The sequence below is a fragment of the Conger conger genome, chromosome 14 (genome assembly GCF_963514075.1).
Source record: "Conger conger chromosome 14, fConCon1.1, whole genome shotgun sequence".
In the NCBI taxonomy this organism is placed as follows: Eukaryota; Metazoa; Chordata; class Actinopteri; order Anguilliformes; family Congridae; genus Conger; species Conger conger.
In genome coordinates, this window is record NC_083773.1 from 42898531 (window position 1) to 43029273 (window position 130743).

The 130743-nt window shown below is 46.3% G+C and overlaps 5 protein-coding genes and 1 long non-coding RNA gene across 10 annotated transcripts in view; all 6 read right to left on the bottom strand.

Moving 5' to 3' along the window:
* Window positions 1-1613: 1613 nt before the first annotated feature.
* Window positions 1614-21963, bottom strand: LOC133110009 (cyclic AMP-dependent transcription factor ATF-7-like). Of its 2 annotated transcripts, none has more exons than XM_061219820.1 (12): window positions 21886-21963; window positions 17826-17897; window positions 16912-17008; window positions 16200-16339; window positions 15691-15804; window positions 15160-15305; window positions 14723-14819; window positions 13543-13662; window positions 13198-13341; window positions 11946-12134; window positions 7866-7971; window positions 1614-6682 (listed from the first exon to the last, which is right to left on the bottom strand). In XM_061219820.1, the coding sequence occupies exons 2-12, from the start codon at window positions 17871-17873 to the stop codon at window positions 6444-6446; spliced, it is 1440 nt and encodes a 479-aa protein (XP_061075804.1). In that variant the 5' UTR covers window positions 17874-17897; window positions 21886-21963; the 3' UTR covers window positions 1614-6443. The 2 variants fall into 2 exon arrangements, with proteins under 2 accessions (XP_061075804.1, XP_061075803.1); XM_061219819.1 differs by having other exon boundaries at window positions 15160-15317.
* A 4551-nt stretch (window positions 21964-26514) lies between these two features.
* Window positions 26515-30394, bottom strand: LOC133110196 (uncharacterized). Of its 4 annotated transcripts, none has more exons than XR_009704822.1 (6): window positions 30319-30394; window positions 29425-29557; window positions 29032-29118; window positions 28026-28071; window positions 27549-27606; window positions 26515-27437 (listed from the first exon to the last, which is right to left on the bottom strand). It is a non-coding gene; the product is annotated as an uncharacterized LOC133110196 (long non-coding RNA). The 4 variants fall into 4 exon arrangements; XR_009704821.1 differs by having other exon boundaries at window positions 30103-30379; XR_009704820.1 differs by having other exon boundaries at window positions 30198-30378.
* An 866-nt stretch (window positions 30395-31260) lies between these two features.
* pfdn5 (prefoldin 5) lies at window positions 31261-35566 on the bottom strand. Its single transcript, XM_061219963.1, has 6 exons — window positions 35422-35566; window positions 34661-34763; window positions 34237-34268; window positions 33203-33277; window positions 32544-32649; window positions 31261-32116 (listed from the first exon to the last, which is right to left on the bottom strand). The coding sequence occupies exons 1-6, from the start codon at window positions 35485-35487 to the stop codon at window positions 32037-32039; spliced, it is 462 nt and encodes a 153-aa protein (XP_061075947.1). The 5' UTR covers window positions 35488-35566; the 3' UTR covers window positions 31261-32036.
* A 16897-nt stretch (window positions 35567-52463) lies between these two features.
* espl1 (extra spindle pole bodies like 1, separase) lies at window positions 52464-83842 on the bottom strand. The gene is made up of 32 exons (XM_061218814.1): window positions 83700-83842; window positions 83092-83203; window positions 82594-82896; window positions 78035-78742; window positions 77570-77674; window positions 76647-76758; window positions 76036-76163; window positions 75081-75274; window positions 74241-74483; window positions 72121-72265; window positions 71639-71795; window positions 70731-70870; window positions 68276-68410; window positions 65995-66108; window positions 65377-65548; window positions 64631-64759; window positions 63872-64028; window positions 63169-63278; window positions 61599-62791; window positions 60387-60759; window positions 59623-59772; window positions 59110-59323; window positions 58592-58791; window positions 58085-58212; window positions 57563-57685; window positions 56716-56865; window positions 56004-56171; window positions 55672-55776; window positions 54838-54953; window positions 54241-54324; window positions 53936-54100; window positions 52464-53214 (listed from the first exon to the last, which is right to left on the bottom strand). The coding sequence occupies exons 2-32, from the start codon at window positions 83170-83172 to the stop codon at window positions 53013-53015; spliced, it is 6504 nt and encodes a 2167-aa protein (XP_061074798.1). The 5' UTR covers window positions 83173-83203; window positions 83700-83842; the 3' UTR covers window positions 52464-53012.
* Window positions 83843-85521: 1679 nt separating this feature from the next.
* itgb7 (integrin, beta 7) lies at window positions 85522-120290 on the bottom strand. Its single transcript, XM_061220968.1, has 16 exons — window positions 120205-120290; window positions 108248-108317; window positions 106804-106883; window positions 105823-106018; window positions 102640-102810; window positions 101726-101967; window positions 100384-100542; window positions 99684-99779; window positions 98378-98467; window positions 96757-96897; window positions 95721-95911; window positions 94514-94743; window positions 93130-93340; window positions 91567-91757; window positions 89049-89209; window positions 85522-86279 (listed from the first exon to the last, which is right to left on the bottom strand). The coding sequence occupies exons 2-16, from the start codon at window positions 108309-108311 to the stop codon at window positions 86196-86198; spliced, it is 2307 nt and encodes a 768-aa protein (XP_061076952.1). The 5' UTR covers window positions 108312-108317; window positions 120205-120290; the 3' UTR covers window positions 85522-86195.
* A 7525-nt stretch (window positions 120291-127815) lies between these two features.
* The window catches only part of pfkmb (phosphofructokinase, muscle b), a 32433-nt gene continuing 29505 nt past the window's right edge, over window positions 127816-130743 (bottom strand). The window contains exons 19-22 of the mRNA XM_061218640.1: window positions 130574-130685; window positions 130331-130430; window positions 128692-128797; window positions 127816-128182 (exon numbers count right to left, since the gene is read on the bottom strand). Coding sequence (XP_061074624.1) covers window positions 128047-128182; window positions 128692-128797; window positions 130331-130430; window positions 130574-130685 — 454 coding nt within the window. The 3' untranslated portion in view covers window positions 127816-128046. The remainder of the gene's footprint in view (window positions 128183-128691; window positions 128798-130330; window positions 130431-130573; window positions 130686-130743) is intronic.

Below are 130743 nucleotides of genomic sequence, written 5' to 3' on the forward strand. Positions count from 1 at the left end.
TGGGGTAGCAGGCTCTGGTGCAGTCTCTGGACAGGGCAGTGGGGTAGCAGGCTCTGGTGCAGTCTCTGGACAGGGCAGTGGGGTAGCAGGCTCTGCTGCAGTCTCTGGACAGGGCAGTGGGGTAGCAGGCTCCAGTGCAGCCTCTGGACCAGGCATCCCTGGACCCCGAGTCTTTGGCAGGCTGGTGGCAGCTGGCATGAAAGGCTTCTCTGGAGGGCCAGATGGAGCTGGCAGTGAGGACTCCTCTTCCAGAGGGCTCACAGGGCCCTTTGGGACAGGACAGGGCGGGACCCTCACCTGGAGGGCCCACTGAGAGAGGCTGCGGGGGACACTCGTCTGGAGGGACTATGGGCCCAAACTAGGCATTGCCTATTTTAGTGGACTGTTTCTGTGGAATAAGACAAAGTTTCTGAACACTCCGTGATATTGTTCCTTTTTGCCAAAACCAACAAATAAGGCGCTGGCAGAGTTCTGTGGAAGGCTACATGACTTGTGCATATTGATCCCGTAGAGGCATCTATCCTGCCTACAGTACCGCCCATAAAACGGACAGCTTGGGGGTATGCCCCGTTGCCAGAATCGATGTGAACGCCCCTCACAACAGCTAACGTTCATTTATTGAGCTAGGATTAGTATTAACACCTAAAATGCTGTGCCAAATATTTGCAAAATATAGTGAAAATCCCTGAAACGTATAGAGGTGGTGGCGATCTCAGTTGTACTCCACCATTACGTTTGAAAGTTTATATTTTACTTCATTGCTTGTATTAGTACACAATGTACTCCTGAATGCATGAACACTCCAGCCAACTGTCTATATCTACTGGCATTTATAGGACACAGTAATTAGCGATAGCTACATTTATATAAATAACAGTTGACGAGATAAGAAGAAAGAGAGCACTGGTGGATGTTTGGGATCATTGCCCTTCTGTGGCATGAACTTCCAATGAGTTTGAAGTCATTTGATTTAACTTGAGCACATCATATCCTTTGGTACACTTCAGAATTAATTCTGCTGCTGCTGTCAGCGGTTACATTATCAGTGAAGGTAAGTGAACCAATATCTGGGGCAGCTATACTTGCCCCACATTTTGGCACTCTTTGGCATTATCGATCATACAAAGGACAAACTGATTGTACAATTAGGATAACTATCTCACTATCTGGCAATGCTGCAAAGTAAAAATTTTCCTCTCCGTACAAAGTAGCATTCAGGTGCGTTCAGTCACTGCCTCTCATGCACCGATAAGAGAGGGTGTTTAGCCATGGTGGCACTGTGCTTCAACCCCACTGTGCTCTGACTCCTTATTCAATCCCTCACTGTCCAGATGGGGCCTAATGGACAAGATATGGGAACACCCTTATGTTTATTAAGCAAACGTAATTATCTGTGCCGTTTTATCATACATTATTTTCGAATATAATTGGGTCTTTTGGCTGGTGTGTGAAACCTGTGGATTGTGGGGGAAGTTTAAGCTAGTCCTCACAATCTCAATAGGTGGCATACACCAGCCAATAGGAAAATAAAAATAACAGAGATTCTCAGTATGTACATGCATTTGAGAAACTATTTTATTTAGAATAAAACTAAAACCATTAGATTTCGGGTATTTGAGATAAATCCTGAACATTTTTTATTTTGCAAATATGACACTTTGAGACATGGACACTCAGACATGAAGTACTGTATGGTGACTCGACTGCCAGTACAGCGAGAGCCATACCAGACATAAAACCTTACGGAATGATCAGACCCTTTTGTTCAGTCACATTTTAATATATTAGGAAACTAGAACAATCTTAAGGAAGAAAGTGGATGCCCTCCCGAAATGGAAAAGAAAAAAACAAAACAAAAAAAAAGTAATTACAAGTGAAGCATTAATAAATCATGGTATTTCAATTGTCTAACAGTAGCTATTCAAGAACAAAAATAAAAAATGTCACTGACTATTACAGAGTTGAAAAGCTGAATAAGGACTATTCAAATGCATTTACCTGGCTTATCTGCGGGACTGCAATCATCAAGGTACAGGCACGAGGCAGCTACCACAGGGGGTTCCACTGGGGGTCAGAACTGCTTATACACCCACGCTGTGAACTTCCCAAAAACAAAGTCCTGGACAAAACCAACCAAGTCAAGACATGCTGTTGCATTCCAGACTATTTCTGGTGCCGTCTACAGATTGGGCATGATCTGCTGCACACAAGACATTATGGAAAGAGGCCAGTAATGGCTGGAGAACTGAAAGAAGACCATGTTATAATTGTAAGCAGTACAGATATGGGGGGGCCTGTATCAGGAGGCCTGTCCATAGGAGGCGCTACAGTCCTGTGGGCCTTCCTCATCCTCCTCAGTCCAGGTCAGTACAGCTGTGTCCATCACAGGCTAGGTAAGCTGGCAGTCAAACCAAGGAAGTATTAAAAGTTCCCAGTGGATTCATGAAGGTTAATCACAATCAAATGAGAACGTAGGTTTCCCCATCACTTTGAGGCCTATACAAAAGTAATATTCTCTTTTTTTTTTTTTTTTTTTTTGCACTTCCTCATGATGGTTCTGTGTACATGTACCAACAAATTTAAAGGATTAACATGGTGGTTGAATGTGACACTTGCCACTCGTCTTTAGGCAACAAAACAAACTTTTTATTTTATTTTTATTCAGTCGTTCAGCCAGCTAAATAAATATAACCAGGAATAGTCTAACAGTCCTTAAAATGCACTCTAATGCAAGTTAACCTAACGTTAGTCAAATATTTGCATTGCCTTGCCTGGAGGCCAGCGGCGCAAACTGTGGGTAAAGGGAGTGGTTATCCTTGTGTGACGTACTCTGAGGAGAACACTCAACTGGTTGAAAATAGGACCCTAAATTTAAAATGCCTACTTCTACAAAATTGAAGAATGGACAGATTTAATACTTGTTGCGTTTCTTCAATGCCCCCCTGTGCAAATTGCAAATAGAAGCATAGAAAGTGCGACCAACCACCATGTTACCCCTTGAAGAAAAACAAACCCTTTGCTCCTAAAAAAAAAAACAAAAAAACAGAAATAACCTTGGGAGTCCTGAGGCACTGCAAAAGGTAATTTCTTAGGCAGATTAAACTTCTTTCATACTTACACAGGATATGTGTGTGTGAGTGTGTGTCAGAAATAGTGTTACAAAGTTAACATCAAGCAGATCAGTGCTAATGAAGAAACAGATTAGAATGAAACCAGCACAGTAACGACTCCACACAGATGCTCGTTACTGACAGTACCCTGGGTACATTAGCACATACACAGGTCACACCTGAAAGGCGTGCGCACGCACGCACGCACGCACGCGCGCACGCGCACACACACACACACAGCTGAGCAAACCCATCTAGCTTTACTGTACCTGGCCTACTGGCCACCCATAGCCAGATTGTGCCTCCATTTCTGGGAATTCATTCTCACAATGTTAAGATGTACACCCACCCTTTTAATAGATTTACGTCACATACATGAACCACACAAACATGCACAATGAGCGTGATGCATTTGATCCCTAACATTTGTTAAGCGCCGATTTGCCTCTGTCTAACATTTGCCTTTCAAAGTCTAATCTGCCTTACCGAAATTCATCCTGCAATCCAGGGAGGCAGCCATGATAAACGGTTAAAATCTATTTAATTAGATACGCATTAGTTTGTATTAAACATATGCAAGAGGACCTTTCACAGCACTTACTGTATTTAATTTGTACTCTAAATCTAAACGGTTTTTAGTTGGCTATACTTGACAAGCCTGCACAACAACAAGCATCATTACAGTAGATAGCTAGCAAGAAAGCTATTTTAAAACCTAACCTAACTGGGCCATGTAGACTAGCACAGCATTCACCTTGATTAAATTGGCCAAATAGTCAAGGCAAGACATTGCCGTAATTCTCTTTAGTCATAGTTGAGAATCACACATTCATTTAAAGTAAAAAATATATATATCAATTCCCCAATTTCTTGAAAATCTAAATTGAATTGGTATAGAATGAATGAGTGGAGAAAGTGAACAGAAACATAATGACTAATGTGGCCATCATACAGGATGTGTATATTACACACGTCTTGCTCATTCTCTGGCCTGTGTGGAGTTAGCACGTTAGCTTGATTGCTAGCCTGCTCATAAACAACTCGCCCAAACAGTCATGTATTCACACTGGATCCCCTGGAGTATTGAGTACAGAATTTCAGATAATAAAACCACCCCGCTAAAAAGACTGACCGCTCCCACTATGAGGACAAACAGTCTTCTGTAGCTAGCTTCCTAGCTAACGGATTAAAAAAACCAAATAAACCTTTTGAATTTGCTAGCAAGCTCAAACTGCAATGTTCGCAAGCGAGCTAGTCGCGCAGATTTCATGACTTGCAAGATAAAATGGTATGAGCTAATAAGTAAGGCAATAGCCTGCATATACAGTACCAAACTTTTGTTTTCTAACCTTTATGTAGTAATTATGTTTACAGATCAGCTGGTATTTATATATAATTTTGACATTGTGGTATTCCAAACACTTCATTTTTACAGGGTAGGTTGACTGAGCATGCATGCTCTGACAGCAACGCCCTGTTGACACCCCAGGAGTTACCCCAAACTGCACCGCATCTTTGGATTGTGGGAGGAAGAGGAACCACAGGAACGGGAGAACATGCGAACTCCACACAGAAAGGCTCGGCCAGGATTCGAACCCCCCACCTTCCTTGCTGCAGCTGTTACCCACTGCACAACTATGACTCCAAAGTTTGCTTCACTAGGTGAGAAAAGACCGACTTTCCAACAATGTGAACAACAAGTTGAATAGGTTTTTAAAAATATTTTGAGTAAAAAATATTAAATGTAAGAAGGTAAACTGTCACAATGCAATCTCCGCTATCGTGTACAAAATGAAATGTCTGCTAAGATTTAAAACGTTGGTATTTGGTATAATTGGCATTTTTTTGACAATGAAATTTAACAAAACATTAATGTTTCATAAAACTAACACACAGGTGTTTACAATCAAACACTAACCAGATATGCTATGGTAGCCAGTAGGTGCACAGTAATGCAGCTAGCAGCTAATGAGTCGGCATATTATATGTAAAATGAAGCGCAGTGGCACAAATGATCATTTGCAAGTGGAAGCGATTACCTGGGAGCAAAAACAGGTGTGAGCCTGGCCCCCTTGGCTCAGTGAGTCAAAAGATATCTAGAGTGAGCCAACGATATCTAGAGTGAGCCAACGATATCTAGAGTGAGCCAACGATATCTACAGTGAGCCAATGATTTCAGAGCCAACGATATCTAGAGTGAGCCACTGAAACAAGGCCAACCCCCCCAGTTACAGTCACTCAGACCAATAAATAATACAGAAGATACCACAGGAGATGGGCTGACAACAGGAAGTGACATCACAAACCTTCCCCTGATCTCAAAACTTGAAAAAAATTTCAAAATTAAAACCCGAAAATGGTGGGGAGATTTGTAAATCTGCTTTATACTATTAACAGCAGTAGCCAGAAGTGTACACAGGAGGTTTAAGCGGCTGAGAAGAGGCCAAAGCTGGACACACAGGGCCCTGGATCCGCGCCCCTGGATCGCTGCAGGGTCTGCTGGCATCCATCTTGAATTCTGGCCCAAGAAACAAGGTGAGGCGAGTGAAATGTCTAAAAACCTTCTGCAGATGATCAATGAACAGCCAACAGAGTATCAACAGAAACAAGCAAACTCTGCGGACTCTCTAGGACTAAAGTTGGGTCACTTGCCCGAATGCAAAAGCATGAATGTTACAGGGCCAAAAAAAACACCCTTCTTCCTCAGCTGCGTGTTGAAATAAGACTAGGATCAGAGCAGCAGCACAGAAACTAGAGGGGACTGCTTGGTTTTTGTCCTGCCCATGACATCTGATTGACAGCCCTCATCGAGAGCCCAGAGAGCTTCATGGCCGCACCAACCGGAGACAGAAGGAACTGGATTCTACAAGATCCCAACCCTTCCCAGCCTTCAACCTACCGACACGGGGAGCAGTGGCCACCAAGCAGACATTTTACATTCGGCCCGAGAGGAAACGGAGGCTTCTGCCATGCAATTTTAGGCAATTAAAACCCGAAAAGGGAACTGCATCACTTTAACAGTCGGTTGTTGTGAGGGTGGGTATTGGGGTCGTAGTGGGGTCAGGAAGATGGTTTAGAGGGGGGGGGGGAGAGGGGGAGCAGTATAGCCCACGTAGTCTATTATGGCAAGGTGAAAAGGAATTTATCCATTCCCAGTTCATTCCGACACTCCCACAGATCCGGAAGCCGAAGGGGGCTGGGAGTGTGGGAACGGCGAGACCAGGAGTGTGGGAACCCGACTCCGTTCTCACAGCCCCTGTCCCCCCGCCCCCCCGCCCCCTCAGCTGTGTCAGTTTTTAAAGGAGTTCCAGAGGGGCGTCGCCGTCCTGCTCATCATCTGCCGGAGGGGTGGGACTGTGGTGCCACGATGACCTGGGAGGCCCCGTGGGAGGCCCCGGGGGGCCGCTGGCTGCCCATCCCCGCCAGCACGGACATGGCCACCACCTCCGCCGGGGCCCGCTGGCTCAGGCCGTTGGCCCGTCCTCCCGGGCTGGGTGCCAGGGAGCCGTGCTGGATCACCTGGGCCGGGGAGCCCTTGGGTTCCACGGGGTCTTTCGGGCTCTCCTCTCCGACTGAGGGGCAGACAAAACAACGTCAGGCAGGCGGTCTTATATGACTGTAGATGACACTCTCCACCAAGGCTATTCAACTCCAGTCCTCAGGACCCACTTGCCAGAAGACTTTTTTTGTAACCAGGAACCAACACCTCTGATTTAATGATTGAACCAATAAAACCACGACAATGCCGTTGATTCGTTAAATGAGGCGTGAGAGTTCCTGTTGACAACAAAAACATTCTGGCAAGAATGGGGCGACATGGCTCAGGCAGTAAGAGCAGTCGTCTGGCAGTCGGAGGGTTGCCGGTTCGATCCCCCGCCCGGGCTGTGTCGAAGTGTCCCTGAGCAAGACACCTAACCCCTAAATGCTCCTGATGAGCGGGTCGGTGCCTTGCATGGCAGCCAATCGCCGTCGGTGTGTGAGTGTGTGTATGAATGGGTGAATGAGAAGCATCAATTGTACAGCGCTTTGGATAAAGGCGCTATATAAATGCCAAATTTACCAATTTACCAAGTGGGTTCCAGGGACTGGAGTTGAGAAACGCGGCTCTAGACCGGGGCATTCAACACCCGGAGGCCGAGAGGCCACGACGTCTGCAGGTATTTGCTCCAAAAATGCACTCCACCACCTGATTTCACCGACTATTTTACCTGCTTGGCTCATTTGTCATTTGTGAAATCAGGTGGAGTAACACATGGTTGAAGCAAATGCTTGCAGACACTGAGGACCCCGGGACCTGGAGTTGAGTAGCCTGGCTCAAGATAACAGGAAGAAACAAGCCTAGAAGCATAATGCACAGACTTGCAAGCGTGTCAAAGATACTGTGGAAAACGACTGGCCTGCTTGAGCTCCTCTACAGCACCTTGGGGTAATTATACATTCAGATTTCTCTTTTCAAGTCCGCACTAGAAAACATTTCGGTTTCATTACGCAATGTATTTGGTTCAATCTTAGTCGATAAATCCACTAGAGTCTCTCGTCAATACAAAAATGGAAAGAACGAGAAACATGATGGTGTCTGGTACAGTCGTGTCATAATTATCGTTTTTATCCGCCAAGAGGTAAATAACGGGGACGTAGTCCGTGTACGACTACTGGGTTATGGCATATCGGCCTGCCTGTGTGGGAGGGAGGGCTATCGCAGGTTGACAGTAAAAGCCCTGAAACGCCCCGGGGGGTTTGACCGAGCGCTCTCACCCAGGTAAGCGGCCTTCTTCTGGAGAGCGGTCACGGGGCAGTCCTTATGGGCCAGGAGCAGCTGCTTCAGATGGGTCACCTCGTTCCGCAGCACGGTCACCTCGTTCTGACGGGCAAGACGGCACGGGACAGGTTTACACAGAGCCATGAGAGGGAGTGTCGTCCGTCCATTTAACAACAGCTCGCCTGGCAGTCGGGAGGTAGCCGGTTGGATCTCCTCCCCCCTCGGGTGTGTCAAAGTATCCCTTAGCAAGACACCTTAACTCCCAATTGCTCCCAACAAGCTGGTACCTGTTCACCATTGGTGTGTGAGTGTGTGAATGAGAGGCATCAACTGTAAAGTGCTTTGGTTAAAAGGGCTACAGTCCCTGCCAAGAGTATTTAAACAGCAAGGCCAATTCCTTTGTTTTTGCAATACACCAAATCTATTTTTCGTTTGAGATAAAAAGATGAACACGATACAAGAGTTCAGTATTTCAGCTTTTATTTTCTGGTATTTACACATAGATGTGTTAAACTACTTAGAACATAGCACCCATGGTATCAGACCAACCAATTTTTTGGTGAGCAGAAGTATTGGAACAGAGATTACTTAAGTAAATGAAAGTAAATAACACTTAATATTTGGTAGCATTTCCCTTCCTTGCAATAACTGCATTACGGCTGTGACCCACTGACACCACCAAACTGTTGCATTCTTCTTTTGTGAAGCTTTTTTTACTGCAGCCTCTTTCAGTTGTTGTTTTCATGGGGTTTTCCCCTTTAATCTCCTCTTCAGGAGGTGAAATGCATGCTCAAATGGGTTATGGTCTGGTGATTGACTTGACCACTTTTTCCTCCCTAATGAAGTCCATTGTTGTGTTGGCAGTGTGTAATTGAGTAATTTTTGAGTAATTGTCTTGCTGCACGATGAAGTTCCACCCAATTAGTTTGGACTTCACAGATGAGCCTGTACTGAATGTTTTGAATCATGAGCAGATCCCTTCTTTCTCCACACTTTGGCCTTTCCATCATTCGGTAGAGGTTAATCTTGGTCTCATCAGTCCAACCTTGTTCCAGAACTTTTGTGGCTCATCTCTGTACGTCTTGTAATCTCAATGTAATTGTAATCCTGCCTTACTACTGATGAGTGGTTTGCTTCTTGTGGTATAGCCTCTACAGCGGGTAAAATAAGTATTGAACACGTCACCATTTTTCTCAGTAAATATATTTCTAAAGGTGCTACTGACATGGAATTTTCACCAGATGTCGGTAACAACCCATGCAACCCACACATGCAAAGAAATCAAACCTTAGATGTCCATAAATTAAGTTATGTGTAATAAAATGGAATGACACAGGGAAAAAGTATTAACAGTGAGCACTGTTGGGGCCATAATCCGGAAGTGGAAACAACATCATTTCACCATAAACGGGCTACGACCAGGTGCTCCTCGTAAGATTTCTGACAGAGGAGTCAAAAGAATTATCAGAAGAGTTGTCAAGAGCCAAGGACCACTTGTGGAGAGCTTCAGAAAGACCTGGACTTAGCAGGTACAATTGTTTCAAAGAAAACAATAAGCCATGGCCTGTATGCATGCTCACCACGCAAGACTCCATTGCTGAAGAAAAAATGTTGAAGCTTGTTTAAAGTTTGCTGCACAACATTTAGACAACCCTGTGAAATACTGGGAGAATATAGTCTGGTCAGATGAGACCAAAATTGAACTCTTTGGATGCCATAATACACACCATGCTTGGAGGTCAAATGGCACAGCACATTACACAGTGTGACCACACCCGCTGTATATTTCTGGTCTCCAAGTATTCATCGAACATTTGATTGAGATACCTTCTCTTGTGATGTCACTGACTGACATTTTGGGGGTTTCTTTCCACAGCATTCTGTCATCAACTGCTATTGTTTTCCTTGGTCAACCTGTTCAATGTCTGTTACCCAGTACAGCAGTGGATTATTTCTTTTTCAGGACATTCCAAGTTGTTGTGCAATGGCTCTGATATTTTCTAAGCTTCAAAATGGCTTGCTTTTTTTTCTCTCCCAAAGACAGTTCTCTGGTCTTCATGTTGGTTTATCTTTTCTAACAAAAATGAAGTCTTCACAGGCAAAATCCAAGGCTAAAACCAAGAGTAGACATTCAGAACTATTTATTGTTTAACCAATCCATAAATCTAACAGGACACATCTGGGCAACAAGAAACACCACTCAGTTCCAATACCTTTGCTAAAAATTAGGTGGTCTGATACAAACGGTGCTACGTTCTAAGTTGTTTACCAAATCTAGATAAAAATACCAGGAAATAAAAGCTGAAATTTGGATCGATCATCTCATGTAATTACATCTTTTGATATCAAACTCAATTGTCTTCGGTGTATAGCAAAAACAAAGGAATTGGCCTTGCTGTTACAATACTTTTGGAGGGGACTGTACATAAATGCAGTCATTTACCCATCCACGCATTTTCGATTTGACGGATCTAGATATCTGCTGCGGCTCACCCTGATACAACAGACCTCACAGGACAAAGTTTTCGTAGCAGTCATGTTTACATTCGAAAAATTCAACAACAGCGACTCTTTCCAAATATATTCACAGGGTTACTCACGAACATCAAAAACAAGGTCAAAAACTAGTACGCAAACAGTGCGTGACCGTGCACAATCTCACCCAAAGACCAAAGCACTCTGGGGTGCAGTGACAACATTGTATTATAAATGTCACTAACTTCATCCAAGCAGGTAGTAGTGTGTGCCTGGGGGTGTAGGAGGGGTTGGGAGGTGGTGTGAGTGGGAGAGATAGAAGCATAAAACCAAAAGCCGTTGTTAGTTGCCTTTAACAGTCCACACACAACAAAACGGGTTGTGTGTGTCACTTAACATGATATTTTAGTTCAACAACATGTGAGGAACACATGAATGCTGTTTGGCCCTAAAGAGACAGTACACCATGACCATTGTCACATAACAAATGGAGAAATGCACTTAATGTACAGACTCCGTGAGCACAGTCAGGTCACAGAAACTGGCTGTCACAGGCAGACCTGGCTGCCCAGAGACAACAGGCTGTGCTCCTACTGTGATCAAAGCAGCACTCCCTTCCGGAATGCACCAACAGCCAGGACGTACAAAAATGCATTTTGTAAAACAGAGAGAGAGAGAGACATGGAGAGAGAGAAAGAGTGACCACACACTTGCAATTAAAAAGGGCAGACACCACAAATACATGGTTGGCAAAATAAAAATGTGTATGTAGTCACTGCAAGACAAGAGAGGTGGAAACAGATGCACTTTATCCTACATTGTAAAAAATATTTAGAGACTCGGACGCATTGTTTTTAAAATGTATCTGTAATTATAAAAGATTTCCTTTCCCAAAGCAATCAGAAAAAGGTACAAAACCTGCTAGGGCCAACAGCTCCAATAGCTGCAAAGTACATCATTGCTTGCCATAACCTGGGACACTGGTTGACCACCAAGAATCTATTTATTTTGTTCATAATTAGTTTATATTTCTTCTTTCCCTAATTTTCCTTTTTCCTGTATTATTATTATTATTATATAGGCACTCAATGTTGACATTACCACAGGCTAAATTGTTGTAAACACAACATTGTTTGTATTTAATGAGGTTTGTATTCAGATTCAGATTCCTTTCTGTATGTAAGCATTGGCTAAATATACAAATGTATTTCATCCCAAAAAACATTTTGAATTTGAATTTGAAAGAAAGAGAAAGAGAGAGAGAGAGAGAGAGAGAGAGGGAGGGAGGTAGAGAGAGGGAGAGAGAGGAAGGGAGGGAGAGAGAGAGAGAGAGAGGGAGAGAGAGAGAGAGGGAGGGAGGGAGAGAGAGGGAGGGAGAGAGAGAGAGGAGAGACAGAGAGAGCAACAGAGAGAGAGAGAGAGAGAGAGAGAGAGAGGAGAGACAGACAAAGACAGAGGGAGGGAGGGAGGGAGGGGGGGGAGAGAGAGAGAGAGAGAGAGAGAGAGGGAGAGGGAGGGAGGGAGGGAGGGAGGGAGAGAGAGGGAGGGAGGGAGGGAGGGAGAGAGAGGGAGGGAGAGAGAGAGAGACACACGGGACTCACGGACAGATTGACGTTCATGGAGGTGAGTTCCTCGGCCTTCTTCTCCAGAGCCCCGACCCACACTTTGCGCTTCTGCCGGCAGCGGGAGGCGGCGGCCCGGTTCCTCTCCAGGAAGCGCTGCCTGCGCTCGTCCGGGTCGTCATCGCCCGCCCTCCGCCGCCGGCCCCCGGTGGGCTGGGCTGGGGACACCTGGGGGGGACAGGGGGAGGGGGAGGGGGAGGCCCAGTCAATGACGGGGCACTCAATCTGGTTCAGATAGAGCAGTGGTCCTCACTCCTGGTCCAGGGGAGCTGCAGGGTGTGGCTGGTTTTCGTTTTTCGCCTTAATATCAGCAACCATTTCAGCACCCAAGAATCCAGACGAGGTGAGTTAACTGTGTAACCGACTGCTTTAATTGATCAAAAGCCAGCGGCTCTCCAAGACCAGGACCACTGGGCTGGAGCATCTGTGCTTATGTTCAGAGTCCTGGGAACGCATAAACACTTCATCAGTTCCGCACCGTACGGGCCCTGTGCATCCTACATGAGCCAGCTCTTCTGAGGGCTCCAGCGAGTGGCCCTGCTCACGGAGCAGAACAGCACACAGTCATACGGACACATTTACTCAAACTCGGCTCCAGCCACAGACACCCGGCTCCCAGACCAGTCTCAGGCCAGCTTTCTTGGCATCAGAGGAGGGTGGCGACACTCAGACACGACTGGTTCCTACTCCGCTACATACACCAACAACAACAAATATCCTCCAGCAAAATCCCAGGAATCTGTCTTGTTTTCTTTTCCCCACTAAAGTTTTAACTGGCAGTTTTATACATCAAGCTAAAGATATACTCTGGGAGATTCCGTTTCATTCAGTACCTGAGGCTGTATGAGGGTTGGGGTGGGGCAGTACCTGAGGCTGTGTGAGGGTGGGGGTGTTGGGGTGGGGCAGTACCTGAGGCTGTGTTGGGGTGGGGCAGTACCTGAGGCTGTGTGAGGGTGGGGGTGTTGGGGTGGGGCAGTACCTGAGGCTGTGTTGGGGTGGGGCAGTACCTGAGGCTGTGTGAGGGTGGGGCAGTACCTGAGGCTGTGTTGGGGTGGGGCAGTACCTGAGGCTGTGTGAGGGTGGGGCAGTACCTGAGGCTGTGTGAGGGTGGGGCAGTACCTGAGGCTGTGTTGGGGTGGGGCAGTACCTGAGGCTGTGTTGGGGTGGGGCAGTACCTGAGGCTGTGTGAGGGTGGGGCAGTACCTGAGGCTGTGTGAGGGTGGGGCAGTACCTGAGGCTGTGCGGGGCTGGGGGTGTCGGGGTGCTGGGACAGGATCTGGCCCTGCTCCTGTCTCTGGGGCACCATGGGGCTGGAGCCCACAGCCACGCCGCCGCCACCGCCATTCTGCTGGGACACCAGCGCTGCTTTCAACCTCTGAGGGAGAAACAGCAGTCAGCACTCCCACACTTACACACTGAGCATGGGGACAGAACACTAGCTAAAAAAGAAAGGGTAACGTTTTATTTTACACCCGTTACTTTCCTGGTGCCAGTTCATGAGGCAAATATTTTCATTTCAGAGGTGAGCGCTATACAGCGGGCGCTACCAGAGACGGATGGAGGAGGCGTGTCTCACCATCTTGGCGTCGGAGTGAGCGCTGTATCCGGAGGGCGAGGAGGACCCACTGCTAGCTCCGCCCAGCGGGGGACCCGGAATACCGGGAATGTTCGGCACCATGCAGAGCGGCCGGGCCAGCTGAGCAACACGGGCGTAAACACAGAGTCAGCCGCACGGATACAGGAAGGGGCGTAAACACAGAGTCAGCCGCGCGGATACAGGAAGGGGCGTAAACACAGAGTCAGCCGCACGGATACAGGAAGGGGCGTAAACACGGAGTCAGCCGCACGGATACAGGAAGGGGCGTAAACACAGAGTCAGCCGCACGGATACAGGAAGGGGCGTAAACACGGAGTCAGCCGCACGGATACAGGAAGGGGCGTAAACACGGAGTCAGCCGCGCGGATACAGGAAGGGGCGTAAACACGGAGTTAGCCGCACGGATACAGGAAGGGGCGTAAACACAGAGTCAGCCGCACGGATACAGGAAGGGGCGTAAACACAGAGTCAGCCGCGCGGATACAGGAAGGGGCGTAAACACAGAGTCAGCCGCACGGATACAGGAAGGGGCGTAAACACAGAGTCAGCCGCACGGATACAGGAAGGGGCGTAAACACGGAGTCAGCCGCGCGGATACAGGAAGGGGCGTAAACACGGAGTCAGCCGCGCGGATACAGGAAGGGGCGTAAACACGGAGTTAGCCGCACGGATACAGGAAGGGGCGTAAACAGAGAGTCAGCCGCACAGATACAGGAAGGGGCGTAAACACAGAGTCAGCCGCACGGATACAGGAAGGGGCGTAAACACGGAGTCAGCCGCACGGATACAGGAAGGGGGGGGGTTTAACAATCACTGATATTAAACACATTTTCTCTGTCCTTATCACTGATGCAAAAAAAAAAAATCTTCTCCCTGTTAGATGAGATGAAAACCAGTCTAATACCACCTCTGATAGACCAACCCAGTTTTCCGTGCAATATAACAATATTTTGTGATGAACTGGGTCAAACAGCGATATGACCCAAGAAGACTAGGGCAGATAAATTGAGCACACTGATATGACTGTGTTATTGTAGGGACATGGAGACAGTGTGGCACTCACTGATATGACTGTGTTATTGTAGAGACATGGAGACAGTGTGGTACTCACTGATATGACTGTGTTATTGTCGGGACATGGAGACGGTGTGGTACTCACTGATATGACTGAAGCCATCTGGCCGGGGCTGGGGAGCAGGGGCACTGCCTGCCCGTTGGGGAGGTGCATCATCATGGAGTACGGTCCTGTTGGGGATCTGGAGAAAGAGGAGGAGAGCCTAGAGCCGGAGGTACAACTACTGATACTGAAGCGCCACCATAGCCCAAATTACCCCATGGGGGGGGGGGGGGGGGGTATTTGATTGTATAAGCTGAACTAAACAAATGACTTACTTCAGCTTATTATTGCATAGGGGGTTCAACAAGCTACGGAACCATGGGGCTTCACTCTTAGTCAGGGTTTGGTGAGGACTACATGAGGGTTGGTTTTGTTACTTTGTAAAACAGGCAGAGGGTGTGTACTCTTGTTCACGTCACTCTTCAGTAACCAGGCGCGTGACATCACCAGCGAGGGCGTGGCCGGCCTGCGGTACTCACCCCAGCTGACGGTTGGAGGGCGGGGCCTGTGTGATGACAGACGTGGGGGAGGGCAGGGTGGGGTGCAGGGGGTCATAGCCCAGGTGGAGGGGCAGTGAGCCAGGCCGCACAATGGCTGGGGTGGGAGCAGAGCTGACCGTGGGAGTCTGTGGAATGGGCTACCGACACAGCACAGTCAGTACCCCAGCCAGTGTCCCCAGTCTGTACCCCCAGCAGTCAGTACCCCCAGTAGTCGGTACCCCCAGCAGTCAGTACCCCCAGTCTGTACTCCCAGCAGTCAGTACCCCCCGTCAGAACCCCCAGCAGTCAGTATCCCCCAGACAGTCAGTACCCTCAGTCAGAACCCCCGGTCAGAACCCCCAGTAGTCAATATCCCCCAGACAGTAACCCAGTCAGTAACCCAGTCAGCACCCCAGTCAGCACCCCAGTCAGCACCCCAGTCAGCACCCCAGTCAGCACCCCAGTAAGGGTGCTAATTAACATGCTTCTATGAAAGTGTGCGTGGACATTGGCGGAGTGGACAGGGGTTACCGTGGGCTCACTGGACTCTGTGTCGGACATGCTGGAGACGGAGTTGGGGCTGTTGGGAGGGGAGGAGTCCAGCTCCACCGAATTCTCCTGCTTCACCTTCACTTCAGAGGGAGTCTGCAGGGACCACAGACACAGACACTCATTACCCAAACACATTATTATTATTAATTATGTTACTGTTTCACTTCTTGGCAGCCAACTGTTTGTTTGAGAGAAAGTGTGAGAGCAAGCAAGAACATCTCAACTCAGTTAAACTGAATTAGATTGGCATCGTCACGGGCGAGAAACTAAAGCAGCTTTCCAGAGATCCAGATCTGACCCCCCCGCCCCCCCCCCCCCCCCCCACTCAGACCACACTTCAGCAGGCCTGAATCCCAGGACACCACAATGAGAACTACCTCAATTCTGCTTCCCCCATTCATTAGAAGTTCAAAAAGTAATCTGAATTTCTCGCCCCCAAACCAGCTGAAACAAAGCCTTCGCAGCACCGACGAGACCGCGGGGCTCACCGGGTGTTTGGCCGTCTTGTTGTTGTTGTCGTCGTCCTCCTGGGCCTTGCGGAACTCCTGCTCGAAGGAGCTGGCCAGCTCGCTGAAGAGCCCCACCTCCTCGCAGTTCTTCAGGAACCGCGTGGGCGTGGGCGTCTGGTCTGGGGCGGAGGAGAGAACAGTCACTCTCCACGATCTGCTCGACCGTCAGCATGGCGCTGCCAGACCCACTCAAACGCCCGAGCGCAAACTAAGCAGCCACTGCGGTTAGTTAGCCCTATTTATGGAATTTCATGCATTTTTCTGTTACTGGATAATTTCGGGTAGGCTTGTCAATACGGTGAGAGACACGAGCGAGACATGAGTAAGCCCCGTGGACTCGGATCGAATTCGACCCGTGCCAGTGCGGACTGTGGCAGCCTAATTTGCTTGATGTGGCTCAGGCGTATGGGAGGAACACAGTCTGTGGGGATATAGCACTATCGCGTGAGCGACTCCGGCTTTTGTCATTTAGTTATGCTTGTTTTGCAACAACAATATTCTATTTTTAAAAAATGGTTTAATCTAATATTCCGAAGCTGCATTGCTTTATTCCCTATTATTAGCCATCTACTCCTGTTGTTGTCTGTTGTTATAATTATTCATATTCATTATTATAGTTGACTACTGAAGAACTATAATGCTTTAATATCAACAGCCAAATAATACATACATTTTATAGACCCACACTCACCTGCAATTATGACCGAGTCGGTCCTGGCAGGTCCGAATTTGAGGGTCATCTCATGCTTGTGTTTGTGGACGGCAAGGTGGTCTTCATTTGTGAACCTCTGAGAACAAAGAACAAAATTCATTATGTCAGTGGGAGAGAGAAAGAACCAGAGAACATGAATAAAACAGAATTTAGCCTATATGGTTATGGCTTTTAAGACTGGATACTTGGGGTTTCAAGGTGACCATTTTCTGACCAGATAAAAATAGGATTTTATTCAAAGAAGAAAACAAGACCTTGTTGATCCAGGCTACTGGTTTGCTCAGTAAACATACTTCCTATTGATTGTACCACAGCCACATAATAATATTTAAAATCCAGTAAATCAAGAAGTAATGGTTATTTCCATATGCCGTCATATACCACTTTTTCCATGTTTCCTCATAGTTCCACCAAATCATGGAAATATGGACAAACAAATGCATGGTCTGCTGAACAGGTCATGATAATCTAATAATGTTTATTACAATTGAATGGCTATAATTGGGCTTACAACAAGAAATACAAAGACAACCAACTGTAACTTCTGGGTAATATAACCTCAATTTGAACCCAGTCTCCCAGACATTTACATTCCAAGTGTTCTGCAGAGGAAGGTGGCAGCCACAGGTGAACAGCTGCACAGACAGGTGAACAGCTGCACAGACAGGGGAACAGCTGCACAGACAGGGGAACAGCTGCACAGACAGGGGAACAGCTGCACGGACAGGTGAGCAGCTGCACAGACAGGTGAACAGCTGCACGGACAGGTGAGCAGCTGCACAGACAGGTGAACAGCTGCACAAACAGGTGAACAGCTGCACAGACAGGTGAGCAGCTGCACAGACAGGTGAGCAGCTGCACAGACAGGTGAGCAGGTGAAAGCAGGTACTTACCTGTCCACAGCCAGGGGCAGTGCAGACGAACGGCCGGTCGTCCCCCATGTTTTTGACGTACCTGCAGCGTTACTGATGGAAAGAAGATGAAGAAAGATTTTTTTCTTTTGTCCAATTTTTTCTTCTGTTTATCCACTACAAATCTCAGTACGCCCAGTCGGTACTCCCAGTCGCTATCAAACAAACTAAATAAATATATTTGTGTTCCATTTTATTGAAAAAAATAAATAAAGGGCCGACACCTATTCAGGATTTCCACAGCACTGGTTCTTAAACTTTTGGGATATATTGGGAGTTTGGGACACAACTTACAAATTTAGCACCCTTCAAGGACCCGTCAAACACATACTAGCATATTAATTTATGCTATTTTGGACCTGAGCTGTGCAGAACAGAAGATCTTTTTCATTCCTATTCATCCCCTCCCTTTAGGTGCCCAGTGTGCATGTTGTGGTGCCAAAAACCCCCACAGTCAAACATGGCTGCCTCCGTGAACAGGCTTCTCATACCACTGAGCAGCCTCCATAAGAATCCACAGAACCAGTAAGTGGAAACTGCCTCCAGTTCTTATACATCTCTATATCTCTATGCATAAGCCCCATGCCATGCAGCTGTATCAACTTGCATGACGCTTGAGTCTATACCAAGGGTGTTTAAAAAAAAAAAAAAAAAATTTAAAAAAAAAGGAACAGCCGTTACATATTGTACTCAATCATCTGGAATCACTCCAATGTTGCAGTCAAAAATATGACACAGCATTCTATGCAAGATCTATTCGAGATCACATTCAACTAAAATCCTGACAGTGAATGAAAGTTAACCCCTTAAGTCTCAGCAGGGTTGAGTTTTTTTTGCATTCATTAATTTGTTTTTTTAAGGGTGCAATTTTCAATCACTATGGTAACAGGATATACTGTTTGAATCATTAAAACTCACAGTTCTTAAGAAACCTATTTTAAGATGCCACTGCTTTAGCGACAACAGTTCCTTATTTTGTAACATATGGGTGGTAAAGCAAGTGTGAGAGGACCTTGCATTCTCTGCATTTTGGAAATGCACATACTACGAGAACTAAGCTAATGTCAGTGCCCTTTTCATGACAGGTGTCCAGCCGGCCAATAGCATAATGGCTTCTCGCTCTAAAAATGTGCTAAAACGAGAAACGTTGATAGAAATTCTAAGTAAGCAATGGACATTCCGTGGAACAATGATCATTGTTGTCCGTTTCACCATTGTATACTCCTACTCCTACAAAAGAAATGTGATTATCCACATTTATTATAGGCTCTCTCAAACATGATGAGATCAGTATTTCTAACGTAGTTGCAGAGAAAATGTGTTACCCCCATCCGTGGGCAATAAAATTCAGTATAACTTCAGCTCATCAAAGAACCGAACACGAGAACATTATGGAAGTGATGACTAAAAAGCCATTTAGCTAATGACATTACGTTTCCAACGATCTATCATTTGTTAGGCTTGCATAAAATAACACACCATTTTTCCCCTGCATAAAGAAACTGTAGCATTTTCAATACGCACATGATGTCTGTTGTACATCTGGAAAAACAGTTCTTGAGATTTTATGCCAAAAAAGGTTTACGTTTTACAACAATGTATTTTGCAATGCCTATGTCGAAATACAAGACTTCCTTTCCTCTTATCCGAGTAAATATTTCTTAGGAAGAGAGTGGAAACACCGTTGACAACACAATAGAGGGCATTTTCAGTGATGTGACCCCATTTTATATCGGTGAGCATCTAAATACATTCACAAAATATTTTATTATTATTCAATATGCTTACAAATAAGGAGGAAAACTGCCTAGGCATTGATTTGATGATATTTTCTGGTGATATTGTCCTCAAATTTAAAAGGAGATTTGTCAAGTGTTGTGACTTGTCTCCATTGTGTTCTAAGTGCACCAGCCACAGCTACAATAATCTGTATCTAGTCAAAAACAGGCTTACACTTCCACACTTCACTGTGTTTGGGCCTCTGTAATTTTGTTTTAGTAATATTTGGAGTAATTCTGACTCTGGGAAAACAAACCCCAAAGGGTTACCTTTCAGAGGAGACCAGAATTATGTCTTTTCTCAAAAGAGCTCAAGAATAATAACCATTTTATTTTGGTAAATTAGGATTAACATATCAAGGAAAATATTTCTACAACAAATAAATTAATTTATTTCCAACTTCAAATAGCAAAAAGGTTTAATCAACAAGTTTCAAACATATATTCTCGAGGCTATCACTCCCTCATATAATAAACATAATGGTAGGCATCACATTAAGGCTACAGATTGCTTTACTAACTTAATTCTGGAAATAATGTCTTCACCCGTTTTCAACCACATTCATGTCGATGTAACCAACAAACAGATAATTACCTCAAAAAAATGCATTTCGGATTGATGGCTTGGGTTGAGATGCAAGACTCAAGCACTCAAGAGACTACTCATTCCACACGTACTGTATATCAAAGCACATCGCCATCTTTATGCTTGGAGATTTGTTGTAAAAAAAAATTTTATGCATTAGAACTTATTTAACTGTCAACCATTTTTTTCTTTCAGATGTTTCCTGTCTTCTGACCTTATCATAAGTTTGAAGTCCCTTTCGCCACAAACTGGGCCTGCATATTTCATGAAATACTCAAATGAATAGAATTCTTATTACACCAAATACGAAATATTTCATGGTTCATGTTATAGAGTATATACATTAACAAATATACATTTCCCCTATGTTCCCGATGCAAACTAGGTCTCCCGGGAATGAGCACGGTGCGTGGGGCTTTGTGTGCATTGACCACAGTTTCCCCGTGGACCTTCTCATACCGCTATGCGAGGAATGGGTTGTTGCGTGAAGATTTGTTTATGTGTGCATCTTCGTCTACTGGGTTTTAATAAAGTCAGAAGAAAATAATAAAACATCTGAAGGAAAAAAATGGGTTGAGAATTAAATTATTATCATTTTAATGTGTACAGTATTGCGGTGACAGGGACCCCAAACAGTGAGAATCTAAATCAACAAAACTGTGAGCGAGCCTGTGTGGATACGGGCGTTTGTTTGTCTAATTAATAGCATTCAACTGATAGCGAGGAAATCGCACCCTGTGCCTAGCAAGACTGGTGATTAATGGTATAGTGGTCCAATTTAACATGAGCAAAGTTGGGAGACATTTGCCGCTGGGGAAAATAGAAAGACCACACTCACGCTAGTAACACAAACAATTGCAGCTTCGACGTTAATGTAAGTTAAACTGTGGATTGTGGTGAACAATTATCATCGGGTAACTTGTCTTGGTTTACTTTCCAGTTTAAGTGTCATTGCGAAATTAATTTTAAAAAATGTATTCTACGCCAGTTAGCTAGCTTACTGGCAGACAACCTAAATAACAAATTAACCAGGTAGCTAGCTTGTTTTTAACAGCTACCTGGTAGCTAACTAGCAACCAGCTAGAATTCGTCAAGACCATCATGATTTGACCCTGCCCTAATCCACTAAACATCCGCCTATTTTTTCTCTCCGATTGGTCTTATTACAGAGGAACAGTAAAAGCCCACCTGCTCATTGGGCGGGTACCTGTCAATAGTGACTCATAGTTGAATATAATTGGGTTCTCAGAGTGCCTATCAATGGTTGGAATTTCCCCCTCCACCAAGTGTCTCAACCTAGCAGGCCCCGTGCAATGGCAAATGTGCCACAACAAACCCCACAGCCAGTCACCATGCTTGAAGAGCCACTGTCCTAACGGCAAACACAAAACACACACACAACTGTCTCGCAAGTCACATTACAAAACATGTCACGGTGTGAAAAAGCGAAATGGAGATGACGGCAGAAATCGATAGAGCGGAGTTAAAAACATAACAAGCTAGCTAGCTAGCAAACGTTAGCTTGTCACTTAGCTTGTGACCGCGACTGAGAAACATCATGAGGCTGTCATTGTCCCGCTAATATCTCGCCGATACTTGCGGAGCCTCTCTGCACGGATTCTGGATGATTTACAACCGAATGTTTTGTCACTAGTCCATAAAGTATTTACAGACTCACCCAAGAGCCCCTCTCTCACCCTCTTCCCTCTATCCACTGGAATCCGACACTCTCCTCTTCGTGAAATCTCGCGAGATTCAAAGTTAATGAGGGAGGGGCCAGGCCATTGAACTGTAATATTCAATGGGGCAGACAGTGAAGCGCCTAAGACCAACACATACTGTGCTTGATGTCAGAAAGTTCTCTCAAATCACGGGCCTTCCCACAGGATAATGACCCAAAACACACAGCTAAAAGCACCCAAGAATGGATAAGAAGACATTGGACTATTCTGAAGTAGCCTTCTATGAGTCCTGATCTGAATCATATCGAACATCTATGGAAAGAGCTGAAACCTGCAGTCTGGAGAAGGCACCCATCAAACCTGAAACTGCTCCAGCAGTCTGCTCAGGAAGAGCGGGCCAAAATACCTGCTAACAGGTGCAGAAGTCTCACTGAGAGTTACAGAAAGCTTTTGATTGCAGTGATTGCCTCTAAAGGTTGTGCAACCAAAGAAAACCTCATCGGTCAATGTTTCAGCATACATTTCACTATGTGTAGTAGTGAAGAAGAAGAACATTTTTGTATTTTTTTATCGTAACCACAGCAAAGCAGTCCATGATTGCGAGGGAGGGGGAAAGGGGGAGACTCCATCAAGGATACGGACGACAGAATTTGTGCTGGGGATGTTATGAAAATGAAGAAGAGCGCTCCTGGATCTGCTAGAGGTGTCACCAGCCAGGGAGCAAACGCACAACCTCAATCACTGAGAGGAAAGTGTGAATTTCAGTTCACAACAATATTTTTGCATGGTGACAATTAATAGTTGACAAGTCACTTACCAATAAGCCACCGATCTCCATGAGCAACTTGAGCAATTATTTTGTCCCAAAACAATATTATAAATAATGTTATAATAATAATCTTATTGTAGGATTATACGATAGCCTCAATCAGCAATTTAGCTTAACATCATTGTACTGTATTGATAAATTGACAATTATATAATAATTTGAATACAGGATAACCGCGGGCTAACTTCAATATGGTCATACATTATGGAGGTTATTTTTAAAGATAATTTATATACACTCACCGAACACATTATTAGGAACATTTTTACTTAATTGCATGAATAAGTAGGTGTAATAATCTAATCAGCCAATTGTATGGCAGCAGTGCAATGCATACAATCATGTAGATCCGGGTCCGGAGCTTCAGATAATGTTCACATCGACCATCAGAATGAGGAAAAAATATGATCTAAGTGACTTTGACCATGGAATGATTGTTGGTGGCAGACAGGGTGTGGTTTGAGTATCTCAGAAACTGCTGATCTCTATAGTCTCGATAGTATGCAAAGAATGGTGCGCAAAAAAAAAATCCAGTGAGCAGCAGTTCTGCAAACAGAAATGCCTTGTTAATGAGAGACGTCTGAGGAGAATGGCCAGATTGGTCAAAGCTGACAGGAAGGTGACAGTAATGCAAATAACCACACATTACAACAGTGGTATGCAGAAGAGCATCTCTGAACACACAACGCATCATAACTCTCAGTGGATAGACTACAGCAGTAGAAGTCTAAAAAATAAGTCTAATAAATACATAAGAAAGTGCTCACTGAGTGTATATAGCCTATATGTATCTGTGAGTATTCAAACTGAGAAATTGTCATGACATATACCATCCATTGATCAAAAACTGCAGGTTAAGTGTACATGATTTGTACGAGAGGTTGAGTCCACATGTAAATTTTGGTCGTACCAAAGAAAGAATTCCAAATACAAGCAAATTGGTGAAAATGGCAATTTCCCTTAAATCACCCGTACAAGCGATTTAATAACAAATATTTGTTCGAGTGGTTCTTGCATGAGACCTATCGATTGCATTCTATAGTAAACCGACATTCAATACCTTGTCATGCAAAGTCACAATTTAACATCCCCAAACCAACCTGCATTACTTTCCACAAGGAATCAACTACATGTAAGAAACGGTGAATTCATCATTACATTACATTACATTACATTACATTAATGGCATTTGGCAGACGCTCTTATCCAGAGTGAAGTACAACAAAGTGCATACCCATAACCAGGGATAAGTGCGCTGAAAGCCCTTGAGGGAAGTACAATTTCAACTGCTACCTGTACAACAACGATAAGGACCAGGGCCTATTTGATTTTATTTATTTTATTTTTTAAACAAACAAATAAACAAACAACAAAGCAAAAGTGACCAAACTTAACTAGCCAAACACTGCTTACCTAGCCAAACTAAAAATACCGATACACAAACAAGTAAATCACAGAAAGACAACAATTAAGGTTCACAGGGAGGTAGGGAGGGACGGGGAGACGGGGTGCTGCTTGAAGAGGTGTGTCTTCAGCTTGCGCTTGAAGGTGGGAATAGATTCTACAGTTCTGACCTCAACGGGGAGTTCATTCCACCACCAGCGAGCCAGAACAGACAGTAGTCGTGAGCGTGAGGTGGAAGTTAGGAGAGGGGGAGGTGCCAAGCAGCCTGTGGGGGCTGAACAAAGAGGTCTGGCAGGGGTGTAAGGTCTGATGATCTTTTGTAGGGAAGCTGGGGAAGACCCCTTAACTGCTTGGAAGGCTAGCACCAATGTTTTGAATTTGATGCGAGCCATGACAGGCAGCCAGTGGAGGGAAGTAAGCAGGGGGGTGACGTGAGTATTTTGGAAGGTTGAAGACCAGACGAGCTGCTGCTGGATAAGTTGGAGGGGTCTGATGGCGAACGCTGGGAGGCCAGCCAAGAGGGAATTGCAGTAGTCCAGGCGGGACAGAACCATCACTTGGACCAGGAGATGGGTCAAGTAGGGGGTGAGAAAGGGGCGGATTCTCCGTATGTTGTATAGGAATAACATGCATGACCGGGTCACCGCCGCAATGTTCTCGGAGAGGGACAGTCTGCTGTCCATCACCACGCTGAGGTTCCTTGCACAGGGTGATGGCGTGAGTGTGGTATCCCCGAGGGAAATGGAGAGATCCAGATAGGGAGAGGTATTAGCAGGGATGAATATCATTTCAGTCTTACCTGGGTTGAGCTTTAGATGGTGGTTGTCCATCCAGCTCTGGATGTCATTCAGGCAAGCAGAGAGACGGGCTGAAACCTGTGTATCAGATGGTTAAATACTTTTTTACAAAAGTATTTAATTTCCACCGATCAAATGGAATTTCCTAATGAGAAAAATGGAATTAGCAACAGAAGCAGTTGTATTATTGTACTATTCCTAGAGCAACAGAAGCAGTTGTATTATTGTACTATTCCTAGAGCAACAGAAGCAGTTGTATTATTGTACTATTCCTAGAGCTCTTCTCCTGATGACAATGCAACAGCCTTAAGCAGCCAAAGCACCTTGTGCATTTACAACATATATGTAAAGTTATATAGCTATAATTACATCTACCTGGTTAGCTAGCAATACAATCTGAAACCAAAGCCTATAGAGAAAGCCGTGCCACTGCAATGAAAGGAAAGCGTGCAGTGCTGTACTTTGACCATTAGGGGGTGACATTGCTGCTGAACAGAGCAGAATGCATGGCAGTCAATATTTTCAAGTAACTGAATTATTGTCATTGATACACAGTGTAAGGGAACTAATTTCTAATTCACCATTGGGCCAGAGGGAACTTAAAAAGACCAGGCCTGGTCTAGAGATAAGAAACGGAGAGACAGAACTGGGGGATCAGCCGTGTGTGTGTGTGTGTGTGTGTGTGTGTGTGTGTGTGTGTGTGTGTGTGTGTGTGTGTGTGTGTGTGTGTGTGTGTGTGTGTGTGTGTGTGTGTGTGTGTGTGTGTGCGTGTGTGCCTCTCAATAGGGGTGGCCTGACAGACCTCATGCTGGGATCCTGCTTTAAGACCCCAAGCTTTTTTGCTTTTTTGGTAGAATTGGAAGTTAACATTTGTACATTTGGATAAGGGTTGATCCAACAGGTTGCCAGGGCCATAATGGTGGACATAATTGACCGTGGCAAAGGTAAGACCTACTGCCCTCCATTGCAGTCATTACCTATTGCAGTAGACATTTAGCAGATGCCCTTATCCAGAGCGACGTATAACGAAGTCCAGATTGAACACAGGAACAAGTGTGACGTAGACCCTAGAAAACAGTACGGTTCCGAGTCCTAGCGTGACCGTATAGATACAATTGGAACCCTTGAAGAATACATCAACTTACCAACCCGCATACCGTGGTTGGCAGCTAGAATGCTCCGAGCACAACAATAACTATATATAAGTGCTATTATGATCTAAATCATAGATGCTTGCGAGTGCCTGTGGAACGCATGATCCGGAGCGTTAAGCAAAACAAACCATTGGACACGTTCATTCCACTTTCCACTGGGGGACATATTAATCCATTCAATCAGGGAAAGCTACGGGCCAAATGGGAATGCGCAACAGAAAATAAAGAAATGGCCTCAATCAACAATGAGCAAGAGAGGCCTTTACCCAACAGATGCGCCATTCATTACCAAATAAATGTAGTTTACTGTTCATTGAAATGTGAATTGTAGTTGTGTTGGAAAAGGTTCTTAAATTGTTCCACAGCATTTTCTTTAACGTGCAGTGCCAAAGGACCATGACGAACACTGGTTTCATATCAAAAGCAATTTCATAGAAAGAGTTTTTCTTTTGAAAAAGCTATTTTCTGAAATGTTTTATTCTTAACAGATTTTGGCTTGACCCAATAACCACATGGAACTGTACATTTGAGAAAATAAATGTATTTCTAAATTACGCAATGCATATAATTCAAGGCTTCAAACACTTCTACATGGAAAATAAAAGGTCTGCTCACTAACTGCTGTGACCTCGGAGTCTAGATAAATGAGCTGTACTAGCAGATCTTCCTGGGCAAAGTCACACCACTAGGCCAGTGCCGAGCATTTGTCCTGGTCAGTAGTACCTATGTGTCTTTTGGCCAAAGCCATGTTGTGTTTTGAGGTTTATACAGCCAAATAATTTTTTACATAGGGAAACACCAATCCAAAAGGACTGGATGCTCCAAGGGAGGAAAAACTAACGCTTTGGGGTGAGGCACAAAGCCAAAAGACATCAGGGTGGAGCACAAGACCTCATGGTGAATAATTAACAGCACAAAAGAGTCTCTGAACCTTCTTGTCATTTCTGCTTTTGCGGAGTGGCCTATTTTTCCAGCAATCAGCTCCACAGATGCCTGCCTTTGGAAGTGCCACACTTCCCAAAATCAGGAAGACCTGACCCTGGGTTTTGGGGGTTGATGCCATTCCTGGACAGAGCACTGCTCCCTTGCCGCCATGTTAATGGTTACATGTAAACTTTTTTCAAATGGAAGTGCTCCTATTCAGTGCAAAAAACATTAATAAAAATTCTGTTGGGGCAACCCTGTAATCTTGGTAGAGTGGTGGAGAAGCAGTCTTGGTGGATTTTAATGTCCTATCTGATAGGACACCACACTTCCGTTTCACACCATTCCAGATCTGGACTCAAGGTCTTTGTAGGCGTCTTGTCACCTTCAGCAAGGAGATGTCCAGCAACTCTCCAACCATTCCCTTGTAGAGAACTTGTCTGTAATGTTTTTACAAAACAAAAATTACTGAATTCATACTGCACAGCCCTGTGGTTCGTAGACCATAAAATGTCTAAGTAACAGTATAATACATAAATTCGGCAACTTACCGGACTCCAGTCATGGGACTTGGTTCTGACCATCTTGTTGATAGGCCCAGGTCTCACACTGTTATAAAAATTTAAAAAATTCATTAAATAAAAAATAAAAAAACTGTCCAAAGGTGGTGAAAAAACTGGAGAAGGAAGACCATCAGCACTTAAGACCTTCAGCCATCTATAAATACCACACTGCCAACCAAGCTGAAACAGCCCAATCAAACACCCAAATGCAAGCCTTTCCTCTCCCAGACATTCACACTACTTGTTATACCCTGGAATACAGCCAGTGTACATCTATACAGCAGGCTGTACATAGGGCCTGTGTATGAAAGGTATTTACTGAAGTCCTAAATAAAGGTCTGCAATAAACGTGTGTAAACAGTATATCAGTGTGCAGGCATCCTGCTTTTTTTCATTTATGTGCGTTTCAACCCAGCACCTTACTATACTGGCTGTGCGTATGCTGCCTTTAAACTTTAAACTTACCAAAGTCCTCTCATCTTCTCCTCATCAAGCGTCTTCTGCACCTCTCCTGTGGAAGAAACGGCAGCCCGCGTTAGTGAAATTGCGTGCGTCCGCTCAGGATTTGCAACTTGGTCCAAACTCCCCCGCAGAGGGGACAGTGTGCATCACACACCAAGGTGCACTTCAGGGAGAGACGGCAGAAAGCTTTCCGTACAGGACAACGTCCTACAGAGGACATTCCCAACTCACTCACTCACTCACTTAAGGAAGGACCTGTATTTGGGGGATGAACTGTGCTCCGTGTGGAGTGTGCATGCTTCCCCTCAGATCTAAATCATGGTCATTAGGGCAGGACCACTGCACTCATGGAGGGGAAAAAGAGAAGGGAGAACAGAAGAGGGAGAGAAGAAAGCAGAGGGAGAGAGGGAAGAGGTGAGCAGGTGTAAGATGAAGGACAGAAAGAGGATGAGGGTAGAGAACAGCCTCCACGGCAGCAGTGACCTGTATCCTTCCAAGCGCGATACTGATCATCACAGGGGGTTCCCCAAGGCAGGGTACAATACCAACATTCTGAATGCTACCAAACACAGTACCAACATCTGAACATTCCTAACATTACCAACTACACAAGTAACATCCCTCACATTACTAACATTCTAGACATTAGCAGTTCCTGGGATTAATGGACCAGCAGGGATAAGGCGGTACACAAAAATATTGGTGTGGTAGGCCTATGTACCTCCATTTTGACTTCAGTTCAGCCCATTTTTGGTAGGCCTAAAAAGCAAAACAGGAAACTACTTTCCGGCGATCAGGAAAATAGAAGCAGCATTTCACTGGCCATATTTTCTTGCAGAACAAAATTTGGCTCATTAACACAAAGTCATCAGGCTGAACATGGTTAAAAAAGGGTTTCAAAAAGTTCTGCAGTGAAGTAAAAGTGGGTAGAGCGGCAACAACATAGAGGTAAACACAGGCTACCATTTCCATGACAAAGCGGTGCAATTGAGGGAGCAGAGACACATACCTGTTGGGCACCAACATCCGACTAGAATGCAATATAGCAATTGCTGTCGTGTGCAAATTCCAGGCTTGGTACCTTTGGGCAATCATCCTCGATTTCCAGGAAACAAAGAGCAAGATGTGAGTGTGGCAGTGCTTGTTTTTAACCCCTCCACCATGAAGCCTGAGAAACCCCTCCTCCTAAAATGCCGGGACTTACTGGCCCAAATCAAAATATCAAATAAATCACACCGGCAGTAAACACAGATGCTTTTATATATATATATATATATATATATATATATATATATATATATATATATATATATATATATATATAAACATTTAAAGCATTGCTTGAAAGCCAGCAGTTCTGCAGAATTAATCTCACAGAAATATCAGACCCCACCTATCCTACCTCTACACAGGCGTCATCCCAGGCGCCTCGGTCAAAATGACGATGGTAAGCGATGGTAGTCGGTGGTTAGGACGCACTATCTCCCCATCACGGCCACTGATACCAAGGGAGAAGCTCCACAATACGTGTTGTTCTACAACACGCATTGGTAGCAGAAAACGTAGCAGTTGGCCAATGTAAAACCAAACTAATGATCTTGTTTCGCATAGACGTGCAGTCCATTTCGAGAAGAGAGTAAATTGGAGCAGCAGTGCTAGCTACCAAAGTTGCCGGAGTTTAAACAGTAAGTTACTGGCCCAGCTAGCAGAAAAGTTAGAGGCCTAACTAACAAGAACGATGAGGCCATCAATTAGCTCATTCTAGATATATACTTAGCGTAAAATGCATTTGAGAAATGAACAGCTAGCTAGATATATTCCGCATTTACTGCATTGAGACCTCCAGAAGAGGGCACGGATAGGCATGCAACTTAAGAGAAAGTTACTTTGCAATGTTTTAGTTTCCTGTGGCGTGCTAGCTCGTTGACACGATATTAATCTCTACATTCGACACTAACCTAACGTTACATTTAAATGTTCACTTTGTCTGATATTAGCCAGCCTGTACAGTTGGTCTATATATTATTATTTATTTTTTTTTACAAATGAACAGCGCCATGTCAATGTTATAAGCGATCACCTCGACTTGACGACGTGCTGTTGCGGTGCCCCGGGTTAGCCTAGCTAACTCAACCGCGTATCCACTGGCATTTGAGAGTGCTAACTTCAGTTTACCTCGTGCCAGCTAACGTTACTTCATTCTCTTCATTCATTATGTCGCCTTTTTCTCTGTCGGGGTTTCTCCCCTCTCCTCGGGTGTTCAGTCCTAACTCGGCCTCCTTCTGCTCCGGCTTACCAACTTATTTTCCCCGCTGGCCGCTCCCTCTCACGGGTGAATGTTTGTCGTACAACTTTATGGTGCAATACCGCCACCTATTGCTCCGGAGTGCGGGTCAGACGCTACATTAACTTGCCATAGAAATAAATTACCTTAATTACCTTCTTCCCTTATTAATCATCCTTATACTCCAATTATGTGTGCATTCCAATATCTAAAGAAACATATTTTCTGATGTCTCCCTTAAAAAAGTGAAGAAAACTATGATGCCTTCCACTTCATCCAATAATCATTTTAACATAAATACTTGCATTCTCTTTTCCCTCCATTTAGCCCTCGTCACTTCTGTTTCATACCCCCTACACACCATAATGACATGTTCCGACTCCTCATGTTCACACTTTTCACAAACCAGTAGGGTGTTTTGCTCATCTTTTTAGCGTTTTGTTTAGTCCACAGTGTCCCAGCCTTACTTGATTTGACTAGCTCTTTCCTATATAATACTTTTGGTTTCCCACTTACTTATCCTAACTTCCATGTCTATTGCTTCTTTAATAAGAGCTGGCTTTGCCGAAGCATCAGCCCTTTCATTTCCATTCACTCCAGCAGGAGCAGGGTCCCATATGAACTTGACAGTGCTACCTTGCTGAGTAACCCTTGTGAGTGTATGAATAATGCAGCTTTTTTTTCTTCTTGTCTTCAATCAGCAAAATGTGAAGGACATTGTGAATTACTGGCGGGTTTAAACCTACTGATGAAGTGCATACCGCCATCTACTGCGCTGGATAATACAATTCTTCAGAGTATGTTCCCCCTCCGTCCCCTCCACAAACATCTTGCCCGAAAGAGGTGTCAAAACTGCCACACCCACTGTCAACACATCAAGCATCCTCCCTCCCCAGTGTCCATTTATAGTGGCTGATTAGATTAGATTTGTATTTCATTAATCAGTACAGGACCTTTCAAATAATCATGTGCAATTTTATTTGTCCATTTTTGTATTTTGGGGATTCAACATACAAGAACATTAGAGCAGTCATTTTGTTCAGCTTCAGACATTGCACTCAATTGTGAGCGTTCTATAACAATTAAGCACTAAAGAGACCATTGAATAATGTCAATTTAATCTGATATCCAGAGTGCAAAGTCATCAAACGAAACATGGTAGCATGTCTTGAGAACAAATTTAACTGGCTGAGGACACCACCACCACTCGTATGTAGTGATATCTTTGCGGCTTTAGAGAAACCCAGCCCTTCAGTGTCTTTACTTTGTTTCCCAAACTGAACCGTTTTGCTTTGCATGCGACACACAGTCAAAATGAAAGGGTTTTGCTTTGCGTATGACAGTCAGAATAAAGGGGTTTTGCTTTGCGTATGACACAGTCAGAATGAAGGGACAAATGAGTGAGGGGGAGAAAAAAGTTTTAAAACTTTCTTTTTCCTCTAGTCCTTCTTTTGATCCCCCATCCCAGGTCAGTATGGATGGGGGAGGTCTGTTTAACTCTTCTCCACCCTAGCTAGACTATTTACCCAGCATGCCCTGGCACACCATGCATTTTCATATTGACAATTGACTTAATGTGCATTCAACCTCTTGGCTTTAACATTGAGTGCAATTTCTTCTTCTGAATGAGACTTCTTTCAATAACAATTTCTTGCGCATTTCTGTGTCTTAGACGACTACTACTTAAGTCTTCCCCCTCCTCCCTTGCCCATCCCACCCCCCATTCTCTCTTAGGCCTTGGCAGTCCCGGCTTGTGATGTCTGCTGACTGTGGAGCTGCTGAATCTTCATGTTCATGACCTCAAGTACAGCTGGAAAACAAAGAAGAATAAACGTTGTTATCAAATGTTCATATTTATTTTTCCATCCATCCATTATGTGGACCATAAACAAACAAAAAAACATGCATACATGTACAACTACAACTACAACTATAACTACCAAACATATACCCAGTGCTGCCACTATTAATACCTTAAAGACAAAACATGTATAACGAATTCACTTAACCCCTTATGGGCGGATACGACCTGTGCGTTATATCTCCCTTAACATACGGATGTGACACCAGCGTTGTATTTGATCATATGACCGTTTTTCAAGACCCATGACTGTGGAAATGCATTGGGATTCGAAGGCCTTTCTATTGGTTTTCTATAGGGCACCTGAGTCCATAATGGGTTAAATTTGAAGAAAAATTACTAACAGGGGGCTAAGGAAAGAAGCAAACAATCTCACCCTGCTTCATCGCATGCTTCTCCTGCAGGGCTGGCTGAATCTTCTCAATCTGCTTCGTAAGGAAGTCGATTTTGCGCTTGAAGAATTCTTTAGTTTCCTCCACATTCTTGGGTAAAAACAAACAAGAGAATCAACAACCTTTTCATGTATACCGTTTAGTCCATATCACCATGCAATCGGCGGCTGTGCTGCCCAGGATATGGGAGGGTTCAGTTAGTTAGCGGTCCGCATTTCATCACTATCAAGCAACCCCCCCACTCAATCAACAGGGTGCCTGCGGACTGCCTGTTAAAGCCTCATTTGAAAGGGCTTCCTCAGACTCCACTCTGTGAGCTTAGCTGTAGTGTCGAGTGTGAAAAGAAGCAGCCGGCAACACCACGTGTTTTAATCTGGGAGTGAGGTCCTGGTGTGAACGCAACTGCGGTTCCAGACAGTTGGGCATTTCAAATTAAGGCGGGAATTTGATATGCTCAGCCTCAAATTGGGTGCCAAATTTATTCAAAATTAATAAAATAAATGGATACAGTTTAACTTTGGCTAAGCCTGGTCAAATCTGCCATGATATGGTACAATCACAATGCACTAATGTGTTCACTCATATTCTGAGATGGGTTTTTCTTACTTTCAATATAGGCGGTAATTTCAAATGATCCCCTTACCTTTTCCACATAGTAGCCTGTTCCTACATCCACCAACACGTGCTCCACATCACTGAGAGCCCCAGGGACATACATCTTAAGGAGCAGGGTTAAGGGATGAAATGCTGGCTTCAAGACTTTCACAACACTATGGGAGAAATGCTTTCCCAAAAATAAAAATGAAGTTCACAATTTTCACAAACATTAACTGCTGCCAATCTAAAGCCAAGTGACAATGCCTTCAAATGAAACTTGAAAAAACGACACACCTGTCACGTTCAGTTTTTAGAGGAGGTCACCACATATTCTATAAACCAGCGATACCCAAACTCGGTCCGGGGGGCCTCCTGTGTGCGCTGGTTTTCGTTCCGACCACAATTTCCATTCCAGAACTTTAACAAGCTGTTAATTTTTCTTAATTATGTGCTACTGATGTTTAGAGGGATTATTTACCCTCTTCAGTCATGTTATGTCAGACATAGCCACTAAGAATAACATTTTCCTGTTCATATTGAGTTTATTGTACCCATTGCAATTAATTGCATGAAAAGGCAACTTATTCTGAACTGATCAAATGAAAGACTGCAGAAACTGAACACCTGGCCACTTAAAATGAAACACCTGGCAGATAATACAGAATTAAAAAACAAAGCAAATGATAACGAGCCAAACCTGCATTGTGTTGATAAATGTAAGATTATTTTTCAATCAAACATGTTCAGCAACATAATTATGACCTTATCGATTAACCTGTGTATCAAATATTTACCTTTTGATGCAATTGTTTGTAATATAGCACAATAAGCAGCAACACCAACATGGGGGTTTTATTTTTCATGGTGCCAATAACCTACCCCTTCCCAAAAAACATTATTTTTGCAATGTGGCCACTGACAAGATGCCAACTGGTCCATATCTGTCCAAAACATTCCAGGTGGAAGTTTGCATCTCCACATTACCCTTAATGCACTGCATGCTTATATCATCCAAGTTTGTGAAGCTGGGGTTGGTTGGGTTGCAGGAAGCAGGTGAAGGTACAGAATTGATAAGGATACAGAGCTGGTGAGGGGGACCAGAAGCTCTTTTCCTGGGTGAAGAGAGAGAAGAATATCAGATGATGGTTTTAAATGGTGAAGAAGATTTTTAAAATAATTTTCTAAAAATAACCACCTATTTTTTCCTGCTACAGCACAGTGCCTAGAACCTGAAAGGCTTTGATGAACGTTTATGCCCAAGACCCCCCGCCCAAAGTCATTAGTCATTCTAATATTCTTCCTCCCATAAAATAGTCCTGCCTTACATTCTGCCCACTTCTGGATTCTGTTTAAATCTTCTCAGATTGCCATAGTAGACTGCAAACTGTTAGCTAAACCCCCCATATATAATACAAATATTTTTTCTAATATCCTTTGGAGGTGTCATTGCAATAACCTTGAAGAAATGTACAACTGTAACATTATCTATGCTGTCAAATCCTACCTGCATTTTCCTTGTTGAGAACGCTCAAACTTTCCTTAGCCTCCACATACTTCGTCTGGGCTATTTTCAGTTGACCAATTGAAGAAGTCAAGAACTCGATTTCCTGTAAAACAATTTCGTTAATTCGCAGATAAAACCAGTTGACAGCGGTCAATGTGGTTGTAAAATACTACTTTGCCCATCTAAATCCACTAATGCGAGCTCTCATTAAAAATAAATTAGACATGCATAAGGATCATTCGATTGCTGAATTCATTGAAAGTCACTGAGGATCATTATTGGTTGACGGGAAACTGCTGTGCTAATTTGCTAAGAATTATAGCTTGCATTTGCTAGTACACTTACTATATAAAATGCTGGCAGACCGGTATGAAATATGTACAGATTATTGGCAGTTAAAGCGTGACAATATTAATCGGTCAATATGGTTTCATTTATGCACGTTAACGTTATTGTAAACCACTCCTAAACTGAAGCAGTTCAAGAAACACATAATGACGACAGGACACCGCCTCGGCAACACGCAATAGAAAGGAGACGAGAAACACGAACAAGAGGTAAGGATAAGGTTTTCTGCTCGCTAGCTAGCTATAGTTGCCTAGCGAAGCACATTGTCCATTCGGCTAACTGACATGTTAGCCAAGTAGAGGCAGGTCTTGGCTTCAGTTTCAATCTAGCATTGATCAAATCTCGTATGGTTCTTGGGGTTATTTCACCTGGTCAGAAAATCAAACTTAATACATTTGTTTGCGCGTAAGTACCTGTTCCAGTTGGCCCTTCAGACCTTCCAACTGTGGGAGAGATAATTCGGTTAGATTCACCGCCATGTTGAATACGATAGTGAAGCGACTGACTTGCGTGAAGCTAGCAAGGAAATGTACTTCCGGTAAGCGCGAGAGAGGAAAATGTCACAATAGAAGTCAAGGGAATCCCATAGTAAGCATACATGTCATTCAAGGGGACAGATCATTCAATGGGATCCTGACGTTTGAACCACAATGTGCTTGTTCAAAATGCTGCAGCCAGAATCCTCTTCACTCCACTGGCTTCCAGTTCTTGTATCAAGTGTCAATTGTTTTGATCAGTGGGTTTTTGCTTAACTGTTTGCTGCATCTGGCTTGCGTATGAAACAAAGTGTAGCCTACATGTTAGTCAGCTGTGAACTTTAGTTAGCGAAATTGTGTCAAGACAATATTCGTAGCAGTGTACTGTGCGATGTAGACAAGGCAGTGGCAATGCTTGGGTATTAGTGTAGGAAAAATTCACAGAACAAGATGTTCTATCTCCGTTTTATGACAAATCAATCACAAGTCAAAATCAGATTAAACCATCAAACTGTCAGAGTTGAGCAAGCTGGTTCCTCCAAAACTCTTAAAGCTTCATGCCAAAAAGTATGATTAAGTATGCGTAACATAAGTACCGAATAACACCATGTTTTGCATGATTCATCTTTTATGATTCCTCTTTGTTAAAAAAAACAGCTTGCAGGGCAGGATGTCTTGCGTTGTGGGGGTGGGCTAGCTTGGTCAAGGACAGCTGTATGCCTGTACAATGTGATAAGAACATTTTTTTTAAGAATAGCTTATGATACAAAATGTCAATTAGTTTGGACAAGAGAACATTTAAGAACAGCTGACAAAACAAATGTCATGTTTAAAGAAAACATTTATTTTTAGAGAATAGCATACAAAGCGAAATTATAATTTGGGCGATTGTGGTGTGTCAGAGATCAGCTGGTATTTTTTAGGAGGAGTTATGTTGAAATAAGTGTATAAAATGTGTGTGAATCCAACAATCGAGGTTCAATTCTGCAGAATTGATCCGGCTGATAATAAAGTCTGATTTTCCTGAAGAGCTTGCTGCTGTGGTGTCTTTTCCCTTGTGAAGTTGTTTTTCGACAAATTAGAGATTGGATTTAGAATTCTGTAGTTTCCTAGATACAACATTAAGACAGGGAGTGTGCAGCCAGTTTAAAGTTTCCTCTTATGCAGAGTACTATCTATCTATCTACGTAGTTTTCTGAGATGTGAGTTTCTATATTTGACAGCTTTTTTAGATGCAGTTCAATTTATATAATGGACCTTTCATTTTCCAGTAAACAATGTGGTAAAAATTAACATTAGAAAAAGTAATGATTCAGGGGCATTAGTATCACAAGCCAGGCGATCAGAACCAAGTGTAGACTCAAGCAGGCAAAACGAATTCCAGGGCGAGCTAAGGTCGAAACCAGGAAGCCAGTCCAATGGAGGTAAGAACAGGGAAGGAGATGGGAGCTGGAGAGGAGCCGGGAGCTGGAGATAGGACGGGACCGGAACGCAGGAGCAGGTAACAGGACAAAGGAACACAGGACAGGTAAACCCTGACACAGGAAACCGATAAACCGGAAGCAGGAGAAAATGCTGGAGAGTATGGCAAGCACAAAGCAGGGCACATAACAATCTGGCAACAAACAGATGGAAACAGACATACACAGATAACGCAACACAATGGGATTGAAGTGTATGTGATTACACATTAGGAAACATGTATGATGCTCTCAGGAACCCAGGATTGTTCATCTGGGCCCGGAAATTGACAGCCTCGTCTATGGCACCAGACATGAGCAGGAACCTCAACTTTTATTTCTTCCTCAGGGAGTTGTAGTCTACTCCACCCATAGGAGAACCCGAGACCAGGAAGCAGGTGTCTTCTTGGCAAGAGAGTGCGGACCTTTTCCCAGCTCTTGGTTAAGGCATTCTGTCTGACCATTAGTCTCAGGATGGAAGAATGAGGAGAGGTTAGGGGTCCTGATGAGGGCACAGAACGTTCTCCAGAATCTACTGGAAAACTGTAGGTCTTGGGTTAGACCATGGATTCAGAAAACTTGGGCAATAAGGATCTCCACGGTCTATTTAGCAGAAGGTAGTTTGGGCAGGGCGACGAAATGGATGGACTTGGAGAAATGGTTCACAATAGTGAGGACCACTTTGTTACAATCCGAAGTAAGGAGTCCAATGACAAAGTCCAGGGTGATGTGGGACTATGGGCATCAAGGTATGGATAGGGGTTGGAGAAGGTTGCTGGGTCATTGATTGGATGAGATTGGGCACAGGTGACACAGCCGGTGACAAAATCTGTTCTTCTGCAAAGGCAGAGGAGATGAGAGGTAGAGGGTATTTGTTCTTTATAGTGACGTTGTTTAATCCTCAGTAGCCGATGCATGGGCGGATGGTGCTATCTTTCTTTTCCAGAAAAAATATTCCAGCTCCTGCAGGTGATGTCCCTCTTCATTAATTAATATATCTCCGACTCGGTCTTTGTGTCGGGTGCAGATAGGGAATAGAGTTTTCCTCTGGGGGGCGTGGTGCCAGGGTGCAGGTTGATAGCACAATTGTCAGATCGATGAGGGGGAAGAGAACAGGTGCGGGAATTACTGTGAAAGCCTGTCGTAGGTCCAGGTAGGGGAGCCTACACGCGGCCTCCTCCGTGAGTGGCAAGAAATGGTGCAAGACCAGCTTGCGAAACTAATGTCACCAATCAGTCATCACCCAGCTGGCAGACCGGGGCGCAGGAGGCCGGAGGGACACAGTACGTCCACGTCAGGACGGGTGGCCATCCCGACCATCGAGCACCAGGTTCTGTCAGTGCTCCAGCTTAATGTAGAGGGCCTCACCACCGCCAAACTGGAAGTCACTCACCACCTCGCCAACTCCCACAAAGTAGCAGCCGTCCTCCTTCAGGAGACACACTGTGACAGTCATAACATCCTCAAACTGCCCGGATTCCAACTTGCTGGGTCCATCCACAGCAAACAGCATGGACTTGCAACCTTTGTCAGGAATGACCTTAGCTGGACAGCCACTGGCCAATCTCCACCAGGCTCGAGCATCGAATGGCCGTCTACTAAAGTGCAGGACAGAGCGGTTGTCAATGTTTACAAGCCCCCACCGACAACGCTGACCATGGCATCACTCCCGCTGGCACCTGCACCCGCTATCTACGCAGGGGACTTCAACTGCCAACACACAGATTGGGGTTACAGCCATACAACACCAAACGGAGAGACATTAAGCCAATGGGCCTCCAGCGCCAATGCGTTGCTGCTGTTTGACCCAAAAGAACCCCCAAGCTTCTTTTCCGCACGTTGGAATACCCACACCAACCCTGACCTGGCCTTCACTGTGTGTCACACGGCCCAAAAGCCGGTGAGACGAGTTCTGGAAAGGTTCCCCCGCTCACACCATCAACCCTCCATCATAAAAGTTCCGTCTCTGGTGCAACTAGTAGCAGGGAAACCCGTCAGGAGATGGAACTTTCGAAAGGCAAACTGACAGTCATTCACTGAGGAGACGGACCCAGATACTGCCGATGTGGACACCGGGTACGCAGACCAGTGATGGACAATGCAGCAGGCTCAGGAGGCTGAGGAATGGCGTTCCGCAGGGGTCTGTCCTCGCACCGGTGTTGTTCAACAAATACATCTACAATCCACCGGAGACAACATCCTGGAAATATGGCTACGCTGATGACCTGGCCAGCATGATGCATCGACCAACACGGGAGGCGATGGAAGACGGCCTAAGCCAGGACATGGGGATCCTGGCAGTCTACCTGCGCAAATGGCGCCTACAGCTTAGCATTGGCAAGACAGTGTCAGCAGCTTACCACCTCAACAACAGCGATGTATTTGTCGACAACAAGCGCCTGGACTTCCAACAAGCCCTGCAGTACCTTGGTGTATGCCTGGATAGGACACTCTCCTTCAAACAACACCTTGAAGAAGTGACGGCCAAAGTGTCATCAAGGGTCTCACTAATCCGATGACTCGCCGGTACTAGCTGGGGTGCATCCACCAAGGTGCTTTGAATCTCCACGCAAGCCCTAGTCTTCTCCGCAGCTGAATACTGTGCCCCAGCCTGGTGCAGAAGCCCACATGCCAGGAGGGTTGACATAGCCATAAACAACGCTCTTCAGACCATAACTGGCTGCCTGAAGCCCACCCCCGTGTTCCACCTGCCAGTACTAGAGGGAATTGCCCCGGCCGGCCTCCGATGAGAGGCTGCTACCCTCGCCCTAGCAAGGAAAGCCCGGAGACATGACAGGCATATCCTACACAACACCACCACAACAGTGCTGCCTCTAAATAGACTCAAGTCCCGCCATTCGTACAACAAGGCGGCACAAGAGCTGCTCAGGTCCATCCCTGAGGCATGGCTGGTGGCAGCCTGGAAGCAGGAGTGGGAGTCGGCCGGGCCCACACGCATCCACTGTTACATCCAGGACCCGGGAGGCGGCATTAAAGGAGAGGAACTGCCACGCCGGCAATGGACCCTGCTGAACCGCCTGCAAACTGTGCGAAAGTGGGGCCTGGCGGACAGAGCAGCATGTGAGTGTGGGGAGCCGGAGCAGACCGCTGACCACATAGTCACCACCTGTCCCCTGTATAAACCACCCTTGGAGGCCGGCCTCTTCGATGTGGGACATGAGACAAGGGCGTGGCTGTATGCTACGGAGCTGGACATCTGATGATGACACACGAAAGAAGAAGAAGGTCCAGGTACTCGGGAGGGACCTTGGAAAGGTCGGTATGTTTCTTGTCACGGGGAGGAGTGGGACCACCAGGACCATTGCAGACTTAAGGCAGGTAGAGTGGCAGTTGGGACTCCACTCAAGAATGATCCAAGTGATCTGCAGATTTTGCAGAAGTATCCAGGGACCACCATCACTTGAGGTGACTTTAGTAGATAAAACACCACCTCCTTCTGGTGGTTGCCGAAAACCAGGACTTCAATGGAGGCTTTGACTGTTTGTAGTTAACCAGTTGATTTCTGGTATCTACTCTTTCCCAGGTCCTCCGCACCAACAGCATCACTGGCGCACTCTGCAGATCTCAGGCAACCACCAGGAGGAGCTCACGTTCTACATCATGGAGTCTCCCCCGGTCCCGGTGGTGTTGGGCAGACCATGGCTACTCCAACACAACCCCCAAGTCAATTGGGTCCAGGAAACCATCATGGGCTAGAACCCGATCTGTCACCAGTCCTGCCTCCAGTCTGCATCCAACCGACCCGAGTCCGCCCTTGACACTCCTGACACACCAGAGAGATGTTGTCTCTTCTCCCTCTCCATCCCAGAGACTATCTCCATGGAGAAATACATTGGGGACTCCCTGGCTGCCGATCTGATCTGTCCCTCATCCTCTCCTGCCAGACCCGGGTTCTTCTTTGTGGAGAAGAAAGACAAGTCCCTGGGCCCTGCATTGACTCCCGTGGACTCAATGACATTACAATCAAGAACCACTACACCATCCCACTGGCTTGGTGTCCTACTACAGACAGTTCATGAAAGACTTCGCCACCATCACGAGTCTGCTGCACCGCCTCACAGACAAGAGTCGACAGTACAAGTGGGACAACGCCTGCGCCATGGCCTTCAACTAGCTCTGCAAGGCGCTCACAGAGGCCCCTGTCCTGGTTTACCCCAACTACAACCAGACATTCATCTTGGACAATCACACTCAATGTGAGCTCCTGGCTTTAATGGAAGCCCTGCGCCACTTCAGCCCCTACCTCTACGAGAAGCGCTTCTATTCGTGGACTGATCACGCCCGTGTGTTTCCGCATTGATTTTAAATTAGCTTTGACCACTTTTAAAGCGCTGCATGGAACAGCCCCTCTCTATCTCTCCGAGATCCTGCACCGCCACACCCCCTCCAGATCCCTTAGATCAGCCGACCAGCTACTGTTGGTGGTGCCCAGAACTAGGCTGAAAACTAGGGGAGACAGAGCTTTCGCGGCTGCTGCACCCAAGTTGTGGAATAGCCTCCCCCTCCACGTACGGGCCGCTCAGACCCTAGAGGTTTTTAAATCCCTTTTGAAAACCCACCTGTTCTCCCTGGCCTTCCCCCCCACGTAGCCATCCTTCTTCACTACCTTGTCCTCGTTCGGTCTCTGGCTTCTGTTGTTTTACTGTTTATTGTTTTTAATTGCTTTTAGCCCTTTTACTTTCTCTCCTTTTTTAATTATTATCAGATATTGTTTTATATTGTATTCTATTTGGTGCTGCTGCACTTTTATCTGCATTTATGCTCCTTATTTTATTTTCCTGAATCTGTAAAGCACTTTGGTTTCAGCATGTAAATGTGCAATACAAATAAAGTTGACTTGACTTGACTTGACTCCCTCAACTGGCTCCTCAGGGGGCCAGAGGGGCAGGTGACTCGGATCTAAGAATTACAGGGCTATGACTCTTAGATCCCGCACCAAGCAAGCCAACTCCATGGTAACTCCAACGCATTCTCCCGACAACCCTGAACATACTGTAAGACCTTATAGCGATGCCTGGACCATCTGCTTAAATCTTAGACCTTTGTCTATTAATTAACCAATACACAACCATACAACCAGTGGTTCTGAACATTTTCTGCAAGCGCAGTCATCTGCATTTGTTAACATATTAAACAGTATTAGATCACATTCCAAAAACTCATACATATACTGTCATATTTTAAAGGCCTGCCACCACCCCCCCCCTTCCAGGGGACCACATTACACAGTGAACCAATGTATTTTGGAACTATGAAAACTTTGGAACAAAAAGACTTCAAAAAGATCAATTGCAATGACACAAAAAAATGACCTACTTACTCAACCCTACCTCTATACATGTTCTATCTAATATTCTCTGAGACCAAGGCTGACCTCACCATCGCCATTTTCCCATGCCCTCCCCATCGTGAACATTGCCTAGCTGCCTCTCACAGTCCAATACCGCCTTGATAGGTGATGATCTTCTTTTCAAACAATACCTTAGTCCTCCCTCCTGATCCCCCCCTTCCAATATCCCTCGTCTAACACCCCCCCCCCAAAAAAATAAATAAATAAATAAATACATTTTTTTAAAATATTTTTGTTTAGAATAGCCCTTCATGTGTATTTTACTATTTATGGATTTGATACTTAAACCTGTTAAAGAACCTATGCACCTAAGATCAAAAGCATCTGCCAAATGACTAAAATGTAAATGTAAATGGTCTTGAGTGTCCTGATGCAGTAACTTGTCCCATCATTGAGCCCTCCAACAGCCCCTGGGTCGTACCTTTGGCCAAGAAAGACTCCATCTGGTGGTTCTGCGTCAACTACCAACACCTCAACGATGCAATCAGGAAAGACTCGTACCCACTCCTGCACATTGACGATGCCAGTCATGCCCTTCGTACTGGAACCTCACGGAGAGGGTGCTAGCTGACGTGCCCCAGAGCCACTGTGTTGTTTACCTCAACAACCTGCTGGCGCACGCAACAGTCTTCCCTGGGGCATGTAGCGAGTGGCCATGGACCTGACCAAGATGGCTGCAGTGAGGGGCTGGCCTGTCCCTCGTGAAGCAGCGGAGCTGTGAAGCTTCTAGGGCTTGGTGTCCTACTACAGACGGTTCATGAAAGACTTCGCCACCATCACAAGTCTGCTGCTCCGCCTCACAGACAAAGATCGACGGTACGACTGATCAAACCTCCCTCAACTGGCAACTGTGGTGCTACCAAAAAACCACTCCTCAAAGGGCTCTCTGCGATGACATCTCCTCTGAGCTACAGAGCATGCTCAATGGCAACATCACTGAGCAAGTGAACGCCTCGCCCTGGATCTCCAATCCGGCGGCAGCGAAAAAGAAGCCTGGGGGGCTGCGACTCTGCGTGGACTTGAGAGCGGTAAACAGGGCCGTCATTCCTGACAAATACCCCCTGCCAACGACAGGAGCTCACCGCCCAGTTCCACCGGTCCGCTGTTTTCTCCAAACAGGACACTACTGGCGTTTGGCCTGAGCTCCGCCCCCAGCTGCTCCCAAAAGATCATGGCCTCCATCTTCGCCTGGATGCCGGGTGTGGCCATCTATCTGGATGACATCGTTGTTCACAGGGCCACCATTGAGAGCCACAATATGCGCCTCCATAGCATGTTCAGTGTGATGGCCAAGCACCACCTCACACTCAATGGCGAAAAATGTGTCTTCGCTGCCCCAGCCATTGAATTTGTGGTATTTGGTCTCTTGGGTGATGGCATGTACCCGCTCCAGTTGAACACAGAGGCCATTCACCGTGTCTCAGAATCCACCTCAGCTGCTCAGGTGGCCTCCTTCCTGGGCATGACGGTGTATTACCTCCACTTACTGCCACAGTACTCAGCCACAACGCGCCACCGCAAAATCTGCTGAAACAGAATGAGCCCTGGCTCTGGACATCAGCCTGCTTGGATGCCGTGCACCTCTTGAAGTCCCAGTTCACCGCCCCACTGATCCTGCCATTCTTCGATCAGCCCCACCCTCGTCACATGTGACGCCTCTGCCATAGCCATTGGCACTGTGATGTCCCAGCTGCAAGGGGGGATTGAGAGACCAATCGCTTTTGCCTTACAAGCTCTCAGCCCCACGGAAAAGGTACTCGGTTGGGGAGCAGGAGGCCCTAGCATGCCTCTGGGCGTGTGAGCGCTGGCACATGTACCTCTACGGACTCTCATTCACACTGAGGACAGACCACCAGGCCCTCACCACCCTCCTGGCAATGTCAGGCACTGGCCACAAACCGCCGACCACCTACAACAGTACATCTTACGGCTACAGTTCACTTCAGGCCGGGACAACGTTGTGGCTGACCTGCTATCACGCTCAATCCCCAGCTCACCCTCAGCCCCACCTGGGTGCCCCGAACGGGACCAGGCTGAGCAGGATCTCGTCTAGCTCCTCCACACTCCCCTTCAGGAGACAGTGTCACTGCAGGAGCTGCAGGATGCCTCAGCTGATGACCCTGCCCTCAGGCAGGGTTGTCCGGCGAGGGTAACTGACAAGCTGATCCCCTGCTTCAGGATCAGGGACGAGTTGTCATGGTAGAACGACACCTGCAACGCTGGAACGGCTCTGCACTGTGGTCCCGAGAGCTCATTGGGTGTGTGTCCTTGTTATGCCACATGAGGGCCACTTGGGCATAGTCAGGCTCAAACAACGGTGTCACAATGTTGTGTGGTGGCCAGGCATCAACAGGGAAATAGAGACTCTGGTCAAGGACTGCACTGCCTGTCTTCTTAGTAGTAAGACCAGGGCCCCAGGCCCACCTCCGCCCATGCAGCCTCTGGACTGGCCGTCCCAACCCTGGGAGCATCTGCAACTCGACGTCTGCGGTGAGCTGCATGGGGTAGCACATCACCGGCGTTTCCTCATAGTGATCTACGACCTCCACTCTAAGAGGCCAGAGGTGACACCTGTGGGCTCGGCCACAGCCAGGGTGTTGATTGACATCCTTGACTCCCTGTTGGCACGTTGGGGTCTCCCCAAGAGGATCACGACCGACAATGGTCCCCAAATGGCCTCCCATCAACTGTCCTCCTATCTAGCAGGGAGAGAGATCCACCACATTTGCACAGCGTTCTACAACCTGAACGAAGAGGTGGAACGACTGAATCAATCATTGAAAAATGGAGCTCCTGGCTTTGGTGGAAGTCCTGCTCCACTTCAGGCCCTACCTCTACGAGAAATGATTCAGTTTTTGTGGACTGACCACACCTCCGTCACCTGGCTCCTCAGGGAGGCAGAGGGGCAGGTGACTCGGATCGAAGCACGACAGGGCTATGAGTTTTAGATCCCGCACAGAGTGCTAGCGGGGGACCACATTACGCGGTGAATCAATTAATTTTGGAACCATGAAAGCTTTGGAACAAGAAGACATAAAAATGATCAATTGTAATTGATCCCTTACCCAAGCCTATCTCTATACATGTTCTATCTAATATTCTCTGATACCAAGGCTGACCTCATCCTTTCCACCATCACTATGCATCCCATGCCCCCCTCCCATCCCATTGTGAACATCCTAGCTGCCTCTCATTGGGCAGTACCAAACTCCATATGGGATGAATTATAAAAATATTGTACCATGTAACTACACTTCCCATGACTCCATAGGACACTTTCACAACGTCCACCCTGGCATGACGTTGAGTTACAGTTTAGCCAATACTGTAACAGCGGGAGAAATAAATCAATTCACGGTGATTTCATGGTTTAAGTTATTCTCGCAATGTCCAGCCCTCTATTTCCTCTCTCTGCCCTTTTCCCGCAGCTGCATCACGCCCTGCTCCTGACACTCGGACAGAGGCCAAGTTCTCCACAGCGGATCACTAGGCCTCAGGGACACACCCAGCTTACCTTGCGGTAACTTAAAGTGGCCTATAGTGAGTGGAAACTGGTGTACGCAAATCGCTCCATCAGCTGGAGTTGATGGAGCGAAACTGCAGCAAACAAACTTTTCCACACGGAAAAAGGACCAGCGGACATTTTTCAGAACAGACTGGAAGACATTGCGCAGCACACGGGAACATCCCAGCTTTGCGCATCTGACCAGGACAACACTGCAGCCTGCCGCTTCTAAAAGGACAGCAGCTCAGCATTCCTGGAGCCAGCAATGGGGGTGGACTCAGTAAAACTCAACAAATAGATTTGCCGTATTTTGCGTTTGTATAGAGTTAAACTATGCAAGTAGTCTCTCTTTTCTCAGAGCTAACACGCTAACACACTAACACTCCCACCCAGAACTCTAGCTAACTACCCAAGCTAGCTACTTTTACCTTTCCTTTGTTCAAGGGACACGTGTGCTTATGTGCGTGCGCACACACACACCTACACAATTGCTCCTGACGACCTGGTTGGTGCATGGAATGGCAGCCAATCGTCATTGGTGTCTGAGTGTGTGAATGGGTGAATGTGAAGCATCAATTGTACAGTGCTTTGGATAAAGGCGCTATATAAATGCAGACCTATTACCATTTACATATCCATCATGTCAACCGATGCTTAAGACATTAAATCCTGTTATCATACTTAATGCTAAAACCATCCCTATCGCCTTCACGAAGGAAAGCACAAAGCCCTCATCCACCATCAGCATTTGCCCATGCCCTCCACCCATCCCACTGCCTAGCTGCCTCTCATAGTCTCATAGTCCAGTCTTAAAGTTCTCCATATCGGATGAACTTTTAAAATATCTACTGTGATAAGTGATGGTCTTGAGTATCCTGACACGGCTATTTAACATGTCTTCTTTCCATTTTGTTTCGTATTGCGGTAACGATACATTTTGCATTTAATTTCGATTCTTGGTACTGAACTTAACCTTTACTTACCTTTGCTGTGAATTACAGATACATACATACCTTCCAGGGAACTGCATTGCGTGATGAAGCATGGTATTTTGGAACCATGATTGGAACAAAAAGGCGTTAAAAAATAATCTACAGTTGTTCCTTACTTGGAGCTCCTAAAAATAGCAGCAAATCAGTTTAAAATAAGTTTAATTTATCAAACCTATACACATTATATTTACAGATTTCCAACACTTTTACTTTTTAGCTAGATTTTTTTGCCATTTAAAATTAGCTTTTACCAATAAAATCTTGTAACTATAAACTTTACATATTGCTATGAATTATGCACATAAAAATATATAAAGGCTACGGAGGAGTATTTTTTACAGTGCATAATAAAATTCCCAAATCCGCACCTTCTAGGGCCATGAACAAAGATATGTCAGAGTATTACAGTATACAACAGAAATGAGTACACCCCTGTGCAATATCACTTAAATGTCAAATGATTCAAAACTGTATCACCTTACAGTAATTACATTACTTCTAAGTTGAACAGTAGGATATTTGCTCTTATGTAAAATTTCAAACTAACAGTTCTATTTACTATGTAAAAAATGTAGGCCCCACAGTACTCAAGCCACAGGAACTCAAGTACACAGGAACTCAATGCAACAAAAGTTAGTACACCTTTCATTCCTGAGATTCAAATGTTTTATTTTTTTTAAGACTTTGTATGTCCACCTTAATTCTCAATCCTCCTCGGCATGGAGGATACCAGTGTTGCACACAGTTCTGGAGAGATGTTCTGCCATTCTTCTGAGACAATATTTTTCAGCTGCTCTTTGCTGGAGGGGTTGTGTTGCTCTACCTTTTGCTTTAAAATACCCCAAAGGTGTTCTATTGGATTCAAGTCAGGCGACATACTTGGGCAGGTTATAGTTTTCCCTCTTTTGTTCTTTAGAAACTCTTGTGTGATTTTGACAGTGTGCTTGGGATCGTTATCATGCTGGAATAATCCTGCTCTGCTAAGCATCTGGAGACTGGGAGTCATCTTGTCAGCCAGTATTTCAGTATATCCACAGGCATTCATGGTGCCATCTGTAAATGTCATCTCCCAAACACCTTTTGCACTCATGCAGCCCCATATCACCACACTCCCACCTCCGTGCTCCACTGTCAGGACTATGTATTCACTGTGGTAGTCCCGGCCAGGTTCATGCCAAACATGCTGGACCCCATCTGAGCCAAACAGACAAAGTTCATCTTGGTCTCATCTGACCGAAGAATGCGCTCCCAATGTTCATTGGGCTTCTTTTCATGTATCTTGCAGTTTTGTGCCGAAGAGCAAGCAAGGGTTTTTTTCGTGGACGCCGTCCATAGAGGTGGATGCTATGCAATGATGTCCTTCACACTGTCTGAGCTGTCACAGAAACTTCCATTGATACCCCTGTGCCCGGTCTGAAGCACTCGCCCGTCTGTTTTTCAGAGCTAGACTGTCCAAGTAGCGCACTGTCTGTGGCATCATTTTAGGAGGACGGCTCATTCCATACCTCCTGATTACTGCTGCGACTGTGTTTCTACTGATTTTTAGTTGGTCACCAATCTTCTTGTATCCTTTTCTATCTTTGTTCCATCTCACAATCAGATTTTTCATTTCCTCCAGCAATTATTTTCCATGTGGAGCCATGATGCAGACACAGCTCAAAGGTCCAAAATTTAGAAAGTTCTGGTGTTCACAGATCATTTTATAACCATGTTCGTGCAATTAATGCAATTAGGCTAATTGGAAATCACAGGTGTACTTGGTTCAATGATCACAGGTGTATTCACTTTTGTTGCATCGAGTTTCTACTTTGAGGCCTGTATTTTCACTATAGTCTTTCTCAAGTATTTGTTTTTGATTCATAAGAGAAAATATTCAACTTAATAATTTGACATTTAAGTGGGTGTACTCACTTCTGTTGTATAGTGTACGTAGTGTAATAACGTACATATAACAGGGAACCACTGTTACCAAAACCTCTGATTAAGATTCAGAGGGGATGGCCAGAATCCTGGAGTTGAGTTAGTCTTACTAATCTGTTGTTTTACCAGTCGACCAGGTGTTGCCCATCCTCATGGAAAAGGACTGCCAGGTGTCATTTTACCTGTGAGATGAGAGAAGAATTAAAATTGCTGCACAAATAAAAACATTTTACAATCTTGACCACAGGTGAACAAAATTACATGCATTACATGAAGTGTGCTCATTTCAAATAAAATAAAAAGTTGGATATTGTATTTACCGCATTAGCGCGCAATATACAGCAGTACTACTGACACAAATTATGGAAACATTAGCATATGAAATGCTAACAAACTTCTGTAGCCTTTCTTGTTTTGTTTCTTGGAGGCATTTTCTGTAAAATAAAATATATAAATAGGCTTCAAGCAAAGGGAAAAAACAAAACATACGTACGTCTCACCTGCTTCAGTGGGTCCCGGTTATGAGCCGTTAAACGTATAAATGCCGGTTTATATTAGCGAAGTGAATTCCTTTCACTCTTGTGACGTAGCTACTGTGACTTATCTTCGGTCATGCGTGGAATAAGACTAACTAGAAGCATCATAGACCAATGTCCAAAATATGGACGGAGTGACTGTGACGTCACCGATGGGCTTGCGGTAAGCGTTACCATGAACATCAGTCAAATCGCGTCCTGCAATATTTACCCCCGAAAGAGCTAACTTCCGTCTCACCGTATAGCTAAATACATTTTTTGGAATCTATCATTTAAGTCGTTTTCGTATGGTCATGAAGAATTGACTAAATTGCGGAAAAAGTTCATTTTGATTTCAACGTGTCTATTTGCAAGTTCAGTGTCAGAAAGAAATGCAGCATACACATTTAACACAATTTAACACAACAGCCCATAAAGCCCTCAATGGCAACGTCCAAAAAACATTGAGATAAGGAAACCGAGCCGCTCGCTAAATATGGCTTCATTTCGTTAATTTATTTTTATTAATTTATCAAGGGGATATGTTAATAATAGATGTGGTTTAAAGTAACTAATACGTTTCGGTGACTACTTTTTCATTGTTATTTTTACAGTAGTACTTTTACTTGTAATTGAGTACATTTCCTGTTCAGTAACAGTACTTCTTGAGAACACATTTTCAGTACACCCAGTGCCCAGTTTATTAGGCACACCTGTACACCATTAATGTATAACACTGTTAATGCAAATATTTAATCAGCCAATCATGTGGCAGAAACTAAATGCGTAAAAGCATGCAGACATGGTCAAGAGGTTCCGCTGTTTTTTTGACCAATGTCAGAATGGGGACAAAATGTGTTCTAAGTGACTTTGACTGTGGAATGGTTTTGGCGCCAGACAGGGTGGTTTATCTTGGAAACTGCTGATCTCCTGGGATTTTCACACACATCAGTCTCTAGAGTTTGCAGAGAATTGGGCAAAAAACAAAAAAAACATCCAGTGAGCAGCAGTTCTGCAGGCAAAAACGCCTTGTTAATGACAGAAGTCAGAGGAGAAGGGCCAGACTGGTCAAAGCTGACAGGAAGGTGACAATAACACAAATAACCACACATTACAGCAGTGGTATGCAGAAGAGCATCTCTGAACACACACATTTTTTGTCAATTTTATTGACAATAATTGTTAGGGGTGCCAGTAATTTTGCCACTGGTGGTTTTCTGAGGAAATAAATAAATAAATAAAAAGAGTAAATGTATTGAAGTATATCGTTTTCCTGTATGTTTGAACATGAAATATACAGTAGATCATTACCTTTTTCTCAATTTTTATTAAGTAACCTGCTGCAGTGCAGTAAGTCTGTGCCCTGACTCAGTCCTGTACCATAGACAGTGTTTCACATCCAACCTTTGGAGGTTAGGGTGTGTGATGTGTGTGTGATGTGTGTCTGATGTGTGTGTGATGTGTGTTTGATGTGTGTGTGATGTGTGATGTGTGTGTGATGTGTGTGTGTGTGATGTGTGTGTGATGTGTGATCTGTGTGTGATGTGTGTGTGTGTGTGATCTGTGTGTGATGTGTGTGTGTGTGATGTGTGTGTGATGTGTGTGTGATGTGTGATGTGTGTGTGTGATGTGTGTGTGTGTGATCTGTGTGTGATGTGTGTGTGTGTGATGTGTGTGTGACGTGTGTTTCTCAGAGCAGTGTGCGTCTCTGGACCGTGCTGTGGAGAGGTTAGAGCAGTGTTTCCCAACTCTTGTCCTCGGGACCCACATGCCAGAAGGTTTTTGTTGTAACCAGTAACTCACACACCTGATTTAATGATTGAACCAATCAAACCACAAAATGCCCTTGATTAGTTAAATCAGGTGTCTGAGCTACTGGTGACAATAAAAACCTTCTGGCAAGTGGGTCCCGAGGACTGGAGTTGGGAAACACTGGGTTAGGGTGTGTGTACTCAAGCTGGTGTACAGGTGTGCCTAATAAAAATAGGTGTATATATTCAGTTCTCAATTTTTATTAAGTGCCCACAGTATCTAATCCAGGGGTCGGCAACCCTGGTCCTGGAGAGCTGCAGGGTGTGCTGGCTTTCGTCTCCACCTTAAAATAAGCAACCGATTCAGACCCAAGAAACCAGGTGAGGTGAGTTAACTGTGCAATCAACGGCTTTCATTGATCAATTAATGCCAAGCAACAACGAAAGCCAGCACACCCTGCGGCTCTCCAGGACCAGGGTTGCCGACCCCTGGGCTAATCCATGAGGCAGAATGAGAGGGCTCTTACCCTTTTCACAAATCAAAATTCAACATTTTCCTTCTTCTTTCAGGCTGTATCCCCTTTTCCAAGACACACGTTCCTTTTTGGACTGTGACCGTGACGGTGTTAAATATATAATATCAATGCCAGGGAATAGAGGTATGAGCAAATTAATGAATACAGAATTCATAGTTTTGGCTCTGTTCTCCAGGACACTGGACTAGAAATTAAACTAAATATAAGCTGCAAAGTGAGAGTAGCCCATTTACATCCATATCAGGTGACCCAGGCAGCTTTGCGGATATTCTCACTTCTGTGACTTTAATGAGGTTTCTGATTTTATGAATTTCTTTGTCAGCATTAATACCATTATGTATTAATTTCATCTTTACTACTGTATTTGTGCAATGTGTATGCTGATTTGATAGCTCCCATTTTGCTTCAATTCCTCTCAAACTCATAGCACTTTACAAGGCACTTTATGTGAAAGGCGTTATTCAAATAAAGTAAAAATGCCAGGATGTGTTCTTGATCGGTCAGTCTTAAGGTGCTCACAAACAAAGTTCAGCATGCAACACATTTCATTCATTTTCTATGGAGAGCCTTGCGGTGCATGAAGACGGGCGAGTGCCCTGCACGTCCGTCACACGTGAATGCTCCAACCCTGAAGAAACTTTCCCGGAGAGAATTTCTGTCGGCAGAGCATTTTTTAGTTAAATATATTTTGCGCTTTGTAAATTTTTGGTGAACTTTTTTTTTTTTAAATGTATGCATTATTAAGAGCGTGTGTACCTTTTGCATACTGACACCCACATTTCCATACTTCTCCAGGTCTGGAAATCAGTAACTTACAGTTCCATACTTTTCCAGTCCCACGCAAGAACCCCCACAGTCAACTACCTTAGAGTATCAAGCACCTTATAGTAAAGACATTCACATGAGCACAAAATCTTGAATTACTACACTTCGGTATTTAATACAAGAGTTTATTAATACATTAATGTACATTATAAAATGTGTGCAATCAGCAAATAAATTCTCAATCAGTTTAAAAACAAATTGAACCGCAGGGACTATGAGGTTTTAAAAAGCGTAAAAAGAAAGAGAAAAAAGTAGCATACAATTTTTATAAAACTCATTTACAAATGTAAGCATTAATTCCATCTTCTGGAGGAGCAACAGAATGATAAAATGGACGACAGAATCAGATTAACTACGGGAAAACACAGTATGGCCTTTTTCAGTCGTCAAAAAAGAACACACCTGGCTATGTATTGCTTGCCACATTGCTTTATGTAGACTTATTCATAGCCTTGAAAAGTCAAACAAAGGCGTTTACATTTGCATTAACAGTCATCATTGGCCATTAGTTACACCCTGCTTTGATTGGAGAAATCGCTGAAACTCATGGGCGTCCGTCCTCGGGGAGGGTGTCCGTGCTAGGGGAGGGTGTCCGTGCTCGGGGAGGGGGTCATTCAGAGGAGGGAGGGGGTCATTCAGAGGAGGGCGGGGCCCTATTTGAGCGAGACGGGCAGGCCGTACACCACCGGGGCGGCCCCGATCAGGTGCTTGAGGTACGTGGCCTGGCGCGAGGAGGCCATGTGGTCCAGGAGAGGCGCCCCGGGGCCGGCGCCCAGCCAGGACTGCAGCAGAGCCTTGGTGAAGCGGTCGATGTCCCGGTCCGTCACGTCCCACAGGTTACCCAGAACCAGCGGGCTGCAGGGGCACAGGAGGGGGAAACAGGTTTAAACGTGAAGAACAGCCCAATCAGCCCAGCAATGCTCGCCTTCTCCTACCACTGAGGTGTACCTGCTGCTAGTAAAAGTAATAAAAGCAAAATAGTATCTAGCACCATATCAAGCTGTAACACTGAGTCAGAAATTGTGAGGGTACAGAACATAAATGTATGGGGCCTACCACCCAACCATCAGGCAGTGGAGTAATATGAATATGAAGGCATGGGGCCTACCACCCAACCATCAGGCAGTGGAGTAATATGAATATAAAAGCATGGGGCCTACCAGCCGGCCATCAGGCAGTGGAGTAATATGAATATGAAGGCATGGGGCCTACCAGCCGGCCATCAGGCAGTGGAGTAATATGAATATAAAAGCATGGGGCCTACCAGCCGGCCATCAGGCAGTGGAGTAATATGAATATAAAGGCATAGGGACTACCAGCCGGCCATCAGGTAGTTGAGTAATATGAATATAAAGGCATGGGGCCTACCAGCCGGCCATCAGGTAGTTGAGTAATATGAATATAAAGGCATGGGGCCTACCAGCCGGCCATCAGGTAGTTGAGTAATATGAATATAAAGGCATGGGGCCTACCAGCCGGCCATCAGGTAGTTGAGTAATATGAATATAAAGGCATGGGGCCTACCAGCCGGCCATCAGGCAGTGGAGTAATATGAATATAAAGGCATGGGGCCTACCAGCCGGCCATCAGGTAGTTGAGTATGATGCCGGACCCTTCCAGATCCCCGTGGACAGCCAGAGCGGCGCTGCTGCAGCCGAACAGCAGGGCGGCAGCGTGGAGCTCCTGGCTCTGGAGCCTGCGGCTGTCCAGGAAGCGGGCCCCGGCCCCGTGGCCCACGTAGCTGCGGAGGGAAAGGTCCGGAACGGGCATTCAGGACGGAGCGGAGTGCACGCATCTCATACAAACGCTCGTATTGCAACGGACAAACGCAGACACGGTTAAACGGAGAACGGGAAACAAGGCTGAAACGGACACGCTTACATGTAGAGATCCTTTGTGGCCACAGCTTGCTGGAGCTGGTCTGGAGAAGGAGGAGCTCCACACACACCCTGCCAGGCAGACTCACTTAAACGAGGAGAGGAGAGGAGAGTCAGTCACACACTTGCACATACACGGTCTGAATGAAGAGAACCAGTACAAAACATTGGTTCAAGTATGCTAGTGTTGACATGCTATATGCAAATCACATTGGCACAATACGTTCCAGTGACTACAATACCATCATAGCCTACATCTTAAATGGCAACAATGCTTCTTCATTTTGAAGTACATTTTCAAACATTGTCCTGGACTGTAAATAAGACCGGTAAGGGAAGGCCAGGTACTTGGCTGTATCCCACATCACTGACTATAGTTAGCTATGTCCTTCCAGGCTGCAGCCTCAAAATCGATAAAAAAAATCGTATTATATATAGGATTTATTTGAAATATTTTTATATGCTCCTAAATTTTTCAACTTAAGAGAACCATGGTTCAACACGATGCCTTTTTCTTGGGCCAGAACCCGGCCGGTCTACAGGAGGAATGAGTGAATGGACACTAAGCCGGAAGGGAAGGGCGTTAGTTTCTCACACCCACCTGGTGAACCAGTCCTTGAAGCGCCCCTCTGTGTCCTGCAGGTTGGCGTCCGGGTTGAGCACGTAGTACACCCGCTGCGGATCCACACCGCCCGTCAGAACCGACTCCGGGTCCGACTGAAGGAAACCACACACATTGATGAAGCACGCATGACATCAGCGCGTTTCCCTCCAGCTCCCATCCTGAACAACCAAACGAGTCTGAAGCCACAGCCAAGCCAGAGCCAGTGCAAGCAGCACTCCTCAGCAGGTAATATTCACTCACCCAGCCTATATTACTGCCATACAGTCCAATTACCAACCTGGCATTATGTACTGAAGCAGTTCAGGTTTAGAGCCCTTAGCCCTGTTACTGAAGCAGTTCAGGTTTAGAGCCCTTAGCCCTGTTATTGAAGCAGTTCAGGTTTAGAGCCCTTAGCTCAGTTATTGAAGCAGTTCAGTGTATCATGGGGTACAGTAGGTCAGGGGGTGGGATATTACGGGGTACAGTGGGTCAGGGGGTGGGGTATTACGGGGTACAGCGGGTCAGTGGGTGGGGTATTACAGGGTACAGCGGGTGGGGTATTACGGGGTACAGCGGGTCAGTGGTTGGGGTATTACAGGGTACAGCGGGTCAGTGGGTGGGGTATTACGGGGTACAGCGGGTCAGTGGTTGGGGTATTACAGGGTACAGCGGGTCAGTGGGTGGGGTATTACGGGGTACAGCGGGTCAGTGGTTGGGGTATTACAGGGTACAGCGGGTCAGTGGGTGGGGTATTACGGGGTACAGCGGGTCAGTGGTTGGGGTATTACAGGGTACAGCGGGTCAGTGGGTGGGGTATTACGGGGTACTCACCTCTCTCAGCTCACAGTGGCCCAGCAGGAAGTGTAGGGACGGCATTCGGGTGACCGCCCGGGATCTCAGGCACGAGATGTTCTCCCACGGAAGCTTCTGGAGATACTGCAACCAGACACACATGGCACACCTCACACCAGACACACACACACACACACAGGCACACGCTCCCCCATATCTTTCCATCTAGAACATAAACCTAAATACTGACACTTACAACCACCTAACTGACAGGCATAAACCGGGCTTATGACAAACTGGTTCCTTTTTCCTTGTTCAAAATCCCCATGTCAGTGCGTTACAGAGAGGAGGGGACACTGATGTGGCCGTACCTTGTCGAGCACCAGGACCACGTGGCCCTTGGGCTCCGTGCGGTCCTTCAGGGCGGACGCGGCCCCCTGCAGGGCAGCCAGAGCCTCCTCCACCCGGCCCGGGCACAGGCCGCCGGCCAGAGAGAGCAGGTCGCGAGCAGAGAGGAGAGGGGAAGCGGACAGCACAGCCTGGAAGGAGACGGCAATCATTCAGCCCGTGCGTTTGTCACGGGAGGGCTAAAGCCATCGAGCTTAGTGATAATAAACGCACCGGCCGGTCTTATAAAACACAAGTGAGGATTTCTTAAACCTCACGCAAAAACACACAAAAATAAATATAAAATTAAATGAAGGCCATAGTATCTGAAAGGGTACTTCATCACCCTTCCCATCCCACGTTATGCAATCGTGAATTATTCCCACTCATCCTTGACGCATGGAACATTATGGGATGTCCCTTCCTGCTGGAAGCTTGCATTTCATACCCTTGGGCGGGGAGGTAAACCGAGGGAGCCATGGAATTATAATCACTCCCTCCCCCCTCATAATTTGGAACCAAACCCAGTTGGTGTGGACTCCATATATCATCTGGGCATTTGGGGGATTCCCCCCTTGAAGCAAGGGAAGGGAACGTCAGAAAGAAAGCGTACAATCTGGAATGGAACCCAGCTCATGATCCACAGCGTGCCAGGATCGTAACGGAGTAAGAGCGGTTTGTGGCGGGGGGAGGCACCTTGAGTGTTTCCTCGGTGGTCTGCGCTCCGTACCCCATTAGAGTCTGGAGGAGGGCCTGGGCGTGGGTGGGGAGCTCAGGGTCAGAGGTCAGGGGAAGCAGGAGGCCCTGCCAGCAGCCTAAAATCTCCCTCATGTCCTCCAGCAGCCTCTGTGTAAAGAAACAACCAATCAGACAGTCAAAATGACTCCATCCCTAAGCACAGAAACCAATCACAGGACTCTCACCGGCACACTTCAGTCACATGATGCGACATGGCCCTGCCCACCACGACCAATAAGGGAAGAGAGTAAGCAGGAAGGATAAGTTGCACAGGAAATAGTTTTGCACAGATTTCTCCTCAAAGGCTACAAAAGCATTGCAAAGACTACTTCTCACAAGAGTGCCGTTACAGCACACGGCAAAACAATTGGCACAGTTTTCGGGTTGCAGCTTCTAGATTTCCAAGCATGTAGAAGTACCTCTGGAACCGCACCTGTATGGAAGCGCCTGCTTTCAACATCGGGCCTACTTTGCACCTCTGAATTACCTACATTTTCAACACTTACATTGATGGTTGAAGCCCAGGCAGAGGCCCTGGGGATATTTAAGCTACAACACGACTCTACAAATCAACTAATCACGGCCTTTAATCAAGACCTTGATGAGCACAATCATGCGTCTTAGAGTCGGGCTAAAACAAAAGCACTGCGCCAAAACCAACCCTTTTCAGATAATAAGTCACACCGTAGGGAAAATAAATCAGTTCACAGATTGAATTAAAATGAACATTGTTTAATGGAACCCATTTAAGAGGCTGCGGTTCCTTCCCCCCTTTACGTTGTCCATCTGCGGCGACCTCCCTCACCTCCATCCTCTGGTCCAGCGCTCTCCGGCCCTCCCACCACTGCGCTTTGTCAGCCACGCTGCTCAACTCCTTCTGCTGCTTCTGCACGCTTTCCATCTCCTGGAGCACAGCGCTTACAGGGCTCTGCAGAAAGAGCGTTAATGACCTAAAGCACAGTGCTTACAGCGCGCTGCAGAAACAGCGTTAATGTGCTAAAGCACAGCGCTTAACCCTGCAGAAACAGCGTTAATGTGCTAAAGCACAGCGCTTAGCCCTACAGAAACAGCGTTAATGTCCTAAAGCACAGCGCTTAGCCCTACAGAAACAGCGTTGATGTCCTAAAGCACAGCGCTTAGCCCTACAGAAACAGCGTTAATGTCCTAAAGCACAGCGCTTAGCCCTACAGAAACAGCGTTGATGTCCTAAAGCACAGCGCTTAGCCCTACAGAAACAGCGTTAATGTCCTAAAGCACAGCGCTTAGCCCTACATAAACAGCGTTAATGTCCTAAAGCACAGCGCTCACAGGGAATGCGCAGTCCTACCTCACACTGGGCAGAGGGAATGCGCACAGTGATTGGGGGTGATCCCCTCTCCAAACGGGTCAGCAGAATCATGTCTCCCATTTCCCCAAACTGCCCTCTGACCACAGAGAGAAGGCAAACGGTCACACCTGGAGAGAGGAAAAAGTCAGAGTCAGAGTCAGAGCAGGGGCCCCCCCAAGAGTCAGAGCGGGGCCCCCCCAAGAGTCAGAGCGGGGCCGCAGAGTCAGAGTCAGAGCGGGGCCGCAGAGTCAGAGTCAGAGCGGGGCCGCAGAGTCAGAGTCAGAGCGGGGCCGCAGAGTCAGAGCCCCAGAGTCAGAGCCCCAGAGTCAGAGCCCCAGAGTCAGAGCCCCAGAGTCAGAGCCCCAGAGTCAGAGCCCCAGAGTCAGAGCGGGGCCGCAGAGTCAGAGCGGGGCCACAGAGTCAGAGCGGGGCCACAGAGTCAGAGCGGGGCCACAGAGTCAGAGTCAGAGCGGGGCCCTGAAGTCTCCTGCCGCCCTGGGGACTGACCTGATGCAATGGCCTGCAGCTGCTGAGTGAACACCTGGCCCAGCCGCTGTGGGAAGGCCTCGGGCTCGACGCAGGGGAAGGAGAAGATGGCCTCCAGCCGGGCCAGACGCTGCTGCAGGGGCGACAGAGCGGCGGGGTCGTCCAAACTCAGACCCCTCAGCCTGGTGGTCAGATCGGGGGCCGCAGCCTTCCTCAGCTTCCTGGGGCCGCAGAGAATCGGCGAGGGAAACGCTCCTCAGGTCAGAAACACGAGCACTTCACGGGATGGGCATTTCATTTCATCATTACACTGAAGCACTGCAACAGCTAACCAGTTAACAGTTGCATTGAAATAAGGACTTACTACATAAAAAATAAAAATAAAAGTAAAGAAAGAAAAAAAAATGTAATCACTAAATTAAACATTTTAATGTCTGGTCACCCGATCGCTAATGGTATTCTCAGACCAGCGCACATTCACGTTTCATTGACGGTGTCATTTTCACCGGTTTCACATTAGCGGAAGCCTGGGCGCTCACCCGAGCCTGCAGGAGAGGTGGCGGGTCATGTGGTGCCGGGCGGTGAGGCCCAGGGACTGGGCGTGCAGCATGGCGGTGGTGAGGGGGTCCGTCTGCCCCAGGCACAGGGCCAGGAGCCCACACAGCCCGGGGTACAGGCCGGGAGGGGGCAGGTGCTGCAGGGACAGCAGCGCCCCCTGGAGGAGACACCGCACCTCATCCAGAGACAGCCCGCCTGAGGGAGAGTCTCACAGTCAAACACCGAGCTCACACAGTCAAACACCGAGTTCACACCGTCAAACACCGAGTTCACACTGTCAAACACCGAGCTCACACAGTCAAACACCGAGCTCACCACCGAGCTCACACCGTCAAACACCGAGTTCACACCGTCAAACACTGAGTTCACACAGAACAAGCAGGCTTACAGCCGCCCCACTGCTAAACATTGAGTTCATATTTACACAGAGTTCATACAGAACAACCTTACCTGGCCCTGTGTTAGGGTAAGTGGAGTGGGGAGTCAGGCCTTACCTGGCCCTGTGTTAGGGTAAGTGGAGTGGGCAGTCAGGGTGGCAGAGAGCCCCCCACTCCTAATTTCTCCAAAGCCCTCGATCGGTTGATGTAGCAATGGCTCCCTCCTTAGCACTTCAAAATCCGTGTTCGGGAGATCCTGTAGACCACCTGTTGGGAAAGAGACAGTAGGCGGTGTTGGGACAAGGGATGAGACAGTAGGTGGTGTTGGGACGGTAGGCAGGGGGCAATAGAGGAGAATAACACATTTGGTTTTGAGAAGCCTTAAATCTTTTTCACTCCCAGAAACTTTCCGTCTACTTCTGGCATCAAGCCGTTGAGAGCATCATTCTATGTGCTCACCATATGCATTGAATTGTCCAAAACAAATGCAATTACATTGTGGAAATCGACCTGAAACCCTAATGGGCATTGTCTGCATGGCAGAGCTGTAATTTATGGCAGAGGTACACAGTACAATGTCTGCAAGAATAACATGGTGGTTAAAATGTGACGCTTTCCAGTTGTCTTCAGGCAAAAACAAAACAAAAGTGCAGATTATTCAGTCACTTAAACGCATTTTAAAACGTACTTTTCTAAGCCTAAACGATAAAAGTTCACCCAAACTGTCTGGGCGTGGTCAATTAGCAGACCGCGCTCCCACTTTCCACACATTGTTGTTTGTTACCATAGCTACCTCCATGATACGCGCTCATCCGGGGAGACTGAATTTTCACAAGCTAGCTAACTTGGCTATGGAGGGAGGAGGGCAGCGCTGCACCCACCCTGTGCTCCGGCTGGCTCCGTGTCTGACGTCCGCAGCTCCTCCACGCTGCACTCCTCCCCCTGCTCCTGCTGCGCCTCCTCCCGAATGCTCCTCATCCTCTCGGGCTCCTCCTCCCCGGCGGCGGGGGAGGCCGTGGGCTTTCGGGGCCGGCCCCTCCTGGGGGCAGAGCGAGGCGGGGCCTTGTCCTCTGCGGAGGACCCGGAGTCGGGGGGGAGGGCCGTGCTCTTCTTGGGCCGGCCGGGCTTGCGGGGGGCGGGCGTTTGGGCCGGGGTGCGGGCGCAGGGCCTGGAGGTGGTTTTTGGGAGCTGGCGTGTGGGAGCAGCTGACACTGGGGCCTCGGCCTCCACATCACTCTCATCGCTGAACTCCACCTGTCAATCACACGGACAAACACCTGTCAATCACACAGCCATCACAGGGACATACACCTGTCAATCACACAGCCATCACAGGGACAAACACCTGTCAATCACACAGCCATCACACGGACAAACACCTGTCAATCACACAGCCATCACACGGACAAACGCCTGTCAATCACACAGCCATCACACGGACAAACACCTGTCAATCACACAGCCATCACAAGGACAAACACCTGTCAATCACACAGCCATCACAGGGACAAACACCTGTCAATCACACAGCCATCACACGGACAAACACCGGTCAATCACACGTCCATCACAAGGACAAACACCTGTCAATCACACGTCCATCACAAGGACAAACACCTGTCAATCACACAGCCATCACACGGACAAACACCTGTCAATCACACAGCCATCACAAGAACAAACACCCGTCAATCACACAGCCATCACAAGGACAAACTCGTGTCAATCATACATGCATCAGAAGGACAGCACAAACACCTGTCAATCATACATCCACAAACCAATCCTTCAATCGATCCAATCAATCAATTCGGTTTGGTATCGTTCCATTTCAGTCAGAAATCAGACGTGCGTTGAAGACAGCAAACATTCACAAACTACGCTTGCAGCAAACCGTTACTGTGGCACGATTTTAAATGAACCTTCTATTGAGCTTGCCGACAACGCCTTTAATACAAAACGAACACGACTTCAGTTTGTGGCGAACAGAAAAAAACTGGCCAAAAGTTTGCCTTGAACGCATATCAGGAGGACATCTCCCATGATGCTCCAGGAGGATATCTCCCATGATGCTCCAGGAGCGCCCCGCTCACCTTGAAGCGGGATCTCTTGCTTCGCTTGGGAGCGGCAGGCACGGGGCGCGGTTTGTCCTGCGTGGGGGAAGACTCGTCGTACACTTGGAACTGGATTTTAGGGCCCGGCTTCGCCACCCCGGACCGAGCTGGACGCGGGACCCGGACCTTCAGCACGGGAGTGCAAGCGGCAATCTGGGGCACCTCTTCGTCAAAGTCGAAAGCCCTGGCTTCGCCCCGAGGGGTGCAAGCCGGCTTGAGGGCTCTGGCCTTGGTGGCTTTGCCCTTACCGGAGAACGTGACCTTCAGCTTGGGCACCGCGGTGCTACCGGGGGCCGGTTCTCTGGCTTTCTTGGTCTCTTGAGCGTTGGGTTCCTTGGCCTCTTGTTTTTTGGGTTCTTCAGTCTCCTGTGCGTTGGGTTCCTTGGTCTCCTGTGCGTCGGGTTCTTTGGTCTTCTTCGATTTGGTTTTGGGTTTCGGCGAGGCCAGAGGGTTCCACGTCCAGAGGGGGGAGAAGAGCTCCTCGGGGCGGCAGCCGCGCTTGGAGGCCAGGGCGAGGATGGAGGCCAGGGCCTTGGCGGCCTGCAGGCCGGCCCGAACCACCGCCAGCTCGGGGGCGCTCTGCGACCCCACGAACGCCAGGCCCGACTCCAGCAGGTCCCAGGCGTCGCGGCCGTTCTCCGCCCGCGGCTCCAGGCTGGAGAGGGCCATGCGCAGGTATATTCGGGCGGTGAGGTCGTGGAGGAAGGAGGGCAGCGACGGCGGCGTTCCCGGGCCGGCCCCGGTCAGCTCCAGCAGCCGGGGGCCCAGCCGGGCCGCGGCGGCCCCGGAGCGGGACAGGGCAGCCAGGAGCAGCCGGTGGCTGCGTCTGCAGGCCCCCTCCTGGGGCAGCCGGCGGGTGAGCTCGGCCTGGGCGGCCGCCCAGCGCACCACCACGCGCCCCAGCCAGGGGTCGGCGCAGCAGGGGCAGGGGCAGGCGGGCGCGTGGGCCAGGGAGGACAGCCAGCGCGCGGGCCGGGTCTTCAGCGGGGGCGAGGCCGACAGGGCCCAGTCCCGGGCCGGCTCCACGGGCTGCCGGGGGAAGGCCCGCGTGCGCAGGAGGCCGCTGTAGTCGTCCTCGTCCGGGGGCCCCGTGGGGACGGCCGTCTTCTGCGGCAGCCGGCCCTTCTGCACCTTAATCTTCGGCCCGCCTTTTCTCTCTGTGCTGCTGAAATCTGAGGGGGAAAGAAAGAAATGCATCATATTTATATGCCTTTTCTTCATTTAAACCTTTGAAGGGGAATGATGGAATTTATGAAATCGCTCCCTTTCTTTGCTGTTGAACAACTTCGCCAATGTCACAAATTCCTTTTTTTCGTTTTAACTTGGCATGAAAAGAAAATTATTCAGAGCAGTGTGGGGCTCAGCACAGTGTGGGGTACTGGGTCTGTTGGGTCTGTTCGGTTCAGCAATGTGGGGTACTGGGTCTGTTGGGTTCAGCAATGTGGGGTACTGGGTCTGTTGGGTTCAGCAATGTGGGGTACTGGGTCTGTTGGGTTCAGCAATGTGGGGTACTGGGTCTGCTGGATTCTAAGCGGGGTGGGGTACTGACCAGTGCACAGCTCGAGGAGCCCCTTCACCTGCTCCAGGTCCATCCCACTCTGGTCTAGCTCCGCCCTCTGCAGCTCAAGCTCCGCCTTCACCACCAGCAGCTCTGCACACCTGAGGGGTGTACCCACCAACGGTCAGATCAGACAACCACCCTCTCCCACTAATCTCTACCCATGAAGCCCTGCTCACACCTCCACCCACAACTCACTGGCTGCACTAACCCTCCACCCATAACTCACTGGCTGCACTAACCCTCCACCCACAACTCACTGGCTGCACTAACCCTCCACCCACAACTCACTGGCTGCACTAACCCTCCACCCATAACTCACTGGCTGCACTAACCCTCCACCCACAACTCACTGGCTGCACTAACCCTCCACCCACAACTCACTGGCTGCACTAACCCTCCACCCACAACTCACTGGCTGCACTAACCCTCCACCCACAACTCACTGGCTGCACTAACCCTCCACCCATAACTCACTGGCTGCACTAACCCTCCACCCATAACTCACTGGCTGCACTAACCCTCCACCCATAACTCACTGGCTGCACTAACCCTCCACCCACAACTCACTGGCTGCACTAACCCTCCACCCATAACTCACTGGCTGCACTAACCCTCCACCCACAACTCACTGGCTGCACTAACCCTCCACCCACAACTCACTGGCTGCACTAACCCTCCACCCACAACTCACTGGCTGAGGGTCTGCAGTTTGGTGGCCAGCTTGAGGGCCTCCAGGCAGCGTCCCTTGGCCTCCAGGACGGCCCCGCAGTGGCTCCTGAGGGACACCACCGCCAGGGAACAGCTCAGCACCTCCGACAGCAGCTGCCACTTCAGCAGCACGTTGTCCCCTGCATTTCAGGCACAAGCTTTCAGAGTCCGTCACCACACGCCTGCTCTCTAAAGCATATTCTCCATCTACTTTTAATATCCTGGTTTCAACAACCCTGCTAGTCTGCAATAGGTCATTGGGGTCAAGGGTTGAGTTGGCCAGAATTTCAACCTCCAATAGGAACTCCAGATACACGATATCATGGTTCTTCCAGAGGGAATAAACCAATAGATAATCACCAAGCCACATCTTTGGAAGTAGGGCAAGACGGACACAAAAAAATAAAATGATCAATTACAGATTTCTGCAGAGTGAAATTAATGTCTCCATGAAATGAGCCTTCACATCTAACATCCACACTTTTTACAGTGCCAATTTTTAGTTAATCTAAAATACCTTTAATAGCCTTTTGAAGTAGCAACATATTCGGACCACAGAAAGAACATTGAAAACAAGCAAAGCCCGTCTTAGTCAGAATAGAGCTATAATCCAAAAATGATAGGCAAATACTTTTTTGGAAAACAAATAGAGAGGGACAGCTGCATATTTTTTTTTTTAACGTATTATCAGGCGTCTCTTTGGTTTGGTTTGCCATGAGACCCGCACAGGGCGGGACGTTACCTTGATCAACAAACTGCGTGTCCACGCCGACGCTGTTGGCTCCGTAGTAGCCGTTGCCCACCAGCGACACCACCAGACTGCACAGCAGCTTCAGGCTCTCGTCCAGAGCTGCGCCGGCCGTCTTCAACCCTGTAACGCAGAAACAGACTCACACCCCCGCCAAGGCAGACCAGCATCCAGAAGGTAACGGAAAGGATTCTTTAGCGGTCCAAGCACGCTGTGTTGGAACCCTATTGCGTTTCTTTCCGATTTTCTCCACTCTAAAAGTGTTTGCACAGGAAACTTGCACACGGGTTCCTACAGTCAACCACGACTCCGGTTACAAAAACTATCATTGGCCAGATGGTGGCACTATAACTTCATCCATTCGGGATGTAGTCAAACACATATTTTACCCCAGATTCCCTGGGTACAAAGGCAAACAAATAAGCCTCTAGGACTAAAATGATGCATCCGAGTAGATTTACCAACATCTCGTCCTAGACAGTTTGACCAATGTGGACCGCATTTGGTACACTGCATCTTCAGACCAATATCCTAAAACGTGTGTATAAATTTTTTTATTTTTATTTTTTTTTTTATTGTTTGTGTTCAGGCTTATTGCAACCTGAACTGGCTAATGTCCAATTATCACTTTCATAAATAACTTCTACAGCTAGTTTGCTTAAACCTGGCAGGGCCAGGGCTGAGAGACGGAGCGAGGGGGGAGGGGATAATGGGGCGTCCTGCAGACGGACGTTACGCACCGTGATGGGAGATCCTCTGCCGGAGGTGTTGGGGCAGCGCAGACGCATCCAGGCAGAGGTAGGAGCTGGCCATCTGCAGGGCCCGCGCGCGCAACAGGTACCAGACCTTAGACTGCCGGTGCTCCCCCACCTCCTTCAGCACCTGGGCCAGGAGCGAGACGCCCGACTCCACCTGCAGAGGGAGGGGGAGCCAAGTTCGGGTACCAGGGACATTATCATTCGCCCCCACACGCGGATGCCAAATCTGGCCAATCTTCACCTATTTGTGCAGTGTTCTACTTAAGGCTTTAGAACTCCAGATGTGAGCAGCACCGACTTGGCAAATGGCTTCACTGAGGCAAGGCTCTTGTTGGTTAATATTGTAAATGGCACAAGTCTACAGTATGCAATCTTTTGTTGCACAGGTATGGGAAATTTTATAAATATTACCACTAGGGGGAGCTGCAGTATGAGGCTACAGAGACATTTCACTTTATGGGGACTTCTGAAGTAATTTCCGCTTTAGTGTACATTTGTGCATGTGATGAAGGATTTTTCAGATATCTTCAGAAGATTCCCCAGACTGTCTCCCGGTGCCAGAGAGCCGCCTCCCCCAAACCGGGGCCCCTGTGCACTTACCTGGCCGGTGCAGTGGCAGAGTCGGGCCCTCAGGAGAACGGCCTGCACGTGCAGAGGCGTCGGCCCCTCTGAGCTGCCCGGCTGCAGCAGCTGCTCCGCCTGCTCCAGCTGCGTCTGCGCATCAGAGACCAACAACCATCACACTCTGCGTCTGCGCATCAGAGACCAACAACCATCACTCTCTGCGTCTGCGCATCAGAGACCAACAACCATCACACTCTGCGTCTGCGCATCAGAGTCCAACAACCATCACACTCTGCGTCTGCGCATCAGAGTCCAACAACTATCACACTCTGCGTCTGCGCATCAGAGTCCAACAACCATCACACTCTGCGTCTGCGCATCAGAGTCCAACAACCATCACACTCTGCGTCTGCGCATCAGAGACCAACAACCATCACACTCTGCGTCTGCGCATCAGAGACCAACAACCATCACACTCTGCGTCTGCGCATCAGAGACCAACAACCATCACACTCTGCGTCTGCGCATCAGAGACCAACAACCCTCACACTCTGCGTCTGCGCATCAGAGACCAACATAACCTTCATACTCTGCGTCTGCGCATCAGAGACCAACATAACCATCACACTCTGCGTCTGCGCATCAGAGACCAACATAACCATCACACTCCGCATCTGCGCATCAGAGACCAACATAACCTTCATACTCTGCGTCTGCGCATCAGAGACCAACATAACCTTCACACTCTGCGTCTGCGCATCAGAGACCAACATAACCTTCATACTCTGCGTCTGCGCATCAGAGACCAACGTAATCTTCACACTCTGCGTCTGCGCATCAGAGACCAACATAACCTTCATACTCTGCGTCTGCGCATCAGAGACCAACGTAATCTTCACACTCTGCGCATCAGAGACCAACATAACCTTCATACTCTGCGTCTGCGCATCAGAGACCAATGTAACCTTCACACTCTGCGTCTGCGCATCAGAGACCAACATAACCATCACACTCTGCGCATCAGAGACCAACATAACCTTCATACTCTGCGTCTGCGCATCAGAGACCAACATAACCATCACACTCTGCGCATCAGAGACCAACATAACCTTCATACTCTGCGTCTGCGCATCAGAGACCAACATAACCATCACACTCTGCGTCTGCGCATCACAGACCAACGTAACCTTCACACTCTGCGTCTGCGCATCAGAGACCAACATAACCTTCACACTCTGCGTCTGCGCATCAGAGACCAACATAACCTTCACACTCTGCGTCTGCGCATCAGAGACCAACATAACCTTCACACTCTGCGTCTGCGCATCAGAGACCAACATAACCTTCATACTCTGCGTCTGCGCATCAGAGACCAACATAACCTTCACACTCTGCGTCTGCGCATCAGAGACCAAAGTAACCTTCACACCCTGCGTCTGCGCATCAGAGACCAACATAACCTTCATACTCTGCGTCTGCGCATCAGAGACCAACATAACCTTCACACTCTGCGTCTGCGCATCAGAGACCAAAGTAACCTTCACACTCTGCGTCTGCGCATCAGAGTCCAACGTAACCTTCACACTCTGCGTCTGCGCATCAGAGACCAACATAACCTTCACACTCTGTGTCTGCGCATCAGAGACCAACATAACCATCACACTCTGCGTCTGCGCATCAGAGACCAACATAACCTTCACACTGACAACAGTGGAGAACCACTGAACTGGTGGCAACCTGACTAGCATACCATATCAGTGGGCTGATGTGCGAAATTAGCAGAGGGGTGTGTGGGTACAGGAAACTCTGTGAGTTGGGTGTGAGTGTGGGAGAGAGAGCAGGTGAGTTGGGTGTGAGTGTGCGAGTGAGAGCAGATTCAGTAGACAGTGTGTGAGTGAGAGCAGATTCAGTAGACAGTGTGTGAGTGAGAGCAGATTCAGTAGACCGTGTGTGAGTGAGAGCAGATTCAGTAGACCGTGTGTGAGTGAGAGCAGATTCAGTAGACAGTGTGTGAGTGAGAGCAGATTCAGTAGACAGTGTGTGAGTGAGAGCAGATTCAGTAGACAGTGTGTGAGTGAGAGCAGATTCAGTAGACCGTGTGTGAGTGAGAGCAGATTCAGTAGACCGTGTGCGAGTGAGAGCAGATTCAGTAGACCGTGTGGGAGTGAGAGCAGATTCAGTAGACCGTGTGGGAGTGAGAGCAGATTCAGTAGACAGTGTGCGAGTGAGAGCAGATTCAGTAGACCGTGTGGGAGTGAGAGCAGATTCAGTAGACAGTGTGTGAGTGAGAGCAGATTCAGTAGACAGGTAAGCTCACCTGTGCCAGGTCGGGGGCCCCGAGCTCCAGGAGCAGCAGGGCGGTGTGGCACAGGTTGCTGGCACAGCCCTGGGCGTCTCCGGCCCCGCGGGAGAGAGCGGCAGCCAGGCGGTGACTCTCCAGAGCCTGCAGCGGCTGGAACAGGGGGGCGCAGCTTAATGCTTTATTTAGGCCCACATTTACGCCTTATTACAGTTATTATCACTTTGACATACGATGCGTTCAGAAATGAGTGCCAACTTTATTCTGAGCATCCTATTGGGGAAACGCACAGTTTGTATGTTCTTGTCACATGACCATCAAGTTGTCGAAGGGCGAATCTTTTGAAAGATCAGTGTAGGTATTCCTGCCATATTGCCCTTCAGCTGGCTGTACGCTGCGATATTGGCCGTCCTTTACGGTTGGTGCGTGTCACACAGTGCGATGTAGCATCAACAATATCACGCATGGCTTTGCCGTCAGACTCAGTGATAAGATGGGGCTGACCTCAAATCTCTGCCTGTGCTGCCCTGATGAATGAACGAAGGTTTGATGCAAAGAATTCTAATCAAGGATTTTATGGAACCTAATTCAAGGAATCAAGACAGCCCTTAATTAGAAAAATTTACAATGTAGTCTGTAATGCATTTGGACAGTTGGCACAATTGTTCTTTTGGCTCTTTAGTCCAGCACATTGGATTTGAAATGAAACAAATGTGAGGTTAAAGTGCACGGTCCCCTTTAATTTACATCCATATCAGGTGGTAAGTGTAGAAATCGCATCCGTTTTTATACATCCCCCATTTTAGGGGACCAAAAGTAACTGGACAGTTGGCTTCTCAGCTGTTTCTCAACAGTCAGGTGTATTCAATCCCTACCTTAATGCAGGTATAAGAAAGCTTTCAGCACCTGGTTTTAATTCTAGAGTCTGTTGTTGGCGTTTGTCAACATGGGGCCCAGAGTTGTGCCCATTACAGCCAAGGAAGCCATTCTGAGACAGCCCCAACACCGGCAGCAGAGGCCACCGGTGAGTGGTGAATGCAGATTTGCCACCTCCTGCCATGGAGTTACTTCCACTCACGCTGGTGCGGAACAGACCTGTAAACTGCGATCATGTGTGACCATGTCTGCAATCAGCTATAATGGGCAGTGTGTTCCAGCAGAACTTCATACGGCCGACGGGAGGCGACTCGAAGCGGCCCGACTGTCTGCCTCGGTAGCCGCTAGTTATTAGTTATCCGGCGTGGGCTGGCAGCGTCAGGGCCTCTAGGTTGCAGCGTCAGGGCCTCTAGGTTGCAGCGTCAGGGCCTCTAGGTTGCAGCGTCAGGGCCTCTAGGTTGCAGCGTCAGGGCCTCTAGGTTGCAGCGTCAGGGCCTCTAGGTTGCAGCGTCAGGGCCTCTAGGTTGCAGCGTCAGGGCCTCTAGGTTGCAGCGTCAGGGCCTCTAGGTTGCAGCGTCAGGGCCTCTAGGTTGCAGCGTCAGGGCCTCTAGGTTGCAGCGTCAGGGCCTCTAGGTTGCAGCGTCAGGGCCTCTAGGTTGCAGCGTCAGGGCCTCTAGGTTGCAGCGTCAGGGCCTCTAGGTTGCAGCGTCAGGGCCTCTAGGTTGCAGCGTCAGGGCCTCTAGGTTGCAGCGTCAGGGCCTCTAGGTTGCAGCGTCAGGGCCTCTAGGTTGCAGCGTCAGGGCCTCTAGGTTGCAGCGTCAGGGCCTCTAGGTTGCAGCGTCAGGGCCTCTAGGTTGCAGCGTCAGGGCCTCTAGGTTGCAGCGTCAGGGCCTCTAGGTTGCAGCGTCAGGGCCTCTAGGTTGCAGCGTCAGGGCCTCTAGGTTGCAGCGTCAGGGCCTCTAGGTTGCAGCGTCAGGGCCTCTAGGTTGCAGTGTCAGGGCCTCTAGGTTGCAGCGTCAGGGCCTCTAGGTTGCAGCGTCAGGGCCTCTAGGTTGCAGCGTCAGGGCCTCTAGGTTGCAGCGTCAGGGCCTCTAGGTTGCAGCGTCAGGGCCTTTAGGTTGCAGGGTCAGGGCCTTTAGGTTGCAGGGTCAGGGCCTCTAGGTTGCAGCGTCAGGGCCTCTAGGTTGCAGCGTCAGGGCCTCTAGGTTGCAGCGTCAGGGCCTCTAGGTTGCAGCGTCAGGGCCTCTAGGTTGCAGGGTCAGGGCCTTTAGGTTGCAGGGTCAGGGCCTTTAGGTTGCAGCGTCAGGGCCTTTAGGTTGCAGGGTCAGGGCCTTTAGGTTGCAGCGTCAGGGCCTCTAGGTTGCAGCGTCAGGGCCTCTAGGTTGCAGCGTCAGGGCCTTTAGGTCGCAGCGTCAGGGCCTTTAGGTCGCAGCGTCAGGGCCTTTAGGTCGCAGCGTCAGGGCCTCTAGGTTGCAGCGTCAGGGCCTCTAGGTTGCAGCGTCAGGGCCTCTAGGTTGCAGCGTCAGGGCCTTTAGGTTGCAGCGTCAGGGCCTTTAGGTTGCAGTGTCAGGGCCTTTAGGTTGCAGTTGGCACTTACCTTCCCCATGAGCTTGTACAGGGCCCCCATGAGCGCGATGGAAGAGCACGTCTGCCTGCTGCTACTCACAGCCGGCCTGGAGCCCGCAGCCAGCAGGCCCCTCCACAGCTCCAGGGCCCGGTCCAGAGACGCACACTGCTCTGAGAAACACACACACACGCGTCACACACGCGTCACACACACCCTAACCTCTCCACAGCACGGTCCAGAGACGCACACTGCTCTGAGAAACACACACACACACGTCACACACACCCTAACCTCTCCACAGCACGGTCCAGAGACGCACACTCTACACACACACACACACACACACACACACCTAACCTCCAAACCTAGTCATAAACACACAGACCCCCCAAACCTACTCACAAACACACACACCCCAACCCCTCCACAGCTCTAGAGCATGGTAAAGTGACACACAGACAAACACACACCTCTCCACAGCATGGTTTCTAACACGGCTCTGAGAAGCACACACACAGAAAACACGCTCCGAGCCCTCAGGTTGGATCTGAAACACTGTCTATAGTACAGGACTGAGTCAGGGCACAGACTCTCTGCTCTGGGCCAGCAGGTTGGATGTGAAACACTGTCTATGGTACAGGACTGAGTCAGGGGCCAGCAGGTTGGATCTGAAACACTGTCTATGGCACAGGACTGAGTCAGGGAACAGCAGGTTGGATCTGAAACACTGTCTATGGTACAGGACTGAGTCAGGGCACAGACTCACTGCTCTGGGCCAGCAGGTTGGATGTGAAACACTGTCTATGGTACAGGACTGAGTCAGGGGACAGCAGGTTGGATGTGAAACACTGTCTATGGTACAGGACTGAGTCAGGGGACAGCAGGTTGGATCTGAAACACTGTCTATGGTACAGGACCGAGTCAGGGCACAGACTCACTGCTCTGGGCCAGCAGGTTGAAGCGCAGGCTCTCGTACACCTGCAGGCTGTCCTGCCGTTTCTGCTTCTCCTCGTAATCCAGGTCGTTGGTCCCCAAGGGCTCCAGACTCCCGGACTGCTCCTGCGCTGCAGCCAGCCTCTGCTCCCTCTCCTTAGCCTGGGGGAGTTCACAAGAGTCAGGGCTTCAAACATACAGATCGGTTCTGTAACCATACTGCTCTGCCAGCTATGAGACTCCTCCAAACCTAGTCCAGTTCTGTAACCATCACACCACTCTGCCACCTACAGACGCCTCCAAACCTACAGTCCAATCTGACTATCGGACAAAGCCAAATATGAGCCTCCTCTGGCTGAGATGGGTTCAGACAGCAATGAAAGTGAGACCGCATAACAGTGGACACAGTGGAAAAATAAGCATTGCTGGCTATGTTACACAAAGTTAATTTCTGAATGTGTGAACGACCCACACAGGACTGCCGTACCTCCTGCAGGTTCTTCTCCAGAGTGCAGATGTAGAACCACAGCAAGGCCTGCGCCTTGTGGTCTTTCAGCCTATCAGCATTCTCCGTGGTCTCTGGCTCCTCCTCCAGCAGCCGCAGGGCTTCCTGAGTGAAGTCCACCGCCGAACTGGACCGCCAGTGTGAACGGTACAACAACGGGTTTACAAGCAAGCAGCACGATTCACATTAAACTACCAACTTCAAAACAGTGGACTAGCTTCCCAGTAAAAGGAACATGGGTGAGTGATGGGTGACATTTTTTATCTACCCAAACTATACTATACAAGACATACTTTGTTCCACGACCTGGAATACAGTCTAACATTATCAGTCAATGGGCACCCATTTTCAGAAACGTTCCCCCTACCGCATTTAGTAAAAAGCAACCGGACATTTTCCTAGCCACTATGATTAGCCAAGAGAGAAGCCAGCTTCTGTAAATGTTCAGAGCTGCATGGTGGCATTAACATTCAAAATTAAATCGGTTATTCTATCTTTCATTCACCCAGATCAAACAGGTTTCAGAAGTGTACCCTGTGACACTCCTCAAACACACTGCATCTATAATTTGCCTCTATAACGAATATCTCCCAAAAAAAACTACAGAACTGTGCAAACGTTTTAGGTAGCTGTGAAAAATAAAATAAGAATGATATGAAGAAAATAGAAATGTTAGTTTATTTTTTTATCAATTAAAAAAAAAGCATGAACAGAAGTACTGAATGAACACAAGAAAAATCTAAATCAAATCAATATTTGGTGTGACCACCCTTTGCCTTCAAAACAGCATCAATTCTTCTAGGTATACTTGCACACAGTTTTTGAAGGAACTAGGCAGGTAGGTTGTTCCAAACATCTAGAACTAGCCACAGTTCTTCTGTGGATTTAGGCAGCCTCAAATGCTTCTGTCTCTTCATGTGTTCCCAAACAGACTCGATGATGTTGAGATCAGGGTTCTGTGGGGGCCATACCAACACTTCCAGGACTTCTTGTTCTTCTTTTCGATGAAGATGGTTCTTAATGACATTGGCTGTATGTTTGGGGTCGTTGTCCTGCTGCAGAATAAATTTGGGGTCAATCAGATGCCTCCCTGATGGTATTGCATGATGGATAAGTATCTGCCTGTACTTCTCAGCATTGAGGAGTACATTAATTCTGACCAAATCCACAACTCAATTTGCAGAAATGCAACCCCAAACTTGCAAGGAACCTCCACAATGCTTCACTGTTGTCTGCAGACACTCATTCTTGTACCAGCCCTTCGGTGAACAAACTGCTTTCTGCTACAGCCAAATATTTCAATATTTCAACTAATCAGTCCAGAGAACCTGCTGCCATTTTTCTGCACCCCAGTTCCTGTGTTTTTGTGCATAGTTGAGTCGCTTGGCCTTGTTTCCACGTCGGAGGTATGGCTTTTTGGCCGCAATTCTTCCATGAAGACCACTTCTGACCAGACTTCCCTGTACAGTAGATGGGTCTACCAGGGTCCCACTGGTTTCTGCCAATTCTGAGCTGATGGCACTGCTGGACATCTTCCGATTGCGAAGGGAAGTAAGCATGATGTGCAGCTGATGAAAGACACTTTTCCTTGGCCGACCACTGCATCTACAGTCCTCAACGTTGCCCATTTCTAAGTGCTTCGTCAACAGAGCTTGGACAGCACATCTGGAAACCCCCGTCTGCCTTGACATTTCTGCCTGGGAGAGACCTTGCTGATGCAGGTGCAAGTGTACCTAGAAGAATTGATGCTGGTTTGAAGGCAAAGGGTGGTCACACCAAATATTGATTTGATTTTGATTTTTCCTTCTGGTCAAAGAATAAACAATTAACATTTCTATTTTTGAAAGCATTCTTACTTTACAGCATTTGTAAAGTAACTTTTGCACAGTACCATTTATAAACACAGCCATTTTATCTCTGACGCAGAAAAGGCTTTTGAAATTTGGGTTATGGAGAACCATTTGTTCAATGGATCAAAATGCTCTACCCAGGGCTACGGTCACCACCAATGGAATTACCTCACAAGCTCTCTCACTGCAAACAAAATGGCTGCTTTACGACAGTTTCTAGCCCGTTAAAACCCTACGAAATTCTGAACTTGCCAGTCGGTCTGCTCGCTGAAGTCCTGGAAGCAGACGACCTGGGCCATGAGGCAGAGGTAGAGGGCGCGGGGCAGGGCGCGGGCGCCGCCCTCGGGGCAGAGCTCCAGCAGGTCGCAGAGCACGTTGTAGCGCTCCTGGGCCGTGTCCCCCGCAGCGGAGCGGTACGCCCGCAGCTCCTCCTCCAGGAGGCTCATCATCACCTCCTCCCCGAGGGCGTGCTGCCCCAGGCCGTCCCGCAGCGTCCTGGGGGGGGGGGCAGAGCCAAAAGGCACGGCGGGGTCACAGCTTTAATGCCGGCCAGGGTCACCATCACCGACCCTGGGAAGCCACAGAGGGTGCTGGCTTCACCCAGGCACACGGGGCAGCCTCTAGTGTAGTGGTTAAGGTACATGACTGGGAGCCGCAAGCTTGGTGGTTTGACCCCCGGTGTAGCCACAATAAGATGTTGGGCCCTTGAGAAAGTCCCTTAACCCAACATTGCTCCAGGGGGGATTGTCTCCTGCTTAGTCTAATCAACTGTAAGTCGCTTGGGATATAAGAGTCAGCCAAATGAAATGTACAGCACTCAGTCGATTAATAGGCTAGTATAATAGGCTTTGTTGGGGTTTTTTTGACACAGGTCTGCCAAGTTTCTCATCACAAATTTTATAGCAAATCGGGGACATATCAGGCTCAAAGCAGGAGAACCAGCCCCTATTAAAACAATGTTATTTCACTAACAAAGCCAAAGACTAAAAGAGTGAGCTACACAAACCGGATGTAGGAGGGCTGGGAGCAGAAGCCCTTCCTGGCGTTCTGGACCAGGAAGCCCAAAAGAGCCCGGCCCCCTTCCCCCGCTACCTGAGGCGCGTGTCCTCCTGCCCCGCCCGGGTGGCGTCCGCCTTGGTCTTCACCCACAGAGAGACGGGCTCGGCCATGTGCTCCAGGACCCGGTCCCCCAGGGCCTGCAGCCAGCGCAGCACCCAGTCCAGGGCCCTCTCCAGCTGCCCGCCTTTCCGGGAGCACTGCACAGCCAGCATGAAGGCCCGGTTCAACTGCAAAACACCGCCAGCATGAAGGCCCGGTTCAACTGCAAAACACAACCAGCATGAAGGCCCGGTTCAACTGCAAAACACAGCCAGCATGAAGGCCCGGTTCAACTGCGAAACACAGCCAGCATGAAGGCCCGGTTCAGCTGCGAAACACAGCCAGCATGAAGGCCCGGTTCAGCTGCGAAACACAGCCAGAATGAAGGCCCGGTTCAGCTGCGAAACACAGCCAGAATGAAGGCCCGGTTCAACTGCAAAACACAGCCAGCATGAAGGCCCGGTTCAACTGCAAAACACAGCCAGCATGAAGGCCCGGTTCAACTGCAAAACACAGCCAGCATGAAGGCCCGGTTCAACTGCGAAACACAGCCAGCATGAAGGCCCGGTTCAACTGCGAAACACAGCCAGCATGAAGGCCCGGTTCAACTGCAAAACACAGCCAGCATGAAGGCCCGGTTCAACTGCGAAACACAGCCAGCATGAAGGCCCGGTTCAGCTGCGAAACACAGCCAGCATGAAGGCCCGGTTCAACTGCAAAACACAACCAGCATGAAGGCCCGGTTCAACTGCAAAATGTGCAACCCGTCACAATATACCAAAATCTGAATACCAAATCATAATATTACAAATAAATGCAGTTAGGCATTAACTGAACGGTTTCAAAGCACCTACCAGGACACAAATACACCCAATCATAACACCAAATTGAAAACTTGCCTGTAATTAGAACACATAATGTTGAGAAAAACAAATACAGCCAGCATTACCTTCTCCACCGGCAGGGAGGGGTGGCGGTTCTTCCACAGTTCCTGGCACAGCATCTCGGCCAGAGAGAAGGCCGGCTCGTACAGTCTGCGGTTGTACAGCCCACAGACCAGGCTGTTAACGGCACAGGCTGTGAGGGAGACACAGCAGTCACCGTCAGACACCGTCACCGAACACAGCTGCTTAAAATACGACCAGAGACAACATTTATCAAATAGACACTCAAAGCCTTTCTTTTTGCATGTTAATAAAAATACACAGGGGCCAAGGTAAAATCAATGAACATGAGCTGGTACCTACAGCAAGTAGAAATATTATTTATTAATCTAAAATACTATTCCAGAGTAGCTTGCAGAGCAGTCATGAGAAGACAGTATAAAAACTGAATAAAAGCAGCAAGACCAAGGGCCAGGTACACCAAAGCAAGTAAAACATTAACATGCTAAACTACAATCAACAGCACAGCAATGACACCACTTTAAGGGCTTTCCCTATACAGTCTACAGATTGCTTCATGATGGAATAAAAGCTTGCGTTGGACAGAACACAGAGACAACTTAAATGGAGGTTGAAGCGGGCAGAGTACCAGAGAAGAAGAGATAATGTACGTTACCGGCCATGGCGAAGGTACTGGCAGCAGGAAGCTCACGCAAGGCACTCAGTAACCTGCCAGATGTGGCCTGGCAGAACAACAGCACCCGCTCCATCGCCTCTGCCCCCTCCAACTGCAGGGAGAACCGGCACTCTACGTTACTCTGTACAACAGCCGTACACTTCAGCGATCAACCATGTTTGGTACTGAAGTCAGGTACAAATGAATAAGCTCAATCCGATTTGTCAACTCCATCAGTAGAACGCCATTTCTAGACTTGTATCATCAACACGGATCATTGAGCTAGAACCGTTCTCCCTGACCAGGGTTGCCAGGTTTGCAGTTCACACCAAATTGGGATACTTTGTAGTTTTAGTTGCAGGTACAAAATTACTTGCAGTGGGTTGATTAATTCAGTAGATGCAGGGCCATAGAGAAAGTGCCCCTCTCTCCCCTTGGAACACCTCTGTGTGTGTTGTCATTGGCTTTTGGGCAGAATTATTTTTCTAGACCACACAATCCTGTCCCTGACAAAAATGTCCAGAGCTACAACATACTCTACTCAATAGAAGGTTCAGCAAAGCTAGCATGTCCCACATTCAAAACTTTCCAAGCTTACATGGGATGCGATTAAATCACCACTGGTTTAAATGCGAGTAGAAACCAAAGATTTTAGAGAAGTAAGCAGTAAGTAAGGGCGGCCTGTAGCGTAGTGGTTAAGGTAAATGACTGGGACCCGCAAGGTCAGTGGTTCTAATCCCGGTGTAGCCACAATAAGATCCACACAGCCGTTGGGCCCTTGAGCAAGGCCCTTAACCCTGCATTGCTCCAGGGGAGGATTGTCTCCTGCTTAGTCTAATCAACTGTACGTCGCTCTGGATAAGAGCGTCTGCCAAATGCCAATAATGTAATGTAATGTAATGTAATGTAATGTGTCCAGTTACCTGTGAGGCGGCCAGGCTGTCGTAAGCATCCACCAGGCTCTTCTGCAGACTGCAACACAGAGTCTGCTGCAGGTAGCGTTTCTGCTCCGCCTGCCCCCCTGTGGACTGGGTCAGAACCGCAACACCCGCTTCAGCCCAACGAACCAGCCCAACGAACCAGCCCAACGAACCAGCCCAACGAACCAGCCCGGAGCCCATCCCTTCTCTCACACACGGGGCCCCATCCCCATCCCCACACAGGGCCATGTTCAGGGGCACAATTCAGTTTAGTAGTGCTGAGGCCAACTTTGATTTCAATTAAGTTCTGGAAAATGATGAATGAAACTCTTAAGTTTGAAATCTGAAATATTGAATTGAATAACAAACAATTGACATTCTTTTCGAATGCGTTTTGATTTAAACACAGCCTCAGCTCAAACCACAGACGCGGGTTCTGTTGGCCTGAAACGGGCGCGCTGCACTCACCATCTGAATGTGTTTCTCCAGCAGCTCCTGGTACTCCTCCAGGAAGGAGAACCAGGCCAGGAGGGTGGGGGCCCCCAGGGGCCCCGGCTGGGCCAGCTCCAGGGCCCAGGTGAGCAGCTGGCAGGCCTGCAGGACTGCGTGCCTCTCCTGGTGCCCCAGCTCGGCGGGCAGGGCGCGGAGGCGGCGGGCGCACTCGCTCAGCGCCGCCCCGCACTGCCCCTGGGGGGCGCTGTGGAGGCCTGCGGCCCGGCGGGCCAGCTCCAGCACCAGCGCCAGGTAGGGCGGCCCGCTCATCCAGCCGGTGTCCCTCTGCAGGTGCTCTGCGGCCAGGTCCCAGAGGCCCGCCTCCCCCAGGAGCCGGCAGACGCGCAGGGAGACCTGGCACAGCGCGGGCCCCGGCTGCGGCCCCGGCCCTGGGAGCCGCAGCCCTGGGAGATGCTGTCGGAGCAGCTGCAGCAGGCTCCGGGCCCCCTCCTCCCGCAGCGGCCCGCAGGCCTTGGCGTACTTGCCCACCGCCTCCTCGGCGTGCTTGGCGACCTTGGCCGGCCCTTGGGCGCCCCCCTCCAGCAGGGGCAGGAAGCGCAGGGCCCTCAGCTGGACGGCGAGCCGCTGTTCGGGGGAGGGCCGAGTCTCGCCCGCGCCGGGCCCCGGCCGCTCCGCCCACAGCTCCGCAAAACTGCTGCGAGACAGCAGGTGGCGCTCCGCCGACTGGGAACAAGAGCAAGAACATCAGCTCTAACCCAACACTGAGACACGCCCCGCAGGAGCACATCAGCTCTACCCCAACACTGAGACACGCCCCACAGGAACATCAGCTCTACCCCAACACTGAGACACGCCCCACAGGAACATCAGCTCTACCCCAACACTGAGACACGCCCCACAGGAACATCAGCTCTACCCCAACACTGAGACACGCCCCGCAGGAACATCAGCTCTACCCCAACACTGAGACACGCCCCGCAGGAACATCAGCTCTACCCCAACACTGAGACACGCCCCGCGGGAACATCAGCTCTACCCCAACACTGAGACACGCCCCGCGGGAACATCAGCTCTACCCCAACACTGAGACACGCCCCGCGGGAACATCAGCTCTACCCCAACACTGAGACACGCCCCGCAGGAGCACATGAGCTCTACCCCAACACTGAGACACGCCCCGCAGGAGCACATGAGCTCTACCCCAACACTGAGACACGCCCCACAGGAACATCAGCTCTACCCCAACACTGAGACACGCCCCGCAGGAACATCAGCTCTACCCCAACACTGAGACACGCCCCGCAGGAACATCAGCTCTACCCCAACACTGAGACACGCCCCGCGGGAACATCAGCTCTACCCCAACACTGAGACACGCCCCGCGGGAACATCAGCTCTACCCCAACACTGAGACACGCCCCGCAGGAGCACATGAGCTCTACCCCAACACTGAGACGTGCCCCGCAGGAACATCAGCTCTACCCAAACACTGAGACACGCCCCGCAGGAACATCAGCTCTACCCCAACACTGAGACACGCCCCGCAGGAACATCAGCTCTACCCCAACACTGAGACGTGCCCCGCAGGAACATCAGCTCTACCCAAACACTGAGACACGCCCCGCAGGAGCACATGAGCTCTACCCCAACACTGAGACACGCCCTGCAGGAGCACATGAGCTCTACCCCAACACTGAGACACGCCCCGCAGGAACATCAGCTCTACCCCAACACTGAGACACGCCCCGCAGGAACACATGAGCTCTACCCCAACACTGAGACATGCCCCACAGGAGCACATCAGCTCTACCCCAACACTGAGAAACGCCCCGCAGGAGCACATGAGCTCTACCCCAACACTGAGACATGCCCCGCAGGAACACATCAGCTCTACCCCAACACTGAGACACGCCCCACAGGAGCACATCAGCTCTACCCCAACACTGAGACACGCCCCGCAGGAACACATGAGCTCTACCCCAACACTGAGACACGCCCCGCAGGAACACATGAGCTCTACCCCAACACTGAGACACGCCCCACAGGAACACATCAGCTCTACCCCAACACTGAGACACGCCCCGCAGGAACATCAGCTCTACCCCAACACTGAGACACGCCCCGCAGGAACATCAGCTCTACCCCAACACTGAGACACGCCCCGCGGGAACATCAGCTCTACCCCAACACTGAGACACGCCCCGCGGGAACATCAGCTCTACCCCAACACTGAGACACGCCCCGCAGGAGCACATGAGCTCTACCCCAACACTGAGACGTGCCCCGCAGGAACATCAGCTCTACCCAAACACTGAGACACGCCCCGCAGGAACATCAGCTCTACCCCAACACTGAGACACGCCCCGCAGGAACATCAGCTCTACCCCAACACTGAGACGTGCCCCGCAGGAACATCAGCTCTACCCAAACACTGAGACACGCCCCGCAGGAACATCAGCTCTACCCCAACACTGAGACACGCCCCGCAGGAGCACATGAGCTCTACCCCAACACTGAGACACGCCCTGCAGGAGCACATGAGCTCTACCCCAACACTGAGACACGCCCCGCAGGAACATCAGCTCTACCCCAACACTGAGACACGCCCCGCAGGAACACATGAGCTCTACCCCAACACTGAGACATGCCCCACAGGAGCACATCAGCTCTACCCCAACACTGAGAAACGCCCCGCAGGAGCACATGAGCTCTACCCCAACACTGAGACATGCCCCGCAGGAACACATCAGCTCTACCCCAACACTGAGACACGCCCCACAGGAGCACATCAGCTCTACCCCAACACTGAGACACGCCCCGCAGGAACACATGAGCTCTACCCCAACACTGAGACACGCCCCGCAGGAACACATGAGCTCTACCCCAACACTGAGACACGCCCCACAGGAACACATCAGCTCTACCCCAACACTGAGACACGCCCCGCAGGAGCACATCAGCTCTACCCCAACACTGCGGAATTCCCTGGAGGAGCACGTTAGGCCTATCCAAACTTTGCAACATTCCCCCCCACCTCCCTCCATCCCAGACATCACGGATGTAATCGTTCTCCAGTCTACACTCCACAGCTCATGTGCAGGAAGGAAGTCAGAGAACTGAGGGCAAGCAGTGGTTTACAGTCCATGGACCAGTGACAGCCTGCCACTCTGACTGAACACAAACACAGGGGCTGGGGAACCCGTTTTTCTACCCGCCATCAACTCAACAGAAAAATACAGGATTATGGTGTTCAGTTCAGTTCATGTTTAAGTTCTACTGAAAAGGAAAATTCTGCTTCACTGTAGTGTCAAATTGCAAGGTTTTAAAGGTCTTGTTTTAGGGCATACCTACTTTGGGCATTGATTCTGCAGTGTGCCATGATACTACGTGCTGGTTAATATGAACAGAGTTCTACTTCAGAACATTGTCGTTGGGCAAGAAAGACAACATCACTGCCTGTAGCATGCCCAAATTCTCATTGCTTATTGTACGTAGATGGCACAGCCATCTACACCCCGCATACTAACATGAAACAAACCCCAGCTACACTCAATGACATGAACGCCCCAGACACCAAGCTGAATCATCATCACCAGACACAAAATGTCAAGAAAACGGAAGCCATCTTGTTCCATTCATCCAGTTATAACTTTCAGAATCAGAGCGATTGGTCATATCAAATCAACCTCTTGCCATTATAAAACATTATACGTGCCCCTGATACTCACCCAACGTACAAACCTCGTATGCAGAAATTAGTGAAACGATTACACCTAAATTTGACCAGACCTTGCACATGCAGAGGCCAGCAGGAACCTCAATCATACCATCATCAATACAGTAGCCAAAATTTGGTCCCTTACTTCCAAAGATGCCTTTGATTCCATGCAAACACACAATAAGGCTTAAAAAAAAAAAAACAACTTCAGTCTCCACGTGGACAAACCAGTGTCTAGCAAAAATGCAAACTCAATTTTGACAATTACTGTATCTAGTTATTATTTCATGGCAGGAAATTCATAACTGTTTTCTTCCAACAACAATTTGTAGTTTACTGTCCACAGATGCCCACAAGACAACTGAGAAGCATTAGATCCATTGCACAATACCGTTTCAAATTTCAAAAACTACAGCAAGAACTCATTTTTTCAGTTTACACCAATCTGGAACAGTATTCCCCAGTCCATTAGAACACTACCAAAAACGACATACCAACACCAACTAAAAGATATCTTTTGCACCCTCTTCTTTCTTGTGATCCCTTCTCTCAATTTTGTTATAATCCCCCTGCCCCCCAATTCATGCTCTTCATTTATTTCCGAAACTCCAACCCCACTTTTTCCTTCTCCTGCAGGACAGGAGCCCTTTGAAACTGAGAATGTCTGAATTGGGGCAAAAAAACGGTCTGTCTTTTATACATTGTTTTTTAATCCTGTCTAAGTAAATTCAATGAAAATGAACCGTGTCAAGTGGTAAATACATCTCGAGGCTCTCCGCAATTACCTTTTAATTCAGCTCATACAACTGCTACTCGAAATAAATCATTTTCAAATATTAATTTGGTGCTCCCTTACCACTGCAGCCAGGGCCAGTCTGTCATAAAGCAAGTCCCCCATGAACTGGCACCAGGTCTGGGAGCCAAGGGCAGCCACTTTCTTCAGGATGTGGAAGAGGATCTTCTCCATGTAGAGGGGGTCACTCTGCAGCCCCGACACCCGGCTGGTCTCATAGCCGTGGACCGCCACCTTCACCAGACCCATGAGGCAGTCCAGGCGCTCCGGACACACAGACCCCGCGCCCAGCTGCTGGTTGCAGGCTCTGATCACCCGGTCACACAGCGTCCTGCCCTGGGCTCCAGAGCCACTCTGCACATAGCTCTGTCCAAAGGCAATACCGCAGTTAAATATTTAAAGGATTCTTTAGGCATTAGAAAAACGGTTTTAAGTATCGGTGATCGAACTGTAAACACAGCGGGCATTAGACGTTAGCAAGAAATATACATTTCATTCACGGTTAACTTAGGTAATTGGCAGGATTTGACAGGTTTGAATCGTAGGATGCACAATGCTTACCTCGAGTTCACGGCAGAGAATGCGCGTTTCATTCGGACAAGCTGTGCGCTTGACATAATCTTCCACTTTCAGGCACTTCATTCTCGGCCTTTTTTCACAACTGTGGAATCAACTATGACGAGTAAGTAACAATTAGCTAGTAACAGTAATACAGGTGGTTACTCAAACGTTATCGGCACAATAAATAAACACCTAGCGTTGCGTGCGATTTAGACAACGTTACGTTCGCGCCAGGTGGTAAACTAAGTTAGCTAACTTAGTAAGCTTGCATAACTTTACATATAAACTTACTTTCTAGCTGCAAGTTAATACAATGTGACTCAGGCTAGCCAAATATAGCACGGTGCTAGCTAGCCATACCAGTGTTACGTACACAGTCAACACTCAAACACGAAATATCAAGCGGCATTGCACATAATGCAACGACAAATGTTTACCCCTAGGCACAATCGCCGTTTTTTAAGAAGGTTTAGCTGGAGTTGCATGCATAGATCTGGCTAATGCAAGTTAGCTAACGTTTGAACTTCATGATTAGCTAGCTTGAAAACTTAAGAGTTAGGTAAAATGGCTAAATAAGCTAGCTCTAGTTACTACAGTATCTAACTTACCGTTGCCTTTCTGGACACCAATACGCCTCTATTTGTTCCTTTTTAAATACATAGCTATATAGACTAATAAAAACAGGAGAAAGTAGCTAAACTGGTTCTGGCGTGGCACTTTCCCCCATACAATAACTTGACATGTACGAATGTACTCTTAATTCAAACGATAACCATCAAGTCAAACAAGGCCGCGCACATTGTTTAAAATCAACGTGTAGCCAATCAGTGTATGTGGCATCAATGTCGTCATGACGTTACGGAAGAGAACAAGTTACTTGGTTGTTGTAGTTTTTCTTGCAATGCATGGGAAGGACAGGGGAGCATGTTTTCTTTTCAAATTCTTCCCAAATCATTTATTTTCCAAAAACAAATACTAAAAAGGGTTGATGTAAATGGGAACATTCTTAAAATGTATGTGTCTATCCTTAAATTAATACTTCAGCATTTTTCAAACTGGATGTTAAGTTAATATAGGTAGTTACTAGTTACCATGACCAAAACAAGCAATCAGATATAGAAGCAGTATGGTATTAACAGAGACATTCCTATTTTCCTTCCAACCTAACTTGAAAATAAACAAAAAAAAAAGCATTTCATCGACAGCCACTTCCATGACAATGACAGAGCTGTTCAAACCATAGAGCACATATACTCAGTGAGCACTTTATTAGGTATTAGACTTATTATTTAGACTTGTACTGCTGTAGCCTATCCACTTAAGAGTTATAATGTGTTGTGTGTTCAGAGATGCTCTTCTGCATACCACTGTTGTAATGTGTGATTATGTGCGTTACTGCGACCTTCCTGTCAGCTTTGACCAGTCTGGCCATTCTCCTCTGACGTCTCTCATTGACAAGGTGTTTCTGTCTGCAGAACTGCAGCTCACTGTATTATTTTTAAAATAGAAAAATTGAAGAAAATTGAAAAAAAAAAAAAAACACGCTGGTGTACAGGTCTACCTAATAAAGTGCTCAGTGAGTGTATACTGATTTCTTGAGTAAATGTGGCCCAGACTGAAACCCCATGAAACATCTGTGGAGAGACCCAAAAATGGCCGTTCATAGAAGGTTCCCTTCCAATCTGATGGAGCTCGAGAGGATCTGCCAGGATGAATGGGATAAACTGCCCAAATCCTGGTGTTCAAAGCTTGTCAAGATTTACCAAAGAAGACTCAAAGCTGTACTGCTGCTAAAGGGGCTTCTGCAAAGTACTTAATTAAGTGTCTGAATACTTTCACTGACTTCCCCAAGACCTTACATGAAAGGCAAATGATAGGTTAAGACAAGGGTTGCATTACAAAGTGAACTCAGGTCATTTGGTTTCTGGGGTCTGAATCGGTCTCTGATCTTAAGGAAAAAACAAAAACCAGCAGGCACTGGCTAGTGTGGCTGTAGGTTTCTGCCTTAGCCCAGCGCTAAGACGCCTGATTCAACTTACAAAGTTTTGATTGAAGACCATGATTCTATGTAACTTTAAGAAACTTCAAATTTATTGGAGTTTCTCCACTGCTTCTAACAAAACCTTTTTTGCAGGGGCATGTTCACGGTAACAAACAAAATTTAACAAGTCTCACTTGCAAACATTGCTGACAATGATCTTCTGTGCTTAATTTGTGGCAATTACTTCATCGATTTAGATTGAGGTGGTGGAAACAGGATCATTATTTGAAAATGGGCTTGACAAAGAGGCTATTGTGACCTCTGACTGGTGGAGGACTTAGTGAGAAAACAAAGCAACACAAACTGGTGCCGCTAATTATAGTCCTCACAATACATTATGGTGATGATTTGGTATTTCTTTGAAAAGAGAAAAAATGATGTAGGATGTGGCATGTTTCACATGTCCTTTAATAATAAACATTTATGCATGAAAAAATTCACAACAAGTTATGCAGAAAAACATGTAATTCTGCCACATAAAATTGGCAAGTTGGTTCATAACATGACAAAATAACAAACATTAAAAAAATAAATCTATCATAAATCTATCATTTTATCATGTTAATTTAATGTGCAAATGTATACATTTGTTCCTTACTGAGCAATGGAAAGGTTAAAAAGGTATTGCCAAAAAAGTTAAAAGTTAATTTAATGTAAAAATGTCAATGATAAATGACCACGGAAAAGCACATCACACAAAACCAAAAATCCAGATATCCAGAGTTTTCTGCATTATATTTAAAATTGTTTAAAAAAAGACGAATGCACACAGAATCCCTCATTTACATCAAAAATACAAAGAATTATAAAGAAATCATCACTCCTGCAGTGATTTCTCAAGGTTGTATCAAGTTCATACTAAATGTTTCAATGACCAATGTTTCAGTTATCACCGATGTACAAATAGACCATATGGGACACCCAACTGTCATTCTGGTTTCCATTAAAAAAAAATCCTCACAGCCATTGTCCATACACATTCATAAAAACACTTTCTGATCTTGCTGTGGTCGACTGAGCAGCCTGTGGCCTGAGCTAACCCCACACTAAGCCTGGCACAGTCTCAGTCACAGTCACAGTCCAACTCCTTAGTGTGCATGGGGTTGAAGACTGTGGTTGTAGCTCCCTGGAACAGCGGGTTGCGATCCTGTATAAACCAAGAACACAGGGAAGCCCAGTCAGAGAGCATTTCTGCTGATGTGTGGTGAGCATTTAGTTTGTTACCGGTGTGATCCCGCCCTGGGTGTGTTGAAGTGTCCCAGAGCAAGACACCAAACTGCCAACTGCTCCTGACGAACTGGTTGGTGCCTTGCATGGCAGTCAATCGTTGTTGGTGTATGAGTGAGTGTGTGTGAATGGGTGAATGAGAAGCATCAATTGTACAGCGCTTTGGCCCTATATAAATGTAGACCATTTACTATTTACCAAATATTACTAAAACAAAGTAACTGAAGCTCATACACAGTGAAAGTGGAAGCTTTTTTCTCACAGAAAAGATTTTCTGTTTTTGAGTGGAGTATTGTACTGTACTCTAGTATTGTAGAGTATTGTTATTCTTGGAATTTATTATTTTTCATTATTCATGTCTGGTCCTCTGTTTATTTACTCATACTTAATTGCATCCATCTTCCCCTGTGATGTCTGTGTCTTAATGTACTCCGAGCCCGAGTCACTTCCCTGTCTACGTGATTCACTATTTGGGCGGTTTCCGGTTTCCCACAATTCCTTCTCAGTCTCATTTCGCTTACTTCCTGCTTTTCCTCTATTTATGTTTGTAGATAGCGCTAATCTACTAATAACTACTAACATAGATTTTGTACAGTACTAAATTATATTAACACACTAATTATCCATCTAACTAACAGTCACTAGTTTTAGGTAATTGTAATTTAATCACGTAACTAACAGACTAACTCTATCGCTACTTCAATACTGCTCCATAACTCCGCCTCTCTGTTCTATCTCTAATTGCTTGCCTTGATTCAGCGAAGCACGCTCTCCTCTATGACTGCGTTCCTTAACTGTGCAATTGTCTACTCCCTAGTCCGGAGCCGTTTGTATTACATGTGAGTCTATGTGAATCCAGTCTGTGTTTTCGTTCCTCCCTCGTCATTGTATTAATTACCCATTCATGTTTCTCACCTGATAAGCATATTTGTTAGATAATCCTCACTCCCTTGCCCTGCCTGGTTTGTCTCATCCCTATGTGTATTTAAACCCTGGTCTCAGTTGTATTCTTTGTCAGAACGTTCATCTACATACTCAGAGCCGATTACTTATAAGCCTGTTTATTAGAGATTCTTGAGACAACCCTTTGCCTGTTTTCTGAGTTTGCCTAGCCCCTTTGATTTGTTTGCATTTCTGATTTTTGGTTTTTGATCTACATTCAAATTGCTTTGCCCTTTTGTACTGCTGCCTTTCTGCTCATCTGGATTTTTGACCTCGGACTGTTTAGTCACTATTCTTTTGCAACTCGATTTGGCACTGTTCTCTGATTACCTGGCTTTTGATATTGGACTGAATAAACAACGATTTCTAAATATCCCCTGGTCTGTGTTTGGGTCTCCGGAACCGTACATAACAGACATTGAAACTAAATGATATTATGGGTCTTATGAGTAGTAAAATACTGCATTTTGCTTACTAAACTATACAACACCTTTTATCCTGACAAAAGGTGTTTGCACTTCCCTATAATTTCAAGAATACCATCTTGTATACTAATATATTCATTCATGTCCATTGATTAAAGTTTTTGTCGAATACCCAACCCCCACCAACAAGTCATACTCCAGTCAAACATATTCCATAATTTCACGTGCTATTTATTATTCAAAAGCAGGCTGGCTGGAGCAATGTGGGGTTAAGGGCCTTGCTCAGGGGCAACAGCTGTGTGGATCTTATGAACTATAAATAAACTTTATTATTATTATTATTATTACTATTATTATTATTATTATTATTATTATTATTATTACATTTGTAGCAATCACAGCACACAGGAATCACAGGAAGGCATGATTTTGAATGTATTATTGCAATTGTGCACCAGTTTTACCAACACTGCCATTTTAATGACACAGCGTTAGTGCTTCTGAAGTTTTGCTAGGTTACGTGTTTATGATATTTCTGATACAATGAATCGGAAATTGAACAAAATCATAGTGGATTGGTAACAAAGTTTTTTTAAGTTAGGTGTGACTTATAGCACTCCTTGGTATGCCTCTCAGCCAATGACAATGCGAGGTCAGAACTAAGTCTTGTATAATACAGATAAAGAACAGATATTGAAAGGTAATACCCTACCGTTCAATTCACAAATGCTGCCATGTACAAATAATGATCATAGCTTTTAATTGAAGCATCCACATAAACTTATGTTTATGTTAATTAAAAAATCTTCTGCATTGGTTTAAAAGGCCTTAAAATGTTCAAGCAGAAATATGTTGCCTTTTGTTGTTTTATTGATCATTCAGTAATATTGCAGGTTCACAAGACGAAAACTGCTATAAAACACACTGAACAAAATCGCTGTTACAATACATGAATTAAGAATAATTCTTGGCATCCAGTGCATTATTCCATTATTCCTCTGTGGAGGCTCCCTTTAACTGTTTATTAATCGAAAGCATTTGTTGTATGAATTTCTTTTACAAACTAATGAAGTGTCAATTTATGTAAGCTTTTAAGTAACTTCATTCTTTCACAAGGCAGCACACGTTCCCTCTCTCATATTGACAACTATAAAAACACAAGAATCAAATTGAAATCCGCCGAGACCAGCAGAGGCATGCAAATTGTGAATTGGAGCTTATCCCACCTGCTCCGTAGTTGTTTCGAATGTCTTTGACAAGCACTTTTTTGTAAAAGCGTCTGCTAAATAAAAGGGGAGGTAATGTGCGGGCGTCAGGCTCACCACGTTCCACTGGGCGCGTTTCTGCTCGTCGATGAAGGTGTGGTACTCTCTGCGGTAGTACAGCTCCAGCAGCAGCCGGTACACGATGATGATGGCAATGCCGATGAGGATGATGCCCACGATCGAACCGCCCACTGCCACCATCGTCAGGTCGATGGGCTCTGTGGAGGAGAACAGGGGAGAGCGGGGGCGATGAAAGGAACCCCTAACCCTTCACTTCTACTCATTCCAAAACTATGACGAAAACCTATTGACCGAAATACCTATGTCAGTCTTCTGTGTGCATTCGATATTAGAATGCTGAAATAAAGGATATCTGTCAATGCATACATACACATCCACACATCCATATACAGTGCCCTGTTGAAGATGAGTAAAAAAGGCTATGAAAAATGCTTGATCTTGTACTGAAAACATTGGAAATGTGTGTCAAGTATTGGCCACCCACCCTCTACATTCTGATGAAAAAAATCAAAGTATGTTGAGCTTTATTTTTTTGTTTTTAGGAAGCCTTTAGGAACTTCTAATCCGACACCAGTTTCACCCGTCTTCCCCCCCATTGAAAGTACATGGTACTGCATGTGGTGAAACTTATGTAGGAATTGATCCCATTTTGATGGGTGGGCGGTCTTTATTTGTTTTAATTATGAAAAATTCCTGGAGCACCTGTTAAGAGAGACATGAACAGGAACAACAGTATGTACCAACATATTAAAATAACAAAACAATGCACCCCCCCCCCAAAGATTTCCATTTTTATTTAAAAATTAAGCTTTTGAATGCAATTTGCTTATGATTATCTGCTGACAAAAGTACACATATCATAGTTTATACAGTTGAATGCCTTTTTAATAATGAAAAAACTGGTTTGAACAGGTGGTTTTAATGTTGTGGCTGATCGGCATTATAATGGACATCTTTATTCAGGACAGTTTTCTGAAGTTTGTTGAATCCCACACGACACACTCGTACTAGCCCTTCATACGAAAAAGGTAAGAGAAATGTACAATAAGAGAAATGTACAAAAAGAGAAATGTACAATAAGAGAAATGTACAAAAAGAGAAATGTACAAAAAGAGAAATGTACAATAAGAGAAATGTACAAAAAGAGAAATGTACAAAAAGACTGCAGGCAGGTTTGATGAGACAGATACAGAGCTTTTGGGTCACAAACCTCAGAAGTGAGTTTGCAGTAAAAAGAGGGACGGTCATGCAGAAAATAACCTAATCGTCACTGTAAAGCACGGTGGTGGATGTGTAATGTGATGGGATTGTGTTGCTTCCACAGGCTCTGGGAACCATGTTAGAACACATGGTGTCAGCCAAACTCTGGCTGCCTCTTCCAGGAGGCTAAAACTCTGTCATGGTTTAATTGTAGGGGATATACCACTACTACTCAAACAGTGAAGCATTTAATGGTGATATATACACTCACCGAGCACTTTATTAGGTATTTATTAGACTTATTTTTTAGACGTCTACTGCTGTACTCCACTCAGAGTTATGATGTGTTATGTGTTCAGAGATGCTCTTCTGCATACCACTCTTGGAATTTGTGGTTATTTGCGTTACTGTCACCTTCCTGTCAGCTTTGACCAGTCCTAATAAAGTGCTTGGTGACTGTATAAACTGTATATCAACCTTCTACAAATGGTGGCGTAATTAAAGAAAAATTATTAAATATTTGTGGCAGTGGGTGTAGTCCTGTGACAGGTGTACTGTAACCATAGTGACAGTGGGTGTAGTCCTGTGACAGGTGTACTGTAACCATAGTGACAGTGGTGTAGTCCTGTGACAGGTGTGCTGTAACCATAGTGGCAGTGGGTGTAGTCCTGTGACAGGTGTGCTGTAACCATAGTGACAGTGGGTGTAGTCCTGTGACAGGTGTACTGTAACCATAGTGACAGTGGGTGTAGTCCTGTGACAGGTGTACTGTAACCATAGTGACAATGGGTGTAGTCCTGTGACAGGTGTGCTGTAACCATAGTGACAGTGGGTGTAGTCCTGTGACAGGTGTACTGTAACCATAGTGACAGTGGGTGTAGTCCTGTGACAGGTGTGCTGTAACCATAGTGACAGTGGGTGTAGTCCTGTGACAGGTGTACTGTAACCATAGTGACAGTGGGTGTAGTCCTGTGACAGGTGTACTGTAACCATAGTGACAGTGGGTGTAGTCCTGTGACAGGTGTACTGTAACCATAGTGACAGTGGGTGTAGTCCTGTGACAGGTGTACTGTAACCATAGTGGCAGTGGGTGTAGTCCTGTGACAGGTGTGCTGTAACCATAGTGACAGTGGGTGTAGTCCTGTGACAGGTGTACTGTAACCATAGTGACAGTGGGTGTAGTCCTGTGACAGGTGTACTGTAACCATAGTGACAGTGGGTGTAGTCCTGTGACAGGTGTACTGTAACCATAGTGACAGTGGGTGTAGTCCTGTGACAGGTGTACTGTAACCATAGTGACAGTGGGTGTGGTCCTGTGACAGGTGTAAATGTCTGGGATGGAAAGCCCGCTCACCTGGGAGATCGGCGTAGTACACCCAGATTCTGCCGTCGTCGGTTTTGGAGTCCACGGTGTAGCGGACCTGGGCGTACTGGCAGGTGAACTCCCGCTGGTCGTCAGCTCTCTCAGTCTTCACCACATCCTCTGTGCCACACTCCAGGCTGCAGTTCTGGCTGTGGTGTGATAGCGCGCACAGAGCACATTTCCTGATTCACGGAAAGCAGAACAGAGGCACACAACATGAGGACCTCAGGCATGAGCACAATATGGGCCACAGGAAAGATCATCTGACACTCAACTCAATTCAGCTCTTCGCATGGCGCTTTGCGATTTACAAAGATGATTTACAGTGGAAATACAAAAATACAATACATATTACAAAAAAAAGCTTAAGGTATTTTTACTTTTTTTACTCCCTGCATGTGTCATGGTGGGAGGTAATACCCGTGGTGATCGCCAGAGGGCCTAGGATAATTGGTAACACCTGTTCCTCGTTTGCACCAGGGGAATTGCCTCCCAGCAGAGTATTTAAGGCCAGTTCTGACTGGTCTTCAGTGCTTCTGTGTTACCGTTCGCCCTAGCACAAAGCCGGTAAAGGCACAAGGTGGACTCTGCGTTTATACGAGTCAGGTACTGTGCAGGTGTGTGTGTGTGTGTGTGTGTGTGTGTGTGTGTGTGTGTGTGTGTGTGTGTGTGTGTGTGTGTGTGTGTGTGTGTGTGTGTGTGTGTGTGTGTGTGTGTGTGTGTGTGTGTGTGTGTGTGTGTGTCAAAGCCATACAATTAAAAGAAAAGAAAAGAACAAAGGTAAGGAAGGTGCTCGGTTTAGTTGTTGGGTTCACCGACACCTTCCCTAAGGGTTTTCATTTCTGTTTTGGGCTCGTGTGAGCCGGCGGTAGAGGGACGTTGTCCCCGGTATAAGTATTTTAGTTTGTGTTTTGCCTGAGCTGCGCCTCATGGGTTTTTTGTTTCATGCCTAGCGGTTTTTTGCTAGGTTGTACTTTTATTTCTGAACTCCCCATTTATCTGTATCTGTGCTCGCCTTTAAGCACAATTAGTGATTCGATTATTCGCCCTGTTTTGTGAGGGTTGTTTTGGGTTAGTTTTTGTTCCTCCCTTTCTTCTTGGATTAGATATTGTTTTCCGTTCCTGAATATCCCTGTAAACCAACCCCAGCATTCAGGGGCGAACCCTAGCGCGTTCGCTCAGTCGGGTTCTTCCTCTGGTCGCTCCTGGCTCTCCGCTCTACCCCCACCTTATAGCATGTGAATGATTCTTAATTCTGATTGGCTAACTACTCAATAATATGTTCATTTGGCCATTAGATTAGGTGATTATACAAGGTAAGTGATGTGCAAAAGTCTTCATTTGCATGAAATCACACAAAACTAACAAACCAGGTGGAATATACAAACAAAACGTTTTTCACGGGACAGACTTAGCAATTCCACTAGCACCCATATGTGTTTGTGCTACAGGTGTCACCAAAGCAAGGCCCAAAGTCTTCTAACCAACATATCATTTTGTAAGTGACAAGGACAAAGGTCAGTATGGGTCTTTGGCCGTTGGAGTGGCACTTACTGGAAGTCTTGGCACGATACTCTGAGCTCTGAGCAGTCACTCGGTAAGAAGTGCTTGTTGCAAACGCACTGGTTGCACTCACACCGGCCATGCTGACTACACACCCTGCCATCCTTCCCCACGCACTTATCCGTCTGCCCGGAGCAGCTGCAGTCATCGCCAGTGTAGCTTCCATGACAGATGCACTTGCTGCAGTTACACGACCCATGACCTGTGGGCCACAAATTCACATGTTACATGCTTATATTTCTTATGTTTTGGTATTTTTCCAGCAATTAACAGATTAATTTGATTAACCGACTTAAACAGATTTAATTAGCTATACGGTCATATTGTTTTTACCAAGGCTGATGAAAAACAACTCAGACTACGAATATGGTTGGCATTTTATATAGCGCCTTTATCCAAAGCTGATGATGCTTCTCATTCACCCATTCATACACACACTCACACACCAACGGCGATTGGCTGCCATGCAAGGCACCGACCAGCTCGTCAAGAGCATTTGGGGGGGGGTTAGACGGCTTGCTCAGGGACACTTCGACACACCTAGGGTGGGGTCAGGTTCAGGGTGGAGGTTCGGGTGGAGGTTGGGGCCTCACCTGCACAGAGCCGGTTGTGGTGTCGGGGGCAGTTGTGGGGCCTCACCTGCACAGAGCCGGTTGTGGTGTCGGGGGCAGTTGTTGGGCCTCACCTGCACAGAGCCGGTTGTGGTGTCGGGGGCAGTTGTTGGGCCTCACCTGCACAGAGCCGGTTGTGGTGTCGGGGGCAGTTGTTGGGTCTCACCTGCACAGAGCCGGTTGTGGTGTCGGGGGCAGTTGTTGGGCCTCACCTGCACAGAGCCGGTTGTGGTGTCGGGGGCAGTTGTTGGGCCTCACCTGCACAGAGCCGGTTGTGGTGTCGGGGGCAGTTGTTGGGCCTCACCTGCACAGAGCCGGTTGTGGTGTCGGGGGCAGTTGTTGGGCCTCACCTGCACAGAGCCGGTTGTGGTGTCGGGGGCAGTTGTGGGGCCTCACCTGCACAGAGCCGGTTGTGGTGTCGGGGGCAGTTGTTGGGCCTCACCTGCACAGAGCCGGTTGTGGTGTCGGGGGCAGTTGTTGGGCCTCACCTGCACAGAGCCGGTTGTGGTGTCGGGGGCAGTTGTTGGGCCTCACCTGCACAGAGCCGGTTGTGGTGTCGGGGGCAGTTGTTGGGCCTCACCTGCACAGAGCCGGTTGTGGTGTCGGGGGCAGTTGTTGGGCCTCACCTGCACAGAGCCGGTTGTGGTGTCGGGGGCAGTTGAGGGGCCTCACCTGCACAGAGCCGGTTGTGGTGTCGGGGGCAGTTGAGGGGCCTCACCTGCACAGAGCCGGTTGTGGTGTCGGGGGCAGTTGTTGGGCCTCACCTGCACAGAGCTGGTTGTTGTGTCGGGGGCAGCTGTTGTCGTCGCACTCGCAGAACTGGCCCCGCCGGCCCGCCTCCTGGCACAGGCAGCGTCCGCACTGGCAGCTGCCCTGCCCGCTGCACAGCTGCGACTCGTTGGTCTGCCGGCACTGCGCCTCCATGGCCGCCACCGTGACCGCGTCCCCCTGCCTCTCGCACTCGCAGTGCTGGCCCAGCTGCCCCTCCTCACAGCTGCAACCACAACGGGTCACGTGGTCAGCCACGTATGACGGTGCGTTCTTGGCTTTGGAACAGGTTATGGCCATTAAATATGACGTTTCACGAGTTCACAAGACCGTACGCGGTTGTATGGGCAAGTACAGACATTGAGAAGCACCCAGTTCTTCATTTGGCTCTCTACTCCACGATTTTAGATAATGTAATTAAGCAATTTCCATGTTGTTAAAGGCATACTATGGAGGATTTTCACCTTGGAGATATTAAAAAACAAACATGCTCAGTCATTACACACTGGCAACCTGTATCTGTGTTCACTTGTACTACAGTGGTGAGCTGAGTTTACATTTTAGCCCCCTTTTAAGGGCAGCATACATTTGGGACAAATGGCTTCACAGGTGTTTCATGAGATGTACAGATGACTGTGCTACTTGAGAGCCCATTGCTGGTAAGAATCTCGCTGGTATCCCTCCATTAGCTAATGAAGCGCAGTGGACTGTCAGGAGGCTAAAGGAGATTGCCCTGAGGGGGTCTCTGGGTGCTATGGGGGTCTCTGGGTGCTATTGAGGGGGTCTCTGGGTGCTATTGAGGGGGTCTCTGGGTGCTATTGAGGGGGTCTCTGGGTGCTATTGAGTGGGTCTCTGGGTGCTATTGAGTGGGTCTCTGGGTGCTATTGCAGTTTGCAGGTGGCACTGACCTGACTCAAGAAAGCCTTGATATATGCAGCAATATATGCAACATTACACATTTAATTAAAAGATGCATCAACAGGAGAAACAATGAGAAAATGTGCAGGATGTGCAGGATAACCATAAGAAAAATAAAATAAACTTACGATGACTGCTGTCTTTTTGTTTATAACAGCCCTTCATGTGTATGTTACTAGTTATGGATTTTATGCTTTAACCAGTGCATTTGTAAGTCGCGTCTGCCAAATGATTAAAATGTAAAATGTAAAAAATAGCCGCCCTGCCCACAGGACAGCAACCTGCCTGCAGGTTCCACAGCTGAGCGTGCCGTTCCCACTGCAGTGGGCGGAGTGGTTCTTCGAGTCCCCACAGTTACAGTCGCACAGCGTTTCCACGGTGACCCTCAGCTCCTCGCCAATGCCCTGCGGTTTGATGACAAACTCCTCCACCCCCGGCAGGCAGGAGGTGGCCGTCACCTTCACAGTGAAATCCACCTGGGACGGAGGAACAGGTGGGAGGCGTGGAGACAGAGTGAGACCCCTGGGAGAAAGCATTAATGCAGAGCCAGGTGCATTCTGGGAGTAAAGAGAGTAAAGAGGCCCACTATTGTCTTATTCACTAACTAGTGAATGTCCATATAGTGTAGACTACATGTCATCCTGTAGGCTATGCACTGCTGTATATAGCCTCAAAATTATGAACAAACATATCATATAGCCATTTCTTAAAGCATATATTAAAGCAGGTGCTATATTAAACATAATTTTTTAATGAAGACGAGGCGGCTTGTCGCTCTCCGGATTGTTAGATCCGTTTGTGCTGCACTTATTAAGCAGCCAGGCAATCTTTAAAGCTGGGTTTGTCATTTGCATTAGCAGCAGAAGATCAATCAATCAATCAATTTCTATTCATATAGCGCTTTTAACAAAGGGCCTTTGTCACAAAGCAGCTTTACAGAGAAACCGGTCCCCAAGAGTACACCTAGGGCAACAATGGCAAGGAAAATCTCCCTGGCTAACAGGAAGAAACTTTGAGCAGAACCTGACGCAGTAGGCAAACCCACCTGCCGCTGGTTGACACCGGCTTGTTTAAAGACTCGTTTAAAAACAGATTAGTAAAAGTACATAAATGAAGCAAAGATGAGGTAGAGGGATGGCAGGAACACCAATGGGTGGCACTATCAGGCAAGGGCACAGGCTTGGTGCTACAGCTGAATCAGCAGTGGGTGGCACTATCAGGCAAGGGCACAGGCTTGGTGCTCCAGCTGAATCAACAGTGGGTGGCACGGTCAGGCAAGGGCACAGGCTTGGTGCTACAGCTGAATCAGAAGATGGCAGACCTGCTCGTTGATCCTGACGTTGCTGCACTCGCCGTTCCTCTGCCACGGTCTGTGGACGCCGTGGCTGCATTTGGACCGGTAGGAAATGTCCAGCCCAGCAGGGGCGCGCTGGTGCTCCAGTAAGATGGTGGACGACAGGTTCTGTGGGCAGAATCCAGAAACATGTGAACATGAACACAAACAGGAACACTCATGCTCACATGCAATTGCAAACCCACAAACAATACAAAGAATATGCAGAAACAGACCCTCATCCTGTCATTTGTCATTAAAAACAATATTATTTAAAGTCACTCTGAAAACCTGATAAGCACTCCTCCAGGACCTCTTTAAAAAATGGCTGCAAGAAAAATCATTATCTTTTTTTTTTAAACAGCAAAGAAAAGAAACCGTATCAGCACAGAATCAGTTGAGCTCTTGGTCAATTCCCTGACAGCAGCCATTTTTGTCCGGTCGTTCAGTTATGTAGGACAGCCTGACTTTGGCAGTGTCTGCTGTATTTATTTCTACTTTTCTACATTTTAATTAAATTTAAAATGCTGAAACATTGACGGTTACCAGTGTCTCCTAGCGTTTCCCTTTTATGACCTTTATTCCTGCGTTTTTTGTCCCCGTTCACTTTCCATAGCTCTTTACTCACCTGTGTCGCGCTGACTGTGACGAATCACTCACACCTGTTTATCACTGTGGATAACTGTCTGTGTATTTAACCCTGCCAGTTCGTTCAGTTCTTCTGCGGATTGTTATGTGTCCCGACCATACGCTCCAGCGGTTTTCTGCTTGCCTGTTTCATGTTCTGACCCGGTTTGTATACCCGGACTTCTCTTTGTGGCTTTGCCCTTTCACTTGTTTGGGTTACCTGTTATCGGATTTTGCTTGACTTCTTGGATTACGGATTTTGAATAGTGTTTGGTACTGTTGTTTGTGTTGATCGCCTACCCTCTGCCTGCCTCTGACTATGAACTTGATTATCTACTTTGATCTGTTCGCTGGTATTCGACCATTGCTTGTATCGACCCTGAACTGTTCAATAAAAACATCTTCTCTGCCACAAACTGGGTCACAATCAGTTCTTCTGTCCCCGCGTCTGACACTTTTAACGCAATACATTCACACACTTTACTTAAAAAACCCACAGCAGGTCAGAGTGAGCTTCATACTCTCAGACACTCAAATAAGCAATACAGGAAGGCGTTAGCACACCCTGTAGAGAACTGCACTGCACTGACCCAACCACTTCCTCATGACACTGCAGTCCTCAGTCTACTAAGAGTCCAGACATCAGCAGTTATGTGGTGTTCACACGATGGACGGAAGACGGCAGATGACAGAGCAGCAAAGACGTTCTCAGTTATATCATGGTTAAGGAACGGGACTTCAATTCCCAGTCACAGCACTGCCATGAATTCAGTAATCAAGTTATTCTGAATGGGAGAACCTCTTAAATGTTTTAATATGAGTTAATTTTAGTCATTTAAGAGTCTGGTCATCTTCAACACATGCGAATAAAAATGTGAAAATGTAAATCAGGGAAATCAGGAAATACTTAAAGAAGCATAGCATGATTGCATTCAGTTTGGCTCCCAGTGACTGGATAACCTTCAGCCAGAGCAGCACTCACCCCGTAAGCATCAGAAATGAGCTGGACCACGTTACTGGAGTCTGCCTCCAGCACTCCCACTACAGACTTGGGGATGAGTTTGCTCAGAGCCTGGGGGTGCAAGGGATGGGGGAGACAAGAGTGGGGTTGGCACAATGGAACAAGATGAGAAATTGATTATTGGGGCACTCCTTCAGAAACCAACCACGTTCTGATCTAATCTTTATAGATTTAAAAACATTTTTAGACACATCGGCCTATACGAGAGAGTGATAGACCAATGTCATTACATTACATTATAATCATTTAGCAGACACTCTCATCCAGAGTGAGGTGCAATTAAGGGAAAATCAGAACCAGGGGCAAATGTGCTGAAAACCCAAGAGGGAGGTACGGTTCTAGAGTGATCACACAGACACAAACTTAAACCCTAGTAGAATAAGTATCCAAGTAGCATTCCTACGGCTGGCAGATAGAACACCCTGAATACTAAAATAATTAAACACCAGTGCAAATATTACATATAGCAAACACACAGCATACATGGCTAATTATGACAGTGAGGTAGGGAGGAAAAGAGTTTTCAGTCTGCCCTTGAAAGTGCTCAAAGACTCTGCTAGAGGGTCAGGAAGGTCGTTCCACCACCGTGGGGCCAGGACAGACAGCAGTCGTGAGTGAGAAGTGCAGTTGTGGTGAGGGGGAGGTGCCAGGCGTCCCGAAGTAGCGGAACAGAGAGGTCTGGCAGGGGTGTAGGGTCTGATGAGCTTTTTGGATATATGCTGGGGCTGATCCCTTAACTGCCTGGTATGCAAGCACCAAAGTTTTAAATTTGATGCGTGCCATAACAGGCAGCCAGTGGAGGTTGCTGAGCAGGGGGGTGACGTGTGAATGTCTGGGGACATTGAATACCAGACGGGCTGCAGCATTCTGGAGCAGTTGTAGGGGTCTGACAGTGGATGCCGGAAGGCCAGCCAGCCTGATCAATGTTGTTTGATTAATCACAATGACAAACCAGGGGCCCTCAAAGTGAACCCGTATTGGATACCCCACCCTACCTATATCTTTTCTAAAATAAACATAAACATAACAGTATGGTTCATAACTTTTTTTTAAAAAGGATACCCATAATTTCAATACTTTTGGCCTAAAATAAATATATGCAATTTAAGTGAATGTGCGTCCTAAAAACGAAATTTTCATTTTCTATATAAAATATTTTATGAAAAAACTACTAAATTGTCTGTGTAAAAAGGCTGGACCAGGCCCCATATTGCACGTTATCCACAGTAACTGCCCATCAAATAGATGCTGGAATAACCTGGCTAACCTGATAGCTGGGCACACTCCTCTCTGTGACAGCGAAGATCAGCTGGATGTTGTTGGCAGAGAGGGCCCTGGAGAGACGGCCAATCGAGGGGTAGTCCTGAAATCAGCTTATGCTTAGAAACATGACATGACATGGGGCGCCTCTGGAATTCAGTTAGCACACAAATCTAAACTATTTTCAGTGCTATCGCAAGCTAAAAACGCTACAAAAGCTACAAAAGCTACTAGCTACTAACCATGCTGAGCTAATGCGTGAGAGCCTTCAGAAATAATGTGAAAAGGGAATGATCCACCTGATTCTGTGACATGAAAAATAAACAGCACAGAACTGAAAAACCACAGTTTGCCCGGAACAACAATATGCTGCCTTTCAGCGCTCTCAGATAATGCATTGGCCAGAGGTGTAAAGTCCAGGTTCGGGAAGTTGAAGTCCAGTATTTTGTTCCAACCAACGGGATTTTCTCATTAGCTAAATTCTTGATCCAGGAGGGTAGAACTAATGAGAGAAATCCACTGGGTGAGTTCACGAGTGAAAGACAGGACTTCTACTTTCTCACACCTGGATTTTACAACTGTGCATGTGGCTGAAGCACCAGTTCTTGGCACAAGGACATCATGCGATGCCAAGCTGAACGCTGACAGCAAGCATGGCCCTCAGCTCAAACAGACAGGCCTGCAGTGGAGTGAAAGGAGCCGCTCACGTATTCGGTGGCTCTGTTGTAGTAGCCGTCTGCGCTGAGGTGGCATTTCCCCTCGTTGGGCAGGTAGATTCCCGCCAGCCTGCCATCGCCAGCCATGTGGAAGGTGTCATCGGAGGTGTAGACCAGGATGCGGGTGACGTTAGCCCAGCCGATAGCCTCCTGCGGAGAAACACGCAGGACCAACCACGAAGGCAAAGATAAAAGCTGTGAACTTGACTTTTTTGTAACATGCCAAGATTAAGAGATACATGAAGTGTTTTGAGACTTTTATTTTTTTCTGAAGCAGGCTGATATGAAACGTGAGCACTTTGTGACTCTTGTGGTTATGGTTAGATGTAGTTTGTAATGCTTTTTTATTTCAAAACATTTTTCTCAGTCACAATTAAGGGTAGGCACAGTACCACAGGTGAATAGGGAAAAAATTCCCATTCCTCTGATCAAAATGACATTTCATATTTTTAATGTAGACACAAATGCAAACACCTGGTGCCATGAGACTGCCCAACTCAGACATTCAGTGCTCCTGAAACTACCCTATGAGAGGGAGCAACAAACTGTGTTCCACTTTTATTAGTAACTGAAACACAACAACTAAATCAAATACAGAGCAACTGTACAGGGTAAGTGCATAGTTTGGCCAGTTAACAAGTACCCCCTGCCCAGTCTCATCTGCAACTAGTGTGAGATATTGGACAACAGAGTCTATCTGGGAGTATGAACTCAAGGATACATACAACCATTTCACCACCATTTATCACCCATTCCATCGTAGCAAAAAGATTAAGTAAAAAAATAGGCAGTTATTCCAAGACAGCGATGAAAATTCCAAGTGGGAATTACGTTAATTTAGTGACATCAGCTTAGTGTCAAGATATCTTAAGATATCTAAGGGTCCAAAAACCTATCCAAAACCTATCCAAACCACTCTGAAAATCAATAGAATGCTTTCTGTCCATTATAAAGCATATAAATTAGCTCCTTATGGTGGTTTAAGATGAAACATTGATATTGCATTGAAAAATAATGTCAAAGAAATGTGACATACTGTGGTAGACATACCTAAACCTGTCATCGTTGTATGTTTCCTGTACTCTAAAGTATGTAATCTTTCATTGCAGGCTCTTGGATTACTGCCAACATAGCATTGTTTTGATAAAGGTAGATGCATTTTGGGATGGCGTGACATCAGCAACGGGAGCTCTTTATCTGGGATGCTCATCCACCAGGGTGGGCCGACACGACCCGTTGCCATGCTCCGCCCCGGGGGGCCCCACCCCATGGCCTTGTCCCCCAAATTGGGCTGCCTGGCCTGGCATGAGAAGCGCACGTGCCCCACCCCCACCTGGCACACGGCCGCCTGCATCATGGCGTCGAAGCCGGCCTCCGGGGAGTCCAGGTTGCCGGAGATCCGCTGCCTGCTGACCCGGGTCTTGAACTCCGCCGCGTCTTCGGTGAGCCGCAGAACGTTGTGGAAGCTGAAGGCCGGCTGGCAGCTGTCCATGCGGCTGGGGCAGGGGTTGGCCAGCTTGAGCTTGACCTGGCTGACGTACGGCGAGGCCACCTTGTCCACAAAGGACCCGAAGCCTGCAGGGCATTGGCGAGGGAAGGAGAACTGCATGAGAGTCATGGCTGGCATTTACACAGCGCCTTTATCCAAAGCGCTGTACAATCGATGCTTTTCATTCACCCATTCATACACACGCTCACACACCAACGGCGATTGGCTGCCCATGCAAGGTACCAACCAGCTCATCAGAAGCATTTGGGAGTTAGTTGTCAGGGACATTTCGAAACACCCAGGGTGGGATTGAACTGGCAACCTTCCGACTGCCAGACGACTGCTCTTACCGCCTGAGCCAATGTCGCCCAGAGTTCCATGTTTACTGCACGTTCCCTCCTTATCTAATTCCTGAAGTAGGAAATCGGCTGGCAATTGTGACAGGAAATGGCTTTGGCCAGTTTTTTTAATGTGACAATGTTTTCAGAGTTTTAAACTGATTAATTTACTAAACATTGAGGATTCTTGAAATGACTTTAATTGCATCTCACATCAAAATCTTCTTTCCCTCTTTTTCATTTTGCTTCAGCCATGTCCAGCTTTTTGCACGGCTGAAACGAGTTGAGATTTTGCCTTTTATATTTTCCATGGCAATAAACCAAGGTTGTCGGACGATTGTGAGAGTTTAGGGGGTTTAGTAGGGGTTTAGTTTCTGTGGGATCTGAAGGACACTGGAGGAGCTGAGTTCACATACTCACCGATCCTGACCTTCTTCGTGACCTTCTTCAGCGCCTTGAGGATATCCTCCCCCAGGTGCTTGATCTTTTCCAGGTCATCCTTCATGGAGTAGGACAGGTCCATCAGGTAGTACAGGTCAATGGGGTACCCCTCCGCCCGCTTGAACCACACCTCGAACGTCTCTGGGACTCCTGTGAAGCCAGACAGTTCATCACGGAGAAAACTGACTTCCAGAAGAAATATATTGCTTCTTTCTGCTGTTAGAAAGCCATTTATAAAGCACAGAGAGCGTCAAATTTGCAAAGCTGCAACATCAGCCACGGCATCACCAGGAAGGAAGCGTGTGTTTTTGTGCAACATCACCCGGCCTGAACAACCTCTACACGACGACCCTCCGTCCTGGGCAGTCCATGAAAAGCAGCAGGGGCAATGAGGCTGGGCGGGACAAAACATGTGCAAGCTGCCACTATTTATTTCATAGGAAACACTGCGATTTGTATGTGAAATGTATCTTTTATTCATTTGACCCTTTTAAAGCATTTTTCACACAGCAAACCTGACCTCCCCTGATGGCACATAACACTGGGCTAGCTTGGTCGGTGCCAAAACTGAACTATTTTCCACATATCCCAAAATAAACCCTGCCACTTCATAAAGTGCTTCATTGCTATGATGAATCATGCCAAACAAAGCAACAGCATGCCTCTTAGACTTGCTTTAATAGTTTTCTGGACAACAATGGAGTTCTCTGATTACCAGAATATATCTGGTGTTTGCTCTATGGACGATTCTTGTTGGAGCGCTAAATTAATTGTAGGTTTTGGTCTTTCCATAGCATGATCATAAGAAAATATAAAATTACGCCAGCATAAACTTAACTAGTCCCTGACCAATATACTGCACTAAGAGCCCAGAAAAGTCATGTAGTCCCTGACCACTAGAGATGTACCGATTAATTAAAAAAAATATATAATTATACGTGCAGCACGGATGGTGCAGTGGGTAGCACTGACATTTGTTAGGCTTTCTAAAAGAAACACAGCATTTTTTTTGCCTGCATAACGAAATGGGGGCGGGGTGGCACGGATGGTGCAGTGGGTAGCACTGCCGCCTCACAGCAAGGAGGTCCTGGGTTCGAATCCCCGTCGGCCGGGGCCTCTCTGTGTGGAGTTTGCATGTTCTCCCCGTGTCTGCGTGGGTTTCCTCTGGGTACTCCGGTTTCCTCCCACAGTCCAAAGACATGCAGGTTAGGCTGATTGGAGAGTCTAAATTGCCCATAGGTATGAGTGTGTGAGTGAATGGTGTGTGTGCCCTGCGATGGACTGGCGACCTGTCCAGGGCGTATTCCTGCCTTTCGCCCAATGTATGCTGGGATAGGCTCCAGCCCCCCTGCGACCCTGTTCAGGATAAGCGGGTTAAGATAATGGATGGATGGATGGATATAATTATACGTATATAACGTTTAACCGTAACCGATACTGCTTATGCTAGGGGTCGTATCTTTTACGTACTGACCAATTTAATTTAATTTTCTAAATGTATTTTGGTTCAATTATAAGTCAGATAATAACCTAATTGCCAAATTAAACATTTACATTTACACTGACATTGTGCAGTGTAGCCTCACAGTTGTAACCTACAGATTGTAGTTAATTCCCTGTAGTTTACATCCAGGCATCCTGGTCGATTGTGTGTCATTTTTTTAAATGAATCGGTTAAAATGATAATTCTTCATGTCTTCATCCCTCTTCCCAATGGCTTCTGCCTGATAGACTTGATTGCCATGAAATCTGTAAATATGCTCCTGTTAAGAACTTTAGTCACGCAATATAATATGTGGGTCTATTTTTAGGTGACTGGCATAATGATTTAACTTTTATGCCAATACAGGTCTCTGTACAATTTGATCTACTTGTATGTAACATAAACAATGCATTTTATATGGTGCGGGACAATTATGGTGGTGAGATGAAGATGGTCCATTTTTTGCTGAAAGCAGGAATTTTTCACTTTCAATATCCCATGGATAAATAGCATCATGTTAATGTATTGCTTCATTTATATTTATGTGGATATTGCATAGTGGAAAGCGATGTTCAGTTTACCGGTAGTTTGAATTTGCGTGTCAACAAATAAACAGGGATGAAGAAACGCTATACAATAAGTCATGTGAACCAAGAGTTACAGATTTAAAACCCACAGACATTCTTTGATACAAAGTACATTCTTTTAAAAAATATATTTTTTTCTCCCTTTTTGGTAGCCAATTGTACCCCGTCTAATTCAATTAGAGCTAGTATTAGATACACCACCCACACCCCGTCCCTCCGAGAGCGACACGCCTTCTTCAAGCTGTCTCGCCACATGCTGGTGACCAAGGCGCCTGAGGTGCTTTTTGTGCAGCAATCTACTAACCCTGCCAAGGCCCTCCCTCTGGAGCAGCAAGCCAATTATTGCTGCTCCACGTGAGCCGGCCAAACTTGGCTTTTTGGCAGGACCGAGAATTGAACCCCAGTCCCCGGTGTGCAACTGCAGCAAACTGCAACCACAAGTCTGCCGCATCTTCGCCTGTTGCACCACCGCGGCTCTGTAACTAGTACATTCTTTTTCAAATTCCCTGTGGTGTTTGCATTCTTAAGCCTCTGAAATGGCTGCAGATTGCTAGTTTAGAAACAGCGTATTGCAATATTTTGTGCAGCATTTGTCCAATGATGTATTAGCTACTTCATTTATATTTATGTAGATACAGCACAGTTTCAAGGAAGAAACCTTGAGCAGAACCAAGCTCAGCGCAAACAGTAAGTTTAACAGTAGTGTTATATGTAATAAATAAAGAAATTAAATGTATAAATGAAATCAGTAATTCTACAAATAATAAATTATGCTAATGATAATTATGCAAATAATAGTTATGCAGACAACAAATATAGATAATTATCCAAGAAGGTCCGTTCTTGGCACAAGGAGGGCAGAAGTGGCAGGGTAGCTGAAGCTGAAGGCGGGGTCAGGTGGTAGAGCTTGAGCTACAGCTCCGGGCCGGAGCCCAGAATGACACTATGGCAGCATAACTAGTGGACAAGAGGTCAATCCTAATTCTGAGTTTACTCCATGGGAAAATGTTTATTGGACACTAAAACAGCAAGGCTTGATTGGCCGTGCTGGGTCTAGACGAACAGCGTGGCTGTGTGGGAGCTGGTTCTCACCGATGCGCAGTTTGAGGTGCAGGCTCTGAGGCTGCAGCTGCACCACGTTCTCCGAGTCGCTCCGCAGGTCCACGTTCTTCATCTCCTCCACGCCGGGCTGGGGATTGATCAGGTGCTCCCGCCCGCAGTTCCTCTCCTCCAGCGCCTGCGCGGTGTCGCAACGCCGCTCGTTCGGCTCCCCGGACTTCAGGAAGCCCTGCAAACGCACGCACGTTTCCAACCTCAGTACACAACGCCAGAAAGACTGCTGTATCTGCAGCCTTGGCTGGCACATGTGCCCTATTGTTGACCAAGACACCTCAACAGCTAATTGTCTAGGGTGACTCTAATGATGGTAAAAATGCCATGTACTTTGGGAAGGCCATTAGGAGGTCTGCAGGAGAGAGGAGGGGCAGGGGCACCTGTCTGTACCTGGGGCAGGGGCACCTGTCTGTACCTGGGGCAGGTGCACCTGTCTGTACCTGGGGCAGGGGCACCTGTCTGTACCTGGGGCAGGTGCACCTGTCTGTACCTGGGGCAGGCGTCGTGGCCCGTTGTGACGCATTCTGAACGTTCCATCATCACACTACATTAATGGCATCTTATCCAGAGCGACGTACAGTTCATTAAACTAAGCAGGAGACAATCCTCCCCTGGAGCAATGCAGGGCCCAACGGCTGTGCGGATCTTATTGCTACACCGGGGACTGAACCACTGACCATGCGGGTCTCAGTCATCTACCTTAACCACTACACTACAGGCCGCCCTGGCTAAACTGGCAGAGCAGGGTTTTCCCTACATACACGTCTAAAAGTATTTAGGTGATCAACTATGTGTTAAAACGGTTAATTCTGTAATTCTGTAGCCCTCCAATATTAAACATAATACACGCAACATAAAAATGTAAGAAGAAAAAGGGCCAAACCCATCAATGTTAATAAATGGGAATTTTTTTATATAATTTTTATTTTCAATGAATAGACTGCTGAGAGATAACCTTACCTTCTGCATGCACCAGCCACAGCCTGGGCTCCTCAGGCATTCTTTACAGCTGGCCTGGGACTGGCATCCCCTGGCTGGCCCTGGCAAACACACCCACCACAGGGTATCAGAGCCACAGTTCCGCACTCGACAGGCCAGGGTTTCTTTAACTACCTAGAACCAGCAAGCCTGATGCCGCACGGCAGCTTAGATCAGGCTCTCACTGTGTGCGGAGTCCCAGAGCCAGAGGAATAGCTGTGGCCTAGTCAAAGTCTTCACTGCACCTGAAAGAGATACTGTGGCAGGACCTGAAGCATGCTCGAAACCTTTTCAACCAAATATAACCTGACTAGATGTGAAGTTCTCTAGGCGTTCAAGTGAAAACCTGGCTATATTTGGTTGAAAAGGTTTCAAGCCGAGGTTTCTAGTTTCATAGTATTCGATGACGTCACTCAAAGCGAACCGTGGCCATATTGTACAGAAGATAATAGAAGATCTTTGAACCAAGGCAGACTATGTTACCTTAGCAAATGTTGCTAGGCTATCAGTATATACAAGTTCCTCCTGGCTTGGCTTAAACTCCTTGTATCCTCTCCCTCAATCTCTCCCACCACTGCAATTCTATAAAAACGTAACTGCCTACTCTTGTCACCACCGGATTTGTTATAACAAAGTTAAAGAGAAAGGTGAACAGAAAAATGTATAATTTTACATGTTTCTAATTCTACTCCACATAGTGGCGGGCGGTTTCGTGTTAGTGAGCGATTAGTATCCGTACAATTTGGCACCCAGCTATTCAAGTGACGTCATCGGAATACCATGAATATCTAGATGAGACCTGAGCTAAATTGGGGCTAAATAAATATGTTTATGTCAAAAAATGTATATCTGTTTATGTTTTTCTCTCAGTCCCAGATCTCCAGCCCTCTAGATCTGGACTCATTTGGAAAGTTGTGGCAGTTAAAAAAGTAAAACTAAAACTAAGAGTAAAACTAACAAAAACAAACTAAAACAGCTGCATATTGTATAAGATGCTGTCCACTAAATGGTTGGCATTTATATAGCGCCTTTATCCAAAGCGATGTACAATTGATGCTTCCCATTCACCCATTCACACACACACTCACACACCGACAGCGATTGGCTGCCATGCAGGGCGCTGACCAGCTCGTCAGGAGCATTTGGGGGTTAGGTGTCTTGCTCAGGGACACTTCGACACAGCCCGGGCGGGGGATCAAACCGGCAACCCTCCGACTGCCAGACGACTGCTCTTACTGCCTGAGCCATGTCGCCCCACTCACTAGAACCGCACTGCAAGAATTATGCACACTAGCTGAGCATGACCCCAAAGGGACGCACGTCATTTCTCGGTTGCAAAATCTCAAAAGTGGAAATGCATGCACCCGGAAACCGAGACATTTCAGAGACGCTGTTATCTGACAGAGAGTCTGTGACAGGCACTTACCTGCAGTGCCCGTCCCTCCCACGGCGTGCAGTAAGATGGCTGCCAGCACCCACACTTCGTTCATTGTGTTCTGAAAGAGACGAGAGGAAGAGGTGAGTGAGCAACACAGCACCACAGGTTTCTCACTTCCGTTCTCATCACTCTGCCGAATCACCACAAGCCTTATTTTTCCACTGCATGCTGGGAATGCCTGTACAATTCACTGAAAAGAGAAAAGGTTGTTTCCTGCCAAATGAATATAAAAAGTGCCCCTTTTTCAAATTTGTAAGTGGTGTTCGGAGCAAGATGAGTATTAGTTCCGTCTTTAGCCAGATTGATCAGCTAAAGAATTGGATCACCATAGTAATGTAGAAATGCTACCAAAATGGCAGTAGTTTAATAGTATATTGCTGCATAATAACTATTAAAATGACAGTCATTAAAAAAAAAAAAACATTTAAAAGTGGAAGTACGTTTTTGATGTTGAGTTTTTGATTATGAGTGCGTTTCCATATGTACACCTAAAAAAATGTTTTCAACAGGTACAATGGATATGCTGTTGAGAATGCAGAAACGCTTCTTGCTCTTTGAGACCTGAAACTGTCAATGAAGTCCTCAAGTTCTGTTTTAGCCCAGTTCTCTAAATGACACCTGGTTTGACAGTATTGTGTTGGTCAGCCTTCTCAAATGCGAAAGCTAAATTTCTGCTTTAAAAATACAGTCACATGACCTCTAACTAATGGATGTGTAATGGGCATCTGTATAGGACTACCCTGAGGTCTCGTGCTACTCTGATATACACAAGACACCATTTTATCTTTTTGTTTTCTACCTGCAATTCAGTCATCCTTCAGCAAGAAGTTGAAGTTGTCCTTCTTGTTAATACCTTGCTTCTCGCCAGTGATATCAATTGCCGCTTATTAAGCACATTCACTAAGTAGTGATAGGAACTTTCATTCCTTTCGGTGAGCCAGAAGTTACAGCAAGCAATATAAACCAACTCTCAATTTCCTATAGCAGTGTTTGTCAACTCCAGTCCTTGCAGCCCACTCGCCAGAAGGTTTTGTTGTAACCAGGAACTCCACAACTCCACTCCACACTCATCAAGGGCATTTTTGGCCGTTTGATTGGTTCAGTCATTAAATCAGTGAGTTCCTGGTTACGACAAAAACCTTCTGGTAAGTAGGACTAGAGTTGAGAAACACTCTCAATGGACAAATTACTGCCAAATATGATTCCTAGACAATGGACTGTGTAAGCGCTCAGTTGTGCTAGTGTAGCATTTCACCTGTTGCACTTAACGGCTCTCGGCCTAACTTCAGAGACACTTAATAAAATGAGACGCCGTATGTTCTGGTATTCTTCTGCAAAAATGTTTCAGTGGAAAAAAGTGGAACATGTCAAGAATGTATCCAGCTAAAAATGATTTATTTATTGAAAAAGAATCAAATATAAGTACAATAATAATTGAAAATGAGTTTTTAAAACTCTGATTCCCCTTGTCTAATAAAACATTTTAATTTATTTTTTCCCTTTTTGGTAGCCAATTGTGCCCTGTCTGATTCAATTAGAGCTAGTATTAGATACACCGCCCACACCCCGTCCCTCAGTGGCCCGAAGGAGAGCGACACACCTTCTTCAAGCCGTCTCGTCTCATGCTTGTGACTGTGATTCTGAGGTGCCCGAGGTGCTTTATTGTGCGGTGATCTACTAACCCTGCCAAGACCCTCCCTCTGGAGCAGCGAGCCAATTATGCAGTTCCGTGTGAGCTGGCCAAACTTGGCTTTTGGCAGGACCAGAAATTGAACTGCAACCGCAAGTCTAGCCTGTTGCGCCACCGTGGTTCCCTATCTGGTGACTGACTCAGCCAGTCGAAAAAATGTTCTCTTTTCTTTTTTTGGCTTTGTAGCTTTAGCAGTACATATGGCCCCATGCAGTCTGGTCCCACTCAAAAGAGACTAGAAAATGTGGTTAATCTAAAATACTTTTTTCACTGTAGAAACACATCCCTAATTACTCTGCAGCAGGCTGCATTCATATGCACAAGTGGGTGAGTTGGTCGTGTGTCTTGGCGGGTGAGTTGGTCGTGTGTCTTGGCGGGTGAGTTGGTCATGTGTCTTGGCGGGTGAGTTGGTCATGTGTCTTGGCGGGTGAGTTGGTCGTGTGTCTTGGCGGTTGAGTTGGTCATGTGTCATGGCGGGTGAGTTGGTTATGTGTCTTGCTGAAGCATGCCGTAATTCTTACAGAGAACAATATACACTTCCACTAAACAATGTAGTCTGTCACCAAATGCCTGGTAATGGACTGATCCAAATCTTAAGACTGTGCTCCCAAAATTCAGCATGTTAAATGTGCAACTAGAGGGAATAACACACTTGACTGTGTATACTCTAACATTACCAAGGGATACAGAGCCTCCCCCCTCGCACATATGGGCCAGTCTGATCACCTGTCACTGTACCTAACTCCAGCTTACAGCCCCATTATTAAAAAACAGGAACCCACCACCAGAACTGTTCAAAAGTGGCCCGTGGATGCCTCTTTCCAACTGCAGGACTGTTTCCAGCGTACCAACTGGGACCTGTTCTTTGATCAAGATGTGAATGTCTACACCTTTACTGTTCTCTGCTACATCAGGACCTGTATTGAAAATGTCGCCATCGACACACGCATCCGTGTCTTCCCAAACAGGAAACTTTGGATGACTAAAGAGGTCCAGACCCTGTTGAAGGAGCGTAATACAGCCTTCAGATCAGGTGACAGAGAGCATTACAGCACAGCCAGGCACAACTTGAAGAAGGCATTAAGCAGGCAAAAGCTGCATACAAGGAAAAAATCGAGGATCACTTCACCAACAGGGATCCGGCACATATGTGGCAGGGCATCCAGCAGATCACAAATTACAGGAGTAACCAGGAGCCACCTACCGACAATAATGTCTCCTTGGCAGAGGAGCTCAATCATTTCTTTGCCCGCTTTGAAACAGTGGGGCTTGATAATGGAGCTGCACCTTCACCAACGGCCTCAGACCACATACTGACTGTACAGACACAGGAAGTGAGGCGAATCTTAAATTCTGTGAATGCAAGGAAGGCGGGGGGGCCGGATGGGATTCCAGGGAGAGTGATCAGAGACTGTGCCCACCAGCTTGCAGATGTCTTCACAGACATTTTAAATCTGTCTCTGTCCCAAGCTACTGTGCCGACCTGCCTCAAATCATCCACAATCATCCCAGTGCCCAAACAAAGCAACATCAGCACTTTTAATGACTATAGACCTGTGGCACTCACCCCTGTCATCGCCAAGTGTTTTGAGAGACTGGTTATGAAGCACATTAAATCTGCCCTCCCCCCTAACCTGGACCAACATCAGTATGCATATAGAGCAAACAGGTCCACAGAGGATGCTATCGCCACAACCCTTCATACAGCACTGGCGCACCTGGACCAGAGTGGGACATATGTGAGAATGCTTTTTATAGATTACAGCTCGGCGTTCAACACAATTGTCCCCAGTAGGTTGGCCACCAAACTTCTCGACCTGGGTCTCAGCAACTCTCTGTGTATGTGGATTAAAGACTTTCTATCCAACCGCCCACAGACAGTCCGACTCGGCCCACACCTCTCCTCCAGTCTGTCCCTCAGCACCGGCGCACCACAAGGCTGAGTCCACTGCTCTACTCCCTCTACACACATGACTGCATCTCCACACACCCCTCAAACACAATAATTAAATTTGCAGATGATACAACAGTGGTGGGACTGATTTCCAACAGTGATGAGACAGCCTACAGAGATGAAGTCCACAAACTGATAGGATGGTGCACAGACAATAACCTCACACTAAACATCAAAAAGACTAAAGAAATCATCATCGACTTCAGGAGACGCAGAGGGGACCTTTCCCCCCTAACCATGGAAGTGGAGAGGGTCTCCTGCTTTAAGTTCTTGGGGACCCACATCACTGAGGACCTCAAATGGTCAGCCAACTCCACGGCACTGGTAAAAAAGGCCCAACAGCGGCTCTATTTTTTAAGGACACTCAAGAAAACCAACTTGTCTGCTGAGCTGCTCAAGGCCTTTTACCACTGCTCTATCGAGAGCATTTTAACCTATTGCATCATGGCATGGTATGCAAACTGCACAGAAACGGAAAGGAAATCCCTGCAGAGAGTCATTAACACTTCGCAGAAAATCATCGGACTTCCCCTGCCCACACTGGATGACATCTTCAGGTCACGCTGCCTCCGCAGAGCTAGCAGCATCCTGAAAGATGGAACCCACCCCTCTCATCACCTCTTTTCTCTGCTGCCATCTGGAAGGCGATACAGGGCCTTCAAAGCCCGCACCTCCAGGCTGCAGAACAGCTTCTTTCCAAGAGCCATCACTGAACTAAATAAACACTCCCCCCCTATTGCCATCACATCTGCATCATAACACTCAGGGCTAATCCATAGTTTATTTATATATATTTATTTTAATAATTGTGGGACGTGCAATATTTTTCTACTGCTTGAAATGTTCTCCTATGCTGCTTTTAAACTCGGGTGCGTGAGTGTGTAATGTGTGTAGTGTGTGGGTGCATGAATGTGTAGGGTGTGTAGTGTGTGTATGCATGTATCGTTTTAGGTGCTGCACATCAAATTTCGTTGTATTGTTTGTGCAATGACAATAAAGCTTTCTGATTCTGATTCTGATTCTGATGGAAAATTGTGTAAAAAATGTCCCCTTTAGGCAATGCAGTCATTATTTTGAGGGAGGTTATTTATTTATGGGTGAGGCCCCATTAAACCGCATTGCACAGTAGTGATGGGAACTCTCATTCAGTTGATGAAATTTGTTTTCGTAAGGGTAGGTCATGCCTGACAAACCTTTTGGCATTCATTGAGGAAGCTACCAAGTGTTTTGATGTTAGCAGGGCTTATGATTATACAATATACTAAGATTTTTTTTTTAAAGGCACTGCATGACAAACTCATTATCACAATGAGGATGGTAGGAATGACAGGAGCCATTTCAGAGAGGATGTGGAACTGGTTATGGGATAGAACACAAAGGGAGCATCCCGTTAGTCTGCGAAATACATACTCTATTCACTCCACAACCACCCTCTGTGCCCCGGAAACCAGTCTTTGTGAACTCCCTCCCTCCACTGTCCCATTATTACATTACATTGTGAACTCCCTCCCTCCACTGTCCCATTATTACATTACAGTGTGAACTCCCTCCCTCCACTGTCCCATTATTACATTACATTGTGAACTCCCTCCCTCCACTGTCCCATTATTACATTACAGTGTGAACTCCCTCCCTCCACTGTCCCATTATTACATTACATTGTGAACTCCCTCCCTCCACTGTCCCATTATTACATTACAGTGTGAACTCCCTCCCTCCACTGTCCCATTATTACATTACAGTGTGAACTCCCTCCCTCCACTGTCCCATTACATTACAGTGTGAACTCCCTCCCTCCACTGTCCCATTATTACATTATAGTGTGAACTCCCTCCCTCCACTGTCCCATTATTACATTACAGTGTGAACTCCCTCCCTCCACTGTCCCATTATTACACTGCATTACATTAATGGCATTTGGCAGATGCTCTTATCCAGAGCGACGTACAGTTGATTAGAATAAGCAGGAGACAATGGTCCTCTAGAGCAATGCAGGGCTAAGGGCCTTGCTGGATCTTATTGTGGCTAGACCGGGGATCGAACCACCGACCTTGCGGGTCCCAGTCAGATACCTTAAGCACTACGCTACAGACCACCCTGTATGAGAGTTCCCATCGTAATGGCTTAAACTTCGCCCTCCTCCACTCCCCGGTGAAGTGTACAATGATGTATGTTTCAGTGGAAGTCTGGTGCTATCTAGATCCAGAAAGAGGAGATGGCAGAGAACTTGAAATGACAACATTGTGTGTTCAGAGATGCTCTTCTGCATACCACTGTTGTAATGTGTTGTAAGAGCTCTCAGTCACCATTAATGGTACTACAATGACTGCCTCACGCTCTGCTAGGAACCTTAATGTGTGAATCACGTCAAGCACATGCATTTGCATTTGTCATTTTCACAGTCCTGTCTATCAAACTGTTTCCACGGTCAAAGTCACTTAGATCTTCCCCATTCTGACATTTTGTCTGAAAAACAGCAGAACCTCTTCACCATGTCTGGATGCCTGTATGCATTTAGTCGCTGCCACATGACTGACTGATTAAATATTTGCATTAACAAGCTGGTCTACCTAATAAAATGCTTGCTGTAAAGTTGTATCACTGAACACAAGACCACAATTTGCACAAAACATTTGCCATGTGCTATTGCACGCCATTACGCCAAAACCAATCATGGCTCTGTTTCCTCACTGAAATTTTTTTATGTAACTTTGAGCATGTCATCTATATCATTATTCTATGTATGTGGATATTATTTGGGGGCGGCACAGATGGTGCAGTGGGTAGCACTGCCGCCTCACAGCAAGGAGGTCCTGGGTTCAAATCCTGGTCGGCCGGGGCCTCTCTGTGTGGAGTTTGCATGTGTTTGCGTGGGTTTCCTCCGGGTACTCCGGTTTCCTCCCACAGTCCAAAGACATGCAGGTTAGGCTGATTGGAGAGTCTAAACTGCCTGTGGGTATGAGTGTGTGAGTGAATGGTGTGTGCCCTGTGATGGACTGGCGACCTGTCCAGGGTGTATTCCTGCTGTAGGGACTACAACTTCCACATTCCCACAGGAAAATTCTGCGATGTCCACCACGAATGACGTCTAACTTGGTTCAGCCAATCCCGTAATGGCGGGAGCAATAAACGGTCCCATAAGAGCAAGACACGTTCTTGGGATCTCTCTTCTGCTTCTTCTGCCTCTTCTGCTTCTTCTCTTGGACGCACCCTTTTTGGCCATTCGCTTCAGCTCATCTGCTCCGAGACTCGGACAGAGGCTGAATGCTGCACAGCGCACTACCAGGCCTACGGACACACCCAGTTACCTCGCGGTAACTTCGTGGCCTAAAGCGAGTGGAAACTGGTGTACACGGAACGCTACATCAGTTTACCCCTGCAAAGCTCACCAAAGAACAACAGCAACAAACTTTTCCACCCGGAAAATGGACCAACGAACATCCTTCCAGCAACCGAGCGGACCAGACAACAACGCGCGGCTAAGACGCCCCAGCCTGCGCATCTCTCCGGGACACACATTCACAGCACCATCGCGGCTCCTACAAGGACAGCACGTCTTTTGGATCCAATGCGTATGGACTCAGTAAGAGAACAAACATTCAGGCATAGCCAGTGTTTAGTTTAGTCTTAACTGTTTTTGTGAATCTGTGTTTCCATATTTGCCGTCTTATCATTGGAATGTATTTTGTTAGCTATATATGTACGTGAATTGATTCGCCGTCTTTTGCGCACTACGCAAGTAGTCTTCTCACAGCTAACAATAACTAACACACCCGGAACTCTAGCTTACCCAAGCTAGCTACTCCCACTTTCACCTTTCCTTTGTTCAAGCGACACGCGCGCTTGCGCGCTCCACACACACGCACACACACATACCCAACTAAATTTCCTTACTAGCTTCCCTTAGTTTATCTGTTCTGTGTTTTACGTTTGTTTAATAAATATATTTTATTAAACCCCGGTGTCCGTTTTGGAATCACATAGACATGAGAGCCGAGTTAAAGCAGTCTTTCGAAGAACTTCCAACCTTCAGGTTATCGGTATGTTTAATCATTAATATTGGTTATTTTAATTATTAATTAAAATACTAAATTTGTGGTTAGATATTTCTGATAATAGTAATTTTATGAGACTGATTACTTTTTGCAGTTATACTGCTACACAACGTTTAACTGGCGCCCCGGTTTCGTAGAGAGTAAAATCCCTGCGTTATTTGGCGGCCCGTGCGAGGACCCCTACACTGCCTTTCACCCAATGTATGCTGGGATAGGCTCCAGCCCCCCTGCGACCCTGTTCAGGATAAGCAGGTTAAGATAATGGATGGATAGATGGATATTATTGGTCAGGAACTTCATGATGTTGACATGTGCAGCCCACACTATGTAATTAATCAGAGGGTATTTATACACCTCGTGGTGCGTTCTGTTTTTGACTCTGAGCCGAGTTTGCTCCACCGTCTCTATTTATCTGTCCTGGTCGTAAAGCACCTTTTGGGTCCTCCTTTCTTTAGCTGACTTGTAGCGTGTTGGGTATTTCACTTTCTGCATCAGATAAAGACCCTGTTTCAAGTCTCTACAGGCACTTTGCCAAAATTGAGGAACAACGTATCGGAAATAACTTGTGATTGTTCATGTTGTCTTCCTTTTTTCTGTTTCTCTACCCAAAAACATATCACACATAAAATATGTTAAAATATTGGGGCTGCATTAGCTGGAAAAAATAATTTTATATATATATATATATATATACACTCACTGAGCACTTTATTAGGAACATTTTTCCTTTATTACACCTATTTATTAATGTGATTATCTAATCAGCCAATTGCGTGGCAGCAATGCAATGCATACAAACATGTAGATACAAGCCAGGAGCTTCAGATAATGTTCACATCAACCATCAGAATGGGGAAGAAATGTGATCTAAGTGGCTTTGACAGTGAAATGATGTTGGTGGAGAATCCATGCTGTTGCTACGCAATCAAACCATTGTAGGACTCGATGCCAAACTGTCTTAAAGACAGGCGATCTTTGTGTTAAAACATTGTTACAAGACCACTGTAAATCCCTTCCTATCATTGAAAAAGGCTCACTCACATGTTGACTCACTCTCTGCCTGTGTTTGTAGTCCTTAAATTTGGGTTTCAAAATATATAGTTGATAGCCCAACACTCTGTACCAAAACATTGTATAACTGTACAATAATTCAAGCTCATTGGTTGAAAATTGGATCTAATTGCCACAGCCAATGGCGTTTCAACAATTTACAGAGAAGGGGGAGGGATAAACAGTGTTGTGGTTTGAAGGTGTTTGTTGCTGCTATTCCTCTCTTGACCTCTAGAAGTCCGAAATTACCTACTGTACCTTTAAAACGGAACGGAAGAGGGAACGTGGACGTAAGGGTGGCATTCGTCAACGACTAAAGACTCAAACAAACTCCCCCTGCCTAATACCCTGCACATTAACGTGCAGTCCCTGAAAGCGAAGACAGCCAACACCTGCTACCTGCCTGAGTATGGGAGCGCCTGGGTCTTGGCGATCACTGAAACATTTCTCCTAATTTATAAGCATACTGAATAATAATAATACAATATTTTGATAATGTATTTAGATGGGACACCATTTAAAATCAGTGATCGACGATGAAAATGCCCTCTATTGTGGAGCCAAAGGTGTTTTCACTGTCTTCCTCAGAAATATTCAGTTGAAAATACTCGAGAGGCTAGAAAGACTTGTTGTAAAATGTCAACATTTTTGGCCACAAAATCTCAAGTACAGTTTTTTTGCCAAAACATGTGTATTGAAAATGCTACCATTTCGTTATCCATTCATTATCTTAACCCGCTTATCCTGAACAGGGTCGCAGGGGGGCTGGAGCCTATCCCAGCATACATTGGGCGAAAGGCAGGAACACACCCTGGACAGGTCGCCAGTCCATCACAGGACTGGGCACACACACCATTCACTCACACACTCATACCTATGGGCAATTTAGACTCTCCAATCAGCCTAACCTGCATGTCTTTGGACTGTGGGAGGAAACCGGAGTACCCAGAGGAAACCCACGCAGACACAGGGAGAACATGCAAACTCCACACAGAGAGGCCCCGGCCGACGGGGATTCGAACCCAGGACCTCCTTGCTGTGAGGCGGCAGTGCTACCCACTGCACCATCCGTGCCGCCCCCATTTCGTTATGCAGGCAAAAAAAATGCTGTGTTTCTTTTAGAAAGCCTAACAAATGTCATTAGCTAAAATACTAATCAGTCGTTACTTCAATACAATTCCACTAGCCGGTTCAAGATTCAGCTGAAGTATACTGTATTTTTTGCTCACGGATGGGGATCACACCTTTACTGTGAACAGGATTACTGATACTGGTCAGAGAAGTTTGTATGTTCTTCGTTTTCCAGACAGCCAATACAAAACGTAGGTAATAGCAATCATATATACAGGTACTTTTGTAGAAGTACGCAGCAGCAAACCAAACAACAATGATAATTCCGCCACAGAAATTTTAAGTGAACAATGGACTTGATGTTTCTCTGAGTTAACATGTTTTTAGAATTGCATTATTATGAATTTGGTTCGCTGGACTCTTGCAGCAATGGCATCTTAAAAGAGGTAATACAGATACAACCATGAGTTTTAACACTTTCAAACGGTATATCCCGTTACCATAGTGATTGAAAATTGCGCTGTTAAAAATTTAATTTATGCAAAAACACCCACACTGGCCCAGTGAGACTTAAGGGGTTAATGGGAGTCTTCTTGTTTATTAGCTTTTTTGTTCTGTACTTGTATGTCTGGATCAATATAATGGTATAGAACGTCTTTCCTAGCCCAGAGCTGGCAGATGAAAAGGAAAAGTGACAACTGAAATATTGCATAATTTAATTATGAGGTGCAGTATTATTAGCCTAAATGGCAATATTATCAGCAAATCGTAAGTTGAGCATGTTTCACTCTCCGTTATCTTCAAAGCAGCCAATCATCTTTGAATTACTATTTGCTTAAACAGCAGACATTCTGACCACAGGCTGGCGGTTTGACTTCCTGTGCCCCAGTTGTATGCCTTCTGGCTGCAGCTTCCTTGTGCGCTGCATGATAAGTCATGGAGCTTTAGTTGAGTGCTTCTGTGACACTCCCACCGTTTCAATGTGACTGCTAAATATACTGTTAATGTGGTTTTTGCTTAAAAAAAGGCCTCCGTTAAAAAAGAACACTACTGCATTTAATGAGGACAGAAGGTACATTGTGTCTACTACAGCAATTTCAGCTGAAACACTGCCCTAATACAGGTCTCCAGCACTGTAGAAGGAAATAGACAATAATACAAACTAGTATATTATATTATTCTTACTGTTTGAAAAACAGAGTTCACTAAATATGGACTTGCATGTCAGCCTGGGTTCAACTACAGAAAGTTCCAGATCCTGCAGATCCACAATGCAGTGCAATCTAAGACCCACCCCCACCAACCATAGAAAATATTACTCAAATAAAATTTCTGTATCAACGTCCAAAGATGAGCCTGTGATCCACAATTACACTTTCTTTGGCCAGGAAATAGTGTTCTAGTTTTTAAGCCAGTGTCTTTTTGTGGATGATACTGTTTAGAATGATGATAAAACTTAATTCTCAAATGTAAAGGGCTCCACAGCACAGATTTAATTTGAAGTATATTGGAAGAATGAATGGTAAATGGATTTTTACATCTGCTCCTCAAATTATACTAAGTAGTAGACTAAGCACGGCGAATATATGCCTTATAATTATGTTGTTTCTCAAAGTATGGTTAGTAAAGTAAATACTTTCAAGGATATGCTTACCTAAGTACTAATTATCACACATTCAAATAAAATAATACAGAGAAAGTAAATCTAAAATTACGTGAGGCTTTAAGTCATGAAAAGCCCACCCTTTGAATAGATAGATCACCTCGACGCTCTCTTTTTAATTATCTCATACTAAGGTAGAATGGAGCTGTGTTGCTTACTGTAGCAATTAAAACCGTTGCCTTGCCATTTCAAAGAAAAAAGAGCGCAAACCCTGTATATAAAAAAAAAAAATTCTTAAAAAGTGCAGTATAAACTATGGACTTCAAGCCGCAGAAAAAACTGCGCTGTTCGCGATTCGTTTCGTCGACAGATTTCATCAGGCTGAAAAGGTTTTTTTTTTAATTTATTTTTTACAAGGTTAGCTCTCTTTTCCCTTTTTTACACTTTCCTGCGGCTGAAGCATCACTCACTGTGATTTTATGTAATCTTTCCATTTGCCTTAGTTTTATATTGGATACTCACGTTTCTCTTGCGTCGAAGATTTCCAACAGTTACACACGAAACGAATGCGTTGATCTATTCAAGTGTATGGCAGATAGAGCACTCTCTCTATTGGTCGATAATTAAGCTTGTTAGACATATTATCCAATAAAAACCATTTGTCAAAGACGAAGGCGTATCGTATCTTTTTCTATTGTTGGTCATAAGAAACAAGTGGAAATATTGGGGAAGTGGGATTTTAGCGGTGCAAATTGGGAAATGTTTAAATATATATATATATGCGAGATAGAAATGGATACATATAGGCTTAGAAGATATTGAGGAGATTGATAAAAACTTTAAAACAACTAGAAGCTGCTCATCAGTCAGTTTCTAAAAGTAAAGGTAGAATGAAGAGAAAGGTGGTTCCCTGGTGGACAGATGAGTGTGATAATGTAGTGAAAGAAAGATCTAAAGCTCTCGGGATATTATGATTATCATGCTTCATCTACTTTGGAAGAAATGAAGAGGGCAATAGTAAGACCTGGACTAACATCTCCTGGGAAGGATGAAAACTGCTATGTAATGCTAAAGCATTGAGGTGTTTTACCATCTATGATGTTGCCAGGTTTTTATAATGAGTGAGAAGCGGGAATATTACCAACTGGTATAGGCCAATAGCCCTGACATCACATACAGGAAAGATAATGGAAAGGATGATTACAGAAAGATTAGCATTTTACATGTAAAGCAGAGGACTATCTATCTCGTGGATTTAGGAGGGGTAGAGGAACCATGGACCCTGTTATGTGTCTGGAAACAGAGATTTAAAAAAGCTCAAGTTAATAAAGAATTTGTAATGGCAGAAAAGGCATATGATATCGTTTGGAAGGAATCAGATGAAATATGATAGGAAAAGCAGGTAGAAAATATAATTGGATTAAAGACTTGATTTGTCAGAATTGGGACAGCGTTATCAGGAAGATGAGCAGTGAGCACTTTATTAGGTATTTATTAGACTTATTTTTTAGACTTCTACTGCTGTAGCCTGACCACTGCTTTGTGTGGTCAGATATACTCTTCTGTGGTTATTTGGACTTCCTGTCAGCTTTGACCAGTCTGGCCATCCTCTGACGTCTCTCATTAACAAGGCGTTTCTGTCTGCAGAACTGCTGCTCACTGGATTTTTTTTTGCACTATTCTTTGCACTCTAGAGACTAGTGTGCGTGAAAATCCCAGGAGATCAGCAGGTTCTGAGATACTCAAACCACCCTGTCTGCCACCAACAACAATTCCACAGTCAAAGTCACTTAGATCAAATCTTTTCCCATTACATTACATTACATTATTGGCATTTGGCAGATGCTCTTATCCAGAGCGACGTACAGTTGATTAGACTAAGCAGGAGACAATCCCACCCTGGAGCAATGCAGGGTTAAAGGACTTGCTCAAGGGCTCAATGGCTGTGGGGATCTTATTGTGGCTACACCGGGATTAGAACGACTGACCTTGCGTGTCCCAGTCATTTACCATGACCAGTACGGTACACGCTGCCCCACATTCCCCATTCAGATGGTTGATACGAACATTAGCTGAAGCGCCTGATCCATATCTACATGATTGTATGCATTGCACTGCTGCCACACAATTGGCTAATTAGATAATCGCAAGTATAAGTAGGTGTAATAAAGTAAAAACATTTCCTAATAAAGAGTGTAGGTTACAAATATTGTATAAAACATTTGTCCCAGTATATACTGATGGATCCAAGGATCCTATCAGAGGGAGCACAGGTTTTGCTTGTTGCATACCTTACAAGTCTCTGAAGAACATCTGATCATTTGTCCATATACACAGTCAAGATGATGGCAATTGCAACAGCATTGTACAGTGGATAGAAGAGTTACAAATTAACAAGGTTATTTTTTGTACAGATTTGCATTCTGCATTAATGTCATTGCAGTCATTTGCATCTCACAGTAGGCAGGATATAGTTAATGAGATATGAAACTGTACAGATTAAAAAATATGAATATCAATGAATATGAATGAATATTTTGATCATATTTATGTGGAGGGATAAAGGACAATGAATGCATTAGCAAAAGGGATTCTATTCCATTGGGCAGAAACTGGGCTGATCAAAATAATTTAGTATCCAGTGATTTTATTTTCGTGTTTGTGTGTTTGTTTGGTTAAGGGGGTAGATAACTCTGGTCCACACTCTAACAGAGTGGGTGGCAGTAATGCACCTGAACGCTAGTTGCCACCCACCATACAATGGGAAAAAGAAGAATATCGTCATGCAAGCTAGCAAACATGTTGGTGTCAGGGTTTTCCTTCTCAATTTCCAGGCATTACCATTTTTCTGGCTCACGCGTGCAGATTGCTGCCTTGGTTAATTTGTATGCAGTGTAATTACCAAACCAATGATCTGTTATTGGTAGGCGGGCTCTACTCTATTTAAGAGTCATTGTCCCTCTGTTCTGTGCTTAACTGTTACATTGTGTTTCAGACACTGAGCTGGGTAGGGGTAGCCAGTTTTTTCATTTGATATTTAAGGGTGTGTTACCCCGTATCCGGGTAACCGCATCAGTTCTTCTTTAGTATTTTCTTTCATCTATTAAGTCAGAATAGACTTCTACCAGGTTATCGGTACTATTTTAGTTGGCGTTTCTGTCCTATTTTCCGTTTTGGTAAATGGTAAATGGTAAATGGTAAATGGTAAATGGCAGGCATTTATATAGCGCCTTTATCCAAAGCGCTGTACAATTGATGCTTCTCCATTCACCCATTCATACACACACTCACACACCAACGGCGATTGGCTGCCATGCAAGGCCCCGACCAGCTTGTCAGGAGCATTTGGGGGTTAGGTGGGGGGCAGGGGATCGAACCGGCAACCCTCCGACTGCCAGACGACTGCTCTTACTGCCGGAGCCAATGAGACGACTGCTCTTACTGCCTGAGCCATGTTTTCCCCTTTCTCCTCTAGTGGTTCCCCTCGATTATATTGGGGAGAACCCTCAATTATATTAGTGGTTATCACACACACGTTCTGTGGGTAACTTGAAGATTCCCTTTTTGGTCGCGTCTGGTCCTCCGTCCCCACTCCCTTGCAGTTGGTGAGTAAATAATGCTCGAAATAAGTTACGTTAACCTTAGCCTTTGTGTACAGGGTTGTGTTCATTACAGATAGTCGTCGACTTACGACCGTAATTGGTTCCGACCGACCGGTCATACGTGGAACTGGTCGTAAGTCGGCCTATGTCATAATTACCTTACATATATTATACTGTGTCATGATATTATAATCATCTTTAAGTCATATTTTATCAATATTGTTTTCACGGTCGCGGTCGTAAAGGCGAACGGTCGTAAGTTGCATAGGTCGTAAGTCGACGACTACCTGTATTTGAAAATGCGATTAGATATTCAGTACATTATACAGTATGTGTTTTATTACTCATTGTAGCAGAGTCAAAACTGTGTTAAAAGTTATTCTTAGCTGACTAATGCATTACATTTTACTCCAAAGCGACATAATGAACTCTGTGAATGCGTAGACATTGAAACGCCATTGGCTGTGGCAATTGGAACCGATTTTCAACCAATCAGCTTAAATTATTGTACAGCTATACAATGTTTTGGTATAGAGTGCCAGCCCGTCAACTGTATATTTTGAAACCTGAATATAAACACAGTGAGTCAACATGTCAGTGAGCTTTTTTCAATGATAGGAAGGGATTTACAATCGTCTTGTAACTATGTTTTAACACAAGAATCTTGCCTATTGTACCTAAGTCTGGTTTTGTTTATTGTACTCAGTAAGGGCTGTCTTCATGCCACCCTTCCAAAGAGTTTGTGGGTATGGAGGTGGTATTTTTTGGTTCTTTTTGCAACTTGGTGACCCCAAGATGCAATGACCAATCTCTGCAATTCTTGAACTGGGATCCTAGGGTCAATCTTCCTCACCATCTGTGGGGACGATGTGCACTCTGTGGCAAGTGTTTTGAAAGTTCTTTGGCTTTTCCCATAGTGATGGATGACAAAGGGATTTTGCATGCTTGTTACCTCGTTTTTATCCTTGTGATGGAATGACAAAATATGGTTCCTTTAAACTGAGACTAACTAAATGTAAATGTAATATAAAATGTTATTGCATATTTAACTTTGACCGTATACAATAATTGTTATGGGTGCTAGTGATATGACGCGTGATTTTCAGAAAAGTTATGCAACAAAACTACAATACATAACCATGCGGTGTGGAAATATGAAACATCAGTTGTGTAATGTCTTGTTGGATGAGTAAAAACTGTCTTGCAAATGTAGCGTTGCAAAAAAACAAAGTCAATCCATACATGTTGGTGGGTAAGTCAGTGAGTAGGTCCAAATAAAGAGAAACAGGTGTGGCAAACTGAGCAGCCATTTTATGAACTGCCAGCCACACCCACAAGTGTAGCTCATTAAGCTGACAATACCCTTCTGTGCTCTTCCTAGTGAGCGAACCTCAATGACCACAATAATAATACTATGATTTCATCTGTTTCATGGTAATATTGCTATTGCTGCTATTCTTCTTATTATTCTTAATAATATTATTTGTCTTATTATTTTTAGTGTTATTATTATAATATATACTTAATATCCAGCACTTGTCCCCCTTTTGCTAGTGTCATGACTATTGTTATTCTTGTTTTTGTTATTAGTACTATCAGAAAGATTATATGACTATTATTTTATAACTGTTGTATGCATGTATGTATGTGTATATTTTAGCAAAAATAAGACCATTCCTTTCTGGTTCCAAATTACCGACACAAAGAGAAGAGCAAAGACAAAAGTCCATATTAAGCCCCGATAAAACGTAGCAAAACCTATTTAAATAGAAACTGTGGTGTGTTGAACATCCTGTTGCTAACTGTGGGCAGCTCAGCTAACATAGTATGGTTTGCACCTATAGCATCTGAGAAGTGGTTCTCTGGGCTATAAAGCAGAGGCCTACATCATTACTGATTTGGGCTACACCCCCTACACACCCACCAAACAGGAGCAAACATTCCCCTCAAAAAGTATTGGAACAGCAAGGTCAATTTCTTTGTTTTTGCTATACACTGAAGACAAGAGTTTGAGGTCAAAAGATGTACATGAGATAACAGCTCCGAATTTGAGCTTTTCTTATCTGTTATTTTTATCTAGATTTGTAAAACAAAAGGTGATATTTTCTAAGTTGTATCAGACCACCCAGTTTTTAACTGAGCAAAAGTATTGGAACATGTGACTGACAGGCGTTTCTTGTTGCCCAGATGTATCCTGTTAAATTGATTGGTTAAACAATAAATAGTTCTGAATGTCTACTCTTGATTTTAGCCTTGGGGTTTTGCCTGGGAAGACTGCATTTGTGTGAGAAAAGATAGACCAATATGAGGAACCGAGAGCTGTCTTTGGGAGCTGTCTCAGGTCGACCAAGGAAAACAACAGCAGTTGGTAACAGAAACATGGTGAGAGCTGTGAAGAAAAACCGCAAAACATCAGTCAGTGGCATCACAAACAATCTGCACAGGGCAGGGGTGAAGGTATCTCAATCAACTGTTCGAAGAAGACTTATAGAGCAGCAATATAGAGGCTCTACTACAAGATGCAAACCACTCCTCAGTAGTAAAATTTGCAAAGAAGTACAATGATGAGCCATAAAAGTTCTGTAACAAAGTTTTCTGTACTGATGAGACCTCTACTAAAGTGATGGAAAACAAGGGATCTGCTCATGATCCAAAACATACAAGCTCATCTATGAACCACGGCGGAGGAAGTGTCATGGCTTGGGCTTGCATGGCTGATCCATGGGCTCACTAATCTTTATTGATGATGTAACTCATGATGGTAACAGCAGAATTTATGAGTCTACAAAAACATTCTGTCTGCCAACTTAGGGAGAATTGCGTCCAAACTAATTGGGAGGAACTCATTGAGCAAGACAATAACTTGATGCTTGATGCAGTTATTGCAAGCAAGGGATATGCTTCCAAATATAAAGTTTTATTTACTTTCATTTACTTATTCTCTGTTCTAATATTTTTGCTCACATAAAAAGTGAGTAGTTGGATACCAAAGGTGCTATGTTCTAAGTAGTGTAACACAGTTAGGTGTAAATACCAGGAAATAAAAAATGAAAAAAACTCTTCTCTCATGTTCATCTTTTTATCGTCTATTGCAAAAACAAAGGAATTGGCCTTGCTGTTTTTACTTTTTCACTGTACCTCAGAGCCTGTTGCACACCGTTGGGAGGAAACATATCGTTCAACACAGAAACTGTAGCAAAGCGTTTTCCGATTGATCGCACCCCAGGCAAACAGAAGGGTGGTGCGGCACAGAGGAACTCTGACGGTGTTTCGGTCAATGACCAACCTAGCCAGAGCAGAGGCATAAATTGGTGACAGATCTGGAGTCACACATGCTTTTGCCTCAGAAATGGACCTTCCAGGCTTTTGTTCCATGGACTGTTAACAAAAGTGGCTGTGATTTTTGAGTTATTTTGTGGGCTCTTCTTACAGGGTTCAGAGAAGCAGTTACCTATTATTGAAACCATCAGAGGCACTGAAGCCATATTAGCTTGTTAGATGCAAGGTGCTTTGTCTTTTTCATTAAAATACACAACTAATACTTCTTGTGATTTTTTTTTTTCCCATCTGTCAGAAGGGGTCAATAATGGTCTTTGTATCACGATGCAAAGACAGAAAGATCTATAAGGTGCACTTCTATCCGCAACAAAGTTGGGCCCTAGAACATGAAAAGTGTAATTATATTATGGCCAGTGAGCTTACACAACGGATGTAGGCTAATGCCTGCTGTCATTACACTACCGTTTTGTGCTGTAAAATCAGGGCTCATCATTGTTGGTTTTAATCAATTTCCCCCAAGAAATTCCCAGATTTCCCCAGATTTCAAACCGACTTATTGTTTCTCCACCGTTGAACTGTTTTTGGAATGAAAATGTTTTATGGATTTTTCTTGAGTGTTCCGATTGGTCCGTGTGTGCATATGAGGCCGCTGTGCAAGTAAGTGGAGTTCTTAGTTGTTGTGTGAAAAGCCGGTCGTACAAGGGAGTTAATGTCATTTTCTTTGGGTGTAATAAAGGAAGCAAATGGCGAAGGACCAGTTGGGTGTTATATAATTAGCAGCTTTGGCCCTGGAATCGAAAAGGAATAGCAGTTTGGTTCCCCTATTTCTCACAACTATTGTTTGAAGACAGAAGCAGGAAAAAGTGAAGTGAAAAGAATACCAATTTTAGCCTAATTCATGTAATCTGTTGTAGTTGTAAAATGCATAGAAGTTGAGTTCCTTGCTTGTTTTGTCAGCACACATGCTATAAAATAAATAAGAAAAATAAGAAAACGCTTCACCTCAGATTAGTGTGCTTCTGACCGCATGTAATCAAAAAGTTGACCTCAGGACAGTCACACAAAATGGTGATTCAATTTTGGAGGTTGTGCCTTTTGTTTTGGAGAAATGAAAAGTGTGATAACTCATGCACGTAAGCTTATGCTCACGCACAACTTACCCGCTCTCCCCTAATGTAGAGATACTGAGATACAATGAGTGGAAATTCTTACAGAAATCCATGGGTTTTAGACACACAAATGACACTCGGTCTTTAAGGCACTGTTTTTAATGCACAAGTGTGAGAATAGAGACCATAACCTCATCAGAATCCCGCAGTGAAAGCATTCTGCCCACATCTGCTATTTTCTGCTGCATCCAAATGAAAAGGAGGGAGGTGGTGAGACTGATGGATAGCTGAGACGCTGCAGTGAAAACAATAGCGTGTGTATGTGTGTGTGAGAGAGAGGGTGTGTGTGTGTCTCCTCTCCCACTCCAACGCCCTTAAACTAAGCCTCTCTTCTTGATGATGTGCTCCATGGCGGCCTTCTCAGATGTGTCCAGGGGGATCTTATACTTGGCCAGGATCTTCAGGATGGGCCTGAGCCTCAGCCACCACTGGACCGTGGGGATGCGGTGCCTTGGGAAGGGGAGAAGACCGCAGAGATCACGCTGTGATCGAGGTCACAGTCGGACCGCAACTCAGCCTGCTCCAGTCATCAGATCAACATGCTGTTATTATTACAGTATGCAGTTAGGGTTCCTACACGTACCCGTGTCTCCACCAGCAGGTGTTAATAGAGTACCATCAGACCCAATTCACCCAGCTGTTGGATAGATTGGTGCTCAACAGCCAGGGTAGTCGCATATGAGTAATTGTATATTGGGTAACTTCAAAAACATTTGTATCAGTTTTGTCCAGTTATTTGTTCATTAACTGTGCAAAAGAGCTCTGACTGCTACAGCACTTGCTGTTCTTCAGCTTAGGAAATGGTCATTTTACCCAGGAAATTGTATTTTTCAGGGTCCCACTGCCACAAATTCAAAGAGCCATACAAACTCTATGGCAGGCTGAATCTAAGTGATGCTGATTCTACACAGTAATATTCACTTTACTAGTGAGGGATCAGGGAGGCAGGAGGGTCTTACTCAAAGTCGGTCATTTTCTTCAGCTCCTCGAGGGGCTGGAACATCAGCGATCTCTTCTTCATGCCCAGAACGCACGCCGAGTCCGGCGTGTTGGCGAAAATGCGTCCTACAACAGGGAGAACGCGTGAGCAACACCAGCAGTACGAGGCCGACAGCTGGAACATCGCTGTCTGGACACAGATCCAGATCCTTCCCTTACATCCTGCCACCTCAGCTACCCTCACCGTGAAGGCGGATATGTATTTATCGTCACTGGCTGAAATCTAGTGGAATACGGTCACACCGGTGTTACAGGGGTCCCTGAAGCGTATGGTCACACCGCTGTGATAGGAACACAAGATTAGAACGTCTGTTTATGAATGACGCGGCAATTAAACCTCTTTCTTTCTAACGCCCTTTCCTGAATGGCGGCAGCCCGTGTAGCATCAAAAAAATGTCTTTATTTATTAAAATTTATCTTGAAACCCTGTGCATCAAGTCGCTTCACGCATCAACCTGCACCACTGCTCGCCCTGTTCTAGCTGTTGTGACGATGCGTTAGATTAGATTAGACATAGATTATTTAGCAAAGTGCGTGCAGAAGACTTCCCCTATTTAAATCAGCGCGATGACCACAAAATAAAAAAAAGTCAATGACAATATTATTTTAGGTGACGCGTGTTTAGCACACTGCACTGTCACCAGGGATGAAGGAACACAGAAATCCGCAACGTACCAGACTATCGAGTTAACTAGCTAATGTTAAACTGTCAAAGCTGCCACAATGAGTAAACTCTGGACTGACATAGAGCAGAATATAAACGCTCTAATAATGATTGCAATTTACAATGTATCACATCATCAGCGAAGTCATCAGTGGTCAAAATACCGGAATAAACACTCTGCAAAGGTTTGAAAATAATCTGACAACGTTGCCATCTTGTTCTTCTGGCCCAAACCAAAAAATGAAATGTTATCATAGATATGTTTCACTTCCTGCCCAACATAACCCCTACCAGATTCCGATCAGATTTCTAGGGAGATTGTCCCAAACTAGTGAGTAATCTTAGTCACTTTAACATCTTTGAATTGACCAGATGACATTTTATGGTTGCGATTTTATGCATATGTATTATTTTATGCAGCCTATTATATATTTGGTATTGGCCTAAATTGATGAATAAAAGAGATAAAGTGCTTTGTTCTTTTTTGTGTGTGTCTATGTGCGACTGTATGCAAGGCTCAAGCTGAGGTAGGCTAATAATTCGTTTTGTGCAGCCTACTGCCAAATCTCTCTGGCGGACAGCCTGCTTGTGAAATTAACAGTGCTGCTGACAAAGGATAACTGTCGGCAATTGATAAACAATGCACAAAATAAAATAATGTATGATTTGCATAGATGCTATGACATGATACTGGTTAAGTAGTTATATCCTTACAGGTTCTCCCAACAGTCTCTGGACCTGCACAAGAGAGAAGTGAGGAAAAGAGGAACTAATCTAAGGTGGAAGAATCAGGGAGAGACTGGTCCATCACAAAACAGCGTTAATTATGTTCATCACCGGTGTACAATTTGATCCAATTACTTGTGCTCGGAAAAAAGTCAATAATCGTTACGTGTCAGAATTCTAATCTCTTGAGCTACGAGATGCATGCTCACCATGTCTGTAGCACTCCTTCAGTTTATCAGTGAGCCAGAGGACAGATTTGGCTCCCATTTTCGTGCCAAAATTCCTATCGAAAGGAGTTGGGGTTCCACCCTATAGAGAAAAAGAGAGGCCAGATTTATGGGAATGCCTGTCGCAGGCCGAGAATGTAAAATTAATTCAGCTGCTAAAACTGCTGAAATTGGAATCAGTTTTTCAAAGGCCAACATGCAGTGTGAATATAGTATCACACATACCTGCTGCATGTGTCCCAAAACGTTCTTGCGGCAATCAAAGACGCCCTTCCCCTCCTCAGAGTAGAGGTTGTAGATGAAGTCGGTAGTGTAGTTGGGATTGCATTTCTCATTCCTGCAACACAGGAGTGTAAAATCAGGCCAAATAAATAAACAAAAGCACACAGAATGGG

What these genes read in the sequence shown, in the direction of transcription:
- LOC133110009 (XM_061219819.1), bottom strand. Translation starts at nt 17,873, where the DNA reads ATGGGGGACGACCGGCCGTTCGTCTGCACTGCCCCTGGCTGTGGACAG. An exon ending in CTCACTCCGACGCCAAGATG is followed by an intron (nt 13,342 to 13,542) that starts GTGAGACACGCC and finishes TTTCTCCCTCAG; the next exon opens with AGGTTGAAAGCAGCGCTGGT. An exon ending in CCAGCCCCGCACAGCCTCAG is followed by an intron (nt 12,135 to 13,197) that starts GTACTGCCCCAC and finishes TGTCCCCCCCAG; the next exon opens with GTGTCCCCAGCCCAGCCCAC.
- espl1 (XM_061218814.1), bottom strand. Translation starts at nt 83,172, where the DNA reads ATGAAGTGCCTGAAAGTGGAAGATTATGTCAAGCGCACAGCTTGTCCG. An exon ending in CCTCCCTGCCGGTGGAGAAG is followed by an intron (nt 75,275 to 76,035) that starts GTAATGCTGGCT and finishes GGTGTTTTGCAG; the next exon opens with TTGAACCGGGCCTTCATGCT. An exon ending in TCTGCCACTGCACCGGCCAG is followed by an intron (nt 65,549 to 65,994) that starts GTAAGTGCACAG and finishes CTCCCTCTGCAG; the next exon opens with GTGGAGTCGGGCGTCTCGCT.
- itgb7 (XM_061220968.1), bottom strand. Translation starts at nt 108,311, where the DNA reads ATGAACGAAGTGTGGGTGCTGGCAGCCATCTTACTGCACGCCGTGGGA. An exon ending in GGAGTGTGCCCAGCTATCAG is followed by an intron (nt 98,468 to 99,683) that starts GTTAGCCAGGTT and finishes TTGCACCCCCAG; the next exon opens with GCTCTGAGCAAACTCATCCC. An exon ending in CTCAGCTGTGGAACCTGCAG is followed by an intron (nt 94,744 to 95,720) that starts GCAGGTTGCTGT and finishes TTGTGGTTGCAG; the next exon opens with CTGTGAGGAGGGGCAGCTGG.
- pfdn5 (XM_061219963.1), bottom strand. Translation starts at nt 35,487, where the DNA reads ATGGCGGTGAATCTAACCGAATTATCTCTCCCACAGTTGGAAGGTCTG. An exon ending in TCTCAACAAGGAAAATGCAG is followed by an intron (nt 34,269 to 34,660) that starts GTAGGATTTGAC and finishes CTCTTCACCCAG; the next exon opens with GAAAAGAGCTTCTGGTCCCC. An exon ending in CAGGCTACTATGTGGAAAAG is followed by an intron (nt 32,650 to 33,202) that starts GTAAGGGGATCA and finishes TTTTTACCCAAG; the next exon opens with AATGTGGAGGAAACTAAAGA.